Source organism: Micromys minutus (assembly GCF_963924665.1).
Source record: "Micromys minutus genome assembly, chromosome: 26".
Classification (NCBI taxonomy): Eukaryota; Metazoa; Chordata; class Mammalia; order Rodentia; family Muridae; genus Micromys; species Micromys minutus.
In genome coordinates, this window is record NC_137961.1 from 33,578,175 (window position 1) to 33,722,353 (window position 144,179).

General features: G+C 42.4%; 1 protein-coding gene and 1 pseudogene across 4 annotated transcripts; one reads left to right on the forward strand and one right to left on the reverse strand.

Annotated features, from left to right (window-relative positions):
- Positions 1–11,053: 11,053 nt before the first annotated feature.
- MAP3K7 (mitogen-activated protein kinase kinase kinase 7) lies at positions 11,054–65,764 on the forward strand. 3 transcript variants are annotated; one of them, XR_013975559.1, is made up of 18 exons: positions 11,054–11,305; positions 22,492–22,602; positions 24,876–24,941; positions 25,895–25,940; positions 27,267–27,405; positions 29,634–29,758; positions 32,338–32,466; positions 33,675–33,805; positions 35,086–35,167; positions 37,277–37,407; positions 37,921–38,050; positions 40,386–40,466; positions 45,721–45,785; positions 52,344–52,449; positions 58,030–58,091; positions 59,390–59,505; positions 61,833–62,301; positions 65,581–65,764. XR_013975559.1 is itself a non-coding variant. In XM_080938536.1 (17 exons), exons 1-17 carry the CDS (start codon positions 11,186–11,188, stop codon positions 62,011–62,013), a joined length of 1,821 nt encoding a protein of 606 aa, XP_080794662.1. In that variant the 5' UTR covers positions 11,054–11,185; the 3' UTR covers positions 62,014–63,118. The 3 variants fall into 3 exon arrangements, 2 of the variants coding, with proteins under 2 accessions (XP_080794662.1, XP_080794663.1); XM_080938536.1 differs by lacking the exon at positions 65,581–65,764 and having other exon boundaries at positions 61,833–63,118; XM_080938537.1 differs by lacking the exons at positions 40,386–40,466; positions 65,581–65,764 and having other exon boundaries at positions 61,833–63,118.
- A 45,651-nt stretch (positions 65,765–111,415) lies between these two features.
- Positions 111,416–112,116, reverse strand: LOC308437554 (gem-associated protein 8-like; annotated as a pseudogene). Its single transcript has one exon. The product of its transcript is annotated as a gem-associated protein 8-like (transcript).
- Positions 112,117–144,179: the final 32,063 nt, after the last annotated feature.

Sequence of the window (144,179 nt, forward strand, 5' to 3'; positions counted from 1 at the left end):
CAAACATTCCAATACAATGCAAAGGTACATCAATCTGGTGCCTACAAAGAAAAGCACAGTGGTAGGAAAATATTCCAGGTGTTTGTTTCCTAAAATTATGTGACTGTGTTTCTATCAAAACACAAGATGTACAGTAAAAATACTGCAATTCTTTCAGTCCACATTCATGTCTCCTAGCAGGATGGCATGTGCAGTAAAACATGCATGTTGTATGTTCAGAACATTGCACATGCAACAAGGTGACAGTGCTGTAGACTCATTTATTCTTCTGAATTTCAAATAAATTATGATTACTGTGCATTGAGAGATCTTTCACTCTTTCTAAATGTTTTACTGCCCCCCACATTCAGTTATGAAATGATGTGGTCATGCCACACAGCTTAAGAACATATAAACACACTAGTTTACATGTGCACTTCTGAACAACCAGCAAAGAAATGATGGCAGACACATGCTACTTCCTACCTTGATCAGTCTCAGAAACACTGCTACAGAGGCCAGCTAGGCTCTCCTGACACACAAGCACTGAAGTGGCTCATCACCCGATACCTGCAAAGTAGCAATAAAACTGGGGCCTGGAGCTGGAGAGGTCATCAGTTAGAACTGGTTGCTCTTCCAGAAGATCAAGGTTCTAGTTCCAGAACTGATTTTTTAAAGAATTATTAATCCTAGCACTTGGGAGGCTGAGGCTTCATGAGTTTAAGGCCAGTCTGAGATACACACTGAGTTTAAGACCAGCCTAAGCAAAATAGTAAGATCTTGCCTTACAAAAATAATTAGTTGTGTTCCAGACTGGTTATTTTCTTTTTACATAATGAAAACAAATTACATTGTTATTGTGTGTGTGTGTGTGTGTGTGTGTGTGTGCGCTCGCGAGTGTGCGTGCACGCACGTGCCGTGAGTACCTGCCTGCCTGCCTGCCATTTAGGTTAGAGGGACAAGCTCAGGTCAGGCTAGGTGGCAAGTGGTTCTACCTACTCGGCCATCTCACCTGCTCCCACTTACTTTCTTAATAAAAATATTCAGTTTTAAATTAAAACATTTTATACTTGATTTTATGCTAAGAAACTCCCCTGACTCAAATATGAAACACTAAGAAATGCTATTCTTGATGAGACATTAGCCAAGTACTCAGATAGAACATAAAACACAACTCTACAGTGCTAAGTCCTTGCTGAACAGTGATGAAGAGGGGAAAGCCATCTACAGGGACAGAGCAGACATGCCATCGGGTTCCATTCACTACAGAGAAGCACAGCAGGAAGGTGCCTTACCACTCTGAGCGGATGTGCAAACCCAGGGAAGCAGACACAGGGAGCAGACCCCACAGCCCCTTCCTAACAAGTGGGCCACTTGGTGCTTTGTAGCTTGACTCAAGCTTGAGTCCTCTGGGAAGAAGTCACTTCAGTTGAGAAAATGCTTCCTCGGATTGGCTTGTTGACAAGTCTGCTGGGCATTTTATTGGTTAATGATTAACACAGGAGGGTCCAGCCCACGGTGGGTGGTTATCACCCGGGCAGGTGATCCTGGGGTTATATATAAGAAAGCAGGCTAAGCAGGCCATGAGCAGAGAGCCAGTGAACAGAGCTCCTCCCTGAGCTCTGCTTCAGGTCCTGCTGTTAGGTTCCTGCCTTGACTTGCCAGCATGACAGACTGACTTATAAGCTGTAAGTGGAAATAAATCCTTTCTCCCTCCAGTTGCTTTCTGATTATGGTGTTTTATCACAACAACAGAAACATAACCAAGGCAAGTAGTCAGATTAGTAAAATACGTTTCAAGAATAATATATTTTTTACAAGAATATCATGTAAATATATCTGGACACACCAAATCAGCTCAATTTTAAACTTCCACAAAGGCAAAGACTTTAAGTGGCCATTGTCACTGTTGTGTATCTAAAGGCTAATATAGTACCTAGGACATTACAGTCATTCAGCAAGGTACACAAAAATCAGTTCACTCCGTTCTTTTTGAGCCAGTTTTGCTATGTGTCCCCGACTGGGCTGCAGGTTGTTCTGCAGCTCTGCTTTGCCTTCAGTCCCCTCACGGCCAGGAAGAGACCATTGAACCACCGCACCCATGCTTCAGCAACCCAGAACCAGCTTGGGGGATGTTTGGTGATTTCAAAGTAAAATCAATTAATCAAACACAAAATTCACATGAATGTGAACTGTGTGCATATGATTTTAATATACCAACATTTACTCACCAACAATCTGAAATCTAGTATTTCTGTCATGGTGTAAAGTCTGTGGATCTCTGGGCCTGAAAGAGAAATGACATTCCTATCCACTGTGTAGATTTGGTAGAGCTGTGTGGACACGACAAAACTTCTACCTGGATTATCTGGACAACACAAAATTCCTAGGTATTTTTCCTAGAAATAGTCCCTGAGGCATGGACTACAGAAAAATAAAGAGAGACAGTTCAGGAGGAATTATTAAGCCAACTATCCCCAGGAGATGTTACAAATCTGTAAAATTATTCTGGAAAAGGGAGCAAAGATTTGAGAAATCTTTAAACTTTTATACCACAGGTCACTGGCTCAAGGCCCACAATCTGGGGAATATGCATTTCCATGGCCTGCCTATGTTATGTGGAGAAAGTAGATTTTGGTAACACAATGGTAGCGCCCAAAAAATACATATAGTTGATGTCTGTCTTAGTTGTGGCTTCCAGTGCCATGATGAAGAAACATGATCAAGACAATTTGAGGAAAGCGTTTATTTCAGTTTACACTTCAGGATGACAGTTCATCAGTGAAGGAAGTCAAGGCAGAAATTCAAACAGCCCGAACCTGGAGACAGGAGCTGATACAGAGGCCATGGAGGAGTGCTGCTTTGACTTGCCCAGCCTGTTTTCTTAAAGAACCCAGAACCCCCAGCACAGGATGGCCCCCCACAAGAGGCTGGGACATCCCCCAATCACTATGTAAGAAAATAGTCTGGCAAATATCATGATTTTATGGAGGTAGTTTCTCAATGAGGATTCCTCCTCTCAGATGACTATAGTTTGAGTCAAGTTGATATAAATGTGGCCAGCATGCTGGCCTAGAAAGTCAAACCAACATATAGAAATAAAAACAGAATCTGCAAACATAAACGTTGAACACTTGGTTGTCTTCTAGAGCAGACAAGAAATGGTAATTGCCATGTCATTATATCAGGGAAAGATGACTTAGAATAAAACAAGAAAACATTAGAAGATAGAACTGCTAACTTCTTCTCAGCCCCAGGCTGAACAACTCATACTTAAGAAGACTACCGCATGCATCTATTACTGTGTATATACAGCAAATGATGCTTGTTGAAGGAATAAGTAAATGAGTTAGGGCTGAGCTGTCCAGAAACAGACATCAGAACATCCACAGCAGCCCCTGGAACTCTGCACAGGGGTTTATTTCTTAAAGTTCATTTTGATGAAGTAGCTTTGACATAGAACTTTTCTCTGTAAGAGGCAGACAGTCACAAACTTCATTTTTTAGCTATAAAGGACCAGAATAAAAATAATTCTTAGCCACAACAGTTTTGTTTAATACAAAGTTATACAGCCAACTAAAATGTAAAGCAGAAAAACATCTTAAGTTACAAAACAGACATTTTTCTCCTTTTGCCTGCTGAATCCTCCGTCTTAGATTGAATGGTATCCCAAGAATAAGGTGTCTGCCCTGATTCCATGTCTTATTACATCCCTGCAGCTAAACCGTGCTCATTTCAGAAATATTTCTTGAGCGAGTTCAATATGTTTCAGTGGAGGAGAATTCTCAATTCTGATAGTATCTGTTTCTCTACAAATTAAGTTGGAGACCTAGGATATAATATATTCTTCGTTTTCCAAAATGGATCAATTCCTGACTTATTAAAGTTGATAATGAGTCCTTTAGAAAAAGGCTGAAATCAATTTTATGCAGCAGATTTAGTTAAGCAACCTCATTAAGACCAAAGGCAACTCTATTTTTGTTAGTTTAATAAAGATCATATGTCAATTAAAACATGCTATTGTTTTTCTTTAATAGAGATGTCTTATACTGACTGATAAACTTTTGAATCCTAAATGTACTCAAAGAACTTACTGCAATTAAGAATTGCTTAATTTAATCTCAAATTTAAATTTGCCTTTAGGCTGTGCACGTCATCCAACTCTGATGAAGATAATAACTTACTAACCTTAAGCAGCTGTCATTTATCAAGAAGCCAGAAAGGTGTATTTATTAGAATAGTCAAGAAATGTTAAGCTTCAAAATTCGAAGGTAAAATGGGCGATAGCATCTGTAGACTCCTCTCCCCAGATCTCTACGCTACCGTTAGAGATGCACTTGGTCCACTCACTGCAGCAAGCATCACCTTCCTAACCCTTCTTGAGTCATCACTAGACATTAGTGACCGCACTTGCTAGCATGTTTCACTGTTTCCATTTCAACTTTGATCCCTTCCCCCAAACTTTATTCTACAAGGTCCAAGTACACTTGGTTGATGAATTAGTGAATGATCATAAGAATAGTGTAAGTAATTCAAACTATATTATCTGCTGAAGTAAATCAATGCACTTTCCTAGGGAAGAATCATACTCAAAATAACATTTTTCAAACAACAACAAACATTTACAATCATTTACCTTAAGGGAACCCAATATACCTCCAAAGCGATACCATCTGATAACTCAGTTGAAGACTAGAACTGCCAATCTAACTCTTCAACATTTTAGAAAACTCAGTTTGAGACTTAGAAAACCTAAGATAGGATTAAAATGAAATATCTTCCTATGTATGTCAAGGTAGTTGATGTCTTTTAGTGATCCGGTCAATATGATTCAAAGCCTTTCTAGGACAGTGAGTTCATCAATACCTTTAGCAGGGTCTTGATATGCACATCTTAGTTCAAACCTTATTTTCTTTAGCGGCGGGCCTAGTTATAACTCTCTCCAGATTACTGGAATTCCTGTCTCTAGCTTCTCTCTCAAGACCAGTGAATGACAGGGCTTAGAAGGATGGCTCATTGAATAGAGGAGCTTGCAACCAGGCTCAATGACTTGAGTTTGATGCTCAGCCCCACATGGAGGATGGAAGGACTCAACCTGCAGGTTGTTCTTTAGCCATAATTCATGTATGCCATTGTGCATACACAGACAGACAGACAGACAAAGACTAGTGCTGACTCTTTACGTCACATAGTCTGTAGTTGTCTGGACAAGAAGGAATTCAGAGCCAAATCATTCTTTAGACAAATCAATAAAACTAAGTTACTAAAATTACAAAACAGAAGACTGCAGCCAAAAGAGTGTCCATATCACAGACGTATGGAGCCAACAGGAAATAAGTCTTAAACTTTAGTTCAAAGAAACATATTACAGATCAAAACCAAGTTGCTAATGGTAGATTTCTTCTTCTTTCAGGGAAAAAGAAAAATGAACCTAAGATTAAAGTGTAATCAGCAAATTTTTGTTCTTTGAAATGATAGTCAACTTATTTAATAAAATAACTTTTGTTGCTATACTTGCTGTTATGTGACCTCAAGAGTTAGCTTTGACTGGACTTCAACATCTAAACAAAAGCTGCCTGAGAGTTAGTGAATGAGAATTGTAAGAATATTGACTCATTGATAGGATGTGGCCAGCTCTTCTGTTGAATCCTGGCACCTCCTTCTGCTTCTCTATAGAGGACAGCATGCTAAGACTTTCAAATGTCACATAAACAATGTACTGATTCCACATGCAACTTCCTATACATTACAAGATTTAGAGACATTAAGTGTTTAGCATAAATGCTATGGCACCTAGAAATTCCTGGAGGTCCCACTAAGAAAACATTTTAATACTGATAGAAATACACGGAGCTCATGTAGTTAGTGTTGACACACTTAGCAGAGGTACCCTGGTTTCATAGATCAAAAGTTTACCTCATTTCCTTTTTCAATTATAGGTAAGAGTTTAAGCTGTGTGGCTTTAGGTTAGTAATCCCATTAAGGAATGCATGCCATAATTCCATATCCTGAATTTCTTCTTCCACTTCTAATTCTTCCTTAAGCATCTGGAAACTAGCATTTCTTTCCCGAGCTCATCCACTGTGAAAGAAGCGGATACTGAAGATGAAAATAAGGCACTGTTTAGGGCTGGTTCAGAGTATTTCCTTTAACTACTAGAATGCCTCTGGGCATAATTAAAAGACTCAGTTACTTTGCCTATACTGTGTGTGAAGTATGTTTCATAATTGCCTTGATTAACAGTCCACAGTTGCTTTCCCTCATAGAACACTTTGGGCTCCCAGAGATGACTTTCAAATGCGGATGTCTCATTCCAGTGGAGCCTCTCACCACTGAGAGCAGCTCAGTGGGATGCTGGGGAAGCAGAGGCGGAAATGGGCTCAAGAACAAGAATGCAAAGTAGGCCCCTCCCCTTTGCAGGGCTCCAGCTCTCCAATCCCTGACGGCAGCTTTGGCAGGGTCAGGGGAGGTGTTGTTTGTTGAAATAATGAATAGTATGTAGATTGCTCCTCTAGAGTTTTAATTTGTGATTCCCCGAGGCTGTGGGAGATGAAACACCCACATTTATCCCTGAAAACAGCCAACTTGCTTCTGGAATTTCTTCCAAGAAAGATCCTCTAAAACATGTACCTGACATATTATTAACCTGTGAAATAAGACATTCAATGAATGAGTTTTTAAAAAGAATGCTGTTTCCATGAAGATTATTTTCCTTTTAAAATCAAGTTCTCATTTGTGTAGATTTTTACCTTAAAGAAAAAAGAAAAGAAAAGAAAGGAAAAGAAAGATGTTGAGCTACAGGATGTTTCAGCTTGCCTGGGAAGTCAGAAACTCAAGTGTTAGCTAAAATTCTGAAAACAATCATTAATGTCCTGATAATAGAAAATTTTAGTGAGCAATCTATTAAACCAGGCTAAGTAGTATTAGTATTTGGAAAGAAAGTCTAGTTTAACTTTGGAAACTCAAGGAAGAGAGTCTCCTAAACTGGTTACTGGATGCTAGGCGAGGACACATTTTTAAAACTCTCAAGTGGATTAAAAGCAAACCTCCACATCAATTTTCTCTGCTTATTAAGTCTCCTCCCAATGATGTGTTAGGAAATAATCAGTCAGCTTCTCTATGTGAAATAAACTAACACAGTATTTATTAGGGATTATACTCATTCACTTCCTGCAAAGTGTTTACTGCACTTCAGGTACTATTCTGAATCCTGATCAGGTGTTCTAGTCTTCCCTTTTGTTGTTGTGATACAATAGTTGGATCAAAAGCAATTTAGGGGAGGAAAGAGTTTTTATTTAGCCTAGACTTCTGGGTCACAATGCATCATTGAGGAAGTCAGGGCAGGAGTCCAGATAAGAAACAGAAATGCTGCTTCTGGTTAGCTCTGGTATCTTGCTCATACCTAACTAGCTTTCCCACACAGCTCAGGACCACCTGCCTAAGCAGTGGCACTACCCACAGCAGGCCTGGCTCTCCTCTATCAATCAAGACAATTTGAAGAAGGCACTTACTCAATGGAGACACTTTCCAGGTGATTATAGACTGTCCAGTTGACAGCTAATGCTAAGGACAGTAAGGTTCAGAAGACTGGGACAAAAAATAAACCAAGAACAAAATAATCAAAGATGGCAGATAGCTAACTATGTAGAAATAAAATAATGAATAGGAGGTGAAAGGGTAGGGGAGTGAGGAAATACTGCATCATTATCTCTGAAGTAGCAATTGAGCTCCAAGTGGTAAGACAGACTTGATAGCACATAAGAACAGAAATATCTCTCTCTCTCTCTCTCTCTCTCTCTCTCTCATACAAACACACACACATATACACACAAACACACACATACACACACACACACACCAAGCGAAAACCAGACCTAACATTTGAGGGATCCGGAGCAAGAATATAAGCAGAGGTCAACATACTAAATGTCTACACATTATACATTCCAAATCAAGATAACAAACTGTTTAAAGAAATATATTACATGTATTCCACCCTACCTTAATAACATTGTCTTCAACAGAATATGGTGGTCTGAGCAAAGTTAGTCTCTAACCCTTTATCCTCTTTCAGACTATACCCCAAGGAGCTTTACACATCCCCATATTCAAGTACCCCAGACTGTTCATTCCTCTTCAACCACTAAGCTAGTCAGCAGTTAAGTTGTTCTGTGACTACAGATTCTCCTAGTCTCCTAGGAGTGCTAGATTCTCAGCCCTGCTTCGATACCCACTGTTTCCCTACTCATAAGGACCTGACCTCTGTGGTCACACCAGTGTGAAGAGAATAGACTCTTTGGAGACTGGCTTCAGGAAGGAAGCTTTAATGGGAGGAACAAAAGCTATTTAAACCTTCAGGGTGTAAGTAGGAGCTATGGGGGTGAGTGTACATCCTTGGTCAGGATCAAGGTGCAGAAAATGCCTCATTTGCATGAGGAGGAATTGCAGGTGCTGCTGGACATGACCTTATAAGAGAAGAGGAAATTTAACTGGGTTCCTCAATCTCCTCTGGTGAGGTAAAGGTGGGGGCACAGGGCTACGTGCACAGAGGTAAGATTTCTGGAGTCTGGAAACACCTCAACAGCCCCACTCTTGTTCTAGGCCTGCTCCCTGCAGCCCCCAGCCCCACAGTGGATGACCGTCTCCTCTATTATTACAGTCCAAGGAAGGAGAGTAAACTAATAATTATCTCATGGCTAATTAGGCTCATGTATCAGTCACTCATAATTTTTTTTCATAATCTATTGAGGTTAGTATTAGGTAGGCAAATTAAAGTTGAGAATTTAATTTATTCAAGAGATTGTGGCAGAATTGGAATAAGAGATTATAACAGAATTTTAAATCTGTGCTTTTAAGAGAGAAGATATACATCCTAACAGCAATTAGTTAGCACATTTCTTCAAAACATAGGCAAACTAAAAATGTCCCAGAGAAAATAAAATAACTAGAAAACCAGAATAGCTTTTGCCTAATAATCCTAACTTCGATTTAAGTGCATGATGAAAGAATCTCATGAATATTTACAACTAGAAAAAAGAAACGGCAGACAAATGCATAACCACCTAACACTATGCCCTGTCAATTCCCAGATTCTTAGTTCTAAAGGCCCACTTTTCCTCATCTCAAAATCATAAACCAGGTCAGAGTCTCACGAGAAACTAACCTGTGAATTAGCAGATTCTAATATCTTAATCCCAAATACCAACCATATCCACCCAGCCAACCAAGGAAGTTTGATCCGGGGGTGTTCACCAGCCTCATAGTGAGTTACCACTCTGATATTCAAGCTTAGGTGTTAACATTACATCTTTTGGTAGATACAAATGGCCAACAGGTAAATATTTAGAACACATGAGAAATCATTGTCATAACAGCGATACCAAAGGCCAAGACCCTGGGTAAAATTGCCTAGAAAATGTGTGCAGTAAGAAAGAACTATTCTTTGCCATCCATCTAACAAATTGTTAACTATGACTTACAAAATGAGAATGGCAACCCACAGTAGCTTCCTGTCAAACACAATGATCTACTTGCAACACCAAGCATGTCTAATTTACTTTCACTTGCATTATCTTAGGTTGTTCTATAAGAAAGCTCCCCAATAGTAAAATTGGGATCCCCACTCTCTCCCTTACTTTCCATATGTTAGTAAAGTTAGGACTTGACATTCTCAAGAGTGTATCCTTGGCCAGTAAATGTAACTCCAATGGTTTTGCTAATCAACTAAAACTCAACACCTCGCTTAAATTAAAAAGTGATGGTCATACAATATAAATAATACTCGACTCGCCAAGCTATTGATGAATACTTTATAAACATACAACTCTAGCATTAAAGACAGGAAAGGGAAGTTTATGGGACTATAAAAGGGAAAGGAGTTGAAACTCCTCGCCAGGTTAAAATAAATAAGTAATACCAGTACAACTAATGCTTGCCACGAAGATTGCCAACACAAAGGTAATATTCCTTCATATAAAGATATCTGAAGTTAAACTAGCAGTGAATCTTTAAGGTTCAAGCCTCTATGCCCTTCGTCCGTCCCTAGATATTAGACTATTAACTTTGTTTCCAATTAAATTATCTTAACTCAAGCAACCCTGGAATGTGGGGTTTTACCATATCAATTGTAATCTTGTTGGGTAGCCCAGAGGAACCACCTATGATCTCTAAACCCCTCAACAGCATACAGTCCTTCAAAGACAATGCCTTCAAAGGTCCCCGAAATGCTGTTCATAAACATTGTAAGGACAATGAAGTGTGACTCTTCTTCCAGCTTTGCTCCATCCTGGCTCCCCTTAAAATTTGTTTCCTTGGTGTGTCCAGTTTTACAGGCAGGTACGTTTCTCAAAACAAACTCTTGGGGCTGTTGTGGACGACAGTCGCGGGAACTAGAAAAAGCGAGGAAATTTGCACTGCCTTATAAACGCTATCGGTGTTACACCAACTTCTATCGGCGAGCACCCACACCCCATGGTGTCACTCCGGGTGGCGCGCACTAACTACTTCTTCCGAATCCCCCACAAGCTCAGGAATTCGCTTCATGTAACACAGTGCGTGGAAACGTTCTGCAAAGCTAAAAACGTGGACAGCTCACGGGTGAACCTGAACATGAAGATGCGCCCACAGAGCACAACCCAAGCCCTACCCTGCCTGTCTGCAGACCGCTCAGCACAGAGGAGGGGAAGGCATGACACGGCTCAGAAGAAATAGGCCAAAAGCTACGGGTTTTATCTTTCCCGCTGCATCGTGCGGGACCAACCGAACGGCCCTCGGTCTCGTTCCGCGCCAGTTCCGATCGCGCATTTTCATTACGTCACGGCGCCAGGTATCGCGGTATCGTCCTGCAGCGGGGGCCTTTCCACAAAAGTCTCGCGAAGCCTGTTCCTCAGGCCCACGGCTCCACTCTCGCCCTCTTCCACTCCACCCGGAACCTGGCTTTTCTCCCTCTCTCCAAGTCACAGAGCTCCCCGCTCCCGTCCCTCAGGCGCGCCTCCTCCCTCCCAGTTCCGAGTTCAAACCGGAACCGGAAGTGTGGTGGGCGGGGCCCGGCGACGGAAAGCGCCGAGGAGCCAAAGCCGGGACTCGGCGGTGGCCCGGGTCGGTCCCGCGCCACCGAGCGCCGGGCGGCGGGGCTGCTGGGCTCCGGGCTGAAGGGCGGTGTGCGGGCCGGCGGGCGGGCGCGGCCCCCCGGGCGCCGCAGGGGATCATGTCGACAGCATCCGCCGCCTCGTCCTCCTCCTCGTCTTCTGCCAGTGAGATGATCGAAGCGCCATCGCAGGTCCTTAACTTCGAGGAGATCGACTACAAGGAGATCGAGGTGGAAGAGGTGAGCGAGGCCGAGCCCTGCTGCCCCCGCGCTGCCTCGGATCCCGGGCGGGAGGTGGCTTCCCGATGAGCTTCGTGGCTGAGTTTGAATCTGTGATTCTCTGATTCATATGTGGTCAGCAGTTCAATTATCTGTAAATAGATTGAACAAAGTTTGGTGGCTGCGGGGTTTCAGCTCGCTGGTAGTGGTGTGTGTGTGTGTGTGTGTGTGTGTGTTTTCTAGCGCAGTGTGTGACACGAAAGGATGCTCGGGACAAGCTGGCAAAGAGAGCGTCTCACGGTACTTTCTTTGGTCCCTGAAGGTAGTTCTGTCTTCTATTGGGCTAATGTAGATGAATTGCACTTTTTAGTAACTTAAGTCTGTTATGAAAACATGTTTCAAGTAGTATATTCTGAAGAGGCAAGTAGGGATTATGGTGACAGTCAGAATATAACACTACACCAGAAATCGCTGTTAGGAAAACCCAATAAATTACATCTTAAGTTGGAAGAGTGTCTTCAGTACATCACCTATTTTCAGATTCTCAGGGGGTCAGTGACTTCTAACAGTTTTAGTATTTACAGAAGAAAAAACTGTATGCATATATTCAAAATGCAGTTTAGAACTCGTTAAAGCTTGGTTAGAAATGCTTTTATACAGTTACTATCAATTTAATCATTTTTTAAAGCACTTTGCATTTTCTGTACCATAACTTGGGGTTTTTTGAAATCTAGACTGAGTGGTTTTTTCTTCATCTTTAAAGTACTATATAGTGAGGTGTTAAAAGTTGCAAGCTAATTAACAGTCAGTAAATAATCTTTAACTTAGAGAACTACTAAGTCATATCTTTTTAATCACAGAAACTAACCTGAGATTGGTGTGTTCACCGAGAACATAATTGTCTTATAAGAAGTATGCTGGTAAGAGGAAGGTTTGAGACAGAGGAAAGTTCAGAGTCCGATAGGCAGAATGCTGTGTGACTTGGCTTCCTACTATCTGTGTGTTCATGTCTTTAACTGTAAGATGGGAGAACTTCTTACTTTATCAGTGTGACAAATCCAATTAAGCAGTGTGTGCAGAAAGTCCAAAGTAGTGACATATTGTTAGGAAGCCACGTTGCAATGTTCCATCATTCCGGACAGGAAGGGTCTGGAACCTTTAAGGTCATATGCTAAAAGAAGGCCTGTTTTTGAATGGGAGGACATTTTATATACCCTCCCCCCATTGAAGCTAAGATAAATCCCTTTTTTCAGAAGCGTCTAGTTGATCCAGCTTTCATGGATAACATTCTTTTTTAAGACTAAATCTTCAGTGAGTCAGTATATAAGAATTGCAGTTTTTAAATAAGCATTTACGTGTACTCTGTGAATTGCTGTCCTTGTAGACTACAAACTGTTATATAATAATAACTTGTACTTCATGGTTTACCACATGTTTCCATGAACTTACTATGTTTGATTTTTCGCAACCTTAGTTTTGCACACTTTTTTGAAGCTTTCACAGCCTTGCCTCATTGGAGCCTGCATGTTGCTAAGGAAGACAATAATCAATTTGATGCTCTCTTACAAAGCTGGTGCATTTTTGGAATTTGTTTTGTCTTAGAACCTGGTTTATTTTTATAGTCTCAATTTAATTCAGGCCTTTCTGATGTCAAAACCATTACATAATTTCCATTATAGTCTTTGTGTGAATATATTAAACAGATTATAGAGTTGGCGGTTCATCATAGGCATCCAAGAGCTATTTCAACTACATTCCACCTCTAGTATAAATCATAAGTAGGAAAACAGAAAGATGACCCAACACAAAAACTATCCTCCGTGCTTTCAGTGTTTTATATGGACAAGTATATCACCTTTTAAATTAAGAAAGTAATGGCTTGGTGTGTAACTCAGTGTTGGAGTTCTTCCCCTACATGCTTGAGGCTCTGGCTTCAATCCTAGCACCACAGAAAGCAAAACAGTAAGTTTATTTATTTCTCAAACAAACAATAGTATAATGAAATCAGCATTACACAGAGGTAATTGGAAGCTGTGGGGAAAACATCTAGCTACAGACAGATGTGACAGCAGATGCTCTTCATCTTTGCAGTTAGTACTGTGCTCTTCACTTTCATGTCAAATTATATCAGCTTTCTGCCTGAGAAGTCTTCATGGGAAAGTCAGGAGGTAGACCAGATGCCTTGAAGATAGGATAGTTAAAAAAAAGAAAAAGTGTACTCGTATTTAGAAAATCAGACACTATTGGTTATGTCAGAATATATTTAGGCAGGTCATTCATTTTGGAGACCTGTGATTTCTCTCTTAAATTGATAGATGAGACAAAAATCATTAGAAATGTATTCCTTCTATGTTGTTCTCCACAAGTTCAGACATTCTTAGACAGTAGTTATAATCTCCGAGGAAATACAGTTGGGTAGACAGACTTATGATATCCCATTTTACAGATACTGACAACTGGTCTTGGAGTTTGGTTTGCCAAAAGCCTCTTGTCTCAGTCGGTGATAGAGGTCAGACTTGAACTTTCTCACTCATGAGTCCTTTGTTTTTTTGTTTTTGTTTTTGGTAAATTTACAGTGTCACTGTAGTAAGTTGTCCATAATGGAACCTAATTCTAGGAATGAAGATTCAAAATACTCATTTCCTACATAGAAGTTGGTCCTGCACATTTAACATTTTCTTCTCTGTATAGTAAGCTGAGGCTCAATGGAAGAATCCTAAGATTACATACTCTCTCAGACTCACAATGTTAAATCTGTAGATCTGGTATAGATCAAGCATATAAGTCATAATGGTAACAGCAGTTCCAATAAGTGGAGACAGGATTGAAGCTATGTGCTGAGTAAATTCATTCTCATTGGTTCAAGATACCACTAGTGGATACTTGTCTTTGCACATGTTCTTCTGCCTTATGTGCTCTTCCCCAAAGCATCATGTGACTGGTTCCTTCTCGACATTCAAGTCCCACCACAAATGTCCCTTCTTAAGAGAAGCTTTTCCCAAGGAACTTGGGACGATGTATTTCTATTGTAACTTCGTGGCACCTAACTCTGATTGAATTGTGTCCCCATCTCAGACAGATGTAAAGTATTTTGTTTACATTTCTAATCAAAATGCATAGCACCTAAAAGTTCTCTAAATATTTGTTGAACCAGTAAATAAAGTTATCACATCATAATTATGAGAATTAGATGCACATCTGATTTTCTAATATGTGGTAAGCCACGGGTTATTTTACATAATTAGACTAAGCTGGAGTTTACACTGTAAATGAGATCTGACTCTTCCACTCTTGATTCCTTCTGTTCCATTATATTTAACAAATAGTTTTGTTTGGCAAGAGTAAAAGATACTGTAAAGAGCCAGGTGCTAACGTCATTGTGGGCTGTCATTTAATTCATAGACTGTGGGGTTTTTTTTTTCTATTTTTTTTAACTTTATTTTAAAAAACAAAGATAAATGTACAGATTTTTAAGCATTTTTGCATAAAAGTATACAAACACATCTTAAATAAGGTTGTAATTAAGTATTACCTATACATACACATATGTATATATGTAACAATAATATAGGAAAAGAGGTTATTAATTTGAGATAGGAGAGAAACTGGGAGGGGCTGTAGGAAAAAAAGGGGGGATGTGATACAGTTCTATTTTAATTAAAATATATTCTTTTTTTCCCCTTTTTTCTTGATCTTCACACAGTCTGTAGGTTGTTTCTGGGATGTTCAGGGCTTTCTGGGGTTAGTATCCCATAATCAGTGACTGCATGTTATGTCTGTTCTTTTGTGACTGGGTTATCTCACTCAGGATGATATTCTCAAGATGCATTCATTTTCTTAAGAATTTGGTTAAGTCATTGTTTCTGATAGCTGAGTAGTACTCCATTGTGTAAATGTACCACAATTTTTGTATCCATTCATCTACTGAAGGACATCTGGGTTCTTTCCAGCTTCTGGCTATTATAAATAGAGCCGCTATGAATATTGTGGTGCATGTGTCTTTGTTGTATGTTGGAGTATCTCTGGGGTAAATGCCCAGAAGTGGAATAGCTGGGTCTTCAGGTAGTACTCTGTCCATTTTTCTGAGGAACCGCCAGACTGATTTCCAGAGTGGTTGTATCAGTTTACAACCCCACCAACAGTGGAGAAGTGTTCCTCTTTCTCCACATCCTCGCCAGCATCTGCTGTCATCTGAGTTTTGGATCTTGGCCAATCTGACTGGTGTGAGGTGGAATCTCAGGGTTGTTTTGATTTGCATTTCCCTGATGGCTAAGGATGTTGAGCACTTTCTTAGATATTTCTCAGCCATTCGATATTCCTCAATTGAGAAATTTTTGTTTAAGTCTGTACCCCATTTTTTAATAGGGTTGTTTGATTCTCTGGTATCTCGCTTTTTGAGTTCTTTATATACCTTGGATATTAGGCCTCTATCTGATGTGGGGTTGGTAAAGATCTTTTCCCACTCTGTTGGCTGCCGTTTTGTTTTCATGAGAGTGTCTTTAGCCTTAGAGAAACTTTGCAATCTCATTAAGTCCCAATTGTCAGTCTTTGACCTTAGAGCTCGAGCTATTGGTGTTCTGTTTAAGAAATTTTCTCCTGTGCCTATGTGTTCTAAGGTTTTCACTACTTTCTCATCTAATAGTTTCAGTGTATCTGGTTTAATGTGGAGATCTTTGATCCACTTACACTTGAGCTTTGTACAAGGAGATAAGAAAGGGTCTATTTTCATTCTTTTGCATGCTGAGTGCCAGTTGGACCAGCACCATTTGTTGAATAGGCTGTCCTTTTTCCATTGAATGTTTACAGCTCCTTTGTCAAACATCAGGTGACCATATCCGTGAGGTCATTTCTGGATCATAGACTATGTTTATGAGGATTACTTTGTAAAGGAGTCCCAGAACGTTGACCACAACTAAGCATATTGGCGTGTGCAAATACTCGTACATGTCTGCTTATGCTTTGTTGAAGAGGCACAGAAAAGGTTTTGTTTTTAAAGCTATAATATACTAGATGGGACTGTGTGGAAAGAGGTTTAACAGTGACTATAAACTATGAAGAGGGCCTGAATAAACGAGTCTATGGATTTGTTAGTTGTGGATATCCAAACATCATCAGTAAGTTCTCTGTGGAAGTGGTGGCCACCGATCTCAATCGACATCTGGAATGGCCACAACAAAGGATGACTACAGAGACTGTTGGTGTGTCACACGCATGTAGGTTAACACCCTGTCTGACATAGCATTCAAAGGAAAGGCTAGGTGAGTGGCTCAGGGGTGGCAGTGGTTGTTTTTACAAACGATAAAATATGACCAGGAACAGCTTCAGGAGGAATTTATTTTGGATTCCAGTTTTAGAGAGTTAGATGTCGGTGGTGAGGACATTTTATGGAAGGCTTTAAAAGACTAGTAAAGCAAAGACCAGAAGCTTCACTCATGTGTTATCAAGTCTGCCTTGTCAGCAGTTCTACTCTGACAGTTTATTAATAGATATTGAAGCTCTGAATAGTTGAGACGCCACCTCCTAACTAATGACTTTAGGATCTATGATTTTCTGTCATGTTCCAAATGTCTACAGTGGCAGCATAGTTGGAGGTCCGTTCACACAGTACAGAGAACACTAAATCAACAGTCATAGTACTGAGCTAAATAATTAATTGGAGACAATTAACATGAATCATTTAATAGTTAAATTAAGAGTACCCTTGGTACTGCTGTTTCCATATGTTTAGTTGCTGGTTTTTAAAATCTTATTTGCATGAAGGAAAGGAGTAATATTTAACTATGTGCATGTTAGCATCTGTGTAAGTGCACCTGTACACACATTTATGGAATTCAGAAGTCGGATAACCTTGAGTGCCATCAACCCTCTTGCTGGCTTGAAACACACCAAATAGACTAGCCTAGCTGACCAGTGACCCTCAGGGATCTGCCCATCTCTGCCTCCCCAGTGCTGGAGAAATGTGTTCCATTACACCAAATGTTTTATGTTTAGCTTCGAACTTGAGTCCTCATGCTTGTGGAGCAGACATGTTACAATTTGAACTAGCAATGAGTAACAAAGTATGACTTTATTATTTTGAAATTGTCTCTGTCAGTTTATCATTGTATCTCAAGAGTTGCTGTTTCTGCCCCTCTTTGGGTTGCTATCTGCAGTTTGCAATATTGTTTTACCCTTCTAACAGTGGGCATAATTTTCTTTTGTTTTTGGTTTGGTTTCATAGTCTAAAACAGGCTAGTTTCTCATGAAGATATGACATAGTCTCAATTGATACAAAAAATTTGCAATAAAGCTATTGGCATTGTTTAAAAAAAAAAACTTTTTAAAAAGTTTTCTTTATTTATTCTATGTATGTGAGTTCAGACACACCAGAAGAGAGCATCAGATCCCATTACAGATGGTTGTGAGCCACCATGTGGTAGCAGGGAATTGAACTCAGGACCTCTGGAAGAGCAGCCAGTGCTCTTAACCACTGAGCCATCTCTCCAGCCATAAAAAAGAACTTTTTGTTTTTAATTCTTACAGTTGTGAAAATTACCTCCATCAGGAAAGTGTCGTTTTACGTTATGAGCCTGAGGGATAGAGACCAGGTGGACTTTCTGTTATTTTATAAAGTCTGAGTGCTTTGCGTCCATTTATGACTGTTGCCCACAGAGATGAGAAGAGGGCATCAGTTCCGGAGACTGGAGTTCTTAGATGGTTGTGAGTCTATGTAGAGGTGCAAGGAATGAAGCCTAAGTTCTTTGAAAAAGCAGCCATTCCTGTTAACTGCTGAGCCACCTCTCCATCCCTTAGAAGTAGACTTTCTTAGCCAATGAGTCCTGTAATGGCAATTGTCTACATGGTTTGGTCATCTCATAGCAATGAAATAAACCCATTCTATTTTGTACATAATGTGAGATGTGTGACCCGTTATAGAATATGTGAAGATACAGTGTGTTAATACAGTGAAAGATTCAGTTAACACCTGAACTTAACTTACAGTTCTTTACCAGCATCTGGTTATGGCACAAGTTGTAATAAACTTTCTCCAAATAAAGTTTCTCCAGATGTGAGGATCGGATTAATTAGAAAAATAACAAAATTTGTAAATCTTAATAAGGTCAAAGGAAATGTGATCCGCTAAAAGTAAGGGTAATGGACTTAGTGTTGAAATATGTATTTATTTGCCCACAAGCACACACATTTTCACCACAAAACACATGAAGAAATTAGGAAACAACTGTCAGGAGTCAGTTCTTGCCTTTTATTTGAGGATGTCAGTTTCTTTTTCTATTGCTGTGTTGCATACTTCTAGGCAGTTAGTTACCTTCTTTCTGCTTCCTACCTCACTGTAGGACGTGCTGGGGTTACAGTATATACATGCCACTGCACCCTGCTTTTTGTGTGGGTTCCAAGATTGAACTTGTGCTGGCCAGAGAGATGACTCATTGGGTAAAAAGCACTAGCCATGTAAGCTTCAAGTTGGCACTTGACATTTAGTGGTTGATAACTTGATTAATGCCTTAGTTACTTTCTATTGCTATGAAGAGCCACCCTGATCAAGGAACTTCTAAGAGTGTATTGGGGGATTGCTCACAGTTTCAGAGGGTAAGACCATGCCCATCATGGTGGGGAACATGGCAGCAGGCAGACAAGGAAGAGTGCTGAAGTAGTAGCTAAGAGATTACAATCATAAATTGGAGGCAAAGAGAGACTTTCAAAACCTCATCCCACCACCACCCCCAGTGACACTCCTCCCACAAGGCCACAACTTCTAACCCTTCTTAAAACGGTTCTACCTCTTAGGGAACAAGCATTCAAATCCATGAGCCTGTAGGGACCATCCTTATGCAAACCCGCACATCCCAACCCCCTGCTCCCGTAGACTATAGTTATATTATAATGCAAAACACACTTAACCAGCTTCAAAAGTCCTCAGAGTCTTTCTGTCTCAACACTGTTTAAAAGTCCAGAATGTCTTCTGATACTCAAGGCATTCTCTTAACTATAACTCCCTGCTCGAAAAGCAAATTCCAACGTACAGTGGCACAGAATATATATATTACCACTTCAGAAGGGAGGAAAGTGAGGAAGTCTGTAACAAAACAACACTGAAACCCAGCAGGGCAAACTTTAAATTCTTTTTTTTTTTAATAAAAATCTATTTATTATGTAAGTACGCTGTATCTGTCCTCAGACACACCAGAAGAGGGCATCAGATCTCATTACAGATGGTTGTGAGCCACCATGTGGTTGCTGGGATTTGAACTTGGGACCTCTGGAAGAGCAGTCATTGCTTTTAATCACTGAGCCATCTCTCCAACCCCCAAACTTTAAATTCTGTAGCTCCTTGTTTAATGTCAAAGGTCTCTTGATCTCCAGTGTTTCTGATTTTCTTGACTACTATCCACCCTCCCTCCCTGTCCTCAGCTGTCTTCTCCCTGTTTGCATCCTCTCCTTAGCAGTCAGCCATTCCACAGCTCCAGCATCCCCATCATAATATAAGCTTCACACAATGGCTTTTCTGGGCCTCCATTGCAGGGACTCCTGCCACACAGCTGATGTTCTGGCTTTCCTTAATTCAGAGGATGATCCCACAATCTCTTTACTCCCATATTGTTTCTGGCTGAAGCTGCCAAGTTCTGCTCCCTGTTTGGGATGGAACCTGGCCCCCTCCAGGAATTACATTTGCATAAGCTTTGATTTGTTAATGTTTTGCTTTGTTGAATTTGCTTTTCTTAATATTACCAGTATTTCTTAGGCATTTCCTTTTTACTGCTGGTTGAGTTACCTGCATGGAGTCTTTCCCTGAGGGTACCACTCTCTTAATTCCTTTTCTACTCAGGCTAGCCACTCCTCATCTCTTTCAGAACAAACCAAACCTTTTATTTCCTAGTTCTCCCTGTTCCCACGGACGGCATTTTATATTTCTTTTGCCCTGCTTGCTTGTTTCATTGTAGATCTGCATAAGAGTGGTCTGGTAACCATACAGCTGAGGCAACACTAGACAGTCTTGTAATCCTGTTGAATGTGATGCTTTAAAAAATAGATGGTAGAGAGTCAGAGTCTTTCTTCTTCCAACTGGCTTTCCAACCGGCTTTCTCCGGTTTGACTGTCAATTTATCTAAAGACCATTCATTTCTGTTGTAAAAACACAGCAGGCAGATATACTAGATACTTGAGGAATGTTTCAGGGTGAAAGAAATGCAGAAATTCAGCTGCACTTTGCGTACCGGTCTGTTTGAGCAGCTGTGAATCCTTTTCAGGTATCCACCCTCCCCGAAGCAGCCTCCTCCCTGTGGTCAGACACTTATCTTGTTCCTTTTGCAAGATTTTTTCTGAATCATTGTCATGTTCAACTGGGGCCAAAGTAGCCTGGGGTAAAGCGTCCTCTATGAGTTGTTTATCGGTGTTCTTAGGCCTCTGTACGGTCTGTTTCTAGCACACTGAAGCTGTCTGCCCCTGCCAGTCTAAGGGGAGAGTGTGAGTGGGGGAGCTTGAACTCCCTTACCATTCATCTCCAAGCCTGTTAGGGAGAGACTGCTAGGGTCTTTAATGTATTTCGAGTGCTTGCCTTTGGCATTCTTAAGTATTTTTTTAAAAAGGGTTAGAAAAAAGAAATCTAACTACTCCTGTATAGCCTTGGGTTTCTTCTGTGCCTTATTTTCATCTCACGAAAAGTCAGTTCTTACATAGTTTACTTTTAACAGCTAATATTTGACTCCTAATAATACCATATAAAAAAGAGAAGTCTTTATGATCTAAAGAAATATCTCTTTAAGCACTGACTCTATGCTTTTAAACTAACTCCTGTAAAACGATGGCAGTTATTTCTGTCAGACATCTCAGCAACTTTGACAACTTGCCTTTCTGTGTTATCATTTAGGGCCTGTTAACTTCACTGTGTATATGAAGTAATTTATGACTCAATTGAGAATGGAGATCTCTTGATGCCATGGGTTCTCAGATGGAAATGTGACCATATTTATTTCAGATTATTTTGTGAAATTGATTTCTCATAGTAAGAGTTTATCGTATATTTATTTAGTTCTCCTAGCTTTAAGTTAAAAGCTCACAAAGTGAGTCGTCATTTCGTCACTAGGTGGCACCTGTGGATCACTGATGGTCACACAGACTGAGTGTGACAGGTACAGAATCCACAAATACAAATACCATTGAGATGGACATTCTTTAGAATGCTAAGTACTAGTTACCCTGATTAATGCGTGGGCACATGATTGAAATGTATTGAACTGTTTTATAATCATTCATTCATAGTTAATATTGTCAATAGGTAGACTGATCTGTGTGTATCATCTAGGTTTGATTATTATGACCATGAAGTTGAAACCTTGTAGGACCTGTTTGCTGCAATTTCCTGTGAAGAAAATGAGTGCTTTGGCTCCTTATATTAATTCAAACCCAACTTAATGTTTTATGTTTATGGAAGTGCCTGATTTCTATAAACCCCCTATAAGTACACTTATCTCCATAGATAAGAAGGGAAATAACTTAGGAACGATATTGATACTCACTAAGGAAAATGTAAACATCTCTGCTTTACTGCCAAGAAAAAAGCTCAGATGTTAATTTGCCTAACAGAGCAGGGCACCTAGCAGTAAGGATGAATACAAAGACAGACACATTCAAACTCAAGCCAATTCCCCAGTCTTCTTAAAGTAGCTGGATGCTGAGTATAAATCACCAGTGTTGGTTTCTTGTTGAGGCTTAGAGAACAAGATGGTCTTTGAGTGGTCAAGACTAGGAAATGGAAAAAGTCTCCAAAAGAGCCAGGCTTACTTGGGACTTTGTATATAAACAGCCTTGTCACCTTTAAGCTGAGTATAGACCATAGCAGGTGTTAATAATTCTAAGCTGTAGGTCCCAGATCCTGCCTTCGAATACTTTCTTACTGTGTAATGTAATTGCAAACCTATGACTGCTTATTTTTAAAATGGACAAGGATTACTTGGTGTTAAGCTCTGAAAACCACACCAAACTGTGCCCATCTTATGGTGAACTTTGAATATTTTGTTTTTGCTTTAAAACGAAGAGGTTTATTTCAAAGATTAAAACTGCATTTTATCCTCAGTTTAATGAAAAATTCATTCTTAGCAAAATGAAATAATGGTGTTTAAACCTTTAATGAAACTAAAAAACTGCCTATGTCATAATGAACTAGGTCTGCTTCTGATTTTTTGGAGTTTTCTGATTGTTTGTTAACTCAGGTTGTCGGAAGAGGAGCTTTTGGAGTCGTTTGCAAAGCTAAGTGGAGAGCCAAAGATGTGGCTATTAAACAGATAGAAAGTGAATCTGAGAGGAAGGCCTTCATTGTGGAGGTAAGCTGAGAAGTCATTTCTATCCAGGCGTTCTTCACCAGAGACACTCTGATCCTAAGAGTAGAAAGCACAGCATTTCTCAGTTTCATTTTCTGTGTGCATGGATGTCAGCAGTTTGACTGAACTGAACGTAGTGCCCTCATAGCAATGCTTTTCATTTTTTGCTTTAAATTCTGGTTAAAGTTGTTAGGGGAAGATGTATTTACATGAATCGCTCCAGGGTTCAAGTACACTCATCCACGGACTCCAAATCTATTCCAAGGTATCATGTCTTAATTTTAAAGTGGTATTCTCTCCCACTCCCTGTGAGTTACGAACCTCTTAGAATGTTGTAGAAATAATATACCTTTCCAGTGAGAAACTACTGCACACACTTAGATTAATAAAGAGAAGCACTCCACTGAAGAAGTGGACCCCGCTGTGACTAACACCCAGAGGGGCCACCCTCAGATCAAAGATTTCACTAACTTGAATACACTTTAGGCTTATGCATTCCACGTATTCTGTCTTCCTTGATCTCCTTTAGGTCCGGGCCCCAGGTTACACTTTGAGAAATATAACAGAGACAGGAGACTGCAGGCCTGGCCACTCACACAGATGGGAGATTTGCGTAACGCCGGAATTATTTTAATAACCAGGGTTTTTCTTTTCAAATGGTTGTTATCTAGGGTCTTCTTGCCCAACTGGCAGAATTTTGTTTTTCTCAAGAAAAACAAAAGAGAGCTGAGGACTTTATTGAAACCCAAGATGTAACATTAGTTGTGACCTTCTGCTGCCCCTTGAGCAGCCAGTTAGAGGCGTGTTCTTTGGGGGTGGGCCTAGTGGCCATGAACCCTGGTAAGCAAACATTAGTACCGGACCACCACAGGGCTGGTGGCATACTACTCCTTAGCGCTGAGGTACCTTGGAGGCAGCAGTGCTTAGTCAAATTTTACTCTTGTGATTACTGTCACCTCAGAAAACCTAACAGTAAACCTTTATAACATCAGGTTGTTACTTTTGAGTCTCTCCAGTGGGTTTTGTGAAGTTAATCATGTTGCTTCTCTTGTTTCCATTGCTTGGCTCTAGGTCTGTCATCACTAATCACTAGTTTGTCAGCTTGTTGCAGTGTCTTCATCCTGAGTTTATGCCTTACAAACAGCAAACCTCGCCTATTTATGAGACTCAGGGAAAACAGAAATAGCTGTTTGGATGATGTGCTATGTGAAGTTAAAGCTGAGTTTCACCACAATAGAAAATGTTTATATTCAATAAATACGTACTAGTAAAAAGTTACATGAAATAACATTTTTTTAAAAGTCAGCTAATTTTCTATTAAGGATGAAAAATCAATGAATATCAATTGTGAAGAAAACTGTCAAGTAGCATATGATAAAAATGGTTAAGAGACAGACCTTAGTGAGGTTTACATGAGCCAGTAGCATGTGGCTGTGGAGAAAAGGAGAAAGCAGGGGAAGGACAGAGGACAGGGGAGAGAGAGAGCAGATGGTGTTTTCTGAGACACAGGGCAGAAATTTGAACTGTAGAGCTGGGGTCAAGCATCAATGTAATTACTGGCTCAGGGAAGGTTAAAGCCGGAAGTGGGAGTGTCAGTCTGTCTCCTACCCCTGCAGCTCCTCTCCACTTTTGTACTGGAGATTGATTTGAGTCATATGGTAGATTGAAGCTAGAGCCTAAGACATACTAGTCTACTAAATGATTCCCCCACACCTCCCAAGTTCTCTGCAGTAACTACAAGACAGAAAATGGAACCAGAGGCAACTATTCAGAAAGTATGTATTTCATGTCAGATAAACAGAAGTTCAAATCTGACTGTAGAATCTTTTAACAGCTGCTTTATCTTCTCTGGACTTAACTTCAAGGTCTCATATTTAAAATGGAAGTGATAGTACCTATCTTTCAGAGTCTGAAGACATCAGGAATAGGTACAGAATAGGTAAATTGGTCACCTGAAGGAAAGTACCACAGCTTCTGGTGTGGGTGACTCAGTCAGTACCATAACTGAGATGGTGCCCTGAATTTTGGCTGCTAGTTTCCTGTTCATCCTGACTTGTTCCTAACTCCCAGTACAGCACTTTGTGTGTTGTTTAATGATCTGTCTTCATGTGTTGGATTATGTCTGTGTCCCCACTTGAACTGTAGGATTGCCATTGCCTGTGCTTGCTATCTGGTAACAGCAGTTACGGAACAATATAAACAAACGCCCAGTATGACAGTAAGATTTGAACAGCCTGGTAACATAAGCACTTTTTACAATCCACAATCTGTTACAGCTCCGGCAGCTGTCACGTGTGAACCATCCTAATATTGTGAAGTTGTATGGAGCCTGCTTGAATCCAGTAAGTGTCCTCTTCATCTCCACATAGGAAACAGTGGCCAGTGTGTTTTTCATGTCGTTTATGAAGCTGTTTTGACCTGTTCAGTTGTAGTTTTATTCCTAAAAATGCTTACACTTCCTGTATTTTGTTTGCTTCTGGCCCTAACAAAACAGTATGTTGGTGTTGTCGTCTTGAGTAAACAATTCCAAAAACTAATTTAATTTCCAGAAAAAAATGTAATTTGTTCTTCTAAAATTGTACCTTTCCCTCCAATGGACTGTGTAATTGCTGGCCAAGACAGACCACCTGACAGTGGCCAATGAGGGCCAACAAGGGAGAACTTGTCGGTCCCTCCCCTTCCTCTTTTCTGCCTTGTAATACCTGCCTCTTAGCAATCAGTGGGTTCTGCTTCCTATACTAGAGCCCGTCTGAGTAAAAGCCTGTGCTGTCATGGAGTAGTGCATACCCATCTATCTGTCTGTCTTCACCAACCTGGGTTAACCCACAACTCACCTTGTTATAAGACTTGATGTTCATTAGCTCCAGGCCTCAAGAGGTCTTGAAATTCTATTTTGTTCCTCAAAAGCTTGTGATCCATTTTATACATTATTATACTATATCATATATATAATTATATTTATCTATTATATTTATATGTTATAAACATGTGATATATAAATTTATATATAATTATAATGTAATAATATGTTTATAATGTAATAATAATTTATTTTAGATTATAGATATTAATTTAGTGATATTATGTAATGTATAGTAATATTATGCTAATTTTAGCAGGCACTCAGAAGACAAGGTTTTTGATCAGAGATACCTGTTCCTTCTGTTAGTGTCATTCACGGGATAGGAGCCAAAAGAATAATTTTCAGGGCAATCAGGCAGTTGAACTAAGTTACTGGCCGGGAGGTCCCGACAATGTTGCCAGTCCAGTTAATTCTGGCCTACATTTTCTTTAGGTATGTCTGGTGATGGAATATGCCGAGGGAGGCTCGTTGTATAATGGTGAGTACCAGCTAAACCTGCTTTTAGCTGGAAGAGTGAAGCAACTGGACAGTTCAGTAAGAACTGAATTACCTGTTGTTAGTCACACTTACCTTCGGAGCCCTGGGGCAAAGTCATTTTGGTTTTGTGTTTCTTTGTTTTACTTTGTTTTCACTGCTAAGGACTTAGGGCCAGAAGGTGTATGACATTTATATAAATATATTATGTTCAAAGTTTGTGAAGTATCAGTTCTTTTTAAAATAGATTTTAAAATATATGTATGCAGACTTTTTCCCTTCTGTGTAAAAATATTTTTGTTTTGGGCCTTCATTTTAGAGCCCTCTGGCTATATTTCATATCACCTTGCTTTATGGTACTTCCTTTTCAAAACAAAAACATGGTGAAAACAGACTTCACAGGACATCTTAGATTTTTACTGTCTTAGTTACTTTTCTGTTGTGACCATAACCAAGGCAACTTAGTAAGAAAAGGTTCAATCAGGTTTACAGTTTCAGAGGGTGGGACATTGTAGCAGCAGCTGAGAGCTTACAAAAGCAGAAGGCAGAGAACTCACTGGGCATGGCTGAGTCTTGAAATCTCAAAGCCCACCTCCACTGACATGCTTTCTCTAGCCAGGCCACACCACCCAATCCTTCCCAAACAGTTCCATCATATGGAGGCCAAATTTTTACACAATTGAGTGTATTGGGCCATTCTCATGCAAACTACCAGTGTTAACATACATTTAAAAACAAACAAAAAAAAAAAAAGCCTTTCCATACTGGTATTACCCTTGTGAAACAAAGCTCTCAGCTTAAAAATGCTAACTTCATGTGTGTGTGAGTTGTCCCTGTGAGCTTTATAAAATTGAAGTTACTTTTATTTTACATACACAGTTAGTTGTGCCCTCCGCTGTATATTCTTTAGTGATCTATGTCTAGTGCTCTCATTTTATTTGAGAGAACTGCTACTTCGTTAGCTGCAGTAGACCGGGCAGTTGTGAGTGTCTGATACAGCCTTCTTGCCTCAGCACTGCTTCTCTCTTCCGCCCTCATGATGAACAGGATTGCTGATAGTTCATGCAATCGTGTGAAAGATAATATCAATTTTAAAAGGTATGATCGTATATGCTAATTTTATTTAAATGACCGTATGGTAGTTATCTACTAAATTTTTTAAATGCTATGTTTTGTTTTTATCCTAGAGCAGGTCTAAGATTGGAGTATCTGTAAAAGGATGGAGTATCTGTAAAAGGATGCTCATTTGTGTTTTGATGGTACTTGCATCTGTATTGTTTCACATTATGCCATAAAGTTCCTTTTAGTTTGTTGTGCCTTTGTCTTGCAGTGCTGCATGGTGCTGAACCATTGCCTTATTACACTGCTGCTCATGCCATGAGCTGGTGTTTGCAGTGTTCCCAGGGAGTGGCTTATCTGCACAGCATGCAGCCCAAAGCTCTAATTCACAGGGACCTCAAGCCTCCAAAGTAAGTTCTAGCTGGGCGACACTGGCTCCTCTCCTCCTGCCACTCTGGGTTCAAGGGAATTGTTATTCTTGACCTTCCCTTTTCTCTTCCCTTCTTGATTATGTTACTTTTTTTCTAACTTTTATCTCTAGGTGTTTAATCTAAACTTGTGTTTGAGAATGTTGTCTATGGGGATGTTTTATTAATGCCAACTTTACATTGTAATAACTAGAGTGTGTTAGCCTGTAAGTTCCATTTCGTACCTGTGCTGTATAATTGTTGAGAAAGCTGCACAGTTTTCTGAGAGCAAAGACTGACGGCAGATCCTGCTGCATTCCTACAGGAACAGGGTCTGCAGGGAAGGCCTGGTGGAGAGCCATTCCAGTGGCTCCTTCTTAGAGAGGGAATAAAAGCATTTCTGAATCTGAGTACAGGTGTAAACAGCCAGGATCTCCATGGTGATGGAGAAAAGACACTTTAAAGTGGTTGAGTGACAGGAATCTGACAAGAACAGTGAGATGATGGGAACTTTGTTGTGAATTACATACATACAAGGGTTGAATATGACAGGAACACTTGCTACTATAGTATTTTGAATAGGGGCGTATCTGCTTATTGTAATTACATTAAATTAAAAGAGAATTTCCTAGATCTCTAGTTTAAGTAGAATATTACATTCAAGAAGTTAATAAGATGGCTAATTATGTGTTTTTCTTTATTTCTTTTGAATATTACCATGGTGAGATTAGGCACATTTTATAACCCATCTCTATTTCTGTTTATTATCAAAAGTAAAGCTTTGTAAGGAAAAGGACGCTGTTTAGTAGTTGCATTTTAGTCGTAGCACCTAGAAAGCTGGAGTTCTAAAACATTCCTAGCATTTGTTAGACTGTCTTAGCTGTAGGAGATTCATAGCCCTCACATCTGCACACATTCTAAATTCAGAAGCAGTTTTGAGATTAAACATTGAGAAACAACGTGAAAATAGTGACATAATGAAGAAGCATTGCTCTGCACTGTAACTCGGTGACAGAACATTTGTCTGGCACACAAGACCCATGATTCGATTTCCTATACTACAAAAACAAACCAGTACCGTTGGTTTCCTTCTGTATTGATTACTTGTTATCTTCAGTGCTCCACTGAGGAGCACACCACAGTGCTCCACTGCAGAGCTCACCACAGTGCTCCCCTGCAGAGCTCACCACAGTGCTCCCCTGCAGAGCTCACCACAGTGCTCCACTGCAGAGCTCACCACAGTGCTCCCCTGTAGAGAGCGTACCACAGTGCTCCCCTGTAGAGAGCGTACCACAGTGCGCCACTGCAGAGCACACCACAGTGCTCCACTGCAGAGCTCACCACAGTGCTCCACTGCAGAGCTCACCACAGTGCTCCACTGCAGAGCTCACCACAGTGCTCCACTGCAGAGCTCACCACAGTGCTCCACTGCAGAGCTCACCTCAGTGCTCCACTGCAGAGAGCTCACCACAGTGCTCCACTGCAGAGCGCACCACAGTGCTCCACTGCAGAGCTCACCACAGTGCTCCACTGCAGAGAGCTCACCACAGTTCTCCACTGCAGAGAGCTCACCACAGTGCTCCACTGCAGAGCTCACTACAGTGCTCCACTGCAGAGAGCGCACCACAGTGCTCCACTGCAGAGCTCACCACAGTGCTCCCCTGTAGAGAGCGCACCACAGTGCTCCACTGCAGAGCGCACCACAGTGCTCCCCTGCAGAGAGCGCACCACAGTGCTCCACTGCAGAGCGCACCACAGTGCTCCCCTGCAGAGAGCGCACCACAGTGCTCCACTGCAGAGCGCACCACAGTGCTCCACTGCAGAGCTCACCACAGTGCTCCACTGCAGAGAGCTCACCACAGTGCTCCACTAGAGAGCGCACCACAGTGCTCCACTGCAGAGCGTACCACAGTGCTCCCCTGCAGAGCTCACCACAGTGCTCCACTGCAGAGCGCACCACAGTGCTCTACTGCAGAGAGCACGGAAGTGTCAGGGAAGTAGACATAAAGACGTCAGAATACGAATGTGATGGTCTACCTGGTTCTAGCTTTCGGCCTGTTAATTTTTGCTGATATTCATTCAGATGTTAGTCTATGACAGTGACCAAGTAATGTTTATAAAGTTTAATAATAGTGTTTCTTTAACTTAGCTTTTTCCAGTTCCATAATTATTTTATTGTTTTCTTGTAAAATCAAATACTGATTTTGTGAATTTTGAACTTTTTGCAATAGCTTGCTGCTGGTTGCAGGAGGGACAGTTCTAAAAATCTGCGATTTTGGTACAGCTTGTGACATCCAGACACACATGACCAATAATAAAGGGAGTGCTGCGTGGATGGCACCCGAAGTGTTTGAAGGTACAGTCACAGAACACGGTGTGGTTGGTAGTGTGCCGTGGTTCTTGTAAATCCAGATGTGTGTATAATCCTACAGACAGTGTCATTTCTGAAGAGTACGTAAGAGGATCTTCAGTGAGGGTCGCCTAAGGGCCCACATTTTATGGCAGAATTTAAATTGGCATCTTCTGTGCAGATTCACACATATGTACCGCCGATCCTCATTCACAGGCTACATAACTGAGAAACCATCCACTTGATCACTTTTGATTGAGATGCTTTCAGAGCTCACGTACAACAGTACACGTTTTGAGTCATACACAGCACTCTCCGAGGTTGTTACCCTGGTAAGGTCAACAACTTACTCAGCCATGCTTTCCCTTTCTATGGGGGGGTCATGTGCTTTTGCCGAGTAAGTACAAGAAGGCTTTGCACATGTGAGACACATGGAAACAACAGCATGTCAGAGGGTATTCTTGACATGCTTTGGACTGCCGTGATTGGGAACTCGTTAGCCCGTGAAGTGTTAGGGAAAGACTCCTTAAGCCCACACAGAGAACCAGGTGAAGATGTTAATTAGCTGACAGATGTTCGTGAACAAAGGTTCATAGGAACCCAGTCTTGTATGTCCCCCGAGGAGCAGTGGTTCAGAGACTATAGAGGCTTCTTAGTAGACTGTATACGCCCAAAATAAGGAGAAAGCTGTGCCTTTGCTCTGATTTGCTATCAGTTAAAAAGAGCGCTAAGGCTTGAATCAGCATGCCGTAAAAAGATCGTACACGTCACTGGGCACACATAAGGGACTGAGATCACTCAGAATTCGTAAGATTAGTCAGTATATTTAATATGAAATGAAAATGTCAAATTCTTTTTTAAGTGAGAGACATTGAGCTGAAAAATGAGCTTTATGTGAACCTCCATTTCTCCATTTGTATGAATGCCATAACATTCCAAGTGAATCAGGCTTTGCTTTCTTCCCCTTGGCTGGTGTTTTTTTTTTTTTTTTGTTTGTTTGTTTTGTTTTGTTTTTTTTTAATGTATATGAGTACACCATAGCTCTGTTGTCAGACACACCAGAAGAGGGCATCAGATCCCATTACAGATGGTTCTGAGCCACCATGTGGTTGCTGGGAATTGAACTCAGGACCTCTGGGAGAGGAGTCTCTTAACCAGCCCTGTTGTTGATGAATTTTAAACATTTTTATTGTTTTAAATGTAGCCATCCCAGAGAAAGGGAAATGCTCTGCAGCCTGTTACTTAACTTTAAGACTATTGTTCCCTGAAGTCTAATTACAAAGTGTTGGTCTAGAGACAGGCACATTTCTTAAGCGCTCCAGGCCGGCCTCATCTACATCATACTAAGGTCTAGGACAGCCAGGCCTATGCAGAGAGACCTATCTCCAAGGGGGAAAAAAGAAAAAAATACAAAAACAACAAAATGTTAGACTAAAGCTATTTTATATAAAGTTAAATAATGTCTTCTGGATAATGCAGGTGCCATTTCTAATAATTCAGTCACTAATGTCACTTTCTGTGCATTACAGTGGTGCAGTGTTGTTATAATAAATAAGTCAAGGTGTTTGTTATAAAGAGTAATCAATTATTTCTATTTTGAAGACAGTAAAACCCAGACGATTAGGTTTTGTGAATTTCTGAAGGGCATCACCAGGCAGCAGTAATTTTTAAATTAAGAATTTTAACTATGTATTAAGCCAGTACATTAAAACAGTGCTTAAGTCTGATAGCAAAGAGTGCTGTCTGCCACAAAGCAGGAAACCTATTAAGGTAGCAAATTACAGCAGCCGAGGATATAGTGCAGTCACAGAGCACATTTGTATGGAAGTCTCGGAGCTCCATCCCCAGATGAGCACTCAAAGGACCTGAGCGGCAGGGGCAGTAGCTGAGCGGCAGGGGCAGTAGCTGAGAGGCAGGGGCAGTAGTTGAGCGGCAGGGGCAGTAGCTGAGCGGCAGGGGCAGTAGCTGAGCGGCAGGGGCAGCAGCTGAGCGGCAGGGGCAGTAGCTGAGAGGCAGGGGCAGTAGCTGAGTGGCAGGGGCAGTAGCTGAGTGGCAGGGGCAGTAGCTGAGAGGCGCATAACACTTGATGCTCCTGCCGTTTCCAGGTTCACTCCCCAGCACCCACATGGGGCTCACAAAGGTCTGTCACTCCAGATCCTGGTGCCCAGTGACTTCTGACCTCCATGGGCATTGCTACAGACGGTGCACATACACAGGAAAAAGCATCATTCATAAATTCATAAGAACCACATAGGTAAAATAAGCCTTCTTCTGAAAGGGAAACTGAGACATTACAGAAGGAAATACATGGTTCTTCAAACTGTGCCTGTGAGAGGGAACGGTCTACACACAGAAGCGAAAGGCCAGTGCACCATGTTGGAAAGGTAGATAATAACTGGCTTTCTCATGGAGATTTTCAGTATATTGTTCATATTTACTTAATTTAGTAAAAAATATTTGTTGAAAATATTTAAGAAAGCAATTGTTTAAAAATATCCATTCTTTAAAGATTTATGAAACTGGTTGTTCTGTGATTCCTGTGGAACAGGTCTCAAGATTACCCTGTTACCCTGCCTTTTTTGTAGGTAGCAATTACAGTGAAAAGTGTGATGTCTTCAGCTGGGGTATTATCCTTTGGGAAGTGATAACACGCCGGAAACCCTTTGATGAGATCGGTGGCCCAGCTTTCAGAATCATGTGGGCTGTTCACAATGGTTTGTCAAAGAAAGTTTTCTTTAATATACTGTGTATTTCATCTTTGGAAAACTGTTCCCATCTCGGACACTGTTACCAGACCACCTTCCTTGCCCACTCTCCATACCTCTGTCTCTGGTTCCTGTGGGGAGAATGTAGGCGCTTCCACACAGGGCCTAAAGTGCCACAGCACTGATGAGGAAACCAGCAGTACTTGGTCAGTGCTCAGTCTCTCAGGGACAGAAACCCTGGGGCCAAGAACAGAAAGAAAATCCCTCATAGTTGGGAAGCTTTTCTCCTAATAAACGTGTCTCTCATCAAGGAGAGAAAGCAAAGCTACTGGTAAGAGTTGTTATGTAAGCCAAAAGGCACAGCATACAGTGCTTTACATGTGTGGTATTTCTAGTTTCTCAACCATACTTTCATATGCTAATATCACAGTAGGCAGTGATGGAGCCAGACCCAAATCCAGGTCCTTCTTACTTTTCATCATTGTGACTTCATGAGCTCAGTTCTTATGTCTCTGGTCACATACTTCTGTCTCTAAATGTGTTAGGTTGCCTTCTTCACTGATAGGCACTTGACAGTTTCTCTGAGTAAGTCTCAGTGAAGGAACAGAGTCACTGTTACTTCACGTGCCTCTGATGACTTCAATGAGGACATGCTTGTATATAAGTCCTCAGGTGATTGAAGGACACACACTAGCTCTTCCCAGCATTTGTAGACTGGCTAAACCAAACCGTCATCAAATTAACCTTAGTGATTTTGCCAGTTTCCTCTGTCAGCTTTGTTGTAGCTGTGGTGACCTAGACACACCTCCTCTGTCAGTTTTCAGTAATGATTGTCAGTGAAGCCAGAGCACAAGAACCAACTTGTTGATTGAAGCCGCTCTGAGGTGGGGAGGCTTATTAAGAGTGCCATCACAGGCTTGAAAACTATACAACAGTTTATAGTTGTCAGCCTGTAAGGTGCTAACTGCAACTAGTGAGTGTGACACCACAGCACCTTTGTGGGAGAAAATTTAGATAGAGATACAAGATAGATAAATGGATGGATGGATGGATAGATAGAGAGATAGATGGATGGATGGATAGATAGAGATAGATGCATACAAACAAATGATAAACTAAAAGATACAAATGCTAATTCGAGTATTGTTAAAAATAAACTTTAAAAATGTGGTGCTGCCCTTTGGATAGCTAATTCTTGCTCTAATTTTCAATTATAGGCACTCGACCACCACTGATCAAAAACTTGCCTAAGCCCATTGAGAGCTTGATGACCCGCTGTTGGTCTAAAGACCCTTCTCAGCGCCCGTCCATGGAGGAAATTGTGAAAATAATGACTCACTTGATGCGGGTATAATCCTTCTTTTGAGGGGCTTTGGGTTTGGGGGACTATAATATGTGCCAGCTTTAGTGGGCATTTACACTGAAGGGACATGACCGCTGCACTCTGGTTTCTTTTCTTAATCATGTTACAATTGGCATTATTACTCCTTTAATTAGAAAACACCATTGTACAGAAAGATCCAGCTCTTGGTAATGGCCCAACAGCTAGACTAGACTAATAGTCTGGGCTCACTGTCCTATACTAATGTTTACAGGAAGTATTCTGTTCTGGGGACCAGAGTCTATGAGAGATGCTGGTAGAGGGTGTCTAAAGCTTTGCAGAGCCTGCATATCTATGTGAATAATAAAATGTCAGATTTTCATCAGAATACAGTCATTTCTACAGTGTGCTGGGGATATATCTACATGTATTTGAGTAATGCTAATTCTTAGTTTCAGCTTTTTGTTGCATGTTTTCAGATGCCAATAAAAACTACATTTTCTTTCTAGGCTCAAAGTATCCTGACTTAAGGGAGAAAAAACTTTTAGAAAGATAAATTACCTACTCTGCAAATCTAAATTATTTCAAATATTTTAGTTTGTTTTATTAAGATTTATTTATTTTATGTATATGAGTACACTGTAGCTGTCTTCAGACACACCAGAAGAGGGCGTCCAATCCCATTACAGATGGTTGTGAGCCACCATGTGATTGCTGGGATTTGAATTCAGGACTTCTGAAAGAGTAGCCAGTGCTCTAACCACTGAGCCACCTCTTTAGCCCTAGATTTTTTTGTTTTGTTTTATTGAAAATAGTTTTTTTTTTCTTCCCAACAAGAGCTGTAAGTGGTGGTTTTGACTTGAGTCCGTATACCTAAACTTTAGGCTATAAAAGTAAAATTATAACTGTTCCCTCTTTTTTGTCTAATTTGGAAAAATGTTTTTCTAAATTTTACTTACATTGTTGAGTGAATATTTTAGCATTATGTCCCCAGTTCATAAGAGAGCCTCCATAAGGTATGTTCTTAATGGTTAAAGATCTCGTTTCTAACGCTGACATAGAAGTGTTCACTCCCAGTTGTCAGACTGATAGTCTTTGTAACGGTGTGACAGTATGTATCACTCTTCCTAGTCCGGTGCACTGTGCGCAGTGACCCTGCTGTGCCCCTAGGAGCTTCTCTCTCCTGTCATATCATCTTTGCCAGTGCATGCCTGAGGGGGAATGAGCTGCACACCTCAGGTGCACATACACCCCAGCAGTGACTCTGTACTAAAAGCCTTTTAAATTGTGACTTGCTTTTACTACAGTACTTCCCAGGAGCGGATGAGCCATTACAGTATCCCTGCCAGTACTCGGATGAAGGGCAGAGCAACTCTGCCACCAGCACAGGTAAGCAGAGTCAGAGCAACCGCGGGATGTCCCCCATCCCCTGAAGTCGTGAAGAAAGCAGTGATGTCCGTGCTTACAGTTTAGTCCCTCACTTCTCAGGACTCGCTGCAGTATAAGTTCCCAGGTGCCTCGATCTATGAAGGTTCCGAGGCTAAGCTTCCATGGCTGGTGTTACTGCTCAGTTAAGTCTAAAGGATCGACAATTGTATTGCTATGAATACTATTCTTATATTGTTTCCTTATTTTATCTTTTTGTGATAATGTCTCACTTTGTATCCAGGCTGGCCCAGAACTCACTGTATGATTCAAGTTCATAGTCCTGCCTCAAAAACCCCATGAGTTCTCTGCTCTGACTAAAGATTCATGCCGCCCTCGTACCCAACTGTTTGTGGGTACCACTGCCACACTGCTGATTTACTGCTCTGTTCTGCTTTTTGATGGGTTTTGTTTTGTTTCTAAAAAAAAAAAGACTTATGGTGGCATGTCTTGGAGACCATCCCTAGTTTGTTCTTCATTTGTTCTTGGTTTTGTTTTTACTGGTTGTTCATCAGCTGTAACTTTGAGTAGCCATTCATCTTCGTTTCCTTGGTTACCTCTTTAAATACCAGGGCTCTATTTGCTTTCATCTCTCTCTTTTTAAACAGATTTCAGATTTATTTAAAAAACAGCATAGGTCACTGGTCATCTGCAAATAGTGTGTAGGGAAGTGTCTGTCTTCACATTGGCAGATACAAGTCTTTTCTGTGGAGCCTTCACAGGGGTCTGGGTACCTTTGGAAACCTGAGCTGGAATTTAAAGCCTGGCCCCTGGGTGGAGCTTTGGCCTCTATCTTGGTTTGAACCTTGGGCTTTGGTTGACAGAGCCTAAGACCCTTGGCCATGTCTAACTACAATTCCAGTTCCCAAGCTTGGGGTGAGCAATGAAAGCCAGACAGCTAAGGTTGTGGTCAGGGCCCTTTCGCTCACTGGGATTAGCCACCTTAGGCTTCACAAGGCCTTGATAGCCTCTGCTTATGCATTTGTTACGTTTTTGGTGTTTAAAGGAGTTATTTATGACCTTCTTAAAGTCCTCTAACATCACTGTGAATTGTGATTTTAAATCAGAGTCTTGCTTTTTCTGTGTGTTGGGGTATCCAGGACTTACTGTGGAGAGGGAACTGGATTCTGATGATGTGACCTTGGTTTCTGTTGTTTAGTTTCTTGGACTTGCCTCTCGACATCTGCTTATCTCTGGTGTTAGCTGGTCTTGCTGATTCTGACAGTGGCTTGACCCTCCTGAGAGCCTGTGTGTCAGCACTACTGGGGGACCAGCTCTCTCCCAGCAGGGCCTGGGTAGAGAGAGCTGTGGCACAGGGTCAGCACAGGGCCCAGCAGAAACCTGAAGGATCCTGTCCCAGACTGCTCCTCTGTTCCAGTGTCCTGAGTACTCCAGGCAGGTTCCTCTTGGTCCAGGATTTGAGCAAGGGTGGTGGTCTCTCCTGTGCCCTCAAGTGTTACAGCATTTCTGGGGGACCAGCTCTCTCCCAATGGATTCTGGGTATAAAAAGCCATAGCATAGGCAGACACCAGAAGAGCGTTTTCAGTGTTTGTCTGCATCTTCCTCAGGCCTTTCTGTTGTGCAAAGTGCATGTTCCTCAGGAACTTGGGCTCAACTCCTTATGAGATTTGTATCTTTGTACCTGCGTGTCATGTTATTTATTCCTGTGCATTTGGGGGATTGGTTGTGTGTGGTGTGCTTCTTGGACTTGGCCGTGTCTGCCCAGTAACTGGCACCTCCTGGGTTCCTGGGACTGGAAGAGAAAGGGCATTTGTTTTCATCTTCTACCTGAATTTCATCCTCAGAGAGCCAGAACCTGATGTCTGATAGGGACTAGCACAGTGCTTTCCAAACTGAGTTCCGGGTTCTTCCTTCACACTCACTCAGCGTCTGGTCTTGCCATCTCTACTGAATCCTCAGTTCTGCTTCCGGGTTCAACCCTTAGGTCATTGTTACTCACGACTATGTAGATGACTGGTTGAGTGTTTATTGTGCTCTCTGACTTTGCTTTAAGTGGGTTTGTTCAGGGTGTCTTCACTAGTGTGGAAGTCTTAAACGTGTCTGCTTTTCTAGGTTCATTCATGGACATCGCTTCTACAAATACCAGTAATAAAAGTGACACAAATATGGAACAAGTGCCTGCCACAAATGACACTATTAAACGCTTGGAGTCAAAACTGTTGAAAAATCAGGCAAAGCAACAGGTTTGTTCTTAAAAGTAAAATTGCGTGGCTTCTTGACTTGTTAGTCACAGCGTTACACTAACTGCATAGATAATTCACATCTGATATGTAACAATCCCGAGTCTCCTTCCATGAGAGACATGACGTTCTGCTGTCATTTTTACCAAACAGTTGTTTTCCTTTCTCCTGCTGTTGCTGTTGTCAACCCTGCCCCTTCCTCCCTGTGGTCCATCCCTAGCTAAGGATCCTACAAACAGTGGGAAATAAGTTCTGGTTCTGTGGAGCAGTTAGAGAGTTCTCAGGAGGCTGTCATTTCATCCTGCACTTTGGTTGTATTCTGGCTCTTGTCGGAATTGATTGCTTTGAGCAGCATCCGTCTGAGCCTGCCGTCCTGTTAGCTCCCTCTCGTTGTGAGGGTCCCTTTCTCAGAACAGTACCATCATCATAAAAAGCTACTTGCCATCTTCATCCTGGGCTGCCCGGGTTCTCTACGTGAAAGGACCTCAGTAACAGATTTACCTATAATTCTAACAGAGTGACTCTGGACGCCTGAGCTTGGGAGCCTCTCGAGGGAGCAGTGTGGAGAGCTTGCCCCCGACGTCTGAGGGCAAGAGGATGAGTGCTGACATGTCTGAAATAGAAGCAAGGATCGTGGCGACTGCAGGTAACAGACAGCACGCCCAGGAAGAGAATGCCCATGGCTTTCCGTGTGCTCACCGTTGTTTTTAATTGGGTGAGCTGTGTCTTATCCTCCAGGAAGCTGGTTTGTAGATCTACTTCCTTACACAGATGGTGGGCTTATGGTATATTTTACAAGCTTACAGCAATAACTTTATGTGGTTCAATCTTTAAATAAGACATTTGGCTTAAAATTTACTTGGATTATAAAATACACCTTCCTAGTTGTAGATCTTATCAAATGTAATAATTATATCAAATACATTTCTCCGAAAACATAAACAAGCTCTGAGAAATCAAAATTCTGTCAATATCAAAATATTTTCAATGACCGAGTAATTCCACTGTTTTTATGCTAAACCAAAAACCAAAAAAATCACTGGTAGAAAATTGTGCTCCAGGAGCTGCGTTGTCTTTGCTCTCCCTGCCACGACAGGAATAGCCCAGCTCCGTGCTTGGCTGTTTGATGGTAAAGAGATAGTAGTAGTTTCATCAGACATTGTCTTTGGTAGTGTTTAATTTTTATTTTGTTAGCTCTTAAAATGTATAAGAAACAGAGTGGCTAGAATAAAAAAGAATGATGTCACCTGGTGAACCATTTTAAACTTTTCTAAACTGGATCATTTTAGTGGGTTCATTCATCAATTTAGCCAATTTAATTTGGGTCTTATTTTGTTATTTCTGATCTTCCAAGGTTAGAGAAGAGTGAACTGTGAAAATGCATCCTATTGGAGCATGTAAAAGGTGTAAACAAATAACAAAAACGTATAAATTCTTCTCTTGGGGGGGTTATTTTGATCTATCTGCATATCTTTTAATTATATATACAGACTTTTAAAAAAATGTAAGCTTAGTGTTTTCTAAGTAAAATATTCTGATTATGTGTGTTCTCTTTGTAGAAAGTGGCATCCAGGGGAACTGTACTGTATTTGTCTAAACTAATCACAATCACTGATTTTATCAATCTGCACTAAAAGCCTTTAGATAGGAGTATCTGAAGATAATGGTGTCTAAACACATAAGCTATTGATCCCACATAGACATGTCTACTGGTGCCTCATGATCTTTAGGCAGCTGGTTTTCTGTCTCAGTGTCACAATCTATTGTTTAATTTCTGTCCTCGAGGTCACTTTGTGGTCCAAGATGGCTGTGACAGCTGAAGCTATCTCTTCCGTAGCTCAGGTAGCAGAAAGGAAAAGATAACAGAAAGATAGAAGCTTTTGAAACCAGATTTTTGCAACTTCCTCGAATGGCCATCAGCCACAAGGGGTCTGAGCCATAGCTGACATTTCTACATTTGTAAAGTCAGAGTCCATGCTAAGGAAAAGAAAAGACTAGAAATTAGTGGGAAACTAGCTGTCTCTACCTCAGGTAAATTTCAGAAAATGTCAGGTTTAACAGAGGCTATCGACTGGTTTTCTGGTCTCCATGGAGCACAAATGTCTTTGTAGACAGACGTACCCCAGCATTGGTGGGGATCCATTTCAGTTGACAGGTGTTATTCAGAGTAGACACGTAATACTGATTCTGCCCCAAAGGAAAGTGATGTTATGATAATAGTTAATGATTTTGCTAAGCCTGTTTTTCTAGCCAGATACAGATTTGTAATTATATGTAATAGGAAGGACATTTTTCCAGTTCAAGAATAATTACACATAAATAAATTACTTCGTTTTGTCCTCTCTACCTAAATGTAGGACAATACATCCTTTGAATTTTAAACAATTTGAATTTTTTAGTGAATTGTCTTACTCTGAAAGGTTCATACTCCAACTTTTGACAGCCTTTATGTTTAACAGTTAATATACTCTAAACTTTTGAAACTGTAGTAAACATTCAGTACACACTGTAGAGACTTGGTAACTGTTGATGATCATGGGATCTGGTCTATAGCACACTCCGAGAAGCACCTGACTTAGGGCCTTCCTGCTCCTCTTTGAGTCATGAGCACAGACATGGCAGCTTCTCTTACTAACGCTGCACCTTCCATCCTGCCCCCTGCCCCTCACCTCCTGCCATGAATTTGACGTAGGCAGACTATTTCTAAGAACACGTTGGAGGCTTAGTTCTTCATTGTCCTGCAGCTTTGTCTATCTTTATTTGTTGTTGATTTTTTTTTTCCTGCTAATTAAAACCAGTGTGTGAAACTTGTCTTTAACATGGCCTCCCTAAGCATGGATGAAGAGTTAGATAGATCTGCATGCCGTTCTGCATGAGACGTAATTCACACGACTATCTCAGAACTGTTCTGTTGTGCAGTCATTTCCTGTGATACTGTGTGTGGTTGTTTGCATGTATACTGTACATGTGTGTTTTTTCAGCCTATTCCAAGCCTAAACGGGGCCACCGTAAAACCGCTTCATTTGGCAACATTCTGGATGTCCCTGAGATCGTCATATCAGGTATCATAGACCACCTGTGTTGGTGTAACAGCTGTCAACTGGATTAATGATCCTGGTACTTTTAAATGCTTCTTGCTCCAATTTTCATAGGATTTAAACATAGATGCCTCCCATGCAGTACCCAGGGAGATGGGTAAAAAACTATATTGCCACACTGAAACCAATCTGCAAACATAACTTCACGTCTCCAGTGTAAGAGTCAAGGGAAAGGAAAACAGCTGAAGGGAGACCACCACCCCCACTGTACCTAACCTGCTGGACAGGACAAATGAGCTACGCCCAGGTCTGCTTTAGTGGAGGATACAACTGTTTGAAACCTCTGTGGTCCCTGTCCAGCCTGTCTCTTTGGGGAGCCTGTGGACGAACTGCTGCACAGTGCCGTCCTAACTGGAGAGCAGAAAGTTTAAGCCAGGCAAGGCTTGTTGGTTTTTTTGTTTTGTTTGTTTGGTTTTTGGCTTTTGTTTTGTTTTTTGATCTTGCCAGATCCCAAAATATTCAGCCAGCTAGTTAGCTCTCTGCTAGCTTATTAAGAGGCAGGTCTGTAAGCTACGTTTTATACCTGATTCACACATGACCCTTCAGTGTATCAGTTGGCAAATGCTTTTATAGCTTATGCAGGTAATTTCATAGATGAATAAAGACCATCATTTTTAATAAAACTTAAATGGCATAAGAACGCTCTGTATATTTAAATGGTCATTTGGGCCAGTGAGATCCTCAGCAGATAAAGGCACCACCCCTTCATCCTGATGACCTTAGGCTAATCCCTAGGATCCTTACGTTGGAAAAAGAGAAACGACTCACAAAAGTTCTTCTCTGTTCTCAAACACAGCTCACGCATACATGTATACACACAGTTGGACAAGATAGATAAAGGTAGATTTTTTTTAATTGATCATTTATTTGTGTGTCAAAAAAAAACTAAAGATTTTTCCTTTTGTCACTTGACTCCAACATTGTGATGGAGAATATATTTCTCATATGTGTGGTTTGGGTGGATTCTTTAGCATTCTACACTTATTCCCATGATAATCTTATTTAACATTGCATCTAAACCACAGTTGAATGTTTTTGTTAATTATTAAAGTGATATTCTATTTTATAACATTTTCACCACTGTTGAAATATCACATCATTTCTCATGCACTAGTTTGTATTTATTGAAATAAAGAATTTTTTTTAGAAATTAGCAAAGTATTTGCAATTATTTTATTACAAATAGGTATAACATAGAGGAATAAGATACTGTCCAAAACAAGGCAGACTTTAAATTTACATAGAGCTGTAATAACTGAATACATCACAGAATCAGGAACATTTAGACATAGAGTAATTTTATCTTAAATTAGATTTATAAGTCTAAAGGGCAAACAAGAAAGAAGAAACGTGGCGAGAGCTAGTGCCGTACGGTGGCCAGAGGCAGAGGCGCCTGACAACCTGGACTAACTCTAGGCAGCCTGCTCTAGAGCTGAGCTGAAGTTAGTAGAGCTGGAGCTGGGGAATCCGGGTAAGATTTTTTTTCCTAGAGTAGTCATCTTAGTAGACTTTCTTCTCACCCTCGTACCTAGATGGAAAGTGTAGCTGTATCTCAGATGGATTCAAATCTGATGATGGGTGATTATTCCCAGACAGAATCTTCTGACTCTCAAATCACAGTGTGTTCTTCACTCTTCTGTAGAAGTCACAGAAGATGGAACATTCCACGCCTCCTTAATGCTTCCAATGTGGGGTGGGCTTTACTTAGAAAGACTAGGACATTGGGTCCTTTTGAAGTAAGCATTACTCCTGCTACTATTCCTGCTTTGTAGACCTTCACACTCTGGAGGCAGGGACAGTCTTGACACCAAGACATCATTTTGCTTTCTTCACTAGCATGAGAATAAAACTTTCCTCATGGTATACTGAATTCAAGAATTAGTAGATAAGTATTTCTTCAAGTAGAATTATATAAATCATTAAACAATTATAAGTAAGCCTTTGATGAGTAATGGGGAGGGAGCTTGATAAGATACTCCCGCTCACTTCCAGTAGATTTTGTATGTGCCACTAATTAAATACAGTTAATCTGACTGTATAGTAAATACTCAGGGGATCTCCCTGTCATATTTTAAATTACCAAGGTTGCATCTTATAGTCTAGAAACTGAACTATATTGAGGTATATTTGCACCAGTCCTTAGTCCCAGCACTCAGGAGACAGATGTTTGTGGATCTCAGTTCAAAGCTGGACATGGGGTTGCATAGTGAAACCATGTCTAAAAAATAAGATTTAATTGTTTTTAAGAAAAAAAGACAGATTGAGCTTCAAAGTGTAATCTAATAAAGCTAATTCGAAAGCAAAGATCATCAGTCTCTAGTAATTGCTTTGAAAAAGCTATTTGGTGTCCTTCTAAGGAAATAGGCATAATTTGTAGAAATTAGTAAGATTTGTGGCATCCTAATGAGCACGTTTTTAATTATACCATCAGTTCACTGCTGAGCAGTAGTTTAATACTTACAAATGTTAGATGATGTTTTCAATCCTATTTTATGCATGAGTAGTTTTTATTATTTAGAACTTTAAAAAAATCTCACATTTTCCAATAAGTTGGGTAAGAGGAGTCTCTGGGATAATAGTTTGCTTTGAAGTGAAGAGCCTAAAGGAGTCCACATGAGCTTTGAAATTCTCGTGTATTAGTAGAGAGAGCTGTGGACTGAGGTAGACCATAAGAAAGCGAAGGGGTGGACTGTGTGGGCTCAGGCAGTGATCTCTGAGCGTGTTTGGAAGTGACTTGAACGCTTGCTTTGGAGCTCACCCATGGTTAAAAGAGCAGTCTTTTAAAGTGATGGACTGTGTCTCCGACAGTCACTGCAGGAGAACTGAGGCAGGACGGCACTTTCTGGTGTTCCTTTTTACCTTGAGGCCTGGAGGGAGGGTGCGTAGCATGAGTTAGCAATGAGATCTTTTAAAAACGTTCTAAAGATTGTTGTTCTTCTCTTACAAATCATAGTGCTTAGCACTTTTTTGTTGTTTTTTTTTTTTTTTTTTGAGACAGGGTCTCTCCAGAGCCCTGGCTGTCCTGAAACTCCCTGTGTAGACCAGGCTGGACATGAACTTAGATATGCCCCTGCCTCTGCCTCCCAAGTGCTGGGATTAAAGGACGTGCCACCAAGCCCAGCAGAAATTCAGGATTTTACAGTGGCAGTGTTCAGGAGTTTCTGCCTTTTTGTTTACCTGCACGTGTGATGCAGGTGTGCACATATCAAATAACTTTAAAAAGTGAAAAATGAAGGTCGCTGAGGTAGCCCAGCAGGTGCGGAGGGAACTTTCTGCCCTGCCTGACAGTGTGAGTTTGATCCCTCAGACCGACAGGGTGGAGAAAGAGGACTGCCTCTCACAGGCTGTCCTCCAGCCTCCACACCCGTGCTGTAGCAGGGTACACACACACACACAAATAAGACATATTTAAAGTGTGAAACTAGTCCATTTCTAAATTAGTATTTAGTGCAAAAATTGAGAATTTAAATTGTCTTAAGGACACACCTAGTAATTTTCATCTGTAACACTAGGAGCTTGAGTTATTTCATATTCATAGTACTAAATTATGACTTTCAAACTTTATATTGGAGCAACAAGTATTTGTTGATTGCAGTCCTCTGTTGCTTTTGTCTGAGCTGTTTGCCAGGTGGTTTCTGACATGGTCGTGCTTGTTAAGATGCATTGCCTAACCCTGCCTGCTTCCGCGCCTGCTACGGCATGGAAACTCTCAGCTCTCCCTCATCCTTCCCCACTCTCGGTCCCCCAGCTAGACTTGAACTTGTATTTGGGGAAACTGTGATGGCGATGTCATGGGGTGTAGACACATGCCGGGTTGTTCCTGTGATTCGCAGATGTTGCTGATCTGAAGAGAGGGCTCCAGACACTTTATAGTCTGTCCCATCTGTGCTCACTTTAGAATGAGAGTGTTGAATGAAATGTGCCTAAAATTGCTCATAGTCAGAGTACTATCTTTTTTGATTGGGGGAAACGGAAATAGTTAAGTATTCATGAAACTGTGATTCAGTAAATGCAGTTTGTTGTTTTACTTTGTAATGAAAATTTGGGACATTACAGAATAAATTGAAATTTGAAGTAAATTTGAATTCAGAGTATACAAAGAGTTTTAAAACCGTCTAAAATGGGAAAAGTTATGAGCTATACTTTCAAGAGTGACTATAAATTTGAGTTTTATATTCACTATATGTATTATTTCATAAAACATTCTTAATTCTATTTAAAGTTAATTTATACGTAAAACAATAAAAAGGTCACATGGATTAAGGCAGTAAATGGTACTAATTAGTTTCAGATACAGTTTTTTATATTCAGAATCATGAAGTGTAAAGAAATAGAAATTATTTTTGCTCATCAGAGTACAACTGCAAGGGTGTGCATTCTGAGTGATGCCTGCTAGTTGCAGATTACATGGTACCACTCTCAGGGTCAAAGGAGTTGTGAATAGTGTACCAGCTGTTTCTCATAGTGTTGCCTTTTTTAACAGCTGAACTCTCATGTTAAAAGATACTGTATAAACAAACCTACTCCCAAGGAAAGGTGCTGTATGAAGCTGTTGTTTAGGTTATTCTGTTCTTCTGAAGACTTCATTATAGAATTTTTTTTAATTGAGTTAAAAACTGCTGCTAATGTTCATAATAGCCCATCTCAGCAAGCTGTATATATTTGAGCATAGAATAAGCATTGTTTGTCTCCAAGGGAAAACTGAGCTGTTACTCTCTAATGACGAATTACTGCATTCTGACAGACACTAATGGATTAAATGTGACTCGGTGCAATAATTTAAACCTAAGCATCCTCTCAGGCACTGCTGCCAGCTTAAGTCAGATGTGCCCCACAACCTGCTAGCTGTCTTGCTGTGAAACGGTAACGTAAGGCCCTCGAAATAGATGTCGTCATCAACCCCAGCCCCCAAGGCAGTCATCTGTTTAAACACATGACAGAAGATGGTGGAAAGCAGTTGAGCTGCTGTTCATGTGGTAGGAGTGTCACTGTGTTAGGATTTACTCTGTTGTGGGCCAGCATTAGAGTTCTGTCCCTCTATCTCTTTCTTTCTCAGTTTTGGGGTTGGTGGGTTTTTGTATTAAATTTACTCATTCTTTTTCCTGCAGCGAGTTGCGTAGATCCAGGAGCAGCAGTTTGTACTTCCTCTGCAGCAATCACACTGTCTTGATTATTTGGCTAGATTGACGTCTTACTTTTGTTGTTGTTTTGTTTTAAGGCAACGGTCAACCAAGGCGTAGATCCATCCAAGACTTGACTGTTACTGGGACAGAACCTGGTCAGGTAAGATTTGACATCCAAATTGTCTGTCTGTGGAGACCTAGGATAGGCAGAGATCAGGAAAGAGCCATAACGTCCGCTGAAAATGTAGTGGAGACGTTTATTGCTACTGAGAGCATCAGTCCATAGGAAAATGGAAAAGCATGTTTCTAATGCAGTTTGAGCTGCATGAGAAAGCATGTTGTTCAGCAGTGCATCGTGTGTTTCTCATGCTTAAGAAAATATTCTGTTCTGTAACTTAATAAAGCATCATTGTCATTGTCCTCAAGTGAGTATTAGTATTAATGCCTTTTACTAATGAGAGAATGCTTCCCTAATAAGATGCTCTCCTGGGGCCACCTGGAGAATGTTAATGTCTTTTAATTTGATGTATCCAATTGGCATTCTATTTTTCTTAAATATTCTTTGATTAATCTTATGACTAAACTCGAGAAAACTTCTGATTATTGCAGATTTGAAGTGCTCTTGTAAATTCCCCTGTCTCTCTATTGTGGCTTCTTTATAAATACTCCAGATGATGCTGTAATATAAGCCATAGAACTCTACTATAGAGTTCTGCTCAACCAAGTATGAAAAAGTAGCTGAGTTATTAAGGGTTTACTTTCTGTTAATTCAAATTAATGTACGTAACATACATTTTTATCATGTTTTCTAACATGAGTGAGGACTAAGTATGAGGCATTTTGTTCTTTTGTTTCCATGTGAGTACAGTATTCATATGTAATAAAATTACTGAATAATGGCTCATGTTTACATGTAAAATATCAGTGTAATTTACTTTGAGAAAGTATACATTTTCTTCATAGAAAGTTTTAGTATTTCATTTTTATAAGAATTTATGAAATTCTTAGTAGTTTCTAATAAAAGAATGTTGTATAGTTCTCTACAATATATAAACATAAAAATATCTTGATAGGCTGGGCATGATGTTACACACCTTTAATCCCAGCAGCTGAGAGGTATCTGTGAGTTCAAGGCCAATCTGATCTACATAGCAATTTCCAGGACAGTTAGTATTACATAGAGATACCCGTCTGAAGAAAAGAAAAATTTAAAAATACCTTGACTTTATTTAAATCTGGTAATATTTTATGACAATTCATACTGTATACATATATATATACATATAATCCTAAAATATAAAAATATAGATATATAAGTTACTATATATTTTGGACTCATTATTAAATTTAAACCTTTTCGGACTTACTCAATGACTTTTTTTCCAATATGTTGGTGTACCCCAGAACTTTCGGTTTGACGTGTTTCCCCTTTTTCCCTCACTTATATTTAAAGGCTTTTAGTCAGCCTATTGAATTAACATCTGGGATTTGCTGTGCGTTTATAGTCTTGATGAGCACAAGTTTTTAAGTTCTGTTTACTGTTGACATCAATATTTCCAGTTATTTGAGTTCTAACCATGTTCTGTGACAGTGAGCCTTTCCTCTAAGACACAGAGTAGCAGCTAGTGTTAAGAGGTCCTGTCTGAATGATCACACACTAAGCCTTGTTCATTCCCCCACTGAGCGTATCTAGCTTAGTTACGTGGCCATTAACCCTTTAATGTGCAATGCCTTCAAAGTAGGAAAACCTCATTGGCATGAACTTTATTCCAGAGGATAAAGGGGAGGGGGCTGATTGGTGTAACCAGTGTTTAAATTCCATCATTTCAAGATTATTGAAGTATTATAACTTCAAGGTGCCATGTGTCTACTTTAGGATAAGGGTGACAGAGAACCATCACAGTGTACTATGAAAGCATCTAACCAGGAAGGGACTGGAGTGAGCATAGGGCTGGATCCATGTGATTGATTACTCATGAAAGCATTCACTATGTGGCCGCAGCATGAGTTTCCATAGCTTTACAGTGTGCTTCTTTCTGAAATTGCTGGGGTGATTGTCAGGTGCTCAGGGGAGATTGCTTTTGGTTTTAATTTTATTTGGAGTCTTCTCCCTTGGGAAAGAGCCTAACCAAAAAAAATCGAGCACAGTTGTCATGAAAAGAGTTTATTAATGAAATTTAGCATTGCATCTCAAAGAATAAAGAATGAACTGACCATTGCGTGTACTTGGGCTTGTGACGTGAAAAATAATCTCGATGCAATTACTTTTACCTATAAATTCAAATGTAGGCCTTTTTCTTACTTACTTCCCTTTCTATTGAAAGCAAAGCAAACTTACATACAATGTAAATATGGAGAAGGCTTTCTTCACCACTTACAGTGAGGCACTCAGGAAGCACTCAAAAGGTATCTGGGCTTTTAGTATCTTTGGGGAGGGAGAAAGCAACCCTTTTTACTAGCTATATAAAAAAAAAAAAAAAATGATTGTGCTCAGACCCTAGGAAAATATGGCAAAGCCAGTCCACTTTAATGAATGAGGGTCACTGCCACCCCGAACATGAAAGGCATTGTCCTTCCCTACAGATGAGAAAGGCAAGAAGTGCTTTACCAGGTGCAGCTGTCTCCTGTGTCTGCCTCTCGGTAGAACAGCAGGTAAATGAGGGTGAACCTCTGTCCTCCCTCAATTCAACCATCCAGAGTCTATGAATCTCTTTCTAAAGCACTTTTACAGAGATGTTCTGTGGTGCCCTGTAGAGACCGTCAGCACCACAATAGTGACTGGCCGGAGACTGACAGTGCCAAAAATGCCCAGTCTTGGTAAAGCTTTCTCTGCACCCAGACTTAGGCAAAGCCTCTGGCTGGCCTCAAACCATGTAGCAAAAGATGACCTTGACCTCCTGATTCTCCTGCCCCTACCCCCAAGGGCTTATAGGTGTCCACCACCACATCCTGTCTGTGTGTGGTGCTGGGGACCAGACCCAGGACTTCCTTCGTGCACCCTGGTACCAAGTCTTTTTCAATCAGACCGTACTTACCTGATATATTTCCTTACAGTTGGAGAACCACTACTGATAATACTGCTGTTTGTTACGCACTGACTTTGGTAGCAGGCAGAGCCTTAATAGACACTACCTGTATCATAGCCCTAGACACTGAATACTTATTTTGTAGATGGGACAACTGAGAATTAGAGGACCTGAACCTAGGTCTCTATGTTCCATCGTGTTTTCAGTTCCCTCTTAAGAGGTTTAGAATGCAAGTCGGATTCAGTGGTATACTAGAAACTTTGTGAGTCTGCCTTACATACAGGAGTGGGGATTAGCGTAGTTGGTAGAGTGCTTGCCTGGGCTTTCTCCTCAGCACATAGAGAACGAGGTGAGTGATAACCCAGGGCTTGGAAGGTGGAGGTAGCAGGACATTGTTTAAGGTGATCATTTGTTCTTCTGCATGACGAATTTGAGACAAACATCTCAGAAAAACAAGCCAAATAACCAAAAAACTACATGTAACTTGTACTGAAGTGACCCTACTGAATGCTGAGTGCTGTGGTTTCTCATCTGTAACTTCACTATTTAAGTAGTTTCCCAGTAATGATGAACTGTTATATCACTGAGCCAGGCTAACCCATAACAAATCCCATAATAGTGACTCTAGACCAGTGACTAGATACATTTATTTCTTAAACTGTAGGTGAACCTTCCTGTTTTACTAAAATGATGTACTGTAAAGTAAACCTCAGACCCCTTTTGGGATTCCATCCAGTATACATCTACCATTCCACGGTGATGCAGTTACCAAGATCTAGAGAATCAGACACACAGTATGAACCCAGCATACACCTTAATTGTCCCGAGCTTCAGCAGTCTTTATGCAACGAGGCACTGTACCACCTGCTGCATGGGGTTCCTCCAGAACAGGAGAGTAAGACACAGTAGGTGCTGCTGTGTTACAGGCCCTCCACCTGCCAGCGCTCTTGGTAATACTTCCTTGTCTTCATGATAGTATTCTTGCTGTCCAGATAAGACATGAAAATCTTACATTCTGTTCTTTCAGGGGGAAGATGGGAGGGGCAAGCTCAGTGGATAAGAGCTGATGCCCTTGTGAGTTCCAGGCTAGTGTGTACTATATAGTGAAATCTTGTCTCACAGCAAAAACCTATAATGGTGCAAATTATTTCAGACTGAAATTGTATGTGTTTGGATTTAAGAGTATCAGGAACTGTTGTGAGTACCTGGGACTGTCATAGAGGAAGTATTCATTTAAATCACTGCATTCATGCTTTTAAGTTTATATAAGATGAACAAACAGCCCGGTCTCTGTTTTGTGCTTCTGTGACATCAGTAACTGAGATTCTAAAAGGCATTAATGGCTTTCAAATGTGTGTAATAGCACTGAGTGTGAAAGTTCTTGATTTAATGGTTTAATTTTCTGGTCTTCCAGATGAGACATTAAAGCACAAGCATTGTTTTGTCTGTAAAATCCCTTTCCATCCTGGGTCATAAATGCAGAGATAGGATTCCAGCTAAAGGCCGGTTATGGTCTGTGTCTGTGCTGGCGGCCCGCCCCAGAGTTTGTATTTGACTTACATTCTTTCGCTGCCCCAAGTTGCCATGTGGCATTTCTGTCGGTCATTGGTCTGCATCGATGAACTCCAGGTTGTGTAAGGAGAGGGTCAACTGGAGAAGCTGTAATAGTTGGAGAGCATTTAGGGCCATCAGGATTCTACCAGTAAAACCTGAAGAGCAGATCCTATAAAGCAGTGGTTTCCATGATTGTTTGGGAACTACACTGTAAGTGAGCCAAACTAATTTTTAATGTCATCTTTCCAGCCTCTACTTTTTAATTTTTGTAAATTAGGTTTGCCTCCTAATGATCACATTTCATTCATCCTGTTTGATTGGGGCTTTAATTTTTTTTTCACTTATGTGTTTGTCTCTGTGTATGTGCACATATGCATGCTACATGTGTGTGGGTCCCCAAAAAAGGCCAGAATAGGACATCAGATCCCCTGGGGCTAGAGTTGTGAACCTCCTCAGCCCTGTGGAAAGTACATCCTTTGGATACAGGAAGCACTTTTAACCAAGCCATTGTCTCTTCAACCCCATGGTTGAGGATTTTGCTTTGTTTCATTTGGTACTTTAATGTTGTAGTTTGTATGTTACTTTAACTGGTAAAATTCTTCTGTCTTACTTTAGACTCTTCTTTATCTTCTTACCATCTTTGAAGTAGATTAGTTCTGTCTCTTATCACCTTTGTCTTTCTGGGTTAAGTTAGATCATGCTTCTTTTAGTGAATACCTTTGAGATTTTAACATCTGTACCCAGCCTGCTTAATACCGCTACTCTTCCTGAATTGCACAAGCATTTTAAAAACAATGTTCCTGCTTATTCTGGTCTTATTGTGTTGTAGATTATATTTCTGTGTTGTTCGGTAGTTTTGTAAGTTCATAACTGTTTTCGTTCCTATGGTTTTCAGTATGTAGAAGACCAGCACCTATTTTTATCAGAATTTTCTTTAAGATAATTGCATCTTGGCCCTTCAGACCAGGAAAAGTTTCTTGATAAGTTCCTGCTTAGACATTCCTGTCGTCGGGTGGGTGGTAAGGTGCTGGTAGTTTTCATTCTCCAGCTAGTACCCCACTTGTCTGGCTTCTGTGGTGGCTGTAGCTCATGGTTTGTGAGTGTGTGTGTGTGTGTGTGTGTGTGTGTGTGTGTGTGTGTGTGTGTGTGTGTGTGTGTGCGTGTTGAATATTTCTTCTGAAAAGCATGAAATGGGTTGTATTTCTGATTTTGAGCCCCCTCCCCCCAGATTTGGAAATATATATGATGGGATACCTGGGCCATGAGGACCAGGCCTAAACTTGACATGCATTTGTTTGCCCTGTACAGTATGCATCACCTGCAGGTCACCTAAATGATGGCTTTAGTGTGCTTGTGTTTAGACTGAGGCCTGTCACATGAGGTGTTTGTTAGGTACATAGTTTCTACTTGTGGTATCTTATGAGTTTCGGGTTTCAAAGCATTTCTAATTTCAGATCAGTTGACTTCACCTGTAGCTGCCATTCCCCTCCGGAGGCCACTTCTATTTTTTGCTTGTCTATTTTCTGGAATTTGACTGTTAACTGACCATGTGGGAGAGAGGATATGGGTTTGTCTCATGTCTGTGTGCTCAGTTCTGTCTTCCCTTCATTTGGTGCCCATACAAGGGACTTTACATGATTCTGCTGCTGCCTCCAAGTGCTGGCTACTCTGTCTGCCACCATGCTGCTAGCCAACTGCTTTTGTTGGAAGGTTGTTCATTTTTTGCTAGTTTTCTCTTTCCCAGAGAACAAAGCATTTCCACGCCTTGGTTTTAAGCAGGGTTAGGCAGGCTTTCTCATCCTACAGAGAATTGGTTGCTTTTCTACTAGGGCCTCTCAACATAACCGTTAGGGCTGTAGGTTGTGAAGTCTTAGTTAGCCCTGGCAGCTTAAGGGCTTCCCGTCTACTTTGGCTTTGTGAGCTTTACTTCGCTCACTTTCATCCAGCTTATAAGTTTGAAAGAGATGCTATCTGTGTATGGATGCATAGTGAATTTGATATACATATGTTCAAGCATCTTAGGCATCTACTAGTACAAATGTAAATCTTTTGCCTCTTATTGGACATGAAGATATGTCTTGTCATTCTTAACAAAAAGAAAAAAAGTGACATCTTTTCCTCCTGCCATTTCTTCACAGGTGAGCAGTAGGTCATCCAGTCCTAGTGTCAGAATGATCACTACCTCAGGACCAACCTCAGAGAAGCCAGCTCGCAGTCATCCTTGGACCCCTGATGATTCCACAGGTGACCAGTCTAGTTCCTTGTAATAGGAAATTGAGTGACTTGAGAGGCATTAATCTTTACAAAGACAAGCATGATGCCATTATTTAGATTTTCATGTTTATAAAATCAACTACTTTGCAGTAACTTTCAAAATGCCCTTGGAGTATTATGGCAGAGACTAACTGCCTTACCCTGTGTATGTTTTTTCCTCCCACATGGTAAACATGTACGTTAAAACCAGATTTTTCCAGTTCAGAAACATGTGTTCCTATGCCTCACTCTGGTTGGTGTATCATGATCATTCCTGTTGGACCTTTTCAGTAACTACAGTTCCCATCTCAGTAACAATAACCATCATCATCTTTATTTCGGGTTCTACTTTTTATTATTATTATTTAATATTTGATACATGAATACAGTATATTAGACCATATTCACCCTGCTCCAACTCCTCCCAAATACCATCTCAGTTCTGCGTTTACTTTCTATTGTGTGTATTCTGAGAACATGACATGTAAGGACACTTTCACAAAAGTATCTCATGCATAATGAACATACCCGTGCCTCCCTTTTCACCCGTCCTCCTTCCTTCAGTCCTCCCTGTTCCTCTTAGACAGTTTCACTTCTTCTTTCATGTCTTTTATACTGGCGTGATTCTATGTATCTGTGTAAAGTTAGGAACCACAAAGGAGAGAAAACAAATACTTTTCTAAGACTAGTTCGACTTGTTTCCATTTGCATCCATTTTCCTACAAAGGACACACTGGAAACTGCTGTGTATACACAGCACGTTTTCTTTCCCCATGGGTTCTATAACAGCTGTTAGGAATAGTGCTGCAGTAAACAGGGTTGAGCTGAAGTCCTTTGGGTAAACACCCAGGACTGTGTAATTGGGTTTGGGGAACCTCTGTGTTGATTTCACTATGGCTGGACGTGTTTACATTTCTACCAGCAGAGTACATAAGGGTGCTCTTCTGGCAGCTGAAGTGAGATTGCAGGAAAGTTCCAATTCGCATTTTTCCCCAGTGGTTAGTGAGGTTGAACATTTTCCATGTTTTCCCCCATGAGAGTATCTTATTCTTTTGACAGTTTCATGCATGTATACAATGTATGTTGAACATACCCCATCACTGTTATCCTTTTCCTTTTGGATCCTCTCCCCAATGTTCCTTCCTCCTTTGTGTCTTCTTTTTTATGGCCCACTGGATCCACTTACTATTCCCTGGATACCCCTGGTTTTGGATCAGCCACCAAACATGGGCAGCCCAGCAACAGCCCTCCAAGAAAATGCTTATAGCTCCCCTTCCTCCAGCAGCTGTCAGGTGCTCAGCTAAGGGTGGGCCTCATGAACCTCCTCCCATCAGTGCTGCTTTCTTGACTGCCTTGATCTGTGTGGGTAGCCACAGCTGCATTGGATTCAGGAGTATAATGCCTAGACCCTGTCCACCAGACAGCATTTCACGGCCTCCTGGAGATCTGGTTCTTAGATTCTTTCCTCTTCTGTGCTATTCTCAGATCCTTAGGTTGTTGGTACAGCTGTCCCATTTACGACTGAGCACTCACAGTTACTGGTTCTTAACACTTCAACCAGTTCTCTCTATCTCTGTCTCTCTTCCTCCCCACCCCCACCCCCACCCCTGCCCCCTGCATTAACTACTGCCACTTCAAAAAGAAGCTTTTCTGGCCAAGGTTGAAAGCAACTCTAATCTATAGGAATAAATGCCACTGTTTAGAAGGCAGATTGACAACATGTTAATTTAGCAAGATAATATTGGGTTCCCTTTTAGGACCTATAACCTAATCAGCGCTGGTTTTGATCAGGTCTTTTCTCATGTGTTTATTAGCCATTTGTATTATTTCTTTTGAGAACTGTCTAATTATCAGTCTGCGTACTGATTTGATTGGCTGCTTGGTTCTTTCATGATTTTTTGGTGTTGTTGTTGTTGTTTTTATTCTAAATAGACAGATATACAGCCATGAAAGATTTTCCCCCATTCTATAGACTGTATTTAAACTTGTTAGTGTTTGGTTAGTTGGTTTGTAGGAGGAGTGTTTGTTACTGGCTAGCCTCAAAACTTAACTATGGAAGACTTCAAACTCGCAGAGATTTGCCTTTCTCTGCCTCAGAAGTATGGGATTAAAGGCCACCACACCCAGCCTGTTTCTTTTGCTGTGAAGAAGCTTTGAAATGTCAAGAAATCCCTTTTGTCAAATGCTGGTGTTATTTCCTGAGTGTCAGCCTCTGGTTTTTAAGAACACAGAGTATGTGCCTAAGTGAGAGGAAAACATGTATTTGACGATCTTTCATAGCTCATGAGAGACTTCATTTCAAATGCATAGACATTTGAAAGCCTTTTAATTTATTAAAACTCCAGTGTGAATAGTTCAATTTGTCATGATGGATAAAAAGTATCTATCCAAAGGGAGGAATGGAGTTTCATCATGTGTGAGCAGAAGTAATGTGGTGCCTTAACACACACTTAGCACTATCTAAGGAAATCTTGTCTGTGTATTAGTACATCAGAAGGCAAAGTGGTCTCTTAAACCTCGGAAGATGAAGTCCTTTGAAGTTAAGCAGTTTGTGGTGGCATACATCTTTAATCCCAGCACTCAGGAGGCAGAAGCAGGTGGATCTGTGTGAGGTCAAGGCCAGACTGGTCTACAGAGAGAGTTCCAGGATAGCCAAGGCTACATAGAGAAACCCCATCTCAAAAACCAAACAAGAAAAAAAAATACCAATTCAACTACAGTTTTTGAAGTTAATTTTCTGTCTTCACAAAGCAAAATATGATTTCAATATTTATAGATGCCTGGTGTGGCTTAGCCAAGTTAATTTCATTTTAAAAGTTAAATTAGCAGCTTTTCCCTGTGTCATATCATTTAGAGCTATGTTTAGCAAGGGGTATGTGTGCTCTACTTATGGTAAGTTAAACATTAATAGTAGCAAAAATTCCCCAAGATTTCTCTCCAGTGTACACAATGAAGTGCTTTAGCCATTGGGGTGACACTAGCTGCTGTTATGATTGTTAGGCTGCTGTTGTTGAGTTGTTGTGGTAGTGGTTGTGGTTGTTGATGATAATGATGATCCCCTAAACTAAGGGACTATTCTCCCTAACATTGCCTTGGTGGGGTTTCCTAATTCAGCCTAGACTTGTACATGTGGATCCACACTGTGGCGCATCATCTGTTCACAGGAAGAAATCAGATCTCTCTAAATGTCTGCTGTCCTTTATCTACACATAATACATATAAGTATCCTCAACCTGCGTGGTACAAGTTAAGCTGCAGCTACCGATCACTACCTGTCTTCCCTGGTTTCAGGCTGCAGTGCCCACTGAAGTTTGTCTTTGCATTGACACTACATGGGATAGGTGATAAAGATCAGATGGGAAGCCTTTTGCTTTTCCTAGACCCAGGAAATCAAGTGTAGACATAAGGTAAAATAGCATAAGGAGCAAGGCTTCATTTTAAATTGTTCTGTGTACTCCATAGGAAAACTAAAGGGCATAACAATTAAAAACCTGTTCAGTGTGCACTGTGATGGGTAAAAAGTGAGACGGACATTCCTCCAGGGCCTAGAAACAGCAAAATGTACACACAACTTAGGAGAATTTACAGAGACTTGGGCTCGCTTTCTTCTGTGCTTACAACCTTGCAAAGATAAATACCAGGCATAGCCCGTTCCTGGTGACCATGCTTGGCGCTGTGATGCAGAGTATCTGTGAGCTTGCCCTTTGGCATGTAAGCTGCTAACCGTATATTACCAGCCAGATACTTAGTAGCTAAGACCTGATGGTCTGTGGCTTCTCATATCTGCAGTCACAGAGCAGCGGGAAATAGAATGGCCACAGAAAGTGAGTGTGTCGTAGTTACTTTCCTGTTGCTGTGATAAAGAGTAGGAATCCTCGCATAACCAAGACATCTCATTGGGAGTTTACAGTTTCGGAGGATTAGAGTCTGTTACCTCGAGGCAGACTACATGGCAGCAGGCAAGCAGCCGGCCATGTGCTAAAGCAGCAGACAGCTCACGTTCCCATCCTCAGATGGGAGCCAGAGAGAGGTAGACCCTGGAAATGGCACGAGTCGTTTGAGACCTCAGAGTTCACCCCCAGTTACATCCTTCCTCCAACAAGGCCACATCTGATTCTTTCCAAACAGTTCAGCACGCCAAATCAAGTCTATGAGCCAATTGGGGCCATTCTCACTCAGAATGTACCCATAAAGAAATGATGGTACTAGCATCTGAAAAAAGAGAAATTTTGTATTGCTTAAATTAACCAAACAAGTGTGAGTTTTAGTATTTCATGAAAAGAGTTCATGTTTAATGAGTAAGTATAAAAATAAACTTTTATGCAGTGAGTGTGCTGTCTTCTGACCAGTTGTTTATATTAGAAACGAGAAGCTGTATTCCAACTTAGGCAGAAAAGAGAAAGTGCAGTGCCACTGGTTGATTTTAGAACAAAGATGAAATCCAAAAAGGGCCTTTCTTGTCCCTTCGTGAACAAACGCAGTGCTTCTGAAACACCAGTAACTATTTGCTTATGAAGTACCTGTGAGAGGCTACATGCCGGTACTGTGTGGGGCATCTGCGCTTGAGGGGAAGAGCTCCGAGAGGGAAGTGTTCAGCGGAGGGCACTTTTCAAGGCAGCTCATTCTCTTGTGGGAAGCAGGGTTTGAGTGGATCATCAAGTTTCCTTAGCTTTTCTCATTGGACCCTGAGCTGCAAGCGTCTCCGTTGTCATCACATGTGACCTTGCTGTCATTCGTTCCTGTCTGTCAGTGGGAGGGCAGATGTCTTTCCTCTGAATGCTTTGACAGGTTGGCTGGTGGCTTGGATTCACTATAAGTGTTTGGAACATGGTGTTCAGCCAAAGCTCTAAAAGCCTTTTGCGTCCTACACTCTCCCCAGCAGTGTCTGGTGAGGGGCAGACTGCGGGGCGTCTGAGTCTGCATCTACCGAAAAGAACCTCTTTCTTGTGTCCACTGTTGCTGACAGTGGACCCAGCCTCCTGGTAAACAGAACACAAGGAAAGGAATGTGGGCTGGAGTAGCGTAGGATCAGTTAGGACTGAGTTTAAAATAGAAAGGCTGTGTGTCATGTCTTTTTGGTTTTAATTAAACAAGGGCCTATATGGTCTTTAATATGTAGTGTTCTATTTAGTTTATAGCCAACTAAATTGTAGCCTATGCTTGTGTGTTTTTTTTAAGATTTATTTATTTTACTTATTTATTTTATGTATATGAGTACACTGAGCTGTCTTCGGACACACCAAAAGAGGTCATCAGATCCCTTTACAGATGGTTGTGAGCCACCATGTGGTTGCTGGGAATTGAACACAGGACCTCTAGAAGAGAAGTCAGTGCTCTTAACCACTGAGCCATCTCTCCAGCCCCCACTTGTGTTTTAATATACGTGCTCACATGTCCCTCTTTCTTCATTCAGAATTCAGAACCAGACCTTGTCCATTACCAAGAACAGTAACTTTTATTTAATAGTTTTTAGGGAGTGGGATGATATCTCTTACTTTTTTTCTACTTGTCATTCAGCAAGTGATAATTATACTCTTGAGTTAATAAATGAAATGCATGCTTTCCTTCCAGATACCAATGGCTCAGATAACTCCATCCCAATGGCGTATCTTACACTGGATCACCAGCTACAGGTAAGAAGCACTCCGTTTGCTTTTCCTTCTGAAGGAGTTGATAACATTCACTGTGTGTTCCTGTCTTAGTTCTGCGCTTAGTTGCCCATCCTCAGCTTTAAAATCAAAGTAACATGCCAGACATGGTGCTCACATCTCTAATTTTAGTACTTTGGAAGCAGAAGCAAAAGGGTCAGAGGTTCAAGGTCAATTCCAGCTACAAGTTTGAGGTCATCCTGAACCTCAAGAGAGCCTATCTGAAAATCCTTCCTCTCTGCCGTCAGACTGCCATGGACAGAGTTTCCTCCCCTTTTCATTGAAGACACTGTGTGATGCATCCGAGAGTTCTTTTATGAGTAGAGAATTATTAGCATCTTGGCCACCAGGCCACATGTAACCAAGCCAGCTCAGTCAGTCCACAGGTTCTCCAGGGCAGGAGCGAGGATTAAAAAGAAAAAGACAATGAGACAACACTGTAGTATGACCCCAGCCAGTTCTGAGGCTGAGGCAGGTTTTTCCCAATCTGCTTTTATACCATTTTAATTATATGCAAGTAATAAGGTCAGTTCTAGGTTAAGGAAACAGCAAGACAATGAACACAATTAGTTCAGGAACAAACAAGGCAATAAAAGTTTCTAGGTTCTTATCTAAGTCTATTTCCCTGTCCTAGTCCAAAGTCAAACTCTTGCCTGAAGCCTGCTTCTTAGTTCTAGCCCCAAATCAGATCCTGCCTGAGCTTACTTCCTGCCCCGGCCCAATGTCAAATTCCTGCCGAGCAGCCCCCAAAGCTCTCCACACACATGGAAGGCAGACACAGGACAGAAAAATCACAGATCTCCGTGGACAACACAGCCCAGTCCCTTAAAAGAATGGTCTTTAGTGTGTTCTAGCTCTGCATCAGGAAGCTCTCCTCACAGCCGTTCTGAACTGGCAGACAAGACACAGAAGTTACCAGGACGCAGCATAACACCAAAAAACAGCTTTCAGTGAATTAGATCTTGGGCAGTTTGAATGAATGAAGTGCATTCTGATTACTCTAACCAGCTCACCTTTGGCACACTCCTGCCTCCTGCTACCCCTCCCCCTATCGGTCCCTTTCTGACACCCATATGTTTTGTTTCGTTTTGTTACAATGTCTAACCTGGCTCACTGTGTGGCTGAGGGCTTGGCACTGTCCATTGACTGGGTGAATGCCCCAGCTCACTTGCTTTCGCTTATTTTCTTTAGAGCTATAAAAATGTCAGTAATAGTCTCTGCCTTGGCTGTCATCTTAGGTAGACATCAAGGTTTAAGTCTTAACATTTTTGCTTTCTCTCCAGCCTCTAGCACCATGCCCAAACTCCAAAGAATCCATGGCAGTGTTCGAACAACATTGTAAAATGGCACAGGAGTATATGAAAGTTCAAACTGAAATCGCATTGTTACTACAGAGAAAGTAAGTCCCCCCCACCCCACCCCCGCTTCTTTAACAAATAAAAGCTTAAATACTTTCTTTAAGTTAAAATAAAACACTGGTATTTTGTATTTAAAATTTAAGGAGATAGGAATACTATTTTAAAAGACTTATTAGTCACTAAATGCAATTCTAGGGGGCTAGAGGCTGGCTCAGCAGAGAAATAACACATGTTGCTCTTGCAGAGGACCACACCCAGCCAGGGCCAGCCCAGTCATCTCTAGCTGCTCAGGGTATCCGGCATCTTCCAGCCTCTAAGTGCTGAACTCACTGTGCACATACCCACACATGTACATACACATAATTCAAAAGAAATCTTTAGGCTGCTGTGCTGACACGAGCCTTTAGTTTCAACTCTTGGGAAGTGGAGGCTGGCAGAGCTTTGTAAGTTCAAGACCATCCTGAGCTACATGGTGAGACCCTTCTCAAAAAAATAAATATGGATCTTGAAAAACCATGTAGGTTTGTGTTAAACTGTAGCACCCCTTAACTGGTTTTATCCAGAGTTTACCCTTTTAATAACAACATCACATATTTCTGAGGAAAATAAGCTGGTTGCATATCCACATTTATGCTGCCAAGGCTGTTTAGAACTACCACTACAAAGGTTTATTGATTCTTGAGCAAAGGTTAGGTAATGTGCTTTCCTAGAACTCAATTGACTTTAGTCTTTGCGGCGTTTTGTCTGCATAGTCTTGTAAGTTGAATAGAGCAGGGCTACTTGTGACGGGGCTGGTGTATCTGTGACTGTGTGGGAGGTAATGTTATGGTCACAACTGTGCCTCTTTCTCAGAGAGCCATAAAAACTGCCTGCCTTCTGTCTTTAAAAACTCCTGCTTTATTTTTAGCTAGGTGGTTTGTTGTTTTGTTTTGTTTAAGAAGTTGGTGTTCACTTTTCTTAAGCATGACCCTTGTAAAGTTTTAGACTTGTGAAGAATGACAACTAAAATGTTGCAGGAAAAATAAATAAGTGTGTATATAAAAATAGAATTCTTGCAGCAACTGGCATTGAAGTAAAATCTCTTGTGTGCAGAGTAACTTGTGCTTGTGCTTCAGAAAGGGGGGCGTCTCTAAAACCCACTGATGGAGACAACGATCTCCCCCAGTGTGTCCTCTAACCTCCACACCACGGCATGCGTGAGCATGCACATGCACTAAATAAATAACATAAATGTGATAATAAAAGAACAAGTGTGAAAAGGAGGAAAATAGTATAATAATTTAAATGATTATATCTTAAAGATACCATGAATAGGGAGTTGAAAATCATGGTCTGAAAGCTATGAAGAAGTAGCTATGGACCTTCTGGCACTTTGTGTTTGGAGAGGAGGCCTGCCCTAATACTTCCATATTGACCCTGCCTTGTCATACTTGGTGTGAAGGAAGAGTTCTCTGCTAACAGAATAGAAATGTTGGATCTAGATGGATGTAAACCTTGATCAAATTGTAAGACTTGATCAAATTGCTTGCTTTAAATGTTTTAAGGGTTATTTATTATGTGGACATAACATGGCATGCATGTTTGTGCCTGGCACAGAACAGCTACTGGTGGGAGTCTCTTCTCTCCTTCCACTATGTGAGTCCAAAGACTGAACTCATCACCAGGCATGGTGACAAGGGCCTTCTACCCACTACTCACCTCACCAGCCTGAATATTTACTTTAAATGCTAACTATTAAGAAGTTACTTTTGATAATAATAAGATGTTATTATTCATTTACACCAAGTGCTCTTGCTTTAGGAGCTAATATTTAATACCCTCAGAGCTTACCTGCCTGTAAAAGTGAGAACCTCCTGAAAACGTTTGCAGGTACTATTCCTGCTGTTGTAGACTAAAAAGCACTCTAAGTGGGACATCTCTTGATTAGCTTGCAGGTGTCTTTGGGGGCTGCTCGGCAGGTGTCCGTGCTGCTAGAGCTGTGGGTAAATAGGACTGTGACTTCAGAATATGGACTGCAGTGGATTGGCATGCAGAAGGAAAGTGCGTCATCACACAGTGCTGTCTTCTGGAACTTAGTCTTGTTTCTACCTTCCTACCAGAAAAGGACAGTGCCAAATGAAATTTTCTGAAACCGAGCTGTATTTCTGACTTGCTGGTTGCTTAAGCACTTATTGAAAGGGCTGTGGCTCTCGTGTCTCCAGTAGATGAGTGGGAGGTAGTTTCTGTTCTGTGTGAGGATCATACTGGAGTGATATACTTAAGCTGCAGAATGATGGGGGGAAAGGTTGCAACTAACTAAGATTCCTTCATCAGCTAATGGTGTGATCTTCGCATTGTGGATAATATTTATTGTATAATTTGTTTACAGACAAGAACTAGTTGCAGAATTGGACCAGGATGAAAAGGACCAGCAAAATACATCTCGCCTGGTACAGGAACATAAAAAGCTCTTAGATGAGAACAAAAGCCTTTCTACTTATTACCAGCAATGCAAAAAACAACTAGAGGTCATCAGAAGCCAACAGCAGAAACGACAAGGCACTTCATGATTCTCTGGGACCGCTAAAATTTAAAATATGCAAAGACCTTTTTTTAAGAAAAGACAAACCATTATCACAGTTCATGAGTGTTAGCTTTTTTGGCGTGTTCTGAATGCCAAATGCCTCTATTTGCTGAATTTGTTATGTCTGATTTTTCTTATGGTGGATATAAAATCCACTGTCTTGTTGCATCAGATGATAGCACCTGTGGCTTGGGAAGGCAAGAGTTCTCAGCTCCAGAGCACAAGAAGTGACCTTGGCTGTATATGCATGCTCCTGGTGTGAGCTACCTGACAGGTGGGGTATCACACTGGCTGTGTGCAAGCATTGTCCTCTCTCTGTAGTAAAAGGTGGGACCTCAAGAATTTTCTTCATAGCGCTCATCTCAAAAATCTGGTATTCTTACCCCAATAGATGGTATGCACCAATGTAAACACAGGGCATTAAAATAACTGGTGGTACATTACAGAGGGACAGGACCTATAGGCTGAGTTCAAAGGCAGGGTTTTGTGCCAGCACATCCTGGATCAATACCAAGTGTAGTCCCACCTGTTAACATTAAAGGTAAGTGGCGGCGGCTGTGTTTAATGAAAGCAGGCTTACTGATTTTCATAAGGTTGAGCATCGTCTGTGAGATACTGAAGAACATGCTTTTTCACGCCCTGAGGATTTTCAATTCTGTGTAAAAATAGAAGCTTTTCTGAATTTTAATATTAGTAGAAATGAAATTGAAAGATCATGATGTAGCTTAAATGATCCTTCTTACAATAGTTACTGGCTTGTTTTATGATATATTTGAAGAAAATTGAAAAATATAATTGGCCTAGCTAAAAAAGGCTTGAACTTGGATATCTGTCTTTATTCCAAATAAGGAACAGAGCAGGCAAATCAGAAGACAAATAAGGAAAATAAAAGAATAAAATTAAATCCAGTTTTTGTAGATATTTGGAGGATTTGATGCCCCTGAAGTCATTTCTGGAATGCCTGCTGCCTTCCCATGCTTCTAAGACAATTTGAGCACTTACAAAGAGGATATTTATATTGTTAACAGGAAGTTTACTACCAGCTTTCAAATTAACTTAAAGGTAATAATAAAATGCCATTTAAAACAGTTCCCTAGGATCTATTATTTCAGTCCATGCTAACACATTTGATACTACTACATGAGTGTCTTTAAATTGGATGCCGTCAACTCCGCTTTCACAGTGATCATGTTTGTAGAGAATGCTTGGAACTGAAAGCATGATTGCTGTGGTCTTTAGACGTGCATCTAGCATGTTCCTGCTCTGCTCCAGATGAGCACAGGAAGCGATCAAAGGTGTTCTTTAATGCTAAAACAGATAACCTTTTTTCTGCTACTTTTTCCTCTCTGAGTTTCATAATGAATCCCTTTGTACACACTAAAGGTAAGGACACTTCTGTACACACTAAAGGTAAGGACACTTCTGTACACACTAAAGGTAAGGACACTTCTGTACACACTAAAGGTAAGGACACTTCTGTACACACTAAAGGTAAGGACACTTCTGTACACACTAAAGGATGGTGTTTATAGCAGGCAGCATGTGCCTTCCTCACAACCTGTTAGTAGAAAGCTCCTGGGAACCAAGTGTCTTCTACTTAAATAAAAAGGATTATATTCCCAAATTCTATTAGGTGAAGTAAATGTCGAGCTCAGCATTAGTAATGGGATAACACTGGCACAGAAGATAACTGTAGACTGACACAGAACCACACCTCCCTGCTGCTGCTGCCTGTGTGCACATCTGGTCCTCAGAGGGGCCATGGTCTCTGCCGTGCAGCATGCTGAAAGCATCTTTCCAGTAGCTCCCACATTACATGGATGCAGGTTCATGTCTAGCCAGCTGGCCATCTACAGCTAAAAGGAGATGCTGGTGTCGTCGTCACATGCAGTCACTTGACAGAAGTAATCAGACAGGCAAGTGGAAGGAAGTGCTAGAGCCATTCATGGCCCCAATGTCAGAAGATGGTAGCCGTTAGTTTCAGTTCCTCGGGGTTTTGATACTGTAGTGCGAACAGCCTTAGGTGAGTGCATTGCCACACTCACGTGTGTCTTTGAAGCTCCAGCTGTCCCTGAAGGTGAGCCCCCATCCATACTTGAAATTCATACCAGTTTCCTCTGTCTCTATCTATAAAAACTCCAAACAGCATGCATACCTAGGAGCCACATGGTCAGTGATTGTTCTTCAGTGTATTCAAGCCTCACTTCTTGGGTGGAAGCAGAAAACAGGCAGACAGGTTTATAAATTGATGTCCAAGACCAGACAGTCTGCACAGACACGTAACATTTTGCTTTCGCTCTCGGGAAAGGAAGCAAGGTTGTGTAATGTGGAGGGAAGTCCTCAGCAATAAAACCGTGCTCTGCTCTGGGTTGAATAAAAGTCAGTTAACAATGTTACTTTACAGTCATCTGCCATACTGAAAACATCTGCTTAAAGTTCTTTACAAGTGGTTGACTATTTTCTTGGAAGTATTTTTTAAGTAGTGAGTGTCTTTTTTTCCTTCAGATTCTGTCATTCTCCAATTCCATCTCCTCTTGCAGCCCTCCCTCCCTTTTCATGTGTGTGTGTGTGTGTGTGTGTGTGTGTGTGTGTGTGTGTGTGTGTGTGTGTCAGTCATCTTTAACACCGAGCTCCTCTCTTCACAAGCTAGTAAGTTCTTTTTTTACTCCTGTCGTTCAAGTATTTCTTGTAAGATGATGTGATACAGAAATTCTTGTGCATACTTTGTAACTGAAGGAGGCTTTCTGATTTTGTTTTTAATAAAATTCAGATTGTTATTTTAGGCTGGTATGTAGGAGTGCTAGCTGACTTCTCTGCGCAGCTGAGCTGTGGGTTTGCCAGTGGTGTTCACCTCATGCAGACAAATAGCTGAGTCGCCAGTTTCCTAGGATACTCAGCATGATGTACCATAATCATGCCAGAGGCTGTCATTGGGCTGGCAGGATGGCTCAGTGGTTCAGAACACTCACTGCTGCAGAGGACTAGGGTTCTGTTCCCAGCACCCACATGCTGCTCACAACTCTCCAACTCCAGTTCCAGGGGATCTGACTCCTTATGCTCCCGAGGGTTCTTGCACACACATGGTGCACATGTCCTCAGACATACACATTATTTAAGTGAGAAAAAAAAATGCTCCTTATGTTTTCATAGGCCTTCATTTTTATGGAGTGAGTATAGCATAAGAGCGGCTGACTTCTCATTGCAAACTTAATATCTCTTCCAGGCTACAGTAAGCGTTTTGCTTTTATATCAAATAACCCTCCATCTTATAGATAAGCACACATATTTTAATATCTATTCATTCGTTTCCTTGCTTCTTCAGCATTTGTTGATAAGCTACTGTTACTAATGCCAAGCTTCATGCTCATGTCAGCCCCACCGTCAGAGCATCCCCTGTAAGATGCTGAGGGTCGGGGTTTCTAAGGTGAGCATTTGTCCCTGCACCTGCTCTTCCGCTGTCTCTGTCCGTGTAGGTGAAGTCACTTGTGTGGAGACTGGCCACTAATCAGCAGAGAGGACATCTCTACCTCCTCAACCTAAATATCTGTTCTAGGTCACTGCTATGTTCTCAAGTTCCCCCATGATTTGGAGGGTCCTTCAGTGTTGGCACTCACTTGGAATTCGCTCTTCGATCTGAGAGACAAAATGCCCAAAATGGAAGTACTAAAGCGCACTGAACCAACTGAAGGAAGATCTGGCCAGCACGCAGGAAGCAAGCTGCGGTCTGAACGTTGTTGTCTGTGTGGTGGTGGTATCTTTGTTTCTGTCTATTAGAAAGTCTTATATTTCATTAAGGCATAATTTATGTACAATAAACGGAATTCATTTCAAAGTGTACTGTTTCCTGAGCTTACGAAACCACTCCAGCAGTTAGCATCCTGAATGTGTCTACCACATAACTCCCTCATGCCCCTTACAGATCTATTTGTAGACAGCCCCTAGTCTCTGCTGGCTGTAGTCTTTTTTTAATTAAACAACTTTATTTTAAACAGGTAAATGTACAGATTTTAAAAGCATTTTTGCATAAAATTATATGAATATATTATTTTCAGTACTTGATTTTTTTAAAGGTTTGATAATATGCATTGAAAACTTACTAGTTACAATGAGCATAAAGTACATGTAAAACAAAACATAACATGGAAACAGTCTAAGTTTTCTTGGTGTCTAAAGATTAAACTATGATTTTTAAATACCAAGAATTGCCACAAGGCTACATTCTTAGCTCTTGAATTATTAATGATTTAAGGTCTAGGTGTACCACACTCTGAGAGGGTACTTACTACACACTTCTTTTTCCCTAAGAAGGACTGAGGCTTCCATATTTTGACCTTCCTTCTTTTTGAACTTCATATGGTCTGGGAGTTGTTTCTTGGGTATTCAGAGCTTCCTGGGGTTAGTATCCAATTATCAATGACTGCATATCATGTGTTCTTTTGTCACTGAGTGTTACCTCACTCAGGATGATATTCTCAAGATGCATCCATTTTCTTAAGAATTTTGTTAGGCCATTGTTTCTGATAGCTGAGTAGTACTCCATTGTGTAAATATACCACAATTTCTGTATCCATTCCTCTATTGAAGGACATCTGGGTTCTTTCCAGCTTCTGGCTATTATAAATAAGGCTGCTGTGAACATGGTCCTTATTATATGTTGAAGCATCTTTGGGGTATATGCCCAGAAGTGGAATAACTGGGTCTTCCAGGTAGTACTATGTCCAATTTTCTGAGGAACCACCAGACTGATTTCCAGAGTGGTTGTACCAGTTTACAACCTCAACAACAGTGGAGGAGTGTTCCTCTTTCTCCACAATCTCCCCAGCATCTGTTATCTTAGCTATTCTGACTGATGTGAGGTGGAATCTCAGGGTTGTTTTGATTTGCATTTCCCTGATGACTAGGGATGTTGAGCATTTCTTTGGGTTTCCTATGGATTTCCTCTTTTAAGCTTTCATCCTTGACTTAAATGGCTTCTTTTTTTTTAAATTCCTTTGAGAGGAGTTTCTAATTAATTTCTGGTAATACTTGAAATTCAGTGTTAGATTTTGAAAGAACTTTTAGGGAATATGTTTGGTATGTCCTATTTCACTGTACAGGGTTATAGTCTGGAAACAGTTTAGGTCATTTTATTTTTTTATAGAATCTCAATCCTTGTAAAAATTCTCCTACACTTGTATGAAGTATGTATTTATAACTCTAGTCATAGGAAGTAGCATGTTAGGTCCATGTTACATTTTCAGTATATACTGTTGGCTGGTATTATAGGTGCCTCCTGCTCACAAAAATCCTAAGCAAGAGTGCTAGAGAGAGAGCTCAGGAGTTAAGAGCACTTGTTCCTTTTACAGAGGACCCAAGTTCAATTCCCAGCACCCACATGGTGGCTCACAACTCTATAATTCTAGTTCCAAGGGGATATGACACCCCTTCTGGCCTCCATGGGCACCAAGCATGTGCATGGTGCACATATATACATGCAGACAAAAACATTCACACAAAGAAAATATAGTTTAAAAAATGTTTTTCTTTACCTAGGAAAGATGTTACTGTATCACAGAACAATTAGAACTGGACATGAGCTGTGCAAAGAGCTTTAAGGTATTTGACTTACATCTCACACAAGTGCCATCTGTGACTCATGACACAGTGGTACACAAAAGTACAGATTTCCTTCTCAGCCCCTGCCTTCATGCGTAGCCGCTGCTGTTCTGGCCATGATCCGGCCATACAGTCCTGCCAGCATCAAGTTTCTGTCTAAGGGACCCAGCATTCGTATCAGTTATTTCTGGCATCCTTTGTTCCCTGGCCCTTGGGGTCTTCAGTGTAGACCTGAGGAGAGAACTGGCGAATGGGAGCCAAGAGACACAAAGGAGAGCAAGTCGAAAGTGCTGATCAAGCTCTCTCTTACTATGCGCCAAAACCATTTCTTTTAAAGCAAAACAGAATTACATGGGGAGGGTGAAACCTAGGTGAAACCTAGGCCTCTAGGGTCTAGGCAGAATGGCCTTACTCAGGCTAAGGGAATTTCTTAATTCTCTCGGCTCCTGGCATCTTTGAAATGAGTAGCTGAGTTTTCTAAGACACCAGAGGCCACTTGCCAAGAAGCCTTTCTGAGAAATGAGTCAATGTTTTCTGGTGATTTTAAATTTCCAAGTGAGGAGCGCCATTCCTTGTCCCTTCAAATGCCAGAAAGCAGCCACACTGCTGCTTTAAAAGCACCAGGAATTACTGTGTACGTGATAAGCATCTCCTGGGAAGCAAAGGAACTGAAAGAATGTTGATTTTTTTAAAATTGTATGTATGTACCTTATCTTCAGTTCAAACACTTCATAGGAATTGAAAAAGAATCCTCAACTAAATAGGGAAACACAAAAAATTTCAGCACCGCTAAAGGATCTTGAATAATAAGTGAACTGATATCAAACTGTAGTGCAAAGCTGTGTATAGGGGATAAACGCTGTAGAGCTGAAAGCAACGATAACGTTTCTGGTCATACTGGATGGCGTGGCTGCATGTATCCATATCATCCTGCAGAAAATTCAATTCCAGGTGGATTAAGGACCTTAGGACCATGTACCCAGAATCTGATAGAAAATAGGGAATGGGCCTGAACTTATCGGCACTGGGAAGGAATTTCTGAAGAGGACTCATAGCCCAGGTACTAAGACCAACAATAAATGGGACCTGATGAAGCTAAGGTTTCCTCACAGCAAAAGATCATGGGAGTGAACGTTTTTCCTGATTTTGTGTTGGGCTCTAGGCATCTGGCATTTGAAATGTTCCTCGGTGTATGTATCTGGTCTTGTTCCTTCTTTGGTTGCTACTGCGCACTCTGGGTCTTAGCCGGTTGCGATCCCTGGTAGAACGTGTCTGTGGGTGGGCACGTGTCACAGGAATTGAGATGGGCTTTCTTTAAGGAAAAGCCAAGAGGGGTAACAGTGGGAAAGAACTAAGGGGAGCCTCGTTCTGCACCAAGACACAGAATCCCTTCTGGTGGTGGTGCGCTGACAGGAGGGGCTTTTGTAGGCACACTGCAACTGGACTAAAGTGAATCCACAGTGACCAGAATGGAGAATTCTGCCCTTTCCTATGGGTCGAGTGTAACCATTTGCCTCCAACACCAGCTGAAAGAGTTAAAAGTTTAAGTTAGCCCCACAAACCCTGCCTTGAGGACAAGTATGTCTCATGACTGAGAACAAAAACCGCAGACCACCTGATCTCAATAAGGTCTGACTCTGCAGTCCTGAGAAAAACAAGAATGAAGGTCGGTGTGCCCCAAAACAGACTGATCTGGAGATGAATTGTGTCCAAAAGCAGAGAGTGCCAATTTGAATGAACCAATGAAATTGTTATGTGCTTGTTGCTAACTGCCTATGTAATTTTCCCTATAAATATGTCCCCCTAATTGAGTTCAGGGTCGACTCCTCTATCTCCTGCTTGAGATATGTGTCATCCTCAGAGCTCTGGCCTCCCTTCCGCCCCCTTTAATAAACCTCTTCCCTGATTGCAGCAAGATTGGATCTCTGAGTTCTTGGGTTCGAGTTCTCCCAGTATTAGAGTGAGGGGCTTCCCCAATTCGGGGGTCTTTCAGTTGGGGGCTCGTCCTGGATTTCACACAACCCAAGACTCCAAGACCCTCTTGGAGATAAAGGAGGATTCCCCAGTTCCCCAATTTCTGTCTGTCTGAATGTGTCTGAGTGTAAGGCTGTTGTCTGTCTCTGTTCTGATCTGGATCTGAGAAGCGCTTTTGGTTTCGCAGCTGCTTCTGAAGCTGCAAAGCTTTAGCTGTGATTCCCATCTGGGTGCCGGTGAGGATGTGGTAGCTCTCCTGGCCACCTGTATTTCTGGAGTGGTTTTGTCTGTCTAGGTGGAGACAAGCATCTGTTAGTCTTTGTGTGTCTTGGGTTTCTGTTTTGTGTTACTTGTGACTGTGACGACTCCTCTGAGTTTGACTTTGTTGGACTGAAGTTAGAGACTAGACACACAGTTTGTGAGTTGAAGTTTAAAAGAGAAGATGGCAGACTTTCTGCGCCCTCTGAATGGAAGACTTTTCAGCATCAGCTGGCCCCCAGAGGGCACTCTCAACCTGACTATAATTTCTGATGTTGAAGCTATTGTCTTCCAGGAAGGACCAGGATTGCACCCTGGGGGAGTTTGAGGGAGGCTGAGGCTTGTGTGGAGAGGGAATGAGTTTGGGGAGCCGTAGGGCCGCCTGGGACCCGAGGCCAAGAGGTTTGTTTGGTGGCTGTGGTGATGGCAGGGCAGTGAGATGGTGGGGAGTCTCTGCAGTTGCTAAGCTGCAGCAGCCCTGTTGTGATGGCATGGCAGGGCCTGCAGGTGGGAAGAAAGAGGCTGGCCCATGCCTCCTGAGATGCTCAGTACAGCAGCACTCCTCCCGCCCCTCCCCACCTCCTGGTCCAGGGGTGGTGGGTCTGAAGTGGCTGGTCTAGTTGCTTCCTCTTAGAGGCAGAAGAGAGTGACTGATCGTGCTGTGATCTCTGGTGGCAGGTCTTAAAGGAGCCATGAGGTGCTTCACCAGTTTGGCTTAGGTAAGAAAAACTGGGGGAGAGAGGAAGAGAGAGGGAAAAAAAGAAAACAGATGTGTCTGGTCAGGGAGATAGAAAAAGACAGTGTAAAAAGAAAAGTAGACAAATAGGGGGAGCAGAGAAAGTGATTAGACAGCAGCAGTCAAGTAGAGAGAGGGACTGAGAAAAGTGACATAGGCAAAGGAGAGAGGGAGTGAGAGAGAAGTGACACATACAGAGAAAAGAGCGGGAAGCAGAGGAAAGAAAATAGGAGGGATCTTAGAAAGAGAGACAGGGAGTTAGAAATCAAGGCTGGCACTAAGAAGGAGCCTCTCAACAAGAATCAATGTGCTTTCTGTAAAGAAAATGGCTGGGCCAGAGACTGTCCCAACAAGAAGAAATGGGGACTACAGCAACAGGACCCCTGGACCCATGGCCCCAAAGTTCTGACCATCCAGTTCCTTGTAGATGCAGGGGATCAGTCCTGTCCTCTGTCAGGGACAAACAGAGACTTGGGTTCAAGGGGCTGCCGACTGTCCCCACCTCTACCTCCTGACTAAGATGGGGCACAGGTTGGAGGGCCAAAAGGAGAAACAGCCTGCCTCAGATCAGATGGACTGATGGCTTCAGGCACATCCACAGGAGCTGATAGCCTCACAGCTGTGTGTCAGTACCCCATGTCAAAGGAGGTGTGAAATGGGATCAAGACACACATCATCCAGCTGCTCCAACTCGGGGTTCTGCATAAGTGTTGATCAGCCTGACTGGTGCAGAGACCTGGAACCAACGGCTGCTGGACAGTTCAAGATCTCTGAGAGGTAAACAAACAGGTGGCTGAGCTCCATTCAAGTAGGTATTTTATTGTGTCTTCTTGTGGCTTGGGTTGTTTTGTCTTTTGAGAATTTCATACGCTATATTTTGATAAACTATCTTCCCAACTCCTCCCAGATTTCTAACTCATGTATTGTGATTTTTAGTTTACATCTTCTTGAGTGAGGCTAGAAGAAGCTTTAGTCTGTGAGTATAAACTTGATATTTAAAAGGCAGTTAGATGCTGTGTCAGTTTGGTGGGACAACATGCATCGTTCCACAGCTGGGTCTGGACTTCCAGGTATTGGTGGTACCCAGGCTTACATGGACTCCCTCCCATGGAGGCCTCAAGTCCAATCAAAGGGCAGTTGCTCCCCCCACACATGCACGCAACAGTCATTATACGATAGCCTAGGTGGGAACAGATTGTTCAGTCAGTTTGCTCTTTTGGTTCATTGGGTCCACAGCTAAATGAAACCATTTGTGCCCTTTCTACCCAGCAGAGAGCATATATAATTTCCAGCACGTTGAAAGCTAGCCAGCCACCATGGAAGTATTTTATCAGTCAGTACCAGTTTGGTTCCTTTATATTTTGCAACAAGGTATATGTGTTGGGGGTGATCCTCTAGTTCTCTGCTCACCCCAAGAACTGGCAACAGCCTATATTGTTGGAAGAGGGAAAGATCCTCTGCGGCTTCCTTGGTAAACTTCTGCAGAGGTGCCCCACATCTGGAACTAGAGGCATGGTCTTTTACCTGGGCCAGGCCAAGGGACCCAACAGGGGCCTGTGGCAATCACAGGTCTGGTTGTGAAAAGGGTGGACCCAATTAACCCACTTCTAAATGTATATGCTTTTTCTGTGCCGTGTAGCGATGGAGAGATAACTCACCTGTTAAATGCTAGGCTTGAAACCAAACAACAACAAAATAGAATTGCCTAATCTAAGAAAACAAGGACTTCCCCTACTCTGTTTTCTTAGAAATTTGCTGGTTTGGCTTTTAAATTTAGGTGTACTCTAAGTACATATTTGGGGTTTTGGCTTTTGGGTTTTTCATTCAACACCTGTGGAGCTGTGTTCCAGCAGTGTTATAGATGATTTGATAGATAGATAGATAGATAGATAGATAGATAGATAGATAGATAGATATGGTGTGGTACACATGGGCAAGACGGGGCTTCTGCAAAGATGAGTTGTAAACTTTCTATAAACCCCAGAAAAGTTTTAATCATTAGACGCATCCAAGGAAACTCTTCAGGAACTGTATTGTCTTCTGAGGGAAGTAAATGGAGGGACAGTCATTAGTCTCTGAGGGAAATCCTAGCTTCTTCTTCCCTCGAGACACAAAACTTATAAATGTGTGCACAGACTCACCAACAGAATACTCACACACACTAGCAAGTCTTTAACCAAACGCACCTCTGCACATAACCGAACACCAGACCTAGATGGCACACGGGGAGCCTGCTTTAGGTTCACTTTGCTCTGCCTTCAGCTTTGTTCACTGCTCACTCAAGTAGATCGTGAGAGGCTGGCAAAGCGCTCGTCTCAAAAGACTGAGAACAAGACACAGGATGGATGAGTTTCGAAGCTGGCTTTCCTCAGTCCACAGCGCCCACAATCATGTTAGATGCATCTACATTTTCGAGGACTAGCCCGGTCAGCTTGCAGTTCAAGATGTGTGCTGCCTTTGTGACTTCACGCCAGTGAATCACAAGCTCTTTGGGGAGGCCTATAAAGCAAAGCGCACTTTTCTTTCTCTTGCCTCAGTGAACCAGCACCTGAGCCAACGCGGCTGCCTGCAATGTATTGTTACCGCCATTGTTTCTTGCAGCTTTATTTAGCCTCTGAGCAGTGTGCCACTCTCTAGAGATAACAGCCTGTCACAGCGACAAGTATAGGAGGAGCTGGTCCGAAATGCAAAGAATTCAGGCAGGCTGTATTTTACTTCATGTGTGAGCAGGAGGCGGGCTCATCAAAAGGAAGCTGCCACAGCTTAGACACAATACTTTGCTTACTTGCAGGTGTGGGGGATGTCTTATTTTAATATTTTAAGGGCCTAGTGGAATCTAGGAAGATTTGTGACTTAAAAGACTTCTTGTATCCGCTTTGTTCCAAACTGTGCTATTTTTCTGGCAGTTAGAGACATCCATTGAGGCGAGGCATCTTTCCTCTCAAAGAGGTCCTGCTCCAGCAGGCTTTGCAAGCACGTAGGTGCTTTTTGTTGATCCTTACTAAATAATAATTATCTCGTTAGTGTGTGTTCAGAAAAAGGGTGACAAGGGAATGAAGTGGAGCCATGGGTCACGATGCCACAGCCTCAGGTCCTGAAGTCGCTCCAGGCTGCCGGGTAGCAGCTGCTCCCAGATGAAGCTTGCTTTGAAGTCTAAAAGGCAGTAGCTGACTGAGAAGGATTAACAGGTAGAAGCAGACTTGCCCTGGTCCTAGTAGCTACAGTCACCTCACAGTCGGATCTTGTCATAAACCTAGCTCACTTTCCTCCTCAGAAACTAAGCTCAGAGGGCTGGCTTAGATCTCATGGTGATGTCTAGGGAGTGGGGCTGGAACCCAGTTGGTAGAGGGCATGGCTAGACTTTGAGTCTCTGGGTTTTGAACCCCATCATTTATAAAGCTATGGTTCTAATCCCAGCATTCAGAGGGAAGGAGCCTGGAGAAACCAAAGGTCAGTGTCATCCTCATCTATATAATGAGTTCAAGGCTAGCCTGGGTTGTATGAGCTCTCACAAACAAAATAAAACTAAACAACAACAACAAAAACCTCACCAGTTATAAGTGTTTGTCCCTTGATATTGCTTGTATTAGCTTCATTTTCTGCTACCAAGTCTTGGTGAAAAAACTCACTGAAGTGGGGGAGTAGAATCAGAGTGAATTTCTTGAGTCCTTTTGGAGCAAGCTACAGCCTCCCACAGACACAATTGTGTCGGTGTGAATGTTGCGTAGTCCATTTGAAAAATCCTATCCTGACTAAGCACTTTCATGCAACCAGAAGTCAAGCATCCAGAAGCTAGCACTAAAAAGCCGAATGACTGCTTCTCTGGGCCAGAGAGACCAGCACAGTGGGAAAAGCACAGGACCACAATCCCATGCACACAGCCCCCATCCAACCTGAGACACACTGCTCCGGAGCCTGGTGGGAACCAAATGGCATACTCCAGTAACCTCAGATTCCAGTGGTTAATAAGGCAGAACTCTATACTACGTTACAAAACGCCCTCTTTCGGAGTACTTGTCCCAGGCATTTAAATTAACACCCATCAAGCTGCCCAAGGTCCTTCACTGACCCTGCATCTTGTATTTGCATATGGTAATTTCATGTTTACATATGGTAATTTCTCCATGGCTGGCTAGTAGGCCCTGTAAGCATTCACTAGCTTTGATATTTGGGGTAAAGTGGAGACACTACTGAAAGGCCACAGAGCATCACTTCCTTCTTGCCAGTGGTCATGACTGACTCATGCTTGGTCTGAACTTAAATGTCACTTTCTCGGAGGAATCTTTCCTACTGTCTTATATAAATTGCTATGCTTTTTAAACATAATAACTAAGTTAGAAATTAGCTATCTTAATATGCATCTTTAAATAGCATTTCATATCTTCATGGGCTTGAACAGCCATTAGCACTATCTAATGCCAAAAAATTTTACACCCCCACGGAACTTTCTCCCCCAATGAAGCCCTCTCTCATCTCCTGCAGAACTGTGGAACACACTACTCTTCCTGTGTCTACGGGTTACCTGCTCGGAATACTTCTTATTAAAGGAACCCTCTTGTGTCTAGCTCCTTCTGCTGTGCCAGGAACCGTTTGTGAACTCCAAAAGACCACCAAGGAGCCATTTCTGATGGAATCACATTACAGCCTCTTTATTACAAACTCCAGCTTGGCCTTACTCACTACCAGACCGGACCTTTCTTCAGAACAAGGTTTTATAGGAAATGGAAGTAGGGGAGGTGGGGGTCTAGCCTACAGACAGGACACGAAGCGAGACCATGAACAGCCTGAAAACACATCTGAAACAATCAGACTAATCTTTGATTAGCTGTTGCTAAGAAGTATGTAGGGTGGAACTCTGGCCAAGGACAAGCCATAGAGTTCTTCCTAGTACATAGGTATAGTGTGGGTTCAGCTTCTGGCCAAGTTCTCGGGCCTTGCTTTTTTTCTTTTAAGATGGATACCAGTTCTAAGATGGTACTCTTTTACTCCCTCAGTAGTTGAAAGATGTAATACATTTACCTTTTTAAAAATTGGTTATATTTATTTACATTTTAAATGTTGTCCCCCTTCCTGTTCTCCCCTCTGCAAGTCCCCCATCAAGCCCCCCCCCCTTCTATGAGGGTGCTATTTGACCCACCCATTCACACATTCCCGCCTCACTGCCGGAGCATTCCCCTACACTGGAGTATCAAGCTTCCACAGGACCAAGGGCCTCCCCTCCATTGATGCCAGATAAAGCCATCCTCTGCTATATATATGCAGCTGGAGCCATGCATCATTCTATGTGTACTCTTTGATTGGTGGTTTACTCCATGGGAGCTCTGGGGGGTTCTGGCTGGCTGAAATTGTTCTTCCTATGCAGTTGCAAACCCCTCCAGCTCCTTCAGTTCTTCCCCTAGATCTTCCATTGGGCTCCTTGCACTCAGTCCAATGGTTAGCAGTGAGAATCTGCATCTGTATTAGGCAGGTGCTGGCAGAGCCTCTCAGAGAACAGCCATACCAGGCTCCTGTCAGCAATCATTTCTTGGCATCAGCAATAGTGTCTGGGTTTGCTATGTGCAGATGGGATGGATCTCCAGGTGGGGCAGTCTCTGGATGGCCTTTCCTTCAGTCTCTGCTTCCCCCCCCCCACCTTTAGACGGGAGCAATTCTGGGTTAAATTTTGAGATGGGTAAGTGGCCTCATCCCTCTACTGGGGGCAGTGCCTATCTATTGGAGGTGGTCTCTACAGTTTCTAGCTCCCCTTTTGGGGTATTTTTAGCTAATGTCATCCCCTTTGTGTCCAGGGAGCCTCTTGCTTCCCTGGCAGCTGGGTCTTTCTAGTGGTTCCCCAAGTTCCAAACCCCCCTCTGCTACTTATTTCAATTCATTTTCCTGATCCTCTGGACTTCTCTCCTGTCTCTTCCCCTACCTGACCCTGCCCCCCTTTCCCTCCCCCACCTCTCTCCCTCCCAGGCTTCTCCCTCCATCTACCTCCTGTGATTATTTTGTTCCCCCTTCTAAGTAGAATCAAAGGATCCATACTTTGATCTTCCTTCTTGTTAAATTTTATATGGCCTTTGAGTTGTAATGTGGCTATTCTGAGCTTTTGGGCTAATATTCCCTTATCAGTGAATGCATACCATGTGTGTTTTTTGTGACTGGGTTACCTCACTCAGGATGATATTTTCTAGATCCATCTTTTTGCATGCAAATTTCATGAAGTCTTTGTTTTTAATAGCTGAGTAGTAAGTACTTCATTATGTAAATGAACCACATCTTCTGTATCCATTCTTCAGTTGAGGGACGTTTGGATTGTTTCCAGCTTCTGGCTATTACAAATAAGGCTGCTATGAACATGGTGGAGCATGTGTCTTTGTTACTTGTTGGAGCATCTTTTGAATATATGCCCAATAGTAGTATAGCTAGTTCTTCAGGTAGAGTTATTTCCAGTTTTCTGAGGAATCGACAGATTGTCTTCTAAACGGGATTTGTAATTTCACCAGCAATGGAGGAGTGTTCCTCTTTCTCCACATCCTCACCAGCATCTGATATCACATGAGTGTTTGACCTTAGCCATTCTAATTGGTGTGAGGTGGAATCTCAGGGTTGTATTGATTTGCATTTCCCTGATGACTAAGGATTTTGAAGATTTATTTAGGTGGTTCTTGGCCATTTGGTATCCCTCAATTGAGAATTCTTGGTTTAGCTCTGTACTCCATTTTCAATGGGGTTATTTGGTTCTTTGGAGCCTAACTTCTTGAGTTCTTTGTATATTTTGGATATTAGCTCTCTATCAGATGTAAGGTTGGTAAAGATCTTTTCCCAATCTTTAGGTTGCTGTTTTGTACTATTTGAAAGGAAAAGTAACTGAAAGGAAAAGTCACAGGGCACCAATGTTGTGAAAAGATGACGTCCCGGGTTTCGGCACCAATGATAGGGGAAGGATGAAGAGAGTGCGGGACATATGGCCCATGGAGGTGCAGTGAGGCCTCAGGGCAAGGGAGATGCCTCTGAGGGGCCCATGTTGGGAATCCCTTCCCCCTGAGGGACCAACCATACAACAGTATAGTATAGAATAGTTTATTCAGGTCATGGAAGAGTTAAGAGGGTGGTAGAGGCAGAGAGAGAGAGAGAGAGAGAGAGAGAGAGAGAGAGAGACAGAGACAGAGAGACAGAGAGACAGAGAGAAGAATAGAGGAGTAGAGGCCAGCCATGAGCACGTGGAGGGAGAGAGGGGAAGAGAAAGGGAAGAGGAGGGGTAGGGTTGGGAGAGCAAGAGAGCCAGGAGGCAAGAGGGGCCAAGAGAGAGAGGAGGGGTCAAGTAACCCCTTTTATAGTGTCAGGTCACTGGGGCGGAGCATACCTGGCTACTGCCAGGTAATTGAGGGGTGGAGTTTACAGAATCCCAACACTATTGACAGTGTCCTTTACCTTACAGAAGCCTTTCAGTTTTATGAGGTTCCATTTGTCAATTGTTGATCTTAGGGCCTTAGCCACTGGTGTTCTGTTCAGGAAAATTTCCCTGTGCCAGTGTTCAAGGCTTTTTCCCACTTTCTCTTTTATTAGATTCTGTGTGTCTGGTTTTATGTGGAGGTCCTTGATCCACTTGGACTCGAGTTTTGCACAGGGACATAAGAATGGATCAGTTTGCATTCGTCTACATGCTGACCGTCAGTTGAACAACATTTGTTGAAAATGCTGTCTTTTTTCCACTGGGTGGTTTTGGCTTCTTTGTCAAAGATCAAGTGAGTTTTTATTTCCAGGTCATCAATTCTATGCCATTGATCTACCTGCCTGTCTCTGTACCAGTACCATGCAGTGTTTATCACTATTGCTGTGTAGTACAGCTTGAAGTCAGGGATGGTGATTCCCCCAGAATTTCTTTTATTGTTAAAAATAGTTTTTGCTATCTTGGGTCTTTCGTTATTCCAGATGAATATGCAAATTGCTCTTTCTATCTCTATGAAGAATTGAGTTGGAATTTTAATGGGGATTGCATTGAATCTGTAGATTGATTTTGGTAAGGTGACTGTTTTTACTATGTTAATCCTGCCAATCCATGAGCATAGAGGATCTTTCCGTTTTTGAAGTCTTCAATTTCTTTTGTCAGAGACTTGAAGTTCTTGTCATACAGATATTTCACTTGCATGGTTAGAGTCACACCAAGCTATTTTATATTATTTGTGACTATTGTGAAGTGTGTTGTTTCCATGATTTCTTTCTGAGCCCATTTATCCTTTGAGTAGAGGAAGGCTACTAATTTGTTTGAATTAATTTTGTATCTAGCCACTTTGCTGAAGTTCTTTATCAGCTGTAGGAGTTCTGTGGTTGAATTTTTGGGATCACTTATGTATACTATCATATTATTCACAAATAGTGATATGTTGACTTCTTCCTTTCTAATTTGTGTCCCTTGATCTCCTTTTGTTATCTAATTGCCCTGGCTAGGATTTCAAGTACTATATTGAATAAATAGGGAGAGAGTGGGCAGCCTTGTCTTGACCCTGATTTTAGTGAAATTGCTTCAAGTTTCACTCCATTTTATTTGATTGTTGGATATTGGTTTGCTGTATAATTGCTTTTATTATGTTTAGGTATGTGTCTTGAATTCCTGATCTTCCCAACATTTTAACATGATGAAAATTTGTATTTTGTCAAAAGCTTTTTCAGCATGTGATGAGATGATCATGTTTTTTTTTTTCTTCAAGCTGTTTATATAGTATATTACATTGATTGATTTCCATATAATAAGCTATCAGTGCATCCCTGGGATGAAGCCTACTTGATCATGAAAAATGATAGTTTCAATGTGTTCTTGGACTCAGTTTTCAAAAATTTTATCGAGTATCTTTGCATCAATATTTATAGGCGATATTAGTCTGAATTCTTTTTTCTTTGTTGGATATTTGTGTGGTTTAGATATCAGTGTAACTTTGACTTCATAGAATAAATTAGGTAGTGTTTCTTCTGTTTTTATTTTTTTGGAATAGTTTGAGAAGTTTTGGTATTAGGTGATCTTTGAAGGGTTGATAGAATTCTGCATCAAAATCTGGTCCTGAGCTTATTTGGTTGGAAGACTTTTGATGACTGCTTCTATTTCTTTAGGGGTTATGAAACTGTTTAGATGGTTTATCTGATCCTAATTTAAGTGCCTGGTATCTATCTAGAAAAGCATCTATTTTATCTAGATTTTCCAGTTTTGTTGAGTGTAGGTTTTTGTAGTAGGATTTGATGATATTTTAAATTTCCTCAGTTTCTGTTGTTATATCTCCCTTTTCATTTCTGCTTTTGTTAATTTGGATACTGTCTCTGTTCCCTCTAGTTAGCTTGGCCAATGGTTAATCTATCTTGTTGGGTTTTTTTTTTTTTTTTTTTCATAAACCAGCTCCTGTTTTTGTTGATTCTTTGTATAGTTCTCTTTGTTTCTACTTGGTTAATTTCAACCCTTAGTTTATTTCCTGCTTCTACTCCTCTTAGAAGTGTGTGCTTCTTTTTTGTTCTAGAGCTTTCAAATATGCTGTCAAGCTACTAGTATATGCTCTCTCTAATTTCCTTATGAAAGCATTCAGAGCTATGAGTTTTCCTCTTAGCATTTCTTTAATTGTGTCTCAAAAGCTTGGGCATGCTGTGTTTTCATTTTCATTAAATTCTAAAAAGCCTTTAATTTCTGTATTTCTTCTATGACCAAGTTATCATTGAGTAGAGAATTGTTCAGTTTCCATGAGTATGTGGGCTTCCTGTTGTTTTTGTTGTTATTGTAAAAACAGCCTTAGTCCATGGTGGTATTAATGCATAGGATTAATTCAATCTTCTTGTGTCTGTTGATGTTTGTTTTGTGTCTGATTATATGGTCATCTTTGAAGAAGATACCTTAAAGTGCTAAGAAGAAGGTATATTAGTTTATTTTAGGGCGAAATGTTCTGTAGATATCTGTTAAGGTTTCAGTATGTGCTTTGAAATTTAATAACTTTTTTTTTTAAACAAATGTGGTGCTTTGCATTTGGGGCATAAATGTTCATAATTGAGAATTTATCTTGGTGGATTTTTTTCTTTAATGAGTATGAAACATCCTTCTCCATCTTTTTTGATATTTTTTGGTTGGAAGTATATTTTTATTAGATATTATAATGGCTACTCAAGCTTGTTTCTTGGGACTATTTGCTTGGAAAATTATTTCTAGCTTTTTACTCTGAAGTAGTGTCTGTCTTTGCCACTGAGGTGTGTTTCCTATAGGCAGCAAAATGCTGGGTCCTCTATGTATTTAGTCTTTTAGCATTTGTCTTTTTATTGGGAGTTTGGGTTCATTGATATTGAGAGATATTAAGGACCAATGATTGTTGCTTCCTGTTATTTTTGTTGGTAGAGGTAGAATTATGTATATGTGGTTCTCTTCTTTTGGGTTTCTTGTAAGAAGATAAATTTCTTGTTTTTTCTTGGATGTAGTTTCTCTCCTTGTGTTGGAGTTTTCCCTCTACAATTCTCTGTAGGGCTGGATTAGTGGAACGATATTGTTTAAATTTGGTTTTGCCATGGAATAATTTGGTTTGTCCATCTATGGTAATTGAGAGTTTTTCTGGGTTTTGTAGCCTGGGTTGGCATTTGTGTTCTCTTAAGGTCTGTATGACATCTGCCCAAAATGTTCTGGGTTTTAGAGTCTGGTGAGAAGTCTGGTGTAATTCTGATAGGTCTGCCTTTATATGTTACTTGACCTTTTTCCCTTACCACTTTTAATATTTTTTCTTTGTTCTGTGTGTTTGGTGTTTTGATTATTATGTGATGGGAGGAAATTTTTTCTGGTCCAAACTATTTGGTGTTCTGCAGGCTTCTTGTATGTTTATGGGCATTCCTTTCTTTAGGTTGGGGAAGTTTTCTTCTATGATTTTGTTGCAGATGTTTAGCCTTTTGAGTTTGGTAATTTTCATTCTCTTCTATACCTATTATTCTTAGGTTTGGTCTTTTTATTGTGTTCTGAATTTCTTGGATGTTTTGGCTTAGAAGCTTTTTACACTTTGTATTTCTTTGACTATTGTGTCAATTTTGTCTATGGTATCTTCTACACCTGGGATTATCTCTTCTCTCTCTTGTATTCTATTAGTGATGCTTGCATCTGTGACTCCTTATCTCTTTCCTAGAGTTTCCATCTCCAGGGTTGTCTCCCATTGTGATTTCTTTATTGTTTCTATTTCCATTTTTTAGATCCTAGATGGTTTTGTTCAATTCTTTCACCTGTTTGATTGTGTTTTCCTGTGTTTCTTTAAGGAATTTATGTGTTTCCTCTTTAAGGGCTTCTACCTGTTTACCTCTGTTCTCCTATATTTCTTTAAGGGAGTTGTTTATGTCCTCCTTAAGGCCTTCTATCATCTTCATAATATGGGATTTTATATCACAATCTTGTTTTTCAGGTGAGTTAGGGTATCCAGGGCTTGCTTCAAAGGAAGATGACGATTGGCAATTGATTACCTCTTACAAAGAAAGAGGAAAGCCAATAGAAACTTATGTTTACAATATGATTAGGTGATGTTGCTCTCAAGGGGGACAGGGTAGCTGAATTCCCTGAACTTCTGAGAATTCCCTATAATGTAAACTGGAATTGAAATGTATTATTTGAAGATCTGGAAAAACTGAAAATTATATTGATTTCATACATTCTTTTCAATTATTTGTTATTTTATTTATTTATATTCCTAATGTTGTCCCCCTTCCTGTTTTTCTCTTGGTAAACCCCTTATTCCATCCCCTCTCCCCCTAATTCTATGAGGGTAGTCCCTCACCCACCCACCCACTCCTGCCTCACTGCTTAGCATTCCCCTATGTTGAGGCCTCCAGCCTCTACAGGACCAAGGGCTTTCCCTCATGTAGGTGCCAGACAAGGCCATCCTCTGCTACGTATGCAGCTGGAGCCATGGGCCCCTTCATGTGCATACTTTGTTGGTTTAGTCCCTGGGAGCTCTGGGTGGGGGTCTGGTTATTTGATATTGTTGTTCATCCTATGGGGTTGCAAACCCCTTCAGCTTCTTCAGTCTGTCCCCTAACTCCTCCTTTGGGGTCCCTGTGCTCAGTCCAATGGTTAGCTGAGAGTATCCATATCTGTATTGGTCAGGCTCTGGTAGAGCCTCTCAGGGGAGCTACTGTCACAAAGCTTTTGTTGGCACCAGCAATGGTGTCTGGGTTTTGTGTGTGTGTGGTGCATTGGTCCATCAAAGCTGCCCAAACCTCCTGCCCAGTGGCCAATATTGGGGAAGCTTTAAAAGATACTTCTAGAAACATGAAAGTCCTCAGCATGGGGCAATTCTGCTATTTGCTCATATTTGGATATGGTTGTTTTCACGGCTGAGATGAAATCCTTTACCAATGGAGTGCCCCTGAGAGCAGCCTGTTTCTATCCTCTCCAGCTGACCCCAGTTCCTCCCCAGCAATCCAGTTTTGAACACAGCTCCTATGGTCACATTGAAAGCACACTACAGGACCCAGCCTACATACTCAGCTTCCCATAGTTTTATTTAATTTCTTGCATTGGACCAAAGCAAGATTGCCAAATCCAAAAGCTTACTGGGCAGCATGGGTGAGTGAAGCCAACAGCTGATGTCAAACCCCATTTCAGGAGCAGCAGACTGCCTGGCTGGTCCCTTAATAGAATTTCCTGGTTTACCCTGAAGATGAAGGCCGGTTACCATGGAAACCATCTTTTAGTGAGAGACAGGCCCCTCCTTTAGTCTAAGTTCTTTCCAGAAGGGCAGAGGGTGATGCAAGCAAAGGAGGCCAAGCCCAGGAACAATGACATTTTCTCACAGACATTCAAACCGTACCAGAGAAATCTGTTCTCACTTCAGATGAAGGCCACTTGGACTGTCTTGTTATGAAATATCAAGGTAGCTGTTTTGTCATACTTGAGAAAAATGCTATTTCAATGATTTTTTTTAATTTAATTCATGACCTGTGAGTCTAGTATACTGACGTAAAAAGCAAAGAAGAATCTCATTTCTGGGTCTTTGACCTTAGCACTCACCCAGAGAGTTTACAGATGGCCTCTTCTGTATTTCTACCTTGTTGGTCAAACAAACAGACATTACTGCGTGTAGTGGTGCATCTCTTTTATCCCAGCACAGTGAGACAGAGGCAGGAAGATGAGTTCAGAGCTATCCCAGGCTACAAGAGAGCCTATGGGAAAAGAAAAGTGGGGGGGGGGGGCAGGCAAGAAACAAGGAAAGGGAAATTGCAAATCAAATGAGAAAGTTCAATAAGATTCCTACAAATAGCTACTAACTTCCTTAACTACAGCCAGCGTTGCTTCAAAGAACTAAAGACAACAATTGTCTGACTCAGAATTCCATGTCTAGATATAGAGACAAGAGAAGGACTCAGGTTCCAATAACAATTTGTATACCCACATTCCTGCTACTGGAAGGTGTCAGCCCACCTGAGGAAAGTACACAGTCAGTGCATGTCATGACATATTGTTGAGCCTTTAAGAAGAAGGGTTCTCTGGTCCATGCTGTAGTAGCTAAACTGCAAAACACTGAGAAGGCTAAGTAAGACATGCCAGTCACAAGAGGATGGTGTGACTCCTCTCAGAAGTGGGACCTATAGAGATCAGGGGCTGGAGGAGAGCTGTGTCTTAGTTAGGGTTTCATTGCTATGAAGAGATACCATGACCAAGGCAACTCTTATTATAAGCAAACATTTAATCAGGGCTGGCTTGCAGTTTCACAGGCTCGGTCCATTGTTATCATGGCAGGAAGCATGGTGGCATCCAGGCAGACATGGCTGGAGAAGGATCTTGAGAGTTCTACATCTTCATCTGAAGGCAGCCAGATGAGGGTCTCTTCTGCACTGGGCAGAACTTGAGCAGTAGGTGACCTCCAATCCTGCCTACACAGTGACACACTTTCTCTAACAGGGCCACACCTATTCCAGAGAGGCCACACCTCTTAATAGCGCCACTTTACATGGACCAAGCATATCCAAACCATCACACACGGTAAGGAGCTGGATTTGATGGGCTCCGTGCTGCAACTTGGAGAGGGAAAGTTCTGGAAATGGCTGCACAGCAGTATGGACTTCCTTAATCTCTTAAGGTGGCTGAAGATTTAAACTTCATGTATTTATACTTGTTTATATTGTGTTTATATAGTTTAGAGACAGGGTCTCACCATATTGGCCATGTTGTCAAAATCACAGAGACCCACTTATCTCTGGCTCCCTGGTGCTGGGCTTAAAGGTACACAACCACACTTGGCTGAACCTTAAATTTTACACAATAAGATGTAAAGTAAACACAGGCGAATCCCTTGCTTTTACTAAAATGGACTTTCAGATCCTGGCACAACAAATGGCAAGCCTCTGTAACCATGTACGTGTGAGGGTTAGATCCTGTGCCTCAAGACTGATCTGGCTATAAAGGGAGAGTGGGCTCCAGTGAGACACCTCAGGAAGACCCAGACTGGAGTGACTAAAATGTCTGGCTAAAGCTTCTCTCTTCCTCTCTGGATCCCCCATTTCTCTGATCCCTACATCCCTACATCCTTCTCTTCCTCTGCCCCTCCCCCACACAAGCTGCTGCCTCTCTCCCTCCTCTTCCTCCTTCTCTCTCTCTCTCTCTCTCTCTCTCTCTCTCTTGGTTTTTTCCAGTCAGATTTTGATTTTGCTTGGTGTTTGGAACTTGGCCTGGTAGGGCTGCAAGTCCTACCCACAGTGAGTGGCTGTGTATGTTGTGAAAGAGGAGCCAAGACACAGCGCAAAGGTCACAGACAGGTTGGCCTAGCTTTGAGGGTTTGAACAGAATGCACAGGCCTAGTTCAGCAAGCCAGGTATGGCGGTACACATCTTTCAGCCCAGCAAAGGGGAAACAGGGAGGTGGGTCTCTGTGATTTCAAAGCTAGCCAAGAGCCTTTCTGAGAGAGAGAGAGAGAGAGAGAGAGAGAGAGAGAGAGAGAGAGAGAGAGAGAGCTAGTTTAACTCCTCAACCATCTTAAGTGCACCTATCCAGTGGATTGTGCGTTATTAAAGTGAGAAGTTCCCAAGCAGCACAGATCCAAACGTTGTTCATCAATCTGCATCGTAATGAGAAAGATTACAGTAGAGTGAGAATCCCACAAAGTGTTTTCTATTTTTGGAACCTACATCTCAGGGCCAGAAAGCAGGTTTGGCAGGGTCACTTGTTTCTCTTACACAGGACCAGGACCGGGGTTCAGCTCCTAACACCCATACATGATTCACAATCACCCCTAACTCCTAGTCCAGGGATCCAGTGTACTCTTTGAACTTTGAGGGACACCAGGCACATACATGGTGCACATACATACATGTAGAAAAAATATTCATGTAAAAGAAATATATATCTTTTTAAGTTTGGAAATGCCTAGGTTTTGACTGTGCTGTCCCAACATCCTGGGCTGGATGGTAAGAACTCATCTCAGAAAAGAAAATCTAAAACCAGCCAAACAAACGAATCCTAAACTGAGACAATTTCTAATTTTTGATGTTTGTTTGCTGTGGTATGGTTCTGGTCATAAATTTTCGATTATATTAGCACTGTTGTTAAGCAAGATGAACATTACTTTTCCCATGTGAAGGTTCACATGGCCAGAGCCCAGCACCTCTAACCTCTCAGCAGCAAATCCTGACCAGGATGTGAGCTTTCACCCCTGCTGGGCCAGGAGGGGAGAAAAGTGCATTAGCAAGCCCAGTGCTAAGTGCTCTCTCTGCTGTGGGCCTTCTTGGCTGCACTGACAAAGGCTTCTCAGCAGGTCCTGTGTTAGCTGGAGGGACACTAAGGTCCCAAGCAACCCTCCCCCCCCCACACACACACACTAATTGCCATCTAATTTCCCTTTGATCTGCTTTTTCCACTTTGGTTGTAAGGTCTTACAGAAATTCCCCAAATGCTTTGAATCTGCAGTGGTTTTATTTCATCGCTAATTAAACTTCAACGGACAAAGGGAAAACCCTAACGCCATGCTTAGTTCGTTTTGGCTTATGCAGTAAGCATTTTTAGGGTACCCATGATGTGCCTGACACTGGGTGTCAGAAGAATAACGATGCCTTCCCCCGTGTGCCTGCAGGGTTACCGAGCGATACGCACGACTCTGTGATGCCATGCAGGTGTAGAAATGTCATAATGCCATTTTCCTTCGAGCTCGCAGGAATAAGACGGAAGCTCTGGCTGGGCTGATGGTTTCTGTAGATTAGCGACATTTTAGGGGCATGTCAGGAGCAGCTCTCAGAAGAGACTCGCTAAGCCTGGGGCCAGGGGAAAACAGCATAGCACGTGGGTACCTGGAGGAGAAAGCCGGGTCTTCTGAAGTTCCAGGCAGTGACTGGGAACCTCTAGCTTTCTGGAAGCTCAGCCCACGCATTCCAGAAGCCACGCCCACGCATTCCAGAAGCCACGCCCACGCATTTCAGAAGCCACGCCCATGCTTCCCAAGTGCCCGTGTGCACAGGGCTCAATGTGGACTTGCAGAGATGAGTCCACAGCTCAACTGCCTGTATTTCTAACCAGTTCTCTGGTGTTATCTGCGCTGCCGTCCACACTGGGAGGAGGCAGGTCCTACCCCTCACTACTATCTCCTCCTATGCACATCCATGGAATCTAGGACGACCCTCAGAGGCCTGCACGGAGGATTGCTAATAGCTGATTGGAAGAGTGGAGAGAAAGGAGGTAGAAGCTGGAACGCGCTAGTGCTCAGAAAACAAGCCTAGATTTCTTCAGCAGAAGTTAAGCATCAGAGGGGCAAGAAAATAAGGGTACAGACACCCAAGTTGGGGCATTTAATGTTGAATATATGGATATATGTGTATATATATATATGCATATATGTGTATACATGTGCATTTATTAGGTCAAGCTTATGAAATAGTGACAAACAACTGAATCACACCAGAGTTTAAGAATCTTGTAGTTGCTTGTTCCTGTGGCTGGATGCCTCAGTAGTCTCAATTGGGCACCGAAACCCTGCTCGAAAGAGCAGTCGGTGGAAGCCTGGAGACGCGGGGTGTAGCATCAGTGAAGCCATCAGCGGCATCAACCGAGACAGATGGCCAGAGGGAAAGGCAGGTGAACAGAGGCAGGTCACCTCGTGCCACAGCCGTTTTGTGTGGACTGCTGGCAGAGGGTGCTGCCCACAGCTGGGGTGGGTCTCCTTCATCGTTCACTGCGGCCAGGGCAGCACTTGAGTCAGGGCTCCCCATTCAAGTGACTCTGACGGCAAGTCGACATTAAAAATCAATCCAAATATCACACATCATGGCCAAAGTCCCTACAAGTGTGGAGTCCTTCCATAGTGGCCTGGTCTCCCAGGAGGCACAGGGTGGAGCCACACTTCACCCCCACAGCTGCGTGCTCCTTCAGATGTAGCCTGTTGGCTGCCATCTCTTCCAAGGATCTCAGGCAGGAAGTGATAGTTCCAGTTAGTAGTGTCTGATGAAAAGTGGGGTACATGATGTAGGGTTCCCCTGGTACAAATGGCCTTACCATCCTGGGCCAGCTGGGGATCTGCGCCTGTGTAGGACCACCCAGAGACACAGCTTTCTCGTTGGTTAGCACGTACAGAGCTGAATAAACTGACAGGCAATCTAACGGAGGACATATTTTCTCAGTTGAAGTTCCTCTTCTCAGATGATCCTTGTTTGAGTCAAGTTGAAAAACAACAACAACAAAACACCCAAACAATCAAAAACCAAAACTCATCCAGGTCTAAGCCTAAGCCTGTGGGTGAAAATCCATTCTCTCTATGGGCACTGAGGAAGCCCTGAGGGAACGAACTGTCTGATATGGGCACACATGTCAAAGATAGAGACCTTGGACCTATGGGAGACTGGCAAAGCCTTCCTCTGGCCTGGGTGCAAAAGCTGACAGTGTGTGCAACTGCAAATGTTTATGACTGAGCAATGTGTGCAAAGCCAGCACCCGCGCTTTCCCCTTCTGCACACCGACTGCTCTGCTACGGAAACGTCCTCCCAAGAGGAATGAGTCCTCCCTCCCTGCTGTACAGAGAGCAAGAGGCTGAGTTTCCTAGTTGCTGTAGTCATTTATGACACTCTGTCAGAGTACACACAGCCCACACTGAGGCTTCTAGACCCAATCTCTGTGGCCCCTCTCTAAGTCTCCTGTCTGTGAGGTGGGGACAGTCACACCTGTGCTATAATTCCAGCGTATTTTTCTGAGGACAAAGCTTGTGTCTTGTAGCTTCAGGCTGGCCTTCAACTCACAATATGCATGTGCGCGCGTGTGTGTGTGTGTGTGTGTGTGTGTGTGTGTGTGTGTGTGTGTCCCTGAACCTCCTGTTCTTACCTCCGCAGTGCTGGGGTTCCAGGTGTGCTATCATAACCAGTTTTGTGTGAACCCTTTGTTAGGCAAGCTCCTACCAACTAAACTGTATTTCCAGCCCAACAACTTTTTTGCTTTGTTTTGTTTTCCAAGACAGGGTTTCTCTGTGTGGCCCTGGCTGTCTTGTAACTAGCTATGTAGACCAGGCTGGCCTCGAATTCACCGAGATCTGCCTGTCTCTGCCTCCTAAGTTCTGGTATTAAAGACACGCATCGCCACCACCACCCAGCTCCAAAACTATATTTAATACATTTTTTTTAGTATGCTTCCTGTGTTTCCTTTAAACTATCTCTAATCCCTTAAGAAACCAGTTCGAATTTTCTCATATTGACAATGCAGAAATCTACACGGTACGCAGAAGAAAGGTTCCACGTGTCGCCGTGAGGGAGGGACCAAAGAAAAAGTATGAATATACATCTCTGGACGGAACTCAGAGGACAGCTTGTTAAAGCAGGTGAGACTTTCGGCATCGGTTTTAAAGGTTATTTAAAAAACAAAACTGCCCTAGAGCGCTGTCAGTCCTGTCTCACAGTGACTCAGATGCAGGATGTTGTATCTTTCTTGGAAATTTAGACATTCTTCTAGTAATTTCGAGCACACACACACACACACACACACACACACAGAGAGAGAGAGAGAGAGAGAGAGAGACTGAGCCTGCTCAATCTGCTGTTCACATTTTGGTAATTTAAAAGAACATAACAGATTTTTTTTTTTATTTTAATGATAATTGCAAACTCATGCAGAAAATGTAAATGCACATTTCATGATTAGCTTGCAGCATAAACTATGGCTTCTATTAATGCATTCCAATTTGTAATTCTTTTCACAGTGTGAGGTTTGAAAGCTGTGATTAAAATTAATTAGGTTAAGTAAAGTTTATTCCCCCTGAGCAGTGTTGCTGGGAAAAAGCAGGAAGAAAATGTGCACCGCATCTGCGTGTGCAGGAAGCAGCGTCTCCAGCAGAAGCTGCAGACTCCTCTTCTCCCACAGCGGCCACACGCTGCTTATTTGGCAGATCTCAAGCACAGCATCTCTCCTCAAGGAGCTAATTGAACCATTAAACTTTTTTTTTTTTCTTTGCTGGCTCACAAAACCACAGAAGCTGAGGCTATATCATCTTCAAGCGGGGATATTAGGTGAATCTATCCATCAACTGTTTAAACACCGCAAACTGGGGCCAGGTGCACCCTTTTCTGGTACCCTGATGCTCATGGAAATCACGTTCCTCACATGACGGTGCTGATGGTAGCAGCTCGTAGGATCAAAGCCCCTGGTGGTCACACCAAGGTCCCGGCTGCTCTCCTATGTCCCCCTCCGTACGGCTCCACCGCTAACGGAAACACAACAGAATTTCGACCTATGTTTCCCATTAGGTTGAAGTTCACCACCAATTCTGTTACGGTGGGAACCGCCCTAGTCAGGTTTCTGTTGCTGTGATAAACACCATGACCAAAAAGCAACTGGAGAAGGAGGACTTTTATTTCATCTTGCAGATCATGATTGACCATTGCCAGAGCCGGGACAGAAAGGCAGGAACCGAACAAGAGGCCACACAGGAAGAGGGTTTATTGACTTCCTCCCTATAGCTTGCTCAGCCTGCTTTGAATCGCCTGCCCAGGGACAGCACCGTCCACGATGACCTAGGTCCTCTCTCCCACATCATTATCAATCAAAAAAGAAAAAATACCCCACAGCTTTGCCTACAGGTCTATAGCTAGTCTCTTTCTAGATGGCTGTAGCTTGTGTCAAGTTGACAGAAAAAACAACCCCTCCCCAAACAAACAATCCCTAACCAACACAGAAACTAAGGCAAGCTTTTGACATCTCCAGAAGGGTGCCAAGTCTTAAAGAGACGGACATCCTACTGAAGGTTTTCTAGTAGACACGGTGGTTCATTTCCTGGTACCCAGAAACTTGTGTGATCGCTGCTTCATTCACTTCCCCTGATCAGAGCTTCAGCTCTGTCTGGTCCAGATTCTGAGAACAAGGACACGAGTGTGAGACATACAGCTCTCCTGGGCTCACCTGATCTGGATGCTGGAATGGCGGCCTGTATCCTGTCCTCCATAACTACTCCTGTCTGCCTGCATGCCCTGTGTGACCTGGTTCTATGGGTTCCAGCTAATAATGTGTCACACTGAGCAGTAGCATGTGACTGAGAAGCCGGGGCCTGGGTATTTGAAATGGCATATCTTCCAGTATGGTGTGGGGTGGGGTGGGGCAGAGAAAGGAGGGACAGACGTCACGTGTAGAAGGCCAGGCTTCATTCAGACACTAGCGAGGCACCAAGCTCTTTCTGCCTCTTAAGATTCTACCGTGTTTGAGTCCCTGCCCTACCCAAGTTCCCGCTCTGACTTTCCCCAGTGACTGACTGTCATCTGCAAGTGGAAGATGAGAGAAATCATCCTTCTGAGCTGCTTTTTGGTCATTTAGCATTTATCACAGCTATGGGAAGCAAACACATTCCTCTACAAAATGTGGTGACGCTCATGTATGGCCGTATGAAAGACCCCAGGTTCCAGGAGACTAAGTTCAACATAACCCCTCACTTTGTGTGTGGTGTGTGTTTGTGTGCAGGTATATGTATGTACATGTGTGCACGTGCCTTTGAAGACCAGAGGTCCACCTCAGGCGTCATTTCCCAGAGACGGTCGCCTGCGTTTTTATTTGTGTGAAGGCATGTGCTGTGAGTAGCTTTGCTCTCCTCTCCGTGCGGAGCCCGACGGCCAATGTCAGGTGACCTTTTCCAGCACCTTACACCACATCCTATTGTTTGTTTTTTAAAATAAAGTCTGTTAATGAACTTGGTTCTTGTCATTTCAGCTGGACCGGTTAGGCAGCTCTGAAGTCTGGCTTTTATGTAGGTTCTAAGGATCCGAGCTCAGAACCTCACGTTTTTGCAGCAAGCACTTTATCCACCAAGTCATCTCCCAGCTTCATCTTGCTTTTTTGAGACCTGGTCTCTCAGTGAAACCTGGAACTCACCCACTCAGGCTGGCTGGCTGGCCTTAAGGGTCCTCACAGCTCAACCTCCCTAGCACTGGAGCTACAGTGGGTTAGAGCTACTCTTGCTTTGTTTTGTTTTAAATAATGTATCGGTGTGTGTGTGTGTGTGTGTGTGTGTGTGTGTAGTGTGACCATGTCAGGGGACAACTTTATGGGTTTGTTCGCTTCCAGGGATCAAGCTCAGGTGTCAGGTTTACCCAGTGAGAGCCATTCCAGTGTCTCTGGCTTGGGTTTTTTAAAGTCAGTAAATATAAGTTTTAAAATGCCCTGGAAGGTTTTAGGCTATTAACACTTAGAGAATTTCGGACCTGTCACTTAGGTACAGCTCCCTGATGCTGACTCTGGCGCCTAAGCTGCGTTGTGAGTGTGACCACCGAAGAGCAGGACGCCCGTGGAAAGCGCTAATTGATAGTCTTAGGGCCAGTCATTCAAGGGAACGAGCCCACGTCTAAAATCCAGAGAGCCTCCACAGGTACGGAATATTTCCCTGAATTTCAGAAATGAAGGATTCTTAAACGTGGTAACAAAACTTAAAAGGGAAGCAAGGGACATGTATTAGAAGTCAAAGGACAGAGAGCTGAGGACACAGGAATGTCACCCGGGATAATGAGTGGCCTCCTTAGGCTAGGACAGCCGTGTGCTACTGGGGTACCACATTGCTTCTGCGGATCCCTTCGCTCCCAGAGAAAATGGGCTTTTACCCTTCCCCAAAGACAACTAGACCCCAACTGAACCGCCAGATGCGTAAGCTACCCCTGTCCTATAATCCCCACAAACTCGTCAGTGATTTTCGGACATTATAAAACAAAATTAGAGAATAATCACTAAAAGCTTTCGACAATACGCCTATCCATAAATTCTTCAAAAGGAAGACAACTATCTTCGCACAGCGCTGCCCGGGATGTTCCGGGCTCCAGCCATGCCTCCTCTAGCCACTAGATGGCAGTACACGCATAGCCTTCCAAAGGCCTTTTATTGCGCGACAGCCAGCTTTGCTAAGGAGGGCCGCTTTGTTTTTGTTTCTTTTTTGTCTTCCATAACTTCAGATTACTGGTGTCTGATTCGATGCTTTTGGCCACTTGGACTTTCCTCTGCGCTTCCAGCCTCTCCAGAGGCGACATAGCTTTGCTGCGGAGATGCCACCAAGGAACTCTCTGGGAAATTGAATATAGTGACTTGAGAGAAAAGCTAGTCTTCCAGCCCCTTGGACCAGTGCATTCATTCTAGAAGCTCCATCCGGGTCACAAGCATCCTAATCGCTTCCCTGTTGAACCAGCTGTTCAAGGGGAAATTCAGATTCAGAAGCAGGGAATGTATTGGAAGCAATTTTTAAGATGTATGTGTTTGTGTGTGTGTATGTCACGTGTGTGTGTGCCCATGGGTATCAGAATAGGACGTTGGCTCCCCTAGAACTGAAGATACAGGAGGTTTGAAACATCAGGGCATGCGTGCTGATACTAAATTAGGATCCTTTGGAAAAGGGGGTTCCCCTGAAGAATAGCAAACATTCCTCACCAATGAGCCATATCTCTCTCTCTCTCTCTCTCTCTCTCTCTCTTCTCTCTCTCTCTCTCTCTCTCTCTCTCTCTCTCTCTCTCTCTTCTCTCTCTCTCTCTCTCTCTCTCTCTCTCTCTCTCTCTCTCTCTCTCTCTCTCTCTCTCTAGGAGCAGAAATTCCCCCCAATTCCATCCTAAGAGTCTCATTCCAGAGGAGAAAATCTCTGAGGGTAACTGAGCCTGCTGCTCTGGGAAGGTATGCCCCGAGCAGTATAATTATTACTCAGTATTGTAAGTATTAGTACGGACTAGATAAACAGTAAGTGCTGTGCCGAACTTGTTAGGAAGAGTACCTCATTCGCTCCGTCACAGCAAGAGCTTGAAACCAGCTCTGCCTGAGTCAGAGCCCAGAGACAGAGCCCTGTCCCTTGTGCCTACCTGTCCCGGGTTCTAGTTCAGAATGCTTTGGGGAAGTTCCAGTGCAGATAAGCCTAGCCACACCCACCGGAACGGAGCCTTGACACAAGGGAAACTCGGTCAGATGGGTCCATTCTGAAGAACAAAGAATTCTGGAAGGGTCGGGCTCTGATCCCAACCGAAGGGGTGGGTGAGTGTGCGCGGGCATGTGTGTGTGTGTGTGTGTGTGTGTGTGTGTGTGTGTGTGCACATTTTAAGCTATATGAGTGTGTACTCAGCTGCCAACAGCAGAAATGTACTAAAAGATTTAGCTTTTGGGGCTAGAGAGATGGCTCAGCAGTTAAGAGCACTGACTGCTCTTCTAGAGGTCCCGAGTTCAATTCCCAGCAACCACATGGTGGCTCACAACCATCTGTAATGGGATCCGATAAACTCTTCTGCTGTGTCTGAAAAATATAAAATAAATAAATGAGCCTTCAAAAGATATTCCAGTTTTGAAATTTTTCTAGAAATATTTGGACTGAATAACCTTCTCTAAAACCATGTGGGCTGAGATGAAGGCATCTAGATGTCCCAACACCCTCTACTGAAATGGCTGAGCGCAGACACACCCTCACTCAGTGTGATACAGGTGAGAATCTTGTAACAAGGAGAAGGATTTGTAAAGCCGAAGTCTTCAGGATGTACCAGAATCCTTCACTCTCATGAGCTCAGCACAGAAGACATCTCTCTCTTCGATGCCCTATCATTTTCTAAAAGCTGGGGTGGGGTGAGGCTGCCAGAGTCTGTCTTAAAAGGAAGGCTTGGAACTCTCAGACATACTTTGCCTTTTTAAAATGGCCTTCTTGCAGACGTGGCCTATGGTCCACCATTTAGGACCTGTCTCTGTCCACCTTCCATGGCTGCTGCAGACTTTGGGGTTCTCTCTTCTCAGCCTTCCAGTAATTTCCTCCTCCAAGCTTACCTTGATCTTACGAGACAGAGTAGACAAAGGCAAAAGGGGGAGGGGAGGAAGGCAAAGGAGAGGGAAGAAGAAGAGAGAGTATAGAATGCCTCAGGTAGAGGTAGACAGGAGGCAGCTTCTCAGAAGATCCACAAATGTCTATCCCTTGAAACCCATAGGCCGCTTGGAGAGGGACCTTAAGCCTCAGGGTGCTCTTTAACACACTGGAGTTACCCTTGTATAATGCCTAGTTTCTGGGTGCTGTGCACAAACAGGGGTCTATCGAGGGCTTACAGTGAGTTCTGGAAGGTTGGTGTGTCTGTGCTGTTTGGCAATAGACTTCTCCATGACAGCACCAAGGAACGTCACTTCAGCTCCCGGCCCACGACAGGAAGTCTAACCTGCTCCTTAGTTAGCTGTGGTTCTGACGCCTCTGGACCAGCTGAGCACCTCTGGGAATGGGCAAATCCTACAGGAACCTGATTCCCTTAGTGATGCTCTTAGAAACCCTTAGAACAGTGGGACAGTACCCGGCAGGGAACAAAACTCAAAACAAATCGACCTAACTATAATTAATCACATTTGCCAAGGAGATGTGCCATTAAAAATAATATATTCATAGAAGGCAACTGCCAACAGCCAATGGGAGTCCAAGAGCAAATAATGGTTGCATGGGGCCAGAGATATATATCTAGGGCTGATGTCTACTGTTTCCAAGTTGTCCTTTATGATTCAGGGGACACTGCACCTCCAGCCAGCCCCACACCTTGGGGAAAGCACAGACATTTAATCAACACCCGATTCAGTAAACTGTGAGGTAGGTGTGATCTCATTCTCCGGTTCATGCTTTATGTTTTATCAAGTCCTACTGAGGTCGATGAGGAAGCCTGACTTACATTTCTGCTTTATAACTCGCTACAGACTGAACCACTTGGCCCTCCAAAGGTGTCCACATCCATGCAATCTGTGAAAGAGATTTTGCCAATGCAGTTAAGTTAGGATCCCGAGAATGGGAGAACCTGTGGCTTGTCTAGTGGGCTTCAGTGATCCCAAAGGGAGGCAGGGGCCGGGCCAAAGCTTAGGAATATGGGTGGCCCATGGAAGCTGAGGAAGCAAGCAACATTCTCCCCAGAGCTCCTAGGAGGAGTACACTCTCTCTTACAACCTGATGTTGTCCACTACGGCTATCTTAGACTTCTAACTTGTAGGGCTCCGCGACAGTGGATTGTGTGTCTAGAGCACAGAGTCAGAACTCGTTACAGCAGCACGAGGAAATGAACCCAATCTGCACGGCGCTGTGGTTTTCTGACAGTTTGGCAAATGTTTACAGTCATTTAAAAGGAAACCCAGGGAGATTCTGTACAGGAACAAGGAAGGGTGAGACCAGAACATCTGTAGAATGTGGGGTTTCCTGGCTCCCCTACCTGCTCGAGGCCACAATCTCCTGGCAACAACCCACTCAGTAGCTTCCAGGATTCGGTCCTGAAAAACAGCCAAAAACCTGTGGGCTCAGAGAACCTTGGAATCACCTGGTCTCTGAGCCTGGGGTCCCTTGAAAAGATTCCTTTCGGGTTTCTCTTTAAGTGCAGAGGGCTCTGGATTCACCCGTTTGAATTGCTGAGTAACGCCATGTTAGTGTCGGTGTAGTTACTGTTGACCCACGTTTTCCCAACTGCTTTACAAAGGCAGGGATTTGCTTCGAGCTGAACGCCTCTGCACTGGCCCTGCTCCTGTGTGACCCCCTAACACACCGATGTACCTCTTCCCCGCGCTCACTGTGTGTCCGCCGTGTGAATTTCTGCCGAGAGAAAGGTTCCGAGGGAGTGCTATCAGCCTGTCCTCCAGCACAGTGTATCCAAGGCTGGTCATCTGAACGGATTAGACACTGGGGTCCTGTGTCACTCAGCTTTTTGGGCTATAACGGAACATCTGAGACAGATGGGGACAAGCTAGAGGCTCATTACAACATCATTCTGAAGCTGAAATCCAAACTGCATGGCACAGGCTAAGTGCATAGCAAAAAGTACCTCTTTCTCCTCCACCCCATCGCAGAACACATCTCAAACGGAGTCTGAAGCGCTGAGTGCTCAGACTCTAGTTTTTAAAACCAGCACTCTCAGCTCTGCCTAAATGTTGTTATTTCTGTGGTTATACATGCTAAGCAAGGACTCTGCCCCCCCCCAAGTGACACCATTGTCCTAGATAACAAATCTCTAAACAATTTGAAAAGGGTCTCTGGTGAATCTCTTTAACCGGATCCAAGGGCATGGTTCAGGGGTCTTAGGAGTTTTTTCCTCTAGACCCCACCACTGAAAGGTCCCACAGTTCTTGTCTCACTGAAGAATGAGCTTCCAGCATAGGATGCACACAGCAAACTCCAACTGTTTGCACGCTGCTGTGCAAAACAAAAAACAAAAAACAAAACAAACAAACAAACAAACAAAAAAAAAAAAAAAAAAAAAAAAAAAAAAACACCTGGGATGAAGTTCAAGAAAGAAATCTGTTAAATCAAAACTCTTAGAATTTTGGAAATCGCACTTACACATTTATGCTAAGGAATAATTCTGCAGTTTTCAGAAGTTGCCACAGATGTTTATTAAACACTTGTATAATAACAGAAGATAGAAAACCTCTCCCTAAATAGAGAATAGATTTTTGGTTGAACAAATTCTGTTACAACCATGTTCCTGCTACAATCAATAGCCATAATTACCGCGTACCCCCTTTTTATGTATTATATTCAGTTCTTATTTTAAATGTCAGGAAGCTAAAATCAGAAAGCATAACATACCTGTATGAACAGTGACACCTTCCCAAGATTCATGCCATCCTGAACTTCAGGACAGAGCCTTACTGGAAAAGAAAGTCTTTGTAAATGTGATTTCTTAAAGGTCTTGAGATGGAGTCATCCTTGATTTAGAGTGGACCTTAAGTCCAGCAGCTGGTGTGATTTGGGGCTCAGTGTGGATGTGAAGATACTAAAGTCATCAACTGTAAGCCTTGGAACATGGAAGGTTCCTGGTATCCCTGGAAACGCACGGGGCCGACTCTCCCCATGGACCACCCGCCAACCAGCACCTCGGTATCAGACTCCCAACTCATGAACTATGACAGGACACATTTTGTTGTTCTCAGCTACCTGTTTGCCGTAATTAGTCCCAGAAGTCCCACTCCGGATCTGCACCCACCAGACTAGCCTGTGTCTCCCAGCACCACTCGGAATATATGTGAAACAGCATGTTTGTATTTTTAAAAGTTGGATCTATGCATAGAACAAAACTGGAAGACTGTGGAGCAAGATGCTTATTCTGGGTGGTGAGACCCCAGATGGAATATAATTACCTTCCTTTTTCCTTATCTGCGTTTTCTTTCTTCAGTAGTGAAAAGCAGTTCTGTAGGAGTGAGATAATGCCCTGAAACATGTTAGGGCAAAGGGGGACCTTGCCACACCTTACTTAAAAATAGTTGGACAGATACACACACACACACACACACACACATGCACACACATGCACACACACATGCACACACACATGCACACACACACATGCACACACACACGCACATGCACACACACACACACACACAGTATGGTAGAAATGCTGAAAGATAAATTCGCAGAGGTAGTGACCACTGGAGCTTCTAAGGGAAGAATCTTGGAGAACTGGTTTTCTTACCATTTCAGCTTTGCAGCACTTCTACAATAATCATAAAATTAAAAATTTCTAAGACACAGATGAACAGGAAAAAGAATCTCAGTTGGGAATATGTGTAGGATTGAAGCAGACGGGGTGAGTGCACACATAGTTTGCTCAGGTGTCAGCTCACCATCCCATCCCACAGAAGGCCCTGGACCCAGCCCCAGCGTTGTAAGAAAACAAGAAACAAAGGTGAAGGAGAATCCAATTTATAAATACAAATGCCAAGTATCAGCAGCATCTGGGACGTTTACTGAAGAATAAAAGAAAATGGGCAGGAAGGCTGACCCTCAATAGCTGAGAAAGAGGAAGCACAGGGTTAAAGACAAGGAAGGGCCAAGCAGTCCTGGATGAAAGGGAAGGGGAGAGGAGGAGGAGGGAGAGGAGGGGAAGAGAGGGGAGAGGAGGGGAGGGGAGGAGAGGGGAGAGGAGGGGAGGGGAGGAGAAGGGAGAGGAGGAGAGGGGAGGAGGAGGGAGAGGAGGGGAGGAGAGGGGAGAGGAGGGGAGGGGAGGAGAGGGAAGAGGAGGGGAGGGGACGGGAGAGGAGGGGAGGGGAGGAGGGGAGGGGAAAGGAGGGGAGGGGAGGGAAGAGGAGGGGAGATGGGAGAAGGAGAGGGGAGAAGAGGGGAGGGAGTCATGATAGGCCAGACAGCCACCATCAGATCTGTGACTAGACCTGGGGTGACTAGCTATGAGGGGTGTGGCTGGCCTGCAGAGAAAGGTGAGAGGCCCAGGTTACCTCCGCAGACCTTCCACCCTGAGGGACCATTATGTCACTGGTTGGGGTAGGTGTCAGCGAGGGACATAAGAGACCATGCTCATCTACAGATTCAATGCAATCCCCATCAAAATTCCAACCCAGTTCTTTATGGAATTGGAAAGATCAATGTGCAATTTCATATGGAATAACAAAAGACCTAGAATAGCGAAATCCATCCTCAACAACAAAAAAACATCTGCGGGAATCACCATCCCTGACCTCAAGCTATATTACAAGGCAATTGTGCTGAAAACTGCATGGTACTGGTACGGAAATAGGCAAGTGGATCAATGGAATAGAATAGAAGATCCAGAAATGAGCCCTCATGTATATGGTCACCTGATTTTTGACAAAGGAGCAGTAAACATTCAATGGAAAAAGGACAGCCTATTCAACAAATGGTGCTGGTCCAACTGGCACTCAGCATGCAAAAGAATGAAAATAGACCCTTTCTTATCTCCTTGTACAAAGCTCAAGTGTAAGTGGATCAAAGATCTCCACATTAAACCAGATACACTGAAACTATTAGATGAGAAAGTAGGGAAAACCTTAGAACACATAGGTACAGGAAATTTCCTGAACAAAACACCAATGGCTCAAGCTCTAAGGTCAAAGATTAACAAATGGGACTTAATGAGATTGCAAAGTTTCTGTAAGGCTAAAGACATCGTCAAGAAAACAAAACGGCAACCAACAGAATGGGAAAAGATCTTTACCAACACCACATCACATAGAGGCCTAATATCCAAGGTGTACAAGGAACTCAAAAAGCTAGACACCAGAGAATCAAATAACCCTATTAAAAAATGGGGTACAGAGCTAAACAAAACGTTTTCAGTTGAGGAACACCGAATGGCCGAGAAACATCTGAGGAAGTGCTCGACATCCTTAGCCATCAGGGAAATGCAAATCAAAACAACCCTGAGATTCCACCTCACACCAGTCAGATTGTCCAAGATTCAAAACTCAGATGACAGCAGATGCTGGCGAGGCTGCGGAGAAAGACGAACACTTCTCCACTGTTGGTGGGGTTGCAAGCTAATACAACCACTCTGGAAATCTGTCTGGCGATACCTCAGAAAATTGAATATAGTACTACCTGAAGACCCAGCTATTCCACTTCTGAGCATATACCCCAGAGACACTTTAATACACAACAAAGATATATGCACCACAATGTTCATAGCGGCTCTATTTATAATAGCCAGAAGCTGGAAAGAACCCAGATGTCCTTCAGAAGATGAATGGATACAAAAATTGTGGTACATATACACAATGGAATACTACTCAGCCACCAGAAACAATGACTTAACCAAATTCTTAAGAAAATGGCTGCATCTAGAGAATATCATCCTGAGTGAGATAACCCAGTCACAAAAGAACAGACATAATATGCAGTCACTGATAGTGGGATGCTAACCCCAGAGGCTTGCACTCCCCCAGAAACAACTCACAGACTGTATGAAGTCCAAGAAATAAAGAAAACAAAAAATATACATATATTTACAAAACAAGAAGACTTTGACTATTTCCATGTTGCGTTTTGTTTTGCATGTACTTTACGCTTATTGTAACTATTAGGTTTTCAATGCATACTGTCAAGCCCTTGAAAAAAATCAAGTACTGACTAAAAAAATATATTCACATGGTTTTATGTAAAAATTATTTTAATGTCTGAAAAAACAGTACTGACAAAAATGTATAATTTTAAGCAAAAAATGTTTAAAATCTGTACATTTATCTTTGTTTTGTAAAATAAAGTCGTTTAAAAAAAAAAAAAAAAAAAAAAAAAAAAAAAAAAAAAAAAAGAGACCATGCTCACGATAGCCCAGATAGAGGCAGGCCTTTATCAGGGCAAAATCTTGAAAAACATAGCTCTATTAGCAGGTCATTTGATATTTTGATTAGTGGGACAAAGATTGTAATTATGTGGCTATTTTAAAGTTCGCTTCCAACCAACAAGTCTAGCTTCTCATCTGGGTAAGGAATGCCCATAATTTGGACTTATCAAAAATGGGAGAGAGAAAGGTGTCAGGCTTGGTGGTGCACACCTTTAATCCCAGAATTTGGGAGGCAGAAGCAGGTGACCTCTGAGGTGAAGACTACCGTGATCTGTAGAGAGAGGTCTGGAATAACCAGGGCTACGTAAAGAGTCCTTGTCTCTCAAAAAAGGTGGAGGTGGGGTAGAAAGTCATTTCACTAAATGGCATTATTTGACAAGTCCTGTTTCTGCCATTGATTCTACAAAATCCCATGGTCATTGTAAAAACTGGATGTTATTGTCATATAATATGACTTGCCATCCAAACCAGGATGGACAGGCTGCCTTCTGAAGAATAGCTTGTTCCTTAATTTCACAGCTGAGGGCCAAGGCTGTGCTAATGTATACATAAATATGCAGTTTGGCTAAAGCAAATTGAATGCATTATGGGCATTAATTACAAAGCACAGCAGGGCCAGTTTCCTCTGCTCTCGAGTTGTTTCATGTCCGGCGTACTTTCGTCACAAGGTTTGCTGATGGTTCCAATTTGCAGTGCCAAGTAATTTGTGCCTAGTAATTCCATAAATGTTTCATAGTCCCGGGCTCTGCCAAGACAATGGTACTTCACAAAGCCTCTCAGTAACCTGGTGTACGGAAGCAAGTCCACAAAGGTGTGGGTGGAGTTATGTGTGCAATTTTCTCTAGAGAAATACAGTGAGCAGCTCAGAGGATAGTGACCAAGATGCCACCACAGCCACTCACATGCAAGTGCCAGCCAGAGGAGGCAGTGTATGCGTGTGTGTGTGTGTGTGTGTGTGTGTGTGTGTGTGTGTGCATGTTCATGTGTGTGTCTGTGTATTGTATGTGTATGATTGGTGTGTGTGTGTTTATGTGCATGCTTGGTATGTGTGAGTGTGTTCATGCTAGTGTGTGTATGTATGCTTGGTGTGTATGTGTTGTATGCTTGGTGTATGTGTGTGCACATATGTGTTTGTTGTGTGTCCCAATGTATTTTAAACTAATCTGAAGTACACATAGGAAGATTCAGTTTTGCTCGACTTCACATAAGTAGAAAAGCAGTTTCTTGGTAAGATTCCCAGTCTCCATCCACCACCAGTTTAAGTCCCCGAGAACCTTTTCCTGTCGGTTTTCTTTCCAGTTCCTGGTGGAGCAGACACTTAAAAGCTCTAAGTCTCTGCAGGTGAGGCCTCCTCCCAAGGCCCAGAGATGCCTTCACACTTTGGATTTTGTTCATAGCAGGAGGAAGAGGCAAGCAGCAGCGACCTCCGGCTTCCAAAAACTGTCCTCAGACCCTCACACAGGCATGACCCGTGACTGTGCATGTGCATGTGTGCAATAACACATATGCGTGATGAATAAAGTGTAACTAAATATCAAAAGTGATCTTTGACATGATTTGTCTACAGTGATGAAAACAACGCAGATGGAACTCCAGCTACACAGTTGAAAGTACAGTGAACACTTGAGAGGAGATGCCTGTGTCCCGAGAACACAAGCAGCGGAAGGACAGGCAAAGTGACTCAGGATGCGAAGGTAGAGCTCAGTACGGAGAGATGCTGAAGGAAAACCAAGCTGAAGTGATGACAGGAACGAAAGGTACAGTGGCTGGAATAAAATCTTGGTGGAAAGCCTTAGGGATAGACTGGATCATAGAGCCGTCAGAGTAATGATACATTTAAAAATATATCAATATATTTTTATATGAAAACTTTGAGAGATAATATGCAAAGGGAAAATCTACAAACTGTAGGCATAGGAAAGAGAAAGGAATTTTATGCCAAAAGAATGGGAGATATTTTCAATAAAATCATGGAAGAAAAAATTTCAAAACTGAGGGGAAAGATGCTTTTCATGTACAGGAGTTCCACAGAGTATGGATTAAGACTAGGAAAGGATCGCCCCCCAACAGACACATTATAACATAGTTACAACACCAAAGATAACAGAACAAAGAAAGTGCCCTGAAAGCTGTAAGAGAGAAAGGTCACACATAAAAGGCAGGCGCAACAAAATAACCTCCGACCTTTCAATAGAAAGAAAAGCTGGGGAAGGTATGGTACAGACTGCGAGAGCTCACAACTGCAAACTCAGACCTGACAAAACTGTCTATCATAACTGAAGGGAAGAAAACAGTCCCATGACAAAAGCAGCCTACATGAATTTATCTTCACCAAGAGGAATATTTGCGATTAAAAAGAAGGATGAAGGCATCTAAGAGGTGACAGGAAGAAAAAAAAAAAAACTAACAAAAACAAACCAAACTAATAAAAGCAGAAAAATGGCAGGAATCAATGCACACCTTTCAACAATAACCTTGAATATTAGACAGTCCCAGTTACACTATAAAGAAGGCACAGACAGTGAAGTTATATTAAAAATCAGGAGACTTATTTTTGCTGCCTCCAAGGCCTGTGCGCATCACAAAAGACAGATTCCACCATAGTGTGAAAAGACAGAAATAGACATTTCAAGTAGATGGGCCTTGAAAACAAGCAGGTGTCACTATCCTACTATCTGACACAGTAGATGGCAAGCCAAAAGACAAAGAAGGTCACTTCATGCCCACTAAAAGAGCAATCAACCAAGGTAGCATTACAAATTGTGTTTATGGCCTGACCACAGGTATACCCAATTCCATAAAACAAAAAATATTAGATTTAAAGTCACAGATTAACTTTAATAAGCCACTTTCACTAATCGGCAGGTCTTTCTGACAATAAATAAACAGAGACATCAACAAATGTTGCTGGTTAAACTGTTTAGCTACATGTAGAAGAATGAAACCAAATCCTTATCTCTACACTTCCCCAAACTCACTCCTAATAGGACCTCAGTGTAAGACCTGATACCCTGATTCTGGTAGAGGAGGAGCCAGGGAATAGACTTGAGCTTACAGGTACAGGAAAGAGCTTTCTGAAGAGAATCCCAGCAGTACACATCAAGAATTAACAAAGCACCTCAAACTAAAGGGCACAGGACAGCATCATTTGCAAGAAGAGTCAGCCTGCACATTAGAAAACACTCTTCTCCAGCTATGCATTTAGCAGACACATAGTGTCTTGAAGAGCTCAAAAGCTAAACAGAGAGAGAGAGAGAGAGAGAGAGAGAGAGAGAGAGAGAGAGAGAGAGAGAGAGACAGACACAGAGACACAGAGACACAGAGACAGAGACAGAGAGATGGCCCAGTGGCTGAGGTCACTGACTGCTCTTTCAAAGGGCTTTCGTTCTCTCTCAGCACCCGTATGGTGTCTCACGACCATCTAGAACTGCAGTTTTGGGGTGCTGATGCACTCCTCTGGCCTACATGGGCACCATGTATGAAAGTGGTTCACAGACACATGCAGGCAAAATACACATATTCATAAACAACAACCAAAAAATGCCGACTGAAACTTTACCTGAGCCCAGGCTTAATGGCTAAGACAAAGCAACAACAACCACATTCTTTGTTGTTGTTGGAAAGGGGGAAAACATTATTCACTGCTGGGAGGTGTGATACCAACGGTGTAGCCAGTATGGAAATGAGTATGGAGGGTAGATCTTCCATATAATCTACCAAAGGATGTACCATAAGGATACACCAAAAGGATACTCTGTATCCTACACAGGGTTATACCATAAGGATATGCCAAAAGGATGCTTTGTATCCTACACAGACATACTTGCTGATCCATGTTAATTGCTGTTCTATTTACAGTAGCCAGGAAGTGGGAAAAACCTAAATGTGGTACATTTAAACAATGGAATATTAATCTGCCATAAAGAAAACTGACATTTGCAAGTAAATGGGTGGATCTGGAAATAAAAATTTTAAGTGAGGAACTAGAAATACAGCTCGATGGTTGGGAGCCCTGGCTGTCTTTCTGAAGGACCACGGTTTGTTCTCCATCACCCACTTGGCAGCTTATGACCATCTGTAACTCCAGATCCAGGAGATGCAATGCCTTCTTCAGGACTCCATGGGCACTGGGCATGTGGTGCATAGACATTCATGAAGACAAAAACCCAATACACAGACAATAAAAGTAAATAAGCTTTAAAAATATCTGAGTGACGTAACCCAGACTCAGAAAGACAAGCATGAAACTGTAGCTTGAAGGAATCTGAGGCATCTCAAATGAATCACACACCAAGATCCCTAGGAAAATAAGAATAAGGTAAAGTCAAGTCAGAAAATGGAAAAATACTAAAATCAATACAAAATGAATGGAATGGAAACCACAAACTCTTAGTTAAACTAACCAAAAGAAAGAAAACCCAAACTAATAAAATCAGAGATGAAAGGGAGATATTGCAACAAAAACTAATGGAATTCAGTAAAGCATTAGTTGTAACCCTAGACGTTTACATTCCGGTTACATTGTAAAGTCTAGAAAAAATGGATACATTTCTAGGTGCATATTACTTATCAAAATTAAGCCAAATTGAGATAAACAACTTAAACCCATCTATAGCAAGCAGTCAAATTGAAGCACTTATTTTTCATTTCCTAACCAGGGAGTAGAGAGATTCCTCAGTGATTAAGAGTGCTGCTGATTTCTAGAGAACTGGACTTCAGTTCCCAGCATGCACACTGGGTAGCTCACAACCACCTGAAACTCTAGCTTGAAGGAATGCTATGGTATCTTTTCCTGCACCACTCAGGCACCTGAACGTGTGTGTGTGTGTGTGTGTGTGTGTGTGTGTGTGTGTGTGTGTGTGTGTGTGTGTGTGAAGAAATAATAAAAGATAAATCTTTTTCAAAGGCAATAGCAAAACAACTTTTTAATCTCCTAACTAAAAAAATTCAGCCATGGCTGTATTTACTATGAGTTTTTCCAGACTTTTAACGAAGAACACCAGTGCTTCTCAAACGATTCCATAAAATAAAAAAGAAGGAGCATTACTGAACTTTCTATGAACTTAATATTATCCTAATACTGAAAACAGAGACAGAATGAGAAAAGAAAATTACAGACCAATTAATTGCCTGATAAACGTGGACACAAATGCTTTCAACAAGTTGTTGCACACCAAATCAAGAGCACACCAAAGAGCACACCAAGGTAAAGCTGACTTTGTTCCAGACATGATTCAATATGCACACATCAATGGCTGCCCTCAATTACACAAAGAGACTCAGGAACAAAAAAGAAAAAAACATGGCCAGCTTCACTGACACAGAAAATGGCTTTTGGCAAAACCCATCATCCCTTTCACATTACAAATCCTGAAGAAATTTGCAATGAAGTGAATATATCTTAACATAATGGAGGCAATAGTCAGTAGTGTTAAATCAGAAAAAACTCAAAGCATTTGCCTAAAATTAGGTATAAAAAGAGGTGTCAACTTCTTACACTCTTATTCAACATAGAACTAGAAGTCTTAGCCAGAGCGGCAACTCAAGACAAGCAGACAAGAGGGGTACAAATAGGAAAGGAAGACACAAAAGTGTTTTTGTTTTCAGATGGTGTTGTTTTATACCCAGGAGACCCTAAAGAAAATTCTTAGAACTTATAAAACTGGTTAAACTTTTTAACCTTTAGTCACTAGGTGAGATAAAAAACAAATATAAAACTCATAAGAGACAGAGACAGAGAGACATACAGACAGAGTCTAAGAACACTGGCTGCTCTTCTAGAGGACCTGGGTTCGATTCCCAGTACCTACATGGCAGTTTGCAACTGTCTGTAACTCCGGTTCTGGCGGATCCAACACCTTGTGCAAACACACAGAAGTGTAAAACATCAATTCACATGAAATTAAAAGTAAATAAATGATTAAAAATCTAACCACGGATGTGAAAAGCCTTCTCAATTAAAGAATAATAACATGAAAGAAAGAAATTGAGGAAGACACTACAAGAGTCCTTATGCTCATAAATTGGAAGAATTAATCCTATGAAAATGGTCATCCTACCTAAACAAATCTACAGATGTAATGAAATCCAAATAAAAATTCCACCACCACTCTTCATAAAATAAGAAAAAAAAATCAACATTTAAATTCATGTTAAAGCACAAAATGCCCCGATAAGTAAAACACAATTCTCAGTTGAAAGGATATTGAGGTATCAGCACATCTGACCTCAAGTTATACTACAGAACTCTAGTGGTAAGGAGCAGCACAGAGCTGGCCCAGATGAGCAGCTCAGTAGAATGGTATAGAGGGTCTAGAGACCCCTGCAGCCACCCGATGTTGGGCAAAATGTCCAATATTATACATTGAAGAAAGGACAATGTCTTCAATGGTGCTGGGAGAGCTGGATGTCTACATGTAAAAGAGTGAATCTAGATTATTATCTCTCACCCTAGATGAAACTCAACTACAAGCACAACACTCCCAACATAAGATCCACAACTCTGAAAATGCAGAAGGAAGAGCCAGACCTATATATGAATACACAGGTACAAGTAAGGACTTTCTGCCAAGGCTCCAAAAGCTCGTGGGAAAAGGAAAATGGGATATTGTGAAACTAAAAAGCTTTTATTCGGCACAAGAAAGTATCAGTTGAACAGGGAAACTGACTACAGAATGGGCAAAAAGGCTCTGCTAACTGTACATCTGACAGAGGATATAAGGAACAATTAACTTCAAAAATGGTTATGAAAGTCCTCAAGAACAGAAAGACAAACAGTAATAACCACTTTAGAAGTGCTCAGTAGCATTAGATATCAGAACAGTGCAAACCAAACCATATATGGTTTGTATATGCTTAGCCCAGGGAGTGGCACTGTTAGGAAAGTCAGTATTCTACTAGCTGTCTTCAAATGAAGACGTGGAACTCTTAACTCTGCCTGCACCATGCCTGCCTGGACACTGCTATGCTTCCTGCCTTGATGATGATGGACTGAACCTCTGAACCTGTAAGCCAGTCCCAATATAAGACTTGCATTGGTCATGGTGTCTGTTCACAGCAGTAAAACTCTAACTAAGACAATGTGTGTGCGCGCGCGCGCGCGTTTGCTTGCTTTGCTTGCTTCATGTTCTCCCTTATGGAAATATCTTCTCTGCCAAGGTTAATGACTCCACAATAACCAGAGACAGCAGGAGCTCAGGAAGTAAGGGTGTGTCTATGTCCTTAGCAAAATTGGTAAACACTGAAACCTTCAGGACAGCTATTATATCTGTGGAAAAAAAAAAACACTCTGAAAACATTATATATATGTATGTATATATATATATGTATGTATGTATATATATATATATATATATATATAGCTTTTTTTCTCAACTATGCAAAACATAAGGATGCAGTATGAATTATATGAGGTGCTTCATAAACTTAAGAGAACAGAGACAGTTACACTACGAGGCAGCTGTCAGAAACATAAAGGCAAGCAGACACAAAGGCAAGCAGATTCCTGAGTTCAAGATCAGTCTGGGACAGATCAATTTTAGGTTTAGGCATGGGAGAGGTGATCTCAGAACCAGATCCCACCCAGCTAGCTTATTGTCTGTGCTTATGAAGGCAGTCAGATCCCTGAATTCATTTGCAATGAAAATGTGCTTGCTGTCTTTTTCTAGGAGTCAAGGAACTAAGGTAAAAAAAAAATGCTTGTTGGTGGAATAATCAAAAGGGAATCTAGGGTCGGTGATTGAACTGATATGTAAATAGAAGATTGTGCTTTGATCTGTGAGAGCTGAGCTGTCTGGTGGTCCTCAGAAAGCTGTCTCGAGCAGAACACGGGCTGTCTGCTTGAACCCACAATTTGACTTTGAGTCTTTCTTTTCACCCTTCCTGAGAACCCCTCTCCAAACTGAGGTTGGTTCTTAGCAGGTTTTTAAAAAGCTAAAAATATGTTGATCACATTATTCAGCTTTATCACTTCTGGACATATACCCAAAGGATTCATGTCTAACCATAGAAATACTTGCACATCATATTTCTTGTTATTCTATTTGTAAGATCTCAAAAGTGGTATCAGCCTAGGTATCCACCAATTAATTCATAGATGATGGAAATGTGATACAAAGACATAATATAATTTTATTCAGTTGTAAAGAAAAATGAAATCAGGAAGTTTACAGGAAAGTGGATGGAATTAGATACTGAGTAGCCCAGGACCAGAAAGACAAACATGGCATGCTCTGTCTCATGTGGATCTTAGCCTCAGACTTTTCAATTTGTGTGTTTAATTTGGAGTGTTTATAGGGGTCAAGAAGCTACAAAAGGCGAACAATACAGAAAAGAGAGAGGTTGTGGTGAGAGAAGGGATAATAGAACACGTGTGACATTGAAATAAGGGAGGAATACTGGAGGCTGAGGGCTTCTATAGGGATGAGAGCAGGTGAACAGAGGAGGAATGCAGCAGAAGAGAAGGTGGCAAGAATACACTCCCAGAGGACGAGGAGAAGCTGTGCAGTGCTGTCGTCTGGACATGGTTCAGCCACTGCCCTCATGCCCTCTTGGCAGCTGTGGTTAGTTGCAGAAGCCAAGTCGATCAATAACGCCAACATGGGTAGGGAGGGGCTTGTGGGACTCCAGCCCTAAGATGCAATAGGCAATTGGTGTGTGTTGGGGCCCAGAGAAAAGAGAACATGAAGGCAGAAGATATAATATTGGGGAGTCCAAGGAAAGTCTCAGGAGAAATGGGGGAAGGGCTGATATAAACAATACACATTGTATTTGTGTATGGATTCACCTAAGAATAAATATTTAAAAATATGGATATTTAAAAATCTAAATAGATTAAAAGAAGAGTGGCAAAAAATATCAGATCTACATGGAGAATGGGGAGAAACTAGGGGGCCTCTTACTGCTTTGTAAGTAAAGTTTTCAAAAATGTTAACATTTTATTATATTTATTTATTTACTGTACGTGTGTGTGTGTGTGTGTGTGTGTGTGTGTGTGTGTTGCTTATAAACATGTGCCTAGCACATGTATGTAGGCCAGAGGACATCTTACACGAGTGGACTATTCCACCATGGGGGTTCTGGACATAGAACTCAGGTTATTAGGCTTTGTGGCAAGTGTCTTACCTTCTGAGTCCTCTGTTGGCTTCAAGTGACTTACTAAAAAGGTGAACATACCTAACCATATTTCAGAAATTCTAACCATAGGTGCATCTCCAAAGGAATGAAAAGCTTCCATATATAAAGATTTGCACATGATGCTCATGGGAGCATTTTTTATGATTTTTTTTAAACCAGGAAAAAAAAGTCCTCTTCTGATGAATATATAGAGTCATATGTTGGAACAATGGAATATTATTAAGTTTTAAAGAAATGATCTGAGGCATGATACAGTATCTCCAACGTGACTCAGGAGAAAGTGAGCCAGACACAGAAGACCACAGGTTCTGTGGTGTCTTTCAGGTGAAGCATCTCTCTACGAAGGGCTAATGAGCAAGTTCTAAAGCAGACTAGTCTTTGCCTAGGGCTGGAAGGAATGGCTGGGTGGACAAAGAGGGACTTTCTGATGAGGTGCATTTATTCTAAAGTTAGATTACAAGAATTATTGAGGGACACTGTAAAGTCAGCCCCAAACGCTGAAATATGTAATTGTAGTACATTGTTCTTTTACAAATAAAGTTTTATTGAAACACAGTCAACATTCATTTGTCTATTCAGTAACTGTGTCTGTTTTTATGCTATGAAGACAGGGTTAGGCAGCTATGACACAGACAACATGATCTGCCAAGCCCAGAGGGCTTACTCTCCGGTCTTTTATAGAGCATGCAGGCTGACACCTAGCTGAGTGCCAAGTGCAACTTGACTGTAACTTGCATCCTTTCCAGAGGGATTCAAAGAGTTACAGTCGGAAAAGAAATATGTGGACAGGAACCCAGGACATTTGGGAGGTTGAAGCGGGAAGGTTTAAGAGTTTGTAGCTATCCTGGGCTGTATGAAAACTGGTCTGGAAAGGTAGGAATAAGTGACATGTGGCTTAAGGCTTTTATGACATTCTGGCCGGTTTCAAGAAGGAAATGCCAAACAATAGGCAGTATCAGTATCTCTAGGCAATAATTTCAATCAACTGGACTGTTAGAGAGAAAACGGAGAGCCAGGGCAATACAGATGTCAAGTGAACATTCCTTGCGTTGGGAACACGTGTCTGGCATCTCCTGCTGACAGAATTATAAGAGGCTGGCAAACTGTAGGCACCATGTCGGTATACAGGCCTCTTTCTCTGAAAAATGTCTAGAAGAGATGAAGAGGGAGAGACTTGGGACTGTGAAACATTGCCTAGGGTCCCGGAGCCCAGGACTCAGAACTTCCGGGGAATGACAGGACAGTACTTCGGTTGCTTTCTGTCATAATGCTTGTCAAAGCTCAGCTACACAGAAGCCTCCATGGCCAGGATCTTGGGAGCAGTGTTCCCATACAAGCGCTTCATCTCTGCTTGGCGCCGCTCCCACTTCTCAGATGGGGGCTCCACTGACCTGTGGTGGCTGAAGTACAGGCCATGGTCCGCATTCACATAGTCATTCAGACGCTAGTCATCCAGCTGCTGCTGTCGCCGGCTCTGTGCGATGGACTGGCGGATTTCCATGTTGCTCGGGTCGCACTCCGCGTCGTCGTCTGAATCGGACTCCAGCTCTCCCTCTTCACTCACTGCTTGTTTATCTCTTGTGGATGCCTGGGTTCTCTGGCTGTTATGCAGAGGCTGCTCGGAGCTTTTGAGATGGGAACACTGTGGGGGGCGGGGGGGGGGGACTCCTGCCAGGTCCTGTGCTGGCCTTGAGAGTTCCAAGGATGCTCAGCCTCATAAGCAAGAGAGTTCCAGGGAAGAACCCCATGAGGGAAGAGCCATGGGGAAGTGAAACAGGAATCCCTGAACTTTCCATAGGCATTCTGGTGGCTTTGCATCCAGAGCACCGCTTGAGGATAATGTTACCAGTATCTTGCATATACTGGGTGAGAATACCAAGATGTAGTAGCTCTCCATTTTGAGGCCGTCGCTGTCATCTTTGATTGCAAAAGTCCAAACGGGAACTCGTAGGCACTCAACTTGCAGGTCTCGGGAGGTGGGCAACAATGGACCTAGTTCTCGTGGTGGGGAGGAAAAGGGGGAGGGGGGATGAAGAGACACCTGTAGCAAAATTTAAGGTATATAAATTATCCCTTTAAAAAAGTGCTTAAAAGCCAATAGACTCTCTTACAAACGGCAATGGTATTTGAGTGAGTGATTCAGTAAATTCAGAAATATTTCAAGGTATTGAGGGTGGTGTTCAAGGAAGACATGATTGTGGAGTGCCTTCTGTGTTTGACCCTATGGAACCTAGGGTCAGCCATCTCACGACTGGCTGTCACATTCGACTTCCCTTCAACTTCCCAGCTGCTTCAGAGTCTCCCAATAAAAAAATAAAGATGGATTTACTTCTATTTCATGCCTATGAATGTTTTGCCTGTGTGTATAAATTTGTTCTTCATGCATGTCCGGGGCCCATGAAGGTCAGAAAGGGACATCGGGTCTCCTGGAACTGGAGCTATGAATGATTGTGATTCACCGTGGGGGTTCTGGGAATGGAACCTCTGTCCTCTGTAAAGTGCTCTTAACCCTGAGCGTTGCTCTAGCCCCATTCTTCTTAAGCCACCGCCTGGACTATTCCTCTTGGTTCCGGGGTTATTTTGTCCTTAGCTCTCTCTTAGCAGCCAGCAAGGCCTGTCCACGGTTCCCTCTGACTCATCGGCTTTCTTTTCCACGTGGCAGGAGAAGAAAAGAGTTTTTAGTCACATCTCATGCCTCTGTGTCAGCAATCTAGTTGTTCCCTTAGCAACCGTTTTTTTTTTTTTTTTTTTTTTTTTTTTGCTGCTGGCTTTCTGAGATCCTCTCAAAGAGCTTAGATCACAAAACAGCTTGGGCCGCCGTGCCAGAAGCTGCTTTCTAAAGAGACCAGCGTCTTTCAAGAGCAAATTATGTTTAAAACAATATTCAAGCCGAACATAGCACTTTTAGGCAAAGGCGACAATGGGGACAACACCAAGGAGAGATGCCTCTGAGGCGCGCCTGGCTTCGCCTCGCTCTCTGCTCATCTCCTTTCCTGCGGACATTATGGGTCACAGGGGAAATCAGGGGAGGGGGAGGGGCGGGCACAATGCAAAGCCCGCGATTCTCCTGCACACGCAGGGACTGAAGCATCTGTGCACTTGAAGCATGGATTTACCGTTTCCTCATCTCGCCGAACACGGGAGCACTCTGCCCTTGACAGAGCCGTCCCCCTTCCATAGTCCTGGGGAACGGATTCGGGGAGGCCCTTCTAAACATCACGTCGTTCTCTTACAATACCTGTGTTCAGGGAATCTGTGCAAATCTCCTGTCTAATTTAGTCAACCCGAGGTCACAGATAATGCCTTTATCAATGTAAATGAGGGCTAAAGACTCCCAGCCCCATACTGTCAAGGGAATGCCGAGGAGAAGACCTGTCCTGTGTTCCAAGAATTCACATCTCTAATTTTCCAAATATTTCCAACCTGCAGCTGCTTGGCTCTTCACATGCAGACCCCACAGATGTGGGGCTCAACTTTCTTTTTATATTGGAAGCACAGGTCCCATCAGTATTTCACAATGGTATTTTCCAAGAGAATTTATAACTCTTTTCTTTCGAAAAGAAGACATAGATTTTATGGTTCCTACTATTGGAGAAGCCAGGACATCTCACAGTGCGGGAACCCTGTGAATGCTCCCTATTTCTGAACTCTGGGTGAAATTTTGGCATTTGTAATGATTCTACTTGTCTGTCTGTTTGTAGGAGTTAATTCTTAGTAACAACTATTGAACTGTTTTTGATAGTGAAGATAAAACAATCTTTTAATTATTATTTGAAGGCATAGGACTTCCAGTATGTCAGACACTCACTTCAGATGACTGGCATCCTAAGTATTTAGTCTTCAGTGAATCTCAGCTTAATACGAACCCTGTGCCCTAAGGCACACTGATGCCTGCTTTATTTAATCAAAAATATGTATTTAGGCTTCGATAAACTCCTTTATTTTTCTCAAAAATCAACTTTGAATCAACTTTGTTCCTAATTCAGGTAAAAGTTCCTTGAGATGATCCCAAATTAGGAAAATGACCGTATTAAATTATTTTTTAATGTTATGCAAGCCGGGCACAGTGGCACATGCCTTTAATTCCAGAACTTGGGAAGCAGAAGCAAGTGGATCTCTGTAAATTCAAGGCTAGCCTGGTTTACATAGGTATTTCCGGACAGCCAGGGCTACATAGAGGGACCCTATCTCAAAAAAAAAAAAAAAAAAAAAAAAAAAAGGTCATGAAATAACTCAGTGGGGCTTGTGTTTTTATAAGTTTTGAGAAGACTGGTATGTAATCCTGTCCCCAGATTAACCCTTCAAGGTGTCCCAGAGGACTGTATTTATGGTCAGTCAACCCCCTGGGCCTTCCCCAGTACCGCATCAACATGACTGACACTTTCAGATGAATCCCTCTGCGTGAAAGATAGCAGTGGCCATGTGTGACCAGAACTTTCCCCCACACAGTGGGATAGAGGGAAACTGTTCCTTGTTCAGAGAGGGTAGAAGGAATCTCAACAACCTGACTTTTTCTTCAGGAAGCATACAACACCTCCTAATATACCAAACAGGCACATGCCTACTTAATTCTTTTGATTTTAGCACCCCAGGGCTTGTAGGTGAATGCAGGTAAACTCAGGCATGCGACAAAGTGACTACTCAGTGGCTTTCTCTCCTCAGAATCTCTCAGCACATTTCCTTAGCTTGGAAGAGCTGGGGATACATCCTCCGAGGCCTGCCAGTGGCGGTGGTCAGTTCTACCACCTCCCCTTTGTCATCTGCACGACTCTTGATTGCAGCGTGCCTGCCCCAGCTGCTCCATCTTCCCGAGCTTGTCCCTTCTGGAATTCAGCAGCAGACACAACCAAACCACACCCTCTACCTCACACAGTTCTTTCTTCTGACCACCGTCAAAGTCCCAGCCGGATGCTAAGAGACTTTGAAAAAAAATATGTGTAGCTGCCCATGCATGATAAAAAGCACATATATGAAAGCATGTGTTCTGGGAAAGTCTAAAAGGTCTGAGGGGCAGACCTTAGGAAGGAGACTCTAGCAGCGGGACACAAGCTGGTGCACATCCAGTTGTCATACTCCTAGCTCTGGAAGCCTTACTTTCTAGAGTATCAGACACCCAAGGTTAGTGTCCCTTAATTGATCAGCAACTTTTATATAAAGCTATACAGCAATTCAACAAACTACAAATCCATCTCCTGTTCCAGCCACATGTACAGTTTTCCCATTCCCATCCTACAGCCAAGAGCTAGACTCAGGGTTGAAAAGAGTTTGCCTCACCCTGCAGAAGCAGGGAGCTGGTGACAAGGGGCAGCCTAGGGGCACACTGGGATGTGGTGATTGAACAACTCTACTCCAGCAAAAGGCACGGCTTTCCGTTCTGGAGAGTGGGGCCAGGTGAAAGCCAAAGCTTGCTCGACCAACCTCCTCATTTACCTGTGGCCTTTCCTGTCCTCGTCCCTGGGCTGTCACTAAACTGTTTGCACTAGATGTAAGTTCTTAGGAAGCGAGTGCTTTCTGATCGCCTAACTGAACACAGTCACGGCGGCAGCTTACACTGAGAACTTAGGAACTCCAAGTTCGGAGCAGCCCCTTGGCATCGAGACGGGGCTAAGGCCAGAGAGCTCTTGCTGGCTTGTTTGCCTCTGGCTAGAGCCCTACTTCCTTCTCTCTGCACACTCTGGCTTTCCTGCTTCTCCAAATGGTAAAGTATTTTCTGGCCATATTACAACTTGAATTCACTTATTCAGTCATGGCCTTTTCTGGATAGAATGCACCAGGCAATAGTCTAGGTGTTTGGGCTGTGCCTGGGAGTAAAAAGGAGAGATGTGCCTTCCTGGAGGAGAGGAGAGGCCCTGTAAACATCAGGGGTTTGGAGAACAGAGATTGGTAACTCCAGGACAGGGAAAAGAAAGGCTAGTGGTGAGTAATATGAGAAAAGCCCAGCTCAGAATCCCACTTCGAAACCCAAGAAGTCTGATGGATTCAGGTTGACATAGGTGTCCACCCTGGAGCCAGGCACTTGCTACTTGGACAGGCCCGGGATACAGAAAATTAGCACAACTTCTGAGCCTCACCCTGCCACGTGGACTGGGAAGACCAAGGTCAGTCCCAGAGAAGACCCCTGCCACCAGGCCTGCTTTGGTCACTAGTGTCCCCAAAGATTGATAACTGGATTTGTATTAATTTTTAAGAGTCATATTCCAAATGATCATCACTCACCAAGACCCCCTACACACACACACACACACACACACACACACACACACACAAATCAGGCCAGGTTTGTTGGAAGACACACACACTTACACATACACACACTTTCATACATACACACACACATATACATACATACTCACACACACATACACATACATCACATTAATCAAGTCAGGTTTGTGGGAACACACACACACACACACACACACATACCCTCATACACACACATACACACACACTCTTTCTCACACACACATATCACATTAATCAGGCCAAGTTTGTGGGAAGACACACATACTCACACACATACACACACACACACACACATATACACACACATCACATTAATCAGACCAGGTTTGTGGGAACACACTCACAATACATTCACACACACACACACAACACTAATCAGACCAGGTCTCTGGGAAGGCACGATGCTAATTTCTGCCAAACTTCGGATGAGAGAAGACAGCAATGATACTATTTCTCTGTGAAAGAAACAAAAATAGAAATGGGACTGGGCCAGCAAAATGGCTCAGGTCACAGAGCCTGACAACCTGAGAAAGAATTTTCCTCCTCCCCACTGGGTCATCTCTGTGGAAACAGAAGCCCTGATATGTAGGGAATGGAATCATCAGGGCGCACAGGCGAGGTAGACCGGGAATGAAAGCTTCACTGGTCATCCTAGAGGAATCTGTATGTATTTGGGGCTCTCGGCTCCTCGTGTCCTTTGATGGGCATTTTTAAAGCCATTTAAGCCCGGTGGATAAACAAATGGGCTCTCAGAAAGTTCCAGTCTGTCTTGTACCAATGTAAGGGAGCCAGACGCTATCAGCAGACAGGAGAGGCCTTGTCCCTCGGCCACCTTTGATCCTCAGCCTTCCCTTGCAAGCAATTAATGCATAATCACAAGCAAACCCGAGTGTCTGCGGGAGTGAAAACCAGGGAAATGTTTCCCGATTTGCCTTTGAGTCTCAAGAGAAACCCAGCGCCGACTAGCCTGCGGATCGCGCTATAATTACCTGCGTTTCTCTTTCATGGTTTGCAATAGAGCCTTCAGAGACGGCCTCGCCCACGCTCGCCTCTGACTGTAAGGACCACACAGCAGGGACCTCAAAAGCATCTGTAGAATCCTGAGGCCACGGGAGGGTCTGTAAAGATCGAGGATCTTGGCTTTGTAAACACAGTAGAAACATGTCCCTGTGGGTTTTCTGCAGCTGAAGGTGGGGCTCCAGGGTGGCGGGTGGGAAACCTCACGGATACAGGTGTTCCATCTAAGGAGTCTCTAGAGGGTCTTTCTCGACACATATCCCAAGGACAACAAGCTTATGGTAGGCCCAGTCCTGGGTGCCTGCCCATGAAGGACCAAAACTTTGCCACAGGGTCACATGACACGCACTCCAACATCATTGAAAAAAACATAATTATGCTTATTCACCAGAGTTTTCTCTCTGCCCCACGACTGCCTACATGTGAAATGAAACTCTAGTCTCCAGTGCTTCTAACTGTTCCTGGTAACATTGTGATGTGATTCCATTTTTTAGAAGAATCTGATTTTTTTATTACATCTATTTACACTGTGTGTGTGTGTGTGTGTGTGTGTGTGTGTGTGTGTGTGTGTGTGTGTGTGTGTGTATTCACGGGTGTGGACATCAGAGGACATGTGTGAGTGGCTTGTTGCTCTTCCGTGTGGATTCTGAGGATGAAACTCAAGCAGTCAGACTTGGCCACAAGTGCCTTGGCCCTCAGCCCCCATTATTCACAGAGAGCACTTTTCCAGGTTTGGGCCTCCTCCTGAGATTGTGGGCTTAATTTTGCCATGGTAAAAAATCTCTTTCTACCGAAGAGGCAAAAGACCCTCAGCCCTTTCTTTTTAAACCGTGTGCCTTCTATTTCCCAGAGACCTTCTGAGCTCCCAGGAGGAGAGCAACAAAAAGGAAGGCTTAAGCAGAGCATCCTCCTGAAGCCAACACACTGTGGGCAATTCAGGGAGTCCAAGCTGCTAGGGCAGAGAGCCAGAGGAGCAGCACTGGAGAGACAGAATCAGCACCAAATGACATTTTTCCCTCTCTTGAATGATTTCAGAGGGTTGTAAGAAAGAAACACTGATTCTGCTACAAAAAGCATACAGAACTTAGGAAAACAATATCCACTTGCTCTCTCAAGGCCTTTGTTCTTTGCATGTGTGTGTGAAAGGAGCGTGGGTAGGTGTGTGTGCTCCAATGTGTGTGGCCACATATTCTAATGTCAGGTATCTTCCTTGACTTATTGTTTACTGAAACGGGGTCTGTCAGTGGACCTGTTTCTTATCCACATAGTTTGTCTAGGATGTATCTTGTCTCTGTCCCACTCCAACTGTTAGAAACACAGGTGACACCACACTGACCCATCTTTTACTAGGGGGCTGGGGACCTGAACTCTGGGCCTCACACTTGGGCAGGAAGCCCTGTCCTCACTGCATCATTATCCTATCCCATTAGGGCCATTGTGGGTGCTGGTGTTGGGAAGAAACAGGTTCTAGAACCGTGTAGACTTGCGTTTAAATCGGACCCCTGACACTTCTTAGTCTATTACCTACATGTGCCCCAAGAGTTGAGATATAGGGACATTGATTTTTTGCTTAACTGGAGAGTTAGTATAATTGTTTTGGAGAAAAATCACCTAGCTGCTAAAAAACATCATCCATCTGAGGGTGAGCTCTGTGGAACGTTTCACAAATGCTTTGCCCACTGAGCCGTGAAAAATGGAGTCACTTTGCCTCTTGTCTCAGGAGCACACACGTGCAGCCACCAAAGCAATATTGTAATTCACGAACATATCCCCATGAGAGCAGGCAATGTGCATTGTACTCAGGTGGTAGCTAATGGAAGGCGGGATCTCTCCTTACCAGAGATCCAGGCTCAGCAAAGCCTGTCTGCTAGGTCACTGGCTACTCCAAAAATATAGGGCGGGAAGGTACAAAATCATTTCGGGCAGTTTGGCCTGGCTGCGTGATTCTAATTCAACACAACCGTTGAACATAAGCATGAAAGGTTACAGGGCCCCAGAAAGCACAAAATATTTCTGTAGCTCACTGTTTACTTATCCATCTGTAGCTTCCACTTTGATTTTGCACAGTGCATGGCCTGGATGAACATTATTAATTAATAATTAACACACACACACACACACACACACACACGCACGCACTAAAATTGTTAGAGAATAAAAGAAAAATCTTGCTACAACCACAAACCATGTTGAAGAAAAGCATGGTGGGGCAGCACCAGGAATAGGTCTTACATTACCACATCGTGAGGGGCACACACATCAGAGCTGTGTTCCAAGTCCAAGTGTTAGCATCGTCGTGTCCGTCCACCTGTGAGTGTGCTGAGCTTAGCCAGTGGGCTTTATAATGTCACATCAAGTTTCTGTCACGATTATCCCCATGAGGCTTCCCCATCCACGTTGGCACCTCAACTGGGGTGTCATTGCTCAGGTCTTGTTCCAGCAGACATGCCGTTGGAATTTTATGGGTATGGCGTCCCTGTCATATTCAGAAGATGCAAGTTCAGAGTAGACTCCCTGTTCCTTTAGCTCTTAAATTCTTTTCACCTCCTCTCCTGTGACGTTCCCTGAGCCTTAGCTTAGCTTGTAGGAGGTGTTTTCATGTATTGTTCAACGCATGCATGGCTGGTGTCAAGGACGGTGCTGGATCCTGTGAAACTCAAGTTAAGGACTGTTGTAAACTGCCATGCAGACACTGGGAAGCCAATCCAGGATCCTCTGGGAAAGCGGTCAGTGATTCCCAACCACTGAGCATTCTTTCTAGCCCTTAACATTTTAATGACTTCGTGGTATCTGAGGTCTCTGTTGGTGTTACTTCCATAATGACTTAGGCTTCTAATGAGACGTTAAATGAGATACATACACTCATAAACCGAGTGTGCAAAAAAATGCAGAGGACTTTTACATTGTTTAGCCAGTACCACATGTTATAGGACTAACTATATTGGTTTATCAGTTGAGTTTCCAAGCCAGCAATACTAAGGAAAGAAAACCTTCTTTACTTATCGTTGCTAAACATCTTCTCAGGTTCAAACCTGGGATACTGCATTCGTTGCTTTACCAACTCACATGTGTGAAAAGTAAAGTAGCTTCTCACCATAAATCCATACCCATTTGTAGCACTGTGATCTCACACTGCAAGTTTAGGTTTTTCTAGTGCACAAGTGGTGTGCCTTTGAATGCTCTTAAATCTATTATGCAATCTGTGCTTTACTTGGCCTTCTGTGTGTTATTTTGTTTACTGTCCACACAGCCCCATGGCAAAGGTGCTGTTATTGTGGCCATTTTATAGATGAGTAAACTGGCAGCAGGGACAGATATAGAAATTATTCCTCATTCCAACATCCATCCTCTTAGTTGCCATCCGCTGTTGGCATCATTGATCATTCACATTTGTCAGCCATATTTTTACCCGAGTCATGGTGTGTGAATCTTTGTAACCATAGTTACCCTCTCATGAAAAGGCCTTTCAGCTACATTCTCTGTCGGAGACCAGCTCCGGCAAACAGTAGGGGTCCCCCAGGGCCGGAGCGAGGATTGAAAGAAGAAAGACAAGTTAGTTTAAGTTGCAGCATGACCAGGGTTGCTTTGGCTGTGATGAAACATCGTGACCATGGCACTTGAGGAGGAAAGGGTTTATTTGAATCACTCTTCTGGATCACAGTTCATTTTCAAAGGAAGTCAGGACGGTGGTATGATTTTCAATATCACACACATACTTGAGGCCTAAGCCTCATGGCCAAAGCAAAGCTTGGTTTAATCGGTTCTCTTTTAAATCATTTCAATTACATGCAAAAAAGTAACATCAGTTCTGAGATAGGAAACAAGCAAGTTAACCATCAAAGAACCTGTGAACATCTTACTGGACGTCAAGTGAAAAAGGTCAGAGACAAAAATGGATACTGCTGTGCCTACAACCTGAAATCTGCCCTGCCCTGAGCTGTATTCCTAAGGATTTCATCTGGAGCGTCAAGTGCAAATGTACTTCCCTTTGCCACATTCTTGAGATCCCTGCCCCGAACTTCAATCGTAGGTGTACTTCCTTATATTCCTATCTTAGGGGCTCTGCCTAGAGCTACAGATGCCAATGTGCTTAATACTAGCCCTTACAGGGCGTACCACAGAAGCCAGATTCCTGCCCTGGTTAGCTTTAAGATGTCCTGGAATATTAATATTAATATTACTTCACCACCAACTGTCCGGAGGTGCCAAAAATGCTCTCCACAATTCTCTACAATGTTATCTGTAGGGCTGTAGAAATGGCCACGGGACTCAGTTCTGCTCTCCTGTGCTGGCCTAGCTGTTGTTCATTCTGTGACTGGACAGACAGGGTTAATGCAGGCTTTGGGGTCTGCCAGGTTCCTATAACCCTTAGCCAGGGTTGCTTTTGCTGTGACGAAACATCACGACCCTCATTTTCAAAAGAAGTCAGGACAGTGGTATGATTTTCAATATCACATACATACTTGTTTTTCTCTCTCCTTGGCACCAACTTCTTGGGTTCTTTAGCCTATGGACGTTAAGCAAACATTACAAACTTACAATCCAAACTCAGGGTTTTCCCTCTTTCTGCACCAGTCCTCTCTATCTCAGTAAGTGTATTACGGGTTGAAAAGAATGTGACTTCCTTTCCCTTGGTGCATACATAAGAGACAGGTTACCAAGGAAACCTGTAAGTTGCTTTGATCACTGTTGTGTGTGATATAGGAGCTTCAGAGTAAAGACTCAAAGACTGAGGACAAACCATTCTGTACTTAGCTTGAATGAAGCTTGGTGACCATGACCAGAGGCATCAGATCTCCTGGAGCCAGAGTAATAAGCAGTTGTGAGCTACCCAGCTGGGTCCTGGGAAGCAAACCCAGGTCCTCTTCAAGACCAGTGTACACACTCAGCTATGGAGTCCTCTCTCCAGCCCCACCATCCTTATCATAGTAAATAGAATAGGGGAATTCTTCCTTTTAGTAGAATTCCAAAGAGAAAGAATAGAAGGCATAATAGGTTTGGAAATGTGTCAGCCATGTTAAAAATGAGTAAAAGTAAATATCTAATGGGCACTGGGTTGTTTACCTACACAAAGAAGCTTCCCATAAATTACATATTCATACAAAGCAAGGACCAAACACCTTACAAAAGAGAAACCTAGAGAGCATGACCATGGTCACCTGATCACAGCTAGCATCATGAACACTAGGATAAGCCAAAGCATTTGCTTCTTGATACTACATGCTGAGGTAGATACTGCCAAAGCAAAACAAAGCAACAACAAAAACCAACCAACCAACTAACCAAACGAACAAAAAACACAGAGAGACTGAAGAGATGGCCCAATAGTTTAGAGCAATGGCTGCTCTTCCGAAGGCCGGGACTTGATTTCCAGCACCCACCTGATAGCTAACAACTTTCTGAAACTAAACTCTAGTTCTGGGGGATCCGGCATCCTCTTCTAGCCTCCAAGTGCACCAGGCATGCAAATGCTACACAAACATACATGCAGGTAAAATACCTTTACATATAAAATGATGAGTTAAAGCAGAATAAACAAAACCCCTACAATCTGAATATTGTCATGAATAAAATATCAGACAAACCAAAATTTAGGACCATTGTCGGAAATGAACAGTCTGTGTTCTCCTTTAAAGAATTCAAGGCCAGGAAAGACAAAGAAAGAACAAAGAATCATTCAGAACTGGAAGAGACTAAAAGATACCTGATGTCTGACTCTGGATCCTAGTGGCCCAGAAACTCACAGAAGACGCTGTTAGGATATTGACACCTCAATGTAAACCATAGACTACAAACCAATAGTAGATATGATAATGTAAATATAATGCATGCTTTATTTTATTAGATTATTCAACGTGTATAAGAATGTCTTTAATCCCAGGTAATTTAATGCCTTTAATCCCAGAGGCAGCTCTGCTTAAAGTTTGATCTAGCCTGGTGTACAGAGTTAGTCCTTGTCTCAAATAAATAGAGTGCTTTTGTTGTTATAAAAAATGTATATTTAAAAAGAACTCAAGAATTTAGAATCCAGAGAATCAAATAATCCTATTAAAAATGGGGTAAAGAGCTAAAGAAAGAATTCTCAACTGAGGAATACTGAATGGCTGAGAAGCACCTAAAGAAATGCTCAACATTCCTAGTCATCAGGGAAATCCAAATCAAAACAACCCTGAGATTCCACCTAACCCCAGTCAGAATGGCTAAGATCAAAAAGTCAGGTGCCAGCAGATGCTGGTGAGGATGTAAAGAAAGAGGAACTCTTCTCCACTGTTGGTGGGATTGAAAGCTGGTACAACCACTCTGGAAATCAGTCTGGCGGTTCCTCGGAAAACTGGACATAGTACTACCTGAGGAACCAGATATTCCACTCCTGGGCATATACCCAAAAGAAGCTCCAAAATATAACAAGGACACATGCTCTATTATGTTCATAGCAGCCTTATTTATAATAACCAGAAGCTGGAAAGAACCCAGATGTTCTTCAACAGAGGAATGGATACAGAAAGTGTGGTTCATTTACACAGTGGAGGACTACTCAGCTATTAGAAACAATGAATTCATGAAATTCCTAGGCAAATGGATGGAACTAAAGAATATCATCCTGAGTGAGGTAACCCAGTCACAAAAGAACACTCAAGATATGCACTCACGGATAAGTGAATACTAGCCCCAGAAAGCTCTGAATACCCAAGAAACAATTCACAGGCCTTATGAAGCTTAAAAAAAAAAAAAAAAAAAAAAGGAGGGCCAGATATGGATGCCTCAGTCCTTCTTAGAAGGGAGAACAAAACACTCATGGGAGGAAATGCAAGGTCAAATAGAGGAACAGGAATTGAAGAAAAGATCATCTATCCAGAGACTGCCTCACCTGGGGATCCACCTCATATTCAGCCACCAAACTCAAGCACTATTGCTTATATCAAGAAGTGCTTACTGGCAGGAATCTGATATGGATGCCTCCTCAGATGCTCTGCCAGAGCCATACAGATACAGTTGAGGATGCTTGCAGCTAACCATCGGTCTAAACACAGAGACCCCAATGAAAGAGCTAGAGAAAAGACCGAAGGATCTGAAGGGTCTTGCAACCTCATTGAAAGAACATTATCAACCAACCAAACCCTCCAGAACTCCTGTGGATGAAAACACCAACCACTGAACACACATGAGGAGACCCATGGCTCCAGGTGCATATGTAGCAGAGGATAGCATTCTCTGGCATCAATGGGAGGAGAGGCCTTTTGTCCAGTGAAGGCGTGTTTTCCCAGTGTAGGGGAATGCCAAGGTACTGAGGTGGAGAGCGTGATTGGCAGAGGGAGAACCTTCATGGAAGTAAGTGGTGGTTGAGGGTGGAGGGGGATGGGAACAGAGGAAAAGGTGATAACATTTGAAATGTGAATACAGAAAATATCCAATAAAATAAATTTTTAAAAGAGAAAGCGATAATAAGACAGTAAGAAGAAGGGGAAGGAACTATCTCAGGTCTCTCATGTTTGAGCTGTAGATTGGCCTGTATGACATGAAGGTAGAAAAAGGGTAATTAGGAGCCTAGTAGGAGAGGGGAAATAAGTATATTTGAAATATTTAGAATCAAAGGGGCATAATGTATCCCTTTAATTTTCAAATGTTTTCAGAGAGGGGAAGGGGGGGAAGGGAGAGAGAATAAAATGCATAAAGAGACCAGAGACAACAAAGTAGGGGGAAACTAAGCAGCTGGTAACTCAGAAGCTCTTCTTGATACACTTGGAACCTTTGAAAGTTTGACATCTGCTACAGTAAAAACTTTAACACCATACTCATCCTATTTTGTCCGTTTTTTCTCTGTGCGCCCCCCTCAGTGGCCAGTGTACCAGCTGTGTCTTCGATGGCCACTGTCTACCGCCCAGTCCTCAGGATCTCATGCTGGCCTCACTCATTCTGATGCTTCCTATGACTGAAGCCACACTCACCCTAGGGACGAATGGCAGTTCTCTGCCAGCAACATTCTTTTCCTCACTCAGCCCAGCGCTCTTGGCTCTCCCTTGACCTGCAGCTATTATCTAGCTGTTTGCCTTTGAGCAAGATTATCTCTGGACCACTGGCGCCCCCCCCCTCCCCAGCTTTCTCATGCTTCTATGCAGAGCACTTATCACTTCCAAACTCTACCTATTTTTATATCGTATGTGCCTCCTTTAGTATAAGCTTATAATAGTTTTTAGCTTGTCAGACTCAAATACAGCCTGTTCTCCTGGGATATCACAGGCCCCTAGAACACATTTTGCTGAATGAACTGATTATTTGGGGTTCACTTTGATAATAATGTAAATTCCTTCCACTTTGAAATAAGTCTCCGGTGCTGGAGAACCTTCCTCTCACTAGTCACGATGACTCGCAAGGTTCTCAGTTCTGGAGAACATCCTGGTTGTATTATGAACAATAGATACTTTGTTTTTGTTCCTCTTCTAGGAAGCCAAACTCATTAAGGCGCTTTCCCACTTGGACCCTTGGGGAGCAAGGCAATTAGCAAGAAGATGGTGGCCATTGTGTGATGCTGCATTTCCCAGGACGAAGCTTGTGTCTCATAAGCGGCAAAGAGGCAGTAAGCAGCCATAATTTTTACCCTCAGTGTCTTGAAAGAAATGATGAAATAGCCTCCTGTGACAATTTCTGAGAGCCACAAAGCATCAGTGGCCACCATAAGAGGGGCCCAGAGGAAAATTTGGTCTTGCTATCCCTGGCCAAGTCCAAGTGTGGTGTCAGGCCATTTATCTTCTCTGTGACAGTTACATTCTTTTGAATTTAGGAGTGGCCCTTTCAACTTTGTGAATGAAGCATGGGGCCTTCAGAAGCAGAAAATGTGGCGCCCTACCCCGTGGTAAACATGAGTCTGTGAGTCTGTTTGCCAGAGTGTATGTGGTTCGATTATTCCACATAAGAGATGGAACTCAGGGGCACTGCTGGGCAGAAGGAGCAATCAATCCTATCCACAGACACAAAGCAATGGCCCTCTTTGGCCTGAGGGGAGGAAGAGGGTTAAGGCATGAAGAAGATGCACTCGGATAAGTACATACACATATCAATGTCCTGGTGACAGACAGACCAAGAGGGTCTAGGGTAAGGAGATACTCGGATACCCAGCCCCATCTGTCCTGCATTGATCTCTACAGCTCCTGCTATGTGGAGGCAGCGTGGCCAGCATCTTCCAGCAGCCACAGCCATCAGAAACAAGTGGAAGTTAAACAAGCCCACCTGAAGTGACAGGTAGGAAGAGGCTGCTGGGGTCAGGTAGCACAACGGATGTCACTTGCTGTGGTTCCCAGCTAGGTTATCTATCCTGAGCAACTTCATTACTATCAAAAGCGATAATAATACACCCCATGGCTAATGTCATTGTTACATGTTAATAAAATTTTAGAGCATGTCTCGTAAAGGTAAGACTTTGATAATGCAGTGAGCACATAGGGTACCATTTGATAATTAAACACCCAAATAATTCCACCTGCTTCAGTAGAAGGCCAGCTCTCTTGTGGCCTGCATAGTAGGCCAGTGGTTCTTAACTTTCCTAATGCTCAACCCTTCAATACAACAACTCATGTGATGACCCCCAACCATAAAATTATTTTCATTGCTACTTCATAACTGTCATTTTGATACTATGATGAATTGTAATATAAATATATGTAATATAAATATAAATATCCATGTTTGCTGATGGTCCTAGGCGACCCTGTGAAAGGGACATGCAACCCCTAAAGGGGTTGCAACCCCTGGGTTGAGAACTGCTGTTCTAGGTAGGCCCCTTCCTACCCATCCTTAATTCTCTATCCCTTATCATTGTTTCTTTCCTACCTCACTTGAATCTGGCTAGACATCATCCTGAACCTAAAAGGCACCGACTTTTAGGCCCTTTCCATTGATTAGAAGAGAGGTGTACACAGGCTCACACCCATTCATCAAGGATCATCCTAAGGCACACAGTGAAGCCTTGCAAAAAGAAATAACCAAGCTTACTATGATCCACTGCAGAGGCCAGAGTCAGCAAGTGGGGACAGATTTTATAAAGTTAGAATGATGCCCAGGATCCTCTGGCTTTCACGAAGACTACATTTAGATACTATTCCGTTACGTTTGCCAATTTCACACAAATCCAGACTTTTCTAGAAAGAGGAAATCTTAACTGAGAAAATGCCTCCGTGAGATCAGCCTAGAGGCAAGTTTGTTGGATAATTTCATGATTAATGCTTTCTGTGGGAGGGCTTGGCCACCGTTGGCAGTATCTAGCCCTCACTAGGTGATCCTGAGTTGTATAAAGGAAGCAGGTTGAGCAAACCATGAGGACTAAGCCAGTGTGTGCAGTGTGTAAGTGCCCTTCTGTGGCTTCTGCTTCAGTTTCTGCCTTGAATTTCGGCCTTGACTTTCTTCTGTGACAGACTACAACTGTAAGCTGAAATAAATCATTTCCTTCCCCAAATTGCTCTTGGTTATGAAGTGTTATTACAGCAATAAAAACCCTAATTAAGGCAGATTCCTACCTGGTGAGTCCTATTTTGCCAGAGAGAAGCCTGATTTAGGGAGGTAGAACCCCGCTGGAAACGCATGGTGAAGATGAGCCTTGCAGATGGACTGATCCAGGAGCCCTTCACTTAACTACTGTCATGCTGAATGTTGTCCAGTTTTGGAAGCCCATTGGCAAATAGAACAATTCACATTGAAGCAACGTTAAATGCTTTGTGGAATTAGACATTTCAAGGAAGATCAACTTTATCTGTCCAGAGTACAGTTAGATTTTACAAGTTTCTTTGCCTGGAGTCCGTATGCTGTTTAGAATGACGCTTGTAGTGTCATCCACTGTTCCAGTGATGACTGAGGTCATATAAGAGTCTTATTAACCACATGCAGATCATAACAGCCACATACTATCACCATGCTCACCTTCAAACTTAAAGTCCAAGTGAACCACATGCTGGTTAAGTCTAAACCCCAACAACAGTCCATCAGACAAACACCTTTCTACCATATACAAACAATTCCGACCGACTACTGTCCACCATATATACACTGTTTCAGTCCACCAGATTAACCACTGTCCTCCATTTTATACACAGAAACAGCCAACCAGATAGACCACTGTCCTCCACACAAAGAGAGTTAAAAACAGAGTCCACTAGGCCGATCACTGTTATACACACCAGGTAATATCCTTCAATTCTCACATTGTAGTAGACTAACATAACAGTCTACCAAGCAGACCAGTGCCCCTCCCCCAACACACACACACACACACACACACACACACACACACACACACACACACACACACACATACACACACACACACAGAGTCAACCAGGCATTGTCTTTCACTTCTTTATACACACACACTGAGTAAAAGTCCTCCCGGCAGAAAACTGCCACACACCCCTTACAGTAACGGTCTACCAAATAAATCTGTTACCCTCACCCCCAGTAAGGCTGATCCCTACTTCCCCGTGATATGAATTTTGATTCCATCCTAAAACTGATTGAAAGGGAGAACTTTGGACGCATGGAACCGCACAGAGATCTCCTTGCAGTTACTTTAGGAAAGGGAGATTCGAAAGATCAAACAGAGTATCCTCTTCTCCATCCCTAGAACCAGCTGTCCCTATGCAAAAAGGATGAGGTGCTTTGAGTAGGTGACTGTGGACAGAAAGCCTCACAAGGTGGGCTAGGGAGATGGCTCAGCTGCTGAGAGTACCTGTGCTCTTCCAGGGGACTGAGTTCAGTCACTAGTAGTCACATGAGCTGTTCACAGACATATCTGCTGGCTTTTACACACATAAATAAAAATAAATCAGGAAGGAAGGGGAGTTAGGAGAGGAAAAGAAGGTGGACAATGAGGAAGAGGAAGAAAAAGAAGAGGAAGAGGAAGAGGAAAAGGAGAAAAAGAAAGAGGAAAAGGAAGAAGAGGAAGAAAAAATTGCTGTTTTAGGAAGGTGGGAGACATGATTTTTCTATCATCTGAGTTAATATGGTTAATATAGATGATGTAAATTATGCCCCATACAAATCCAAAGAAACTCACTAAAGCGTTCGAAGGCACTTGACACGCTCCTCTTCCCCTGCACGAGTTTTCACTTGCATTTGCTCTGTTTCTCATGGAAAAAAAAAATCAGAAAAACTACATGGCCACAGATTTTTGAAAAGTAAAAGAAAAAAATTAAAATTAAACGTCTATTCACTTTTCCCTGGGAATTGTGAGCCTTTAAGAAAGCTTGTGTAATAAAAGTGTACTTCGAGATCAATATTAAACTAGACCAGATTGCCAGTGGGTATCCGTTTCTTCTCAGAAAATTAAATGAATAATTTTTAAAACATGTAGAAATATTCCCCTAGTCCCTGCTTCCTTACTTACCTTCCTTGTTTGTGTTTAATTTTCTCAAAGTACTCTTTTATGAAGTGAAGACTTAATTTGGGCTCTTCTCTCTTGCCTCCCAATAAGTGACTCATGTAGGGGTTCTGTTTTGATCCTGCCTCTTAGAACTCTGTTGGTTTCCCATCTTCCCCAAAACCCAAAGAGTATCTTACATTTGTTATGTAAATATAGAGCAGTAAGACTTTCTGTTCAAATTGTCTACCACCTTGAATGAAGCATGCAGTAGTGCTGTGGTTATATGCTGGGCATCATGATAGAAAGCCTTACAACTGACTGTCATTGAGAAGGGCAGTCAGGGTAGAACTCAGGCAAAAATCTGGACCAGAGACCTTGGAGAAGCTCTTCTTAGTGGCTTGTCCTTTATGGCCTGCTCAGCCTCTTCATACAACCAAAGGTCACCGCCCACCTAAGGGTGGCTCCTCCTACAGTGGGCTGAGTCCTCCCACACCAATCCCCAACCAAGAAACTGATCTAAATTCTTGCCTACAAGCAATTTCATGGAACCCTTTCTCAGCAGATGTTTCTCCTCCCACATAACTCTTTGCATCAAGTTGACAAATGGCCATGACATATGGTAGCCACTAAATGTTTTCAGATCGCCACTCACCTGTCATTTAACATTAAAACATGAAACATAAGATTAAGCTAAATAAGTTTTATGGGGAAAAAAACCACACTCAAAGCTGTAAGTTCTATTTTGCTTTCTAAGATTTGTTTATTTATTTTGTGTATATGAGTCCACTGTATCTGGACTACACTATAATTTTTTTCCTCTTTCTTATTAGATATATTTTATTTACATTTCAAATGTTATCCCCTTCACTGTTTTCCCCTTGAAAATCTCCGTATCCTATCCCCCTCCTCCTGCTTCTTATCTCCCCGCCCCCTTCCACCTCCCTGCCCTGACACGCCCCTACACTGGGGCATCGAGCCTTGGCAGGACCAAGGGCTTCTCCTCCCATTGATGCCCAACAAGACCATCCTCTGCTACATATGCAGCTGGAGCCATGGGTCCGTCCATTTCTTTCTTTCTTTCTTTTTTTTTTTTTAAATGCAAGAAAACAAACAGTGTATTTACTGAAGCATTCTTTTTGCCACTTGGCATTTGACTTCAAAGAACCAAAGTTCAAAATGAGGTTCTGATCAACTAATCAAACCCACCACAGCCCACAGAGAGTACAACACCAACCAATGAGTTTGCACGGAGAGACCATGGTTCCAGGTGCTTATGCAGCAGAGGACAGCATTGTCTGGCATCAATGGGAGGAGAGGCCTTTGGTCCAGTGAAGGCTCATTTTTCCAGTGTAGGGGAATGCCAAGGCGCTGAGGTGGGAAAGGGTGGTTGGGAGAAGGAGCACCTTCATGGAGGCAATGGGAGGGGGAGGGGGATGGAACTGGGGGAAAGGGGATAGCATCTGAAATGTAAATACAGAGAATATCCAATAAAATAAATAAATAAATAAAAATAAAATGAGGTTCTGGCTGCACAGGTCAGGTAAGAGAAGAGAGGGCATGAGGATATCTGAAAGTGATCCTGTCCAAGATGGGTCAAATTACAGCGGAAGCCTGGCATATACCCCAGACCCAGTCAGGAATCAGTGAGACTTCTCAAAAAGTATGCATGTAGATTCTTGCTCTTCCATCCAGAAAATCTGTCGCAGGAGAATTCATGAAGGGGATAACTCTCAAAGTGCTCCAGACTTCAGCTTTGTGATGCAATGGAAAGCAGGAGACAGGTAATGCAATAGCACTCAGTACTGAGGAGATAAAGGATTCTCGTGAACTGTCATACCCTTGCCTGGGTGGGGAATGATCTCTGGTGGGTTACACTCATAATCAGGGCTGCATTTCTTACTTCAAAATCAAATGAAGCATTTCCTCCACTTCTTCTTGTCTTGTAGGTCACGTGGTGTATATTAGCTCCTTCACGGAGCCTTGAAAAGTTAGCAAATATTGCAAACCCTTGGGAATAGGCCAATTCCATTCACTGTGACTGAGGGTCTCATTGTTAACCATTGCTTTCTGCCCTTTGTTTCCTTTGTCTTGTTCTTTAATAGATCATTTTGTTCTCCATAGATCTTGTAGGAGCCTTGAAAATTCCTCTTCACTTAACTTCACCAGGCTTGGGTTTCTGTGACTTGCAAACAAAAACTGGGTCCAGCTGGTTCTTGGGAAGCTCAATGTTGCCTCGACCTCTAACCTCTTCATCCATTTCCACTCTTTGGATGGTGGTTTAGTCCCTGGTAGCTCTGGTTGGTTGGTTTTGTTGTTCTTAGGGGGATGCAAACCTCTTTAGCTCCTTCAATCCTTCCTTTCTCTAGCTCTTCCACTGGGGACCCTGTTCTCAGTTCAATGGTAGGCTGCAGACATCTGCCTCTCTATTTCTCAGGCTCTGTCAGAGCCTCTCAGGAGACAGCTATATCAGGGTCCTGTCAGCATGTACTTCTTGGCATCAGCAATATTGTCTGGGTTTGGTGGCTGTATATGGGCTGTATGTCCAGGTGAGGTAGTCTCTGGATGGCCTTTGTTTTGGTCTTCAGACTTTGTCTCTGTATTTCTTCCTGTGGATATTATCGTTCTCCCATCTTAGAAGATCTGAAGCATCTGCACTTTGGTCTTTTTTCTTGAACATCATGTCAGATAGCACATTTCTATTAAAAAAGGCAACGCCACCCCCGCCCCCGCAGCCGCTGCCTCTGCCTGACTATGGGCATGTTCAATGAACAGTTCATCAACCATGTGAACTGGAACTTCTGCCTTCCTTTCAAACATATACAAGCAACCCCGAATCTGCCTCATGGGTCTGAGTTCTCCTCAGAAACTCTGGACCAAGCTGTTCTTCCTTGTTGTTAAAAACCATTTTAACAAATTTCCTACCAAAAAAAAAAAGCCACTTACCACAGTGTTCCCCTTGGACCCCAAACTGAGACAGTTTTTTAAAAAAGAATTATTGCTCTGTCCACTGTCTACCCCAAAAGAGGCTGCCCAGAACTCTTAAGGTTCAGGCAGAGTTACTGCCTAGGTGCACACACTTCTGGCCCAAGGCTAGACCTGGCCCAGCTGTATCAGGACTGGGCTCTGCCATCGAAACTCACAGCCTACCCAGAGAGATGAACACCCAGGAACAATCTCCCTCTGGAGACCACAGGCCCACAGACCCACAAGAGAGACAAGCACCAGTAAGAGACAACAAGATTGCCTAGCACCAAGATGGCAAGAGGAGAGCACAAGAATCTAAAAAACAGAAACCAAGACAACCTGGCAACATCAGAACCCAGTTCTCCCACCACAGCAAGTAGTGGATATCCCAACTCACCAGAAAAACAAGATTTAGACTTAACATCATACTTCACAATGATGACGGAGATCTTTGAGAAGTGCATAAATAACACACTTAAAGAAGTACAGGAAAACCAGGAGAACACACACAAACAAGATGAAGCCCTTAAAGAGGAAACACAAAAATCACTTAAAGAGCTAAAGGAAAGCACAAACAACCAGGTGAAGGAACTGAAAACAGAAATAGAAACAATGAAGAAAAAAACTAAAGGAGACAACCCTGAAGTTGGAAAACCTAGGAAAAAAATCAGAAGTCACAGATGCTAGCATCACCAACAGAATACAAGAGATGGAGGAGAGAATCTCAGGAGCAGAAGATACCATTGAAATCATTGACACAACAGTCAGAGAAAATGCAAAAATCAAAAAACTTCTAACCCAAAACATCCAGGAAATCCAGGACACAACAAGAAGATTGAACCTAAGGATAATAGGTATAGAAAAGAGCAAAGACTCCCAACAGAAAGGCACAGTAAATATCTTCAGCAAAATTATAGAAGAAAACTTTCCTAACCTAGCCTACAGAACCCCAAATAGACTGAATCAGAAAAGAAATTCTTCCCGACACATTATAGTCAAAACAACAAATGCTCAAAACAAAGAAAGAATACTAAAAGCAGTAAGAGAAAAAGGACAAGTAACATGTAAAGGCAGACTGATCAGAATTACACCAGACTTTTCAACAGAGACTAGGAAAGCTAGAAGATCCTGGGCTGACCTCATACAGACCCTAAGAGAACACAAATGCCAGTCCAGGTTACTATATCCAGCAAAACTCTCAATCACCATAGAAGGAGAAACCAAGATATCCCGGGGGGGGGGGGAGAACTAATTTACACAATATCTGTCCACAAATCCAGACGTACAAAGGATAACAGATGGAAAACTCCACCACAAAGAGGGAAACTACACCCTAGGAAAAGCAAGAAACTAATCCTCTTGCAACAAACCCCAAAGAAGAAAAGCAAATAAACATAATTCTACCTCTAGCAACAAAAATAGCAGGGAACAGCAATCACTATTCCTTAATATCTCTTAACATCAATGGACTCAATTCTCCAATAAAAAGTGTTGGGATTCTGTAAACCCTACCCCTCAGTTACTTAGAAACAGCCAGGTAAACTCCACACCTCAGTTACCTGGCAACAGCCAGGTATGTTCCACTCCAGTTACTTGACACTATAAAAGGGGCTGCTTGCACCCTCCTCTCTCTCTTGCTCTCCCCCCTTGCCCCTCCTTTCCCCCTTCCCTTCCCCCTCCCTCTCCACTGGCTACCACCAACAGTCAGTCATGCCTCCACTGTACCCCAGGACCTTGATTTTCAAAAGCTTCCCGACCTGTGATACATATAGTTCATTCTTATTTCTGTCAGGTTCAAAGGAAACCTCATTCCCACAAATCCTTGCAGTTAGAAGCCAGCATTCCTGAGGAACTGATGGAGCTGGCTCCCCTGTACCAAAAGGAGACACTTTCTTATCCCTGGCAGATAAGGGGCGAATGGCTAACTGTGGTGCCTATTGGCATATCAAAGCACACCCTGGCCTCCAGGCTCGCTCAGCATCACAAGTACCAGTTCCGCCTTCTTCAAAGTCCTGCTAGCACCCCAGATCTTCGCTCTTCTCCCTTCCCCCCTCCAGCCCGGGAGCTTCCCTACCTAGGCACTCACTCTCCTCACAGCCCTGCATCGGGGCTGTGCTCTCTTTTACCCACTGTAGCTTTTTCTTCCTCCTTCCGTCTCTCTCCCGCCCCCTTCTCTGTCCTCCTCTCTCCGTGTTCCTTTCTCTATCTCTCTGCTAGGTTCCTGCTTCTCACATGCCCAGGTCTTGTCTACTCGCCATGCTCAGTCTATTTCTTTCCCTCTCTGCTCTGGGGGCTTCCAGATGCTGTTCTCTCTCTCATAGCTCCTATTAAAACCTCTTCTTAGCCACACCCCACTGTGGCTATGCTGACAGTTTTTTCAACCTTATTTTTTTTTTCAAAATAATGACACTTAAAAATGCCAATTTTCGTAATACTGAGTACTTCTAATTTAAAAGGGGAAAATTGTACGATGGTTAAGATTTTTTTTTTTTTTTTTTTTTTTTTGACAAATTAACCCAAGCTAGGATCATCTGGGAACAAGGAACTTCAATTGATGAAATGACCCCATCAAATTGGCCACTAGGCAAATCAGCATGGCAGTTTCTTGATTAGTGATGGATGTGGGAGGGCTCAGATTGTGGGCAATGTCACCACTGAAATGGTGACCCTGGGCTCTGTAAGTAAACAGGCTGAGCAAGCAGCACTCCTCCACAGTCTTTTGCTGCATCAGGCCTGGCTTAGAGGTGCTGTTCAGATGACTACGTGCTCAGTTTTGCTGCTGTTCATGTAGGAGCTCTGGGCCTGGAAGAGCAGAGGCAGAGTAAGCTTCTGGTAAAGCCCAAGCTGGCTGGGTTGGTAGGGTAGGCCGAGCCCCTGGGCTGAACCGGATGGTTTTGCCTGGAATTTTCAACCTGAGGTCTGCAAAGGCAGTATGCAGCTGCCCACCCTCAAAAAGGCTTTCAATGGGGTTATGATAGGCTGATTTTCCTTCCATCTCGGGCAGTCCATGTGCCTTGTATTAACATCTGTGAGACTTTCCTCCCTGTGAAATTAATTATAAAATGACCTTAAGTGTGCACCAAAGGAGGGTGTTCAATGATGATGGGGTGCACAAAAACCCCTGTTCTCATCACACCTACCTTCAAAAGCTAATTCTGAAATTTTGTCCTTGTACCGGCAATATCACTGTCACCTGCCACTTAGTTGGACACAATCAGATCCTGATGGACCTAAAGAAACAGTCTGAATTTTACAAGCTCAATTAGCCTCCTGTAAACGAACTCCTGTGCACATTAAAGTCAGAGAAGGAATGCCTGGGAGGAAATATAACAAACAAGGAAATGAAAAGCAGGATGAAGGGAACGGAAGAGACAGCAGCTAGGGGAGAGGAAGGAGAGGAAGCTAACACAGCAAGCTGGGTGGGGTGTTCCCTGCCTGGTAAGAAACCTGGGCTAACTGGAGCAGGCAAGAGACACAAACATCTGCTAACGCAGTGGGCGAAGGAGGTAGTGGCATGGAAAGGATTCTGGGAAGGAACAGGGAGAAGAAGAGAATGGCAAAATGATATAAAGAAGGTCTGGAAGGGGTGGAGGAGTCTTGACCTGTTTTGGATTAGGAGACTGATTGCCGGATTCTTAGAAGAGACTCTGAACTACACTTATGAGCAGGGCCGGGGTTGTTGAAGACTGTGGGGACTTCCAACATTAGACTGAATCTTTTTGCCTTGCCTATAAGTCTTCAGAGTCGGGGTACCTTGTCTCCTCTCTAAAGTGTCTCCGCTTAGATCTTCCAACACGCCACATATTTCCCGCCCTTATTTGCTATCTGCGCATCTCAAACACTGGCTGTGTTAAGACAGACTGGTATTTGTTGAGTGTCTCTGTACCCTCAGCAGTCAAGGCTCAGACTAAGCATGTAGTACATCATACCGTCCTCAAAGCTGCCTATGCAGTGGGCACAACTTTTAATCCTATAACTATGTGTGCATGGTAAACTTCTAAAGTAGCACAGCGCAGACACAAACACTAATGCAGCTATCTGACTCTGGGGCCTAAATTTGAGGGCAAATCACTTCTCGGCCTTTTGGCTAAGATCAAGTGTAATTCGAGGGCAAATGAATCCCAGAAGTACATCTCTACTTGGGAGACATGACGTCATGTCTCATTAAACATTCAAACAGAAAAACAAAAGGGTAAAGAAAGGGTCTGTACACTGTAGCCATGGGTCCTAACAATTATATTGTTATTTTGATGGAGATTGCAATGAATCTGTAGATTGCCTTAGGCATGTTGATTATTTTTACTATATTGATCCTTCCAATCCATGAGCCTGGTAGATCTTCCAACCTTCTGAGGTCTTCTTCAGTTTCCTTCTTCAGAGACTTGAAATTTTTGTCGTGTAGATCATTCGCTTGCTTGGTTAGAGTCACACCAAGGTATTTTATGTTATTTGTGGCTATTGTGAAGGATGTCGATTCTCTAACTTCTTTCTCAGCCTGTTTGACTAGAGGAAGGCTACTGATTTGTTTAATTTTATATTCAGCCCCTTTTTGAAGTTATTTATCAGCTGTAAACGTTCTCTGTCCCGCGCAACCGTCTCGCCTGCAAGAACGACGCGGCACACAAAATAGAATCCTTCTGCGGTAAACTTTATTGCTCTAGAGAACCAGTACTTGCTCCACGTGATGAAAAGACGGAGAAGACGGAGAAGACCAAAAGACGAACAAGACGAACAAGACGGACGAGCCCACGAACCAGACCACGAACGAGAACACCGAGAGGGACCAACGAGAGGGGGAGAGAGAGAGGCGGAACTAATTAGCCCGTCCCCTTATAAAGGGATCAGTCCTTGCCTTGGACGCGGAGCCCCCTGATTGGTTGAAACTCATCAGGCCCTATGACGCCACGGAAGAGGCAGAGCTCAAGGAGTGGAAAGTTACCCAGCACGTGCGCACATGGCTTGTTTACTGCTAACTCCAGCCGGATATCAGCGCCATCTTGTAATGGAGAATGTGCGGGCGGTGCCCCACAGTTCTCTGATGCAATTTTTTGGGATCACGTAAGTATACTATCATGTCATCTCAAATAGTGGTATTTTGACTTCTTCCTTTTCAATTTGTATCCCTTTGACCTCTTTTTGCTGTCTGATTGCTCTGGCTAGTACTTCCAATACTATACTGAATAGGTAGAAAGAGTGGGCAGCCTTGTCCCTGATTTTAGTGTAATTGCTTCAAGTTTCTCAACATTTAGTTTGATGTTGGCTACTGGTTTGCTGTATAATGCTTTTACTATGTTTAGGTATGAAGTTTGATTTCTTGATCTTTCCAAGACTTTTAACATGAAGTGGTGTTGAATGTTGTCAAATGCTTTCTCAGCATCTAGTGAGATGATCATGTGGTTTTTTTTCTTTGAGTTTGTTTATATGGTGGATTATGTTGATGGATTTCTGTATATTAAACCATTCCTGCATTCCTGGGTTACAGTCTACTTGATCATGGTAAATCATCATTTTGATGTGCTCTTGGATTTGGTTTGCAAGAATTTTATTGAACATTTTTGCATCAATGTTCATGAGGGAAATTGGTCTAAAGTTCTCTTTCTTTGTAGGGTCTTTGTGTGGTTTAGGAATGAGCATAATTGTGGCTTCACAGAATGAGTTAGGTAGTGTTCCTTCTGTCTATATTTTATGAAATAGTTTGGAGAGCATTAGTATTAGGTCTCCTATGAAGGTGTAATAGAATTCTGCACTAAACCCATCAGGCCCTGGGCTCTTTTTTGTTGGGGGCTTTTGATGACTGCTTCTATTTCTTTAAGGGTTATGGAGTTGTTAAGATGGTTTTTGTGATTCTGATTTAATTTTGGTACCTGGTATCTGTCTAGAAATTTGTCCGTTTTCTCTAGATTTTACAGTTTTGTTGGGTATAGCCTTTTGTAGTAGGATCTGATGATTTCTTAAATTTTCTCAGTTTGGTTGTTATGTCTCCCATTTCATTTCTAATTTTGTCAATTTGGATACTCTCTCTGTGCCCTCTGGTCATTCTGGCTAAGGGTTTATCAATCTTGTTGATTTTCTCAAAGAACCAGCTCCTGGCTTTGTCAATTCTTTCTATGGTTCTTTTGTTTCTATTTGGTTGATTTCATCTCTGAGTTTGATTATTTCCTGCCGTCTTCTTCTCTTGGGTATATCTGCTTCTTTTTGCTCTAGAGCTTTCAGCTGTGCTGTCAAGTTGCTAGTGTATGCTCTCTCCAGTTTCTTTTTGGAAGCACTCAGAGCTATGAGTTTTCCTCTCAGTACTGCTTTCATTGCATCCCATAGATTTGTGCGTGTTGTACCTTCATTTTCATTAAATTTTAAAAAGTCTTTGATTTCTTACTTTATTTCTTCTTTCACCAAACTATCATTGAGTAGAGCATTGTTTAGCTTCCATGTATATGTGGGCTTTTTGTTGAAGACCAGCTTTAGTCCATAGTGATCTGATAGGATGCATGGGATTATTTGATATTCTTAAATGGGTTGAGGCCTGTTTTGTGACTGACTATATGGTAAATTTTGGAGAAGTTGCTGTGAGGTGCTGAGAAGAAGGTGTATTCTTTTGTTTTAGGTTGAAATATTTTATAGATGTCTGTAAAATCCATTTGGTTCACAACTTCTGCTAGTTTCACTGTGTCTCTGTCCTGTTTCTGCTTCCATGATATGTCCATTGATGAGAGTGGGGTGTTGAAGTTTCTCACTGTTATTGTGTGTGGTGCAATATATGCTTTGAGCTTTCGTAAAGTTTCTTTTATGAATGTGGGTGCCTAATTGTATCAGGACTTTAGATGTCCAGAATTGAGAGTTCATCTTGATAGATTTTTCCTGTGATGATTTCAAAGTGTCCTTGGTTATCTTTTTTGATGACTTCTGGTTAAAAAAATCCATTTTATCAGATATTAGGATGGCTACTCCAGTTTGTTTCTTGGGACCATTTGCTTGTAAGTTTTTTTTTTCCAACCTTTTACTCTGAGGCAGTGCCTGTCTTTTTTGGCTGAGATATGTTTCCTGTATGCAGCAAAATTCTGGGTCATGTTTATATAGCCAGTCTGATAGTCTTTCTTTTTATTGGGGAATTGAGTTCATTGATGTTAAGAGATATTAAGGAATAGTGATTGTTGTTTCCTGCTATTTTTGTTGTTAGAGGTGGAATTATCTTTGTGTGCTTTTCTTCTTTGGGGTTTGTTGCAAGAGGATTAGTTTCTTGCTTTTCCTAGGGTATAGTTTCCCTCCTTGTGGTGGAGTTTTCCGTCTATTATCTTTTGTACGTCTGGATTTGTGGACAGATATTATGTAAATTTGCTTCTGTTCTAGAGCATCTTGGTTTCTCCATCCATGGTAATTGAGAGTTTTGCTGGATATAGTAACTTGGACTGGCATTTGTGCTCTCTTAGGGTCTGAATGATGTCAGTCCCGGATCTTCTATCTTTCATAGGCTCTGTTGAGAAATTGGGTGTTATTCTGATCAGTCTGCTTTTATATGTTATCTATCCTTCTTCCCTTACTTCTTTTAGTATTCTTTCTTTGTTTTGAGCATTTGTTGTTTGGACTATTGTGTGTTGGGAAGAAATTCTTTTCTGGTCCAGTCTCTTTGGCGTTCTGTAGGCTTCTTGTATTTTCATGGTCATGTCTTTCTTTAGGTTAGGGTAGTTTCCTTCTACAATTTTCTTGAAGACATTTACTGCATCATTAATTTTGGAGTCTTCTCTGTATTCTACACCCATTATCCTTAGGTTTCGTCTTCTCATTGTGTCCTGGATTTCTTGGATGTTTGGGTTAGAATCTTTTTGATTTTTGCATTTTCTCTGACTGTCATGTCAATGTTTTCTATGGTGTCTTCTGCCCCTGAGATTCTCTTTTCCATCTTTTGTATTTTGTTGGTGATGCTTGTGTCTATGACTCCCGATGTTATTCCTCGGTTTTCCAACTTCAGGATTGTCTCCTTTTGTGATTTCTTCATTGTTTCTTTTTCTGTTTTCAGTTCCTTCACCTGTTTGTTTGTGCTTTCCTTTAGCTCTTTAAGTGATTTTTGTGTTTCTTCTTTAAAAGCTTCAATTTGTTTGTGTGTTCTTCTTGCTTTCCTGTACTTCTTTAAGTATGTTATTTATTTGTTTCTCGAGAACCTCCACCATCATCATTAAGTATGATTTTTAAATCTAAATCTTGTTTTTCTAGTGAGTTGGGATATCCATTATTTGGTGTGGTAGGAGAACTGTGTTCTGATGTTGCCAGGTTGTCTTGGTTTTTGTTTCTTAGATTCTTGAGCTTTCCTCTTGCCATCTTGTTATCACTGCTGCTAGGTTGTCTTGTTGTTTCTGACTGGAGCTTGTCTCTCCTGTGGGTCTGTGGGCCCATTTTCTCTAGAGGAAGTTTGTTCCTGTGTGTTTAGCTCTCTGAGTGGGCTGTAAGTTCCAATGGTGGTGCCGGGTCCTGATGCAACTGGGCCCGGTCTGGTCTTGGGTAGGAAGTGTTGGTTCTCAGGCAACACTGCTGCCTGGCCCTGAGAGTTCTGGGTGGCCTCTCCCGGGATAGACAGTGGAAAAGGAGTGTGGACTCACCTCTGGGCTCAGGAGTGAGAGCCCTCCAGTGGCTTGTCTGAGTGCCCAGCATCTTGAGGGCAAGTCCTGATGAAGCAGGGCTGGGTTTCCACACATTTTTTTAATGTGACAGATTTTATGTTGTATGAATATCACCACAATGAAAATATGAAAGGAGACTTTTGCTTAATTTAGATTTATTCAACTATAAGCTTTTCCATACCTTTTGCCTCTTCACTCAGGACTGTGTTGCATCACAAGTATACACACGCACATGAAACAGTTGCATGTGTTCCACACAAATAGTAATAATGATGAGAATTAAACACATAAGGCCTCTTGGTTCAGGTCACAAGTACACACAGAAACTATATATGCATGTAAAGGCAGCCAGCGAACAAAGAAGCCATGGCTTCCAATGGAAAATTCGTTTTTTTATAAGCCTCACTGGGCATATAAACGACACTTAACGGTAGATGGCCAACACAAGGTAAACTCCACGGTGTTTTTTATAGATTTTTCTTTGTCTTATCTTACTTTGTTTCAGCTTTGTGGTTTTGTTTTGTTTTATCTTATTAGTCTTTTGCTTGTATATTATGGTTTCCAATGTGGTATTTTTAATGTGTGTGTGTTTCTTGTGCTTTTTCATCATCTCAGTCATGGTTGCTGTTTTCATTTGCCTGTTTGTTTTCCAATATCTAACAAGAGAGAAGAAGATGTGGAGTGTGGGTTGATGTTAAGGTGATGCACGGTTGGACAGTGGAGAGGTAGGCGAGGAAAGGCTAAGGAAATTGAAGAGAAGGAGGGGAGGAGTAATTCGGGGAGGAATAAAGAAGGAGGCAGATGTTTCTGTTTCTTTTGGCTCATCTCGTCATAAATAAGGTTGTAATGAGTGTTTTATAAGGGGTAGAATTGTCCAAGATAATTTGACTTATAAAGGTTAGCAAATTATATTATACCTATTGGATCAGAGTAGTTTGGTGTGTTCTTTGGTGTGATTACTTAATTGAGTTCAAAGGGTGTAGTGGCAGAACACATAAAGTCCATCACAAAGTTGGGATATGTGTGCCTAAGGCTTGGCAGCCACATGCCAAGGGGAAGTGAGTGAAGCAGCAGGGGCGGGGGAGTGAATTGCGCCACGTAAGGCCAACAAGTTAGAGATCCCAGCAGTACCAGATGGCCCCTTGCAGGAACCAGTAGCCAGAGTTCCAAATGAAAGCAGAGACAGCTGAGAAAGGGCGGTGTGGGGACCTAAAGTGTGTGCTTGGCTCTGCACTAGAGCGGTTTCCACTGGGGGGTTGGGGAGGATAAAAGGATAAGCCATTCACTAACTATTTACCACAACAATGGAGTGGGTTGGGCCAGGAGGTCCAGAGAATCTGGGAGGAAATGGAGAAGGGAAACCATGATCAGAATATATTGTATGGAGTTCTATTAATTTTCGTTTTTTAAAAAGAAAAAAGAGGCCGTGAATTTGTAAGAGAACATGAGGGACATATGGGAGGGTTTGAATGGAGGAAAGGAACAGGGTAAATGATACATTATAATATATAACTATAGTGTAAAAATTAAAAGAACTAAAATAGGCACAATCAGTAATAATGTCAAAGATTCAACACTTAAAGCCCATTAGTTCAGGTCTGTGTGCTAGAGCACAAAGTATACACATGTAACCAAATAGTTGCACATCTTCTGATTAGTAATGGTGGTAAGGATAGGCTCTTAGGTGCTTACATGCAGCTGCATCAACTACAGGAAGGAAAGGCTAATTCTGACTTGCAATTTAAGAGGACAGCCCATCATGGTGAGTGAATCATGGCAGCAGGAGCTTGAGGTGGCTTTCTACACTCATTACATCTGTAGAAATCAGGAGATGACTTCCCACACTCAGCCACCGCATTAGGCGGAATCCTCTCCTGTCATTGCCCCAGCCTGGAAACCCTGTCACAGACTTCCTCAAACTTGTTTCCCATGGTGTTTCTAAATCCCACCAAGTTGACAATCAAGAGGTAACGGAGTAACACGCCAGCTCTTGTTAACTTGATACTAAAATATCACTTTTAAGCTATAAACCTTCCACCCTAGCCCCCATAGGCTCAAAGCCATTTTATAATGCAAAGGAGTTCAGTTCAACTTCAGAAGTCTCTGGAGTTTCCAACAGTTTCAGCACTGTCCAAACCTGTAATTCATAGTCTCTTCCGAGATTCAGATGAACCCTGAACCTTAGTGTGAGCCCCAAGGGGTACAAGAAAACAAGCAAACAAGTTACAAAGGCTGGGGAAGGTGGTTCAACAAATAAAATGCTGACTGGGCAAGACTGACAACTCCAGCACCCACTAGATGCCAGGCAGGTGTAGAGGACCACCTGCAACCCCAGCAGATAGTAGGACCAGACAGAGGGTCTCTGGAACAAGCTGGCTAGAGTAGCCAAATAAATGGGCTCTGGGTTCAAATGAGAGATTCCACTATAATATATAAGGTGTAGATATACCGAAGAAGACAGCTGATGCCAACCACTGGCTGTCACATACATACATGAGCAAGCACTCTCACACACCAATACACACACACACACACACACACACACACACACACACACACCACATACATATGCAAAAAGAAAAATTAAAAAGCTCCCTCTAACATTCAAGGGCACAAAGTAAACATTTGTGTCCACAAAGGGAGAAACGAGGGCATAGCTAGGAAAGATTGGATCAAATCAAAGCCAAAACCCAGCACAGTTACAAACCCTATAACCAGTATTTAAGCATCATATAGAGTAATGTGGTCTCTAAAGGGCCTGAGTATGTTGAGAGCCGTTTGTGCCGCACCCAAACATG

Bases quoted from the DNA above. Each gene is read 5' to 3' on its own strand.
- MAP3K7 (XM_080938536.1), top strand. From the start codon at position 11,186: ATGTCGACAGCATCCGCCGCCTCGTCCTCCTCCTCGTCTTCTGCCAGT. The intron at 29,759-32,337 runs GTACAGTCACAG...CCTTTTTTGTAG, and splicing joins GGCACCCGAAGTGTTTGAAG to GTAGCAATTACAGTGAAAAG. The intron at 52,450-58,029 runs GTGACCAGTCTA...CTTTCCTTCCAG, and splicing joins GACCCCTGATGATTCCACAG to ATACCAATGGCTCAGATAAC.